At 26.2% G+C, this 144179-nt stretch overlaps 13 protein-coding genes and 1 long non-coding RNA gene across 27 annotated transcripts; 7 read left to right on the forward strand and 7 right to left on the reverse strand.

Annotated features, from left to right (window-relative positions):
- Positions 1-3880: 3880 nt before the first annotated feature.
- On the reverse strand, positions 3881-6459 carry LOC132926719 (uncharacterized). 2 transcript variants are annotated; one of them, XR_009661504.1, is made up of 5 exons: positions 5410-6459; positions 5114-5239; positions 4473-5044; positions 4308-4415; positions 3881-4239 (listed from the first exon to the last, which is right to left on the reverse strand). It is a non-coding gene; the product is annotated as an uncharacterized LOC132926719 (long non-coding RNA). The 2 variants fall into 2 exon arrangements; XR_009661505.1 differs by having other exon boundaries at positions 5406-6459.
- A 34-nt stretch (positions 6460-6493) lies between these two features.
- LOC132926718 (transforming growth factor beta regulator 1) lies at positions 6494-14582 on the forward strand. Its single transcript, XM_060991119.1, has 7 exons — positions 6494-6769; positions 7759-7870; positions 10827-10895; positions 11201-11307; positions 11466-11611; positions 11686-11917; positions 13192-14582. The coding sequence occupies exons 1-7, from the start codon at positions 6656-6658 to the stop codon at positions 13288-13290; spliced, it is 879 nt and encodes a 292-aa protein (XP_060847102.1). The 5' UTR covers positions 6494-6655; the 3' UTR covers positions 13291-14582.
- Positions 14583-18086: 3504 nt separating this feature from the next.
- On the forward strand, positions 18087-21731 carry LOC132926716 (uncharacterized). 2 transcript variants are annotated; one of them, XM_060991117.1, is made up of 10 exons: positions 18087-18360; positions 19313-19463; positions 19537-19675; positions 19769-19940; positions 20256-20358; positions 20452-20539; positions 20614-20796; positions 20863-21087; positions 21160-21308; positions 21490-21731. In XM_060991117.1, the coding sequence occupies exons 1-10, from the start codon at positions 18297-18299 to the stop codon at positions 21605-21607; spliced, it is 1392 nt and encodes a 463-aa protein (XP_060847100.1). In that variant the 5' UTR covers positions 18087-18296; the 3' UTR covers positions 21608-21731. The 2 variants fall into 2 exon arrangements, with proteins under 2 accessions (XP_060847100.1, XP_060847099.1); XM_060991116.1 differs by having other exon boundaries at positions 18088-18360; positions 20253-20358.
- A 1312-nt stretch (positions 21732-23043) lies between these two features.
- On the reverse strand, positions 23044-26508 carry LOC132924574 (RNA exonuclease 4). Of its 6 annotated transcripts, none has more exons than XM_060988961.1 (3): positions 26361-26508; positions 24645-24749; positions 23044-23793 (listed from the first exon to the last, which is right to left on the reverse strand). In XM_060988961.1, exons 2-3 carry the CDS (start codon positions 24732-24734, stop codon positions 23251-23253), a joined length of 633 nt encoding a protein of 210 aa, XP_060844944.1. In that variant the 5' UTR covers positions 24735-24749; positions 26361-26508; the 3' UTR covers positions 23044-23250. The 6 variants fall into 6 exon arrangements, with proteins under 6 accessions (XP_060844944.1, XP_060844942.1, XP_060844946.1 ...); XM_060988959.1 differs by having other exon boundaries at positions 23044-23796; XM_060988963.1 differs by having other exon boundaries at positions 26262-26376.
- A 3457-nt stretch (positions 26509-29965) lies between these two features.
- LOC132927332 (3'-5' ssDNA/RNA exonuclease TatD) lies at positions 29966-32431 on the forward strand. The gene is made up of 6 exons (XM_060991850.1): positions 29966-30456; positions 30627-30725; positions 31125-31285; positions 31463-31646; positions 31815-31977; positions 32043-32431. The coding sequence occupies exons 1-6, from the start codon at positions 30306-30308 to the stop codon at positions 32200-32202; spliced, it is 918 nt and encodes a 305-aa protein (XP_060847833.1). The 5' UTR covers positions 29966-30305; the 3' UTR covers positions 32203-32431.
- Positions 32432-32838: 407 nt separating this feature from the next.
- Positions 32839-38752, reverse strand: LOC132927060 (histone acetyltransferase type B catalytic subunit). Its single transcript, XM_060991506.1, has 10 exons — positions 38516-38752; positions 37116-37193; positions 36967-37042; positions 36785-36905; positions 35896-36031; positions 35671-35830; positions 34974-35188; positions 34742-34893; positions 33835-33951; positions 32839-33755 (listed from the first exon to the last, which is right to left on the reverse strand). Exons 2-10 carry the CDS (start codon positions 37162-37164, stop codon positions 33591-33593), a joined length of 1191 nt encoding a protein of 396 aa, XP_060847489.1. The 5' UTR covers positions 37165-37193; positions 38516-38752; the 3' UTR covers positions 32839-33590.
- A 56-nt stretch (positions 38753-38808) lies between these two features.
- LOC132927062 (interferon-inducible double-stranded RNA-dependent protein kinase activator A homolog) lies at positions 38809-43533 on the forward strand. 3 transcript variants are annotated; one of them, XM_060991508.1, is made up of 2 exons: positions 38809-38883; positions 42375-43533. In XM_060991508.1, exon 2 carries the CDS (start codon positions 42378-42380, stop codon positions 43389-43391), a length of 1014 nt encoding a protein of 337 aa, XP_060847491.1. In that variant the 5' UTR covers positions 38809-38883; positions 42375-42377; the 3' UTR covers positions 43392-43533. The 3 variants fall into 3 exon arrangements, with proteins under 3 accessions (XP_060847491.1, XP_060847492.1, XP_060847490.1); XM_060991509.1 differs by lacking the exon at positions 38809-38883 and adding an exon at positions 39621-39753; XM_060991507.1 differs by lacking the exon at positions 38809-38883 and adding an exon at positions 40016-40607.
- A 2498-nt stretch (positions 43534-46031) lies between these two features.
- LOC132927380 (uncharacterized) lies at positions 46032-54480 on the forward strand. 4 transcript variants are annotated; one of them, XR_009661713.1, is made up of 13 exons: positions 46032-46280; positions 46365-46490; positions 47091-47147; positions 47496-47771; positions 48466-48613; positions 49248-49372; positions 50000-50233; positions 50955-51023; positions 51181-51314; positions 52626-52755; positions 52815-52922; positions 53003-53094; positions 53338-54479. XR_009661713.1 is itself a non-coding variant. In XM_060991897.1 (9 exons), exons 1-9 carry the CDS (start codon positions 46194-46196, stop codon positions 51223-51225), a joined length of 1167 nt encoding a protein of 388 aa, XP_060847880.1. In that variant the 5' UTR covers positions 46032-46193; the 3' UTR covers positions 51226-51757. The 4 variants fall into 4 exon arrangements, 1 of the variants encoding a protein (XP_060847880.1); XR_009661715.1 differs by lacking the exon at positions 47091-47147 and having other exon boundaries at positions 53338-54480; XR_009661714.1 differs by lacking the exon at positions 53338-54479 and having other exon boundaries at positions 53003-53209.
- Positions 54481-59459: 4979 nt separating this feature from the next.
- LOC132927143 (uncharacterized) lies at positions 59460-62358 on the forward strand. The gene is made up of 3 exons (XM_060991604.1): positions 59460-61288; positions 61348-61632; positions 61690-62358. The coding sequence occupies exons 1-3, from the start codon at positions 60578-60580 to the stop codon at positions 61939-61941; spliced, it is 1248 nt and encodes a 415-aa protein (XP_060847587.1). The 5' UTR covers positions 59460-60577; the 3' UTR covers positions 61942-62358.
- On the reverse strand, positions 62126-63373 carry LOC132924814 (uncharacterized). The gene has a single exon (XM_060989256.1). It carries the CDS (start codon positions 63371-63373, stop codon positions 62126-62128), a length of 1248 nt encoding a protein of 415 aa, XP_060845239.1.
- Positions 63374-68756: 5383 nt separating this feature from the next.
- Positions 68757-70873, reverse strand: LOC132927141 (uncharacterized). Of its 2 annotated transcripts, XM_060991603.1 has the most exons (8): positions 70680-70872; positions 70513-70623; positions 70147-70457; positions 69954-70086; positions 69715-69891; positions 69550-69654; positions 68970-69462; positions 68757-68896 (listed from the first exon to the last, which is right to left on the reverse strand). In XM_060991603.1, the coding sequence occupies exons 1-8, from the start codon at positions 70810-70812 to the stop codon at positions 68821-68823; spliced, it is 1539 nt and encodes a 512-aa protein (XP_060847586.1). In that variant the 5' UTR covers positions 70813-70872; the 3' UTR covers positions 68757-68820. The 2 variants fall into 2 exon arrangements, with proteins under 2 accessions (XP_060847586.1, XP_060847585.1); XM_060991602.1 differs by having other exon boundaries at positions 69550-69891; positions 70680-70873.
- Positions 70874-72422: 1549 nt separating this feature from the next.
- Positions 72423-75349, forward strand: LOC132924815 (uncharacterized). The gene is made up of 4 exons (XM_060989258.1): positions 72423-72536; positions 72794-73052; positions 73920-74483; positions 74631-75349. Exons 1-4 carry the CDS (start codon positions 72423-72425, stop codon positions 75347-75349), a joined length of 1656 nt encoding a protein of 551 aa, XP_060845241.1.
- A 1424-nt stretch (positions 75350-76773) lies between these two features.
- Positions 76774-79158, reverse strand: LOC132927749 (uncharacterized). The gene is given in 4 exon segments (XM_060992337.1): positions 76774-76975; positions 76978-77645; positions 77841-78068; positions 78124-79158. Coding segments are annotated over 4 exon segments (1110 nt in total). The 5' UTR covers positions 78281-79158; the 3' UTR covers positions 76774-76918.
- A 7926-nt stretch (positions 79159-87084) lies between these two features.
- LOC132924816 (uncharacterized) lies at positions 87085-90011 on the reverse strand. Its single transcript, XM_060989259.1, has 4 exons — positions 89898-90011; positions 89382-89640; positions 87951-88514; positions 87085-87803 (listed from the first exon to the last, which is right to left on the reverse strand). The coding sequence occupies exons 1-4, from the start codon at positions 90009-90011 to the stop codon at positions 87085-87087; spliced, it is 1656 nt and encodes a 551-aa protein (XP_060845242.1).
- Positions 90012-144179: the final 54168 nt, after the last annotated feature.

The following is a 144179-nucleotide window of genomic DNA, read 5'->3' on the forward strand; positions in this document are numbered from 1 at the left end:
ATGAGTGACGTCCATAGTATATTATCAGGTAAATACAAATGTATTTAATACTATTAAGGAATATCTATCCGCATAATAATTTAATCATAAAGTTTGACCTGACGAAATTTTATTTGTATTTTTAGCTTTGTTAATGCTTATCTGATGACAGCGTTTCTCGAGCGGGGGTACGTGAGACAGTATGAGGGAGTATGCGAAAAAAAGTGCAATGGCCGAAAAAATTTAATTTGGTGTATTTGAAATGGTTTTTTATTAGTAAAATATTTAATAATATATGATAATCGTTGACACAATATTTCGTTAATTTTTTTCATAATAAACAAGTGTATGAATAATAAATAATAATTATAATATAACATTATAAGTACTTACCGTTAACCTCACAGGATTACTGAAAACAGTGATAAGTAGTCAAGGGATACCTACGTGAATGAAAAAAGGTTATGAAACGCAGAGAATTAGATAATACATCTAATATACAATATGAGTACTTACGACTTACCTAGATCTCATATTTAAATATATAAAATAAAATATATTATATTATTAACTTGATGGTCTTACTCATACTAGTAGACTACTATACTGTTACTTCGTTATATAATTATATACCTACTACCTATAATATAGCTTCATATGGAATTTAGATTATTCCCTATATCTGATATGTACCAACGCCCACTTCTGTTTTCTTGTTCGCAAACCCTTCAAAATTATAAAACACATAACCTATACGTGGATTGGGAGCGTATAATAATAATATGTGAGCCCAGTTACCTAATATTTTTTTGAGTGTGACTAGACACCTGATAAGTTGTTGACGTTTTTATGGGTATAGTGTATAGTAACTCAAAATAGTTTGTGTGTAGACATGTTTATATGTTGTCGTGTTGATGTGTAATTATAAACTATGAAACAATGATATAATAACTAATAAGAGTAGTTTCTGGTAATAAAATGTTGTTGTATTATTAAAAAACACATTAACACACACATACAAAGTATAATAGTTTAGAGAATTATATATTATTTTACATACATTTTTCTATTTTTGAAAAAATATGTATATACTTTTGGTATTCAGATACCTAGGTACTTCACTACTTCAGTACTTGTTACATCGTTGTTGGGTTTTCGAGTATTCATCTAAAGCTTTAATATTTGGTTGTATTTCACATTCCATAGTTCCTAGTATAGTAAATTACTACCTAGTTTACTAATTAGTATAATTACTTATAACTTATAAGTCAGCTAGTATTGCCATATAGTTTGCCGGTTTAACAGTTTTCTTCAGTTATATGTATAAAGGTAGGTATACCATATAAAAGACAATACATAATTTATACATTTAAAATTTAAATGAGCTAAATAGGTATTTAAAAATTTGATCTAAATATTTTTTTTTGAATTTTAGGGGGGGGTCCTGTATCCCCCTTTAAATCGCCGACCGACTATGAGAATATTAATATTTTCTGATCACATCACTAGGTGTGCGTAGTCTGAAATCTGTCTAGGTACTAGGTACCTAGTGTATAATATATACGTAGTAATCTTCAGTAGTCTACTACATAATATTACCAAATATTGTTCGGTAAAGAATGAGTAAAATATTACCATAGTTAAGCGATAATTGCATATTTTAACTTTAACATCATACGTATAACCTGTGTTCATTTATCAATTGTTTACGAAGTATACAAAACGAAATATGTATAAACTATAATTATTTATTAGTTTGTTACGTGTAACCTAACCAGTAACCAGTAATTCTTTAGTGATCATACTAAATTATTAAATATCATGACTTGTAATAATTATTGTTACAAACACGCCAGCTTAGTACAATATTAGTACTTCCCTATTATATGAAATATGTAATTATAGTTAAATGTACGCAAAAGATTATCTACCTACTAGTTTAATTATAACAGTATGTATAATGCAATAGCTAACCGATATTCATATTAAGTACCTATTCTTATATGTACCTACCCATCATGTAAGGAAAAATAAAATAATAATAGACAGTAGTGGCAGTGCTTACCTGCAGTTACCAAAACTGGGCGTTAAAAAATTACAATCAATGATTGTAAAATATTATATAGATATGTTATATTCATATAATCATATACTTACGTTTTTATTTATAAGCTAAAAAGAGGGAAAATAGTTCTACTATACATGCAGTATACTACACACTACTACTAGACATACAGTAAGTATGTCGAGCATTCGAGATCTTTTTATTTCCTAGTAACAATAGAATCGGTTGAATTAATTTTTGATAAAATTTTTAATAAAATATGTTTGAATTACAAAAAAAAAAATACAAAAATAGTTATTCTTCGTTTAATTATCTAGTTTTCATCTAAATTTAAACTTGAAATATCTATAAAAAAAAGACTTTTTTATTTTTAAACATTTTTGTTTTAGTATAAACTATACACATACGGAACTTAGGACTAAATTGTCAACCTTTGGGTATAAAAATTGAACATTTTATAAATTTTTAATTACAAAATAATTTGTACATCCTCGTGGTTTTAACAAATTTGTACAGGTTTAAAAAGAAACACACCGTATATTTTAATATTAATTTGTTATATCATTAATATCTTATTGTTAAAATATTCGAAAATATACAATATTGTATAGATATTTTTATTTCATAAAAATTCAATTCATTATAGGTAACATGCTATTTTCTGTTTATTTAAAACTATATCATAATTTCTTATAAATACTTAAAGATTAAATGAATACAATTATTAAAATGTTAAGTATGTTAATAAAGTAAACCTGTTTTAAATAAAAAATTAAATATATTTTTTTTACTTTGCCGCTTGTAATTCATTAATATTTATTAATATGGTTATTTCGTACATTTTGGAAAACCTAACACCCATGATAACTAGCATAAAATAACATTATGTTCTATGCTAGTATAGTGCTGATGTTAAAAAAACCCATTGACACAGCCATAATAGAAAATGTATAGATACGGCGTTTAAAATATCTATTGCCTGTATACATAATTTTATATTTATATCAGTCCTAAACACGGTTTCTTCATTTAATCAAAAATAAAACAATCCATCAAACTTTTGAGTGACACTATTGTTACACGAAATTAATATTTGTTATAATCAAGCATGAAAAGTTGTGTAACATAATTGTTAGGAAAATACGAAGTTCTAAACACAAAAACTAAAGATAGGCTTGTCTTAATAATGTAAAACAGTTGGAATATAAATCACTAGCGCTATCTATTAGCAAAACCATGTCTATAAAATTGATAGTCAGCAATTTTCTACATTAAACTACTGATAATTATTTTTAAGATTCACAATGTTAGAGAAAAGACAGAACAATATAAGATAAACAATACCAAATTTCAAAACAAAAGAAAGATATTATAGTTTACAAAAAAGATGCTCTTCAAACATGTTTTTGAAAATGTCTTGAATGAATATTGACTAAAAAATAATATACACAATACACTATGAAGTTTTCAGCATTTCGACCGTCTCCGCTTAGAATTGATTTCCATATGCAATATTTTATCAATTAATTAAAATTGAACACATACATTATAGACTATAATGAATTATTCAATGACGAGTACACTTGAAACCAACAATATAACAGTAACTTATTTTTTTTAACATATTTTTTATGTATATTTTTACTAAAACTAAATTTTTAAAAATAAATATTAACAATTGAAAAATAATCTCACTTTTTTATTTATATGTAATTATATTGTACCTAACTATAAAAATGAATATAAGCCTATTTACTATTTAGTAGTCAAAAATAAAAAAATTAATTAGTACAATTGACAAATAAGTTAGTATATTTTAGCTTGTCTTATAATTTATTATTATACACCAAATACTATAGTATAGTATGTATAGTAACTATACATATAAAATATTTAAAAATATTTAAAATATTATAGAATATACTTATACATCAGAAATTTCCTTTTTCAATTAACTCTTACTTAAAAAAAATATATTTCAAACTAATAGTATAAAAGACAGGAAAGATAATAAAAATAGTATGAAAATTTTTTTCAAGTAGGTACTTTATTAAGTAGTACTTTTCATCTTAACTATTATATTTACCATAAAGTTGTCTATGGCCAACTTGCACACAGAATTGACTGGTTGATCCTATTTTTATGAATCAGTCTTTGGTTTATTCGTTTTTAATTAAGAATGACAAATATTTCATCTATAAACAGAATTTAAGTTTTCATTTTAATTCTATACATTAGTTTGTAATTTTTTTTAGTAAATTACCTGTTGCTTTTCAACACCACATTGAGCATAATATATTTTGATTTTTATGCATGTATCATGAAATAATTACATTCCTCTCTCTTCTAGCGTGGACAGATATCAATCAATCTATAAATGATTCTGTAATTAATTAAATGTTTTTATAAAAATATGTAATTACATTACTTTGCTTTTTTTAATCTGAAGTTTTGCAACAAGCCCACAATTTTTAATTGTTTTAATATTCAACTAATGCTGGCAGGTACATATCTATTGGTGCTACAGGATGGTTTTGGAAAAAATATTATTATTATAATATACCATAAAATATTTTTTTAAATATTTTCATAAATTCTTTAAAATACAATATATAATATGCAAGAAACCTGAAAATATTGTTTTTTATGCAATTGTACAGTATACTTTTTTTTTAAAGCAGAATAAATAGTATAGCAAATAACTTAGGACTATATCTTAGTCTGCACTTAGAACCTATGTTAAGCTTTATCAGAGAGAAACATAGATATGAATATCAAATTAAAGATTTAGTGGTTGAAAATATTTGAAGATTTCAAGAAAATATAAATTAATTAATATTGACAAATTGATTATGATTAACTAATATGCATTTATTGACTGTAACCCGCTCATCCACAATGTTTGGATTAATTCAACTATTTCAACTTAGTAAAATTGACCAGTTACTGGTTGGATGCCATATAATTCCTCTTATTGCATACAAAATATGTTTGTGTAAGCTAGAATATAAGAAACAATCAGTCAGAGACTATAATAATATTGTATATGATTTAAGTGTAAAACTCAACAGTTGTGGCTTCTATGTTCAAGACATGGAACATACATAAAAACATAAAAATCACATCACAAATCTGACAACTGTTCTTTAGATCTACATCAGAACTGTTTAATCCTTTAGATTCAAGCTATGCAATCTGTAAACACAAGAATTTCAGAATACATATTTTAATGATTATCTTGTCATATGAAAAATTATGTTTATACTCAGGACTATTGTTACCCAAGTACTTAGGATGTATAACAGTGTGTATCAGCCTGATAAATAGATTAAATTAACAATTTAAATTTTACAGTAAGTACCTACATCAACTTTTAGATCGTTGTCGTTCTCATTCTTCAACCTCTTCCGATTAGATATAGTGCCGCACTACACTGTTTCCCATACATATACTATACTATTATATAACATCGTCCAATATATATTCAAAATCATAATTGTACATAATTTTGAACGTAAACGAAAACATTCATTGGAACTCTTGATACAATTTAAACCATAGCTAGTTGTAAACTTGAAAATAGTTAGTAAGTTTAATAATTATTGTGTAGTAAAAAATGCAATAACCGTACACCACATAGAAACGTAGAACAGATGCAAGTCATTAAGTAATAAGTATCATAATACTGAATAGTGAATACAACATAATATGATGACAAATCATTGTTTAAAGTATCATTTTTTTAAATTTATAACGATGATTAATAAACCGTTTTCAATTTTTAAACCAATTATTTGGAGTATCGACTATGCGTAGACGAAAATTAATAATATTGTCGATTAGAGTTGCGGACAGATATAATAACGATGTAGACAAAATACAGAACAGACGGAAATATACAAGGTTTTCAAGAAGAAAAATGCGTTACGTATCGACAGGACGACAGAGAATAGTTACGTACCGCCTCGTATCGAAGTCTGAGTCCGATACGAGTCGGTACGTATCGCTAGTATATTTCACGTGTAACTTCTTGAACGCTCAAAATTGACCCGATACGTATCGATACGTATTATTTTCTTCCTTGAAAATCTTGATAATCTGTTATAGAATCATGCACGGAGACTAGATTCACGACAATATTATATTATACTAGAGTAAAAGTACTCAATAGTCAATATTTTAATGAACAATAATAAATAATAATATAAGAAAGTACCTTATTATACATTTATACCTATTTTAGAATTTTAGAATGATGTTGTTTTTGAAATTTGAATAATAATCAATTGTCTACAGTATTACCACTACAACAAAATGCTGTGTTATTAAGTTTATTACCCATTATTACGTTATCAATCACTGGTATCAATGAAAATGCACGTATTCTTATCTATTGGATCGCTATAATCATTAGATCACGAAAATAACAAATTTCTGTTTTAAACTTTTATAAGTTTCAATATTTTGCTATTAATGTCTTGAGATTTGTTCTTTTTTATTATTCAATCTGAATATCGATTATCGATTCTGATAACGTTTTTCGTAGGACTACTCGATTACAATTGTTGCGAAATATATTTGCAATTTACAAGTGAATTTTATGTGTTAACAATGTATCCAGTGGATAACCGAAATATCTGGATTAATAATCATGTTAATAATCGTAATTATGGATACGATTACAAACGTAAAAAGTTAAAGAAGGTCATTAAAGATTTGGTTTATGTAAGTACACTCAATCTTATTATTAACTTGTTAGCCATCATATGACAATCACAATCAATTTATTTCTTACATTAAACATATATTTTCATAGATAGATATTTTAGACTTATCACACCTTTTAATAAGGTCATTTTAATAAATTAAATCCAATAATATACAAAATCTAATATATTAATCACATTTACAAAACTTGACAATTGAATAATCATTAATTATTTTTTTATATTGAGTGTTGTAAATATTAATTACTATTAATAAAATTTGTTGTCTTAAATAAAATAAAATAATTTTGGTTTTATTTTCATGTTATAATTGAAAATTCCAAGATGCAACTAATATTGTATATATTTCAGGACAATTAACGATGGATTAAAGACCTTCTAAATTAGTTATATCTGGCTTGAATTAAATTGAATTTATGTGTTATAAATTAACTGAAATTTTTTCAAATCTTTTATTTCTTACTTTACATGAGCATAGTGTGGAAATGTTTGGCAAAATATACTCTGCTCTAAATTCTATTAGAAATTTTTATTGGATCAAATAAACACATGTATTCAACGGTTGGATTATAACATATTGGCAATAATATATTTTATTAAAATAAATGTTATTTCCTTAAAACTTAATAATGTAGGCAATTTAACATAAAACAACAAACATAAAAAACAATTAATTAAATAATCATAAAAGATTTTTAATTAGATAATTTTGATAATTAAAAATAAATATTTTCTAGTATTAACCATTAAAATTGTTAGTTATACACAATAATTAAGTACTATAATACCTACAAAAAGTCTGATTTCATACTTTGCCTGTTACAAACTGCCATACCAGTGTAGATAAATAAGATAAATTCTCATAAGTGTTTATTGAATTAATAAACTTTTTTTATTACATTTTATTTTTAACTGGTGTACCAAATAGTTGAATTATAGCATAAATACTTTTTGTTTAATGATAATTATTTTATAAATTAATTTCAGGAAAATGCTTCTATTTGTGACGAAATATCGCTAAATCAAGAAAAATTATTAATTGTGCGAGAACAATGCAAGTTTTTAACTAAAAAGTTAAAGACTTTTGAACCTCAAATAGGTAATTAAATCTAAATTTTATCATAATTTTATGAAATTAAAATTATAGAATTCAGTCCTAGATTTACACTTTATTGATACAATATTTAATTAAATTTATTGGGATTCTTTTCTTTTAAATTTTGATAAAGTTGTTTTTGTATTGCGACTAGGGGTAAAAAACTATTGGTTCGAAGTCCAGATCTGATAAAATTTATGATTATGACTTAAATTACTTATATTAACTCTGATTGGTATTTGTTAAATAAAGTTAAAATATTTAAAAAAAAATTAAGTTTAAAACCTTTAAATATTTGTTCTATTGTATTGAACAATAATGTAATTAGCCAAATAACAAGGTATGATGGCAATGTAATAATATACATGCTTATTGCATTTGCATAGTCGACTATCAATATCCAGTTTGCCACTTTATATTAGTTGTATCATAGTTAATATTTACAGTGTTTTATGAGGTGAACTGGATCTAATGACGACAATACTTCAATTTTTTGTCTTCATACCTTATTTAATTGTAAATTTGTAATAATAACTAGAAATTTAAAAAATCATAAATCATTACAGATTCTATACAAGAAGTCAGTGTTGTCATATAATCTAATGGTATTCATTTAAATTATGTTAGAATTTATGTTCACATCAGTAGAACCAAACTTTAAGAGGACACTTCATCCGCATGCATTGTCAAACATACAATATAGTTAAAACATTTCATGCTGGCAAGGACCACTCAGCCTGTAGTCTGAGTAACTAAATTTTGACATTAAAACGAGGAGATTTAAGACTATGTAATACTGTTTTTATTTTTTGATATCAGAACTACAAAAAAAGTTATTGAAGTTTGATAAACACAAAAACAATATGGCACAGCATATTGTTTATCTTTTTATAATGTGAAAATTGAATTGCTCACCTTGGACTAAAGCTCTAGTGGTTCTTGCCCACGTTTAACGGTTTGTACTATAAGTATTGCACATTTGTTAGACGGAAGCAACACATGCAGATGAAGTATCCTCTTAAAGCTGAACATTAAAGGACTATCCTACTCAAAAAATTGTCTTTGTCTTAAATTATAGAACATATTACGACGAAAAAATGATACCACTAAAATTTGTTTATGACAATCCGTTAGCTAGTTACGGTGAATTTTGACATTGTGCGTGACGTCACGGATTCGTTCGCCACAGCGGCGGCCATATAAAATACACGGCAATATTTTTCCATTTTTGGTTTAACGCAAAATAACTGCTAATGAACTTGTTTTTTTTTCGAATAAACTAATCAAATGTATTTAATATTAATGAAATAATAACAATTATATTATTAATTATAATATACCACTGTCATAACTCATAAGAATTAATACTGCTAGATAATAATATTATGCGAGCCCTCACTCACTTCTAGTATTAGCTACAAGTTAAAACTAAAATAGCCAGTTTAGACGTAAAAATTCTATTGGTACACAATGTCACGATCGTCAAAACAATATTACACACAGCACACGTTTACTGTAGTGAATATAATATGGTAAATCCGTTATATCATTTATTTAAGTGTTATTTTTTTCTAAAAGATTAAACCAAAATGTGATATTATTATACGAATAGAAAAGGTACTTTTAAATACATTTGATTAGTTTATTCGAAAAAAAATAAGTAGTTATTTTAAGTTAAACCAAAAATTGATAAATATTTCCGTGTATTAGCCTTGCCGCGGCAAACGAATTCGTGTTGTCACGCACAATGTCAAAATTCAACGTAATTAGCGAAATAAACAAATTTTAGTTGTATCATTATCTTAGTTAGATTTTAAATTATAGTTGATTATTTTAGTAAATTTATTTTCATTTTTAGCTTTAATTCACCTTTATACATTTAATAATATATTAGATTCTGAACAGAGTGATGAATGTATTGATTTTATAATGATGTATGTTTTTTTTTTTTTTTGTGTCTGTCATCACTTTTTGGAGTAGTAATAATGTTTCAGCCCCTCTTTGAAAAGGAAAATTCGTCTAGATGGTACTTTGGGGGGTCAAAAATTTCCAATAGTTTACAAAAGCGTCGCGAAAAACCCTGAAAAAATTACGGAAAAACGGGAATTTTTACGCATAATCATTTTTCGACAAAATCGATTTTTTTATTTTGCTGTAACTCAAAAACGAATCATTGTAAATACTTGAAATTTTCTCCAAATGTTTATATTAGCGTTATCTATTTACGATTAAATTTTCAAAATATTTTGACCTTTTTTAACTTATAGACAATTGAAATTTTCAACTTTTCTAAGTTTTTTTTCTTAAAATGCCGATAAAAAAAATTTGACTATCCTAAAAATCTTTAAAATTTAATACAAGGTTTATTGTAAGTTGTACTTATCGTAGTAAAAAAAATCAAAAATCGTTAGTCACAATTTTTTTTTATTAGCATTTAAAGTTCAAATGTTTACGAAATATATCAAAACCGCGAAAATTTGCAAGGAATTTTGAAGTTGAAAATTCATAAAATTTTTGTGATTTATACTTAAGGTTCAAAAATCCAATACTAGATTATCCGTAAGTTTTCCTTCAAGTAACTGTAAAAAAAAATTCCATTGTCAATATAGAAAACATTTTATGAGCGTATGAAATTTAATTTTTTACGAAATCGTGTAAAATAACGATATATTACAATTTAAATATAATATAATATATCCAACTAATTATCATTGACTGACAAATCATCTCCGTTCAGAATCGTTTTTCATATATAATGATACCCATCATTGCATTCAAATTTAACACATCCATTATAGTGACCAGTGACCTACTCTCCATCTCTACTATACAGCAGAGCGATACCCACTTGCCCACTTTTTTTAATCTTAAGTCTAATAGATAACAGAGGTAGTCATATAAATTATAAATTAACGATCTTATTATTTTAATAGCCTCACAACAATATTAATATTTTCAGATGTTTCTGCTGCCAGTGTAAATACAACAGTAAAGAAGGCAACTCCAAGAAAAAAAGCAACTACTAATGGTGTGTACTTTTTTATTATATTTTAATATTTAAAACAAAATCTTTATTCTTACTAAATATAAATAAAATTTAGTTTAATAATTTAATCTGTATGAAGACTCTTCACTGTCATACAAATGTCTAGACAATTAGAAATAAATGTTATAATTATTATGTACCATTGGACATTAACTTTATAGAACTTGATAGGACTCAGGACAAATGGTAGTCAATTAAAATTTTCATAGTATTTGATTATAATTTATTAATCTTACATCAATCCAAAAATTACATTTTTTTACAAAGTTACAAATTTTTATTTACAGGTGTTAAACCTAAGCCAAGACGTCCTGCTGCTAAACATAAGAAGAAAATTATAGAAGTCCAAGAACCAATAACTAGTGGAAATGTAACTATTTACAACTTTGGAGAAGTGAGTTTAATAATAATTTCTATGCAATAAACTTATCATAACTCTCCAGTTTTAGCTATGTTTACTTATACTAAAATATATTTTTATTTTCATATCAAATGTTTTTCGTAATAATTATGTTTGTTTTTATTAAATAAAAAATATATTATTTATTTCAGATTGTATATGATACACCATTTTATTATTCAGACTGTGCAATCTATCCAGCTGGATATTATGCATCAAGAACGTATGCTCATTTTAGAAATATATTCTCTAAATGTACTTATCATTGCAAAGTTATAAAAGCTGGTTCATCTCCAAGGTTGATAAACATTATTTTTCATGTCCTAATATAATATATTATTGAATCGTGAATGTTTTGTTTTCTTAACTTAGATTTGAGATCATGGATCATGATAAACATTTCAAAGTCACTGGCTTGAGCACTGATGAATGCCATAGTCATCTTATATCATTAATTAATAAATTGCTTGGTGCTGAAGATTTAATACCTGCAAATAGAAATGGTGATAGATTTTTTGGATTGACCTTACCTTCAGTTCGTTTGAAACTACAAGAAGCACCGGAATCTAAATTTTGCACAGGATACATTCCATTAGAATTGCAGGTATTTTACTTATATTATATGCTGCAGAAAAATGTATATTTAAGAGAATTTTTTAAGAAAAAAATCATAAACTATGTACACATATTTGTTGTTATCTATTAGTAAATCACTATGTGGTGATAATCATTTAATTTAGTTTATCCATTTATTTATTTCTAAATAACTACAGTATAACATACACAATTAAAAAATAAAACTATCCATAAACTCTACAGTGCTTGATAAACTTGTTATTAAGAGGATGTCACACACTGTTTGTTTTCTCTCTCTAGCTCACGCGCAACATAAATAAAACGCATTTACGCAGTCTGAGTAGAACTCGCTCAATTTTGGTTCTAGAGTAAATATACCTATTATAAAATTAAATTTTGATTATATTTTTGAGACTCTGAGTACAAGATGATGAGTTTTTTTCCATTATTCTCAATACAACGTTAATTATATCATTTAGAAATACGAGTAGCTATAAATTACAACATTTTAAATAACCTTTAAATTTTCAAAATTGAATTTTATAATAGGTATATTAAATCTAGAACAAAAATTGAGCGAGTTCTAATCAGACTGCGTAAATGTGTTTTGTCTATGTTGCACATGGGCTAGAGAGAGAAAACAAGCTGTGTGACATCCTCTTAAGAAGATGTAGTACCCGCATGTGTTGTCTCCGTTTTACACTCGTATGACTTAACCTAACCTAACCTATGCAAGTTTCAATGGTGTACGGGTAGTTTTGACATTAAAGTGAATTGAACTATTATAAAATTTAAAGGTATGATTATTATCTAGGGCTCCACATATCTTTTTATTGATATTATTATTTTTAAGTAGGTTCTGATAGTTTTGAAACAGTACATTTTAAAATGATCATAACTTACTTAAGAATAATAATATTAATAAAAGGCTACGAGGGGCCCTAAATAATAATCATACCTTTAAATTTTATAATAGTTCAATTCACTTTAATGTCAAAACTAACAGTACACCATTGAAACTAGTGAATGAAAATTTGCTATGTCATACGTATGTAAGACAGAAACAACACATGCAGGTATTACATCCTATTAAATCGATAACATATGTAACAGTCACAAAAATATTCAACCAAAGTTATAATATATTAAAAAAAATGCTTTGTTTCAAAAGAAAACAACTAATACACCATTATTCTATAAATTTATAGTAATTGGTGTCTATTAAAATATATTGACTAATTGATCATACAGTTTAAATTATTCAAATTGTATGTATACATAAACAATGTTAATATTTTTCAGCCAGACAATCATGAATCCGAATTAAAAGCTGAAAGTGATCCTGCAGTGAGTTTTGAGGGTCTACATAATACATTGAATAGATTTCGATCTAGACATTAAGAAGTGTTATTATAGCACCAATTTTATACTCAAGTTTATACTAATGAGTGATGAGTAAATGTAATTTTATGAAACAAATGTATACTATTATAATAATTATATTATTAAGCTTAAAAAAATATACTTAACTACTAATTATTTAATATTAATAAATAGGAAACGGATTTTATTGTAAATACATATTTTTATTGGAATGCGATATTTTAAATCTGATAAAAAATGTGTACCATTTAAATCAGCATAGTAGCCCATTTGACACCTACTGTACCACAGCAGAACAGTATACTGATTCTCATTTAGTCATTTGCCAACCTTATTTTCATTGATATTTTATATATTATACTGATAACTAAAAATTTGATACTTTGATAGAACTAAATTATAGATAAATTAAAATATTATTGAAACATCATGAAAATGTACAGTCCACACAAAATTGGTTCACGGCCAACTCCTAGTTTAGACAATTTATATTGTGCCTGGGCAATGTTAACTATAATGAAACTTACCAATCTTATGCCAATTGTATCAACACTACCAAAATTACCTTACAATTGGATATAACTACATAAAACATATTTTTGTTGGTGGTAGGGTGTACCAATATTAACACCAAATTTGTTTTGTGTGTGTATTTAATTTAAAAATGTGTACAATTTAAAATATATTATTTATGTAAACAATAATGCATATAGGTTAGATTAGTATAGTGGTTGGCAATTTTTTTGGATTCTCAGACCACATTCTCAAATAAAAAAAGTTCAGCGAGCTAGTACACTATAGCCGTATGGGGTGCTGGTTACCAATCACTGAATTAGTGTATACTATATAACAGGAGTGGCCAAACCGCGACTCGCATTTTATCGTAACATTTTACAAAAAAAAATTTTTATATGAATTTATGTGTATTTATATTTATGTATGACCTTTTTTTCTTTTTTTTTTACATTTTGGCTCTTCTATATTTATTAATATATTTGGTGGCTCGCGAGTCTCTTCTCGCTAGCCACCCCTGCTATATAATATATATAATTAAAGCTATAAAAAGCTTGAATATGAAATGTAAATTTAACAATTTATTCCGTTTGATTAAAGACATTTTGTAATTTATAATCTGTTATTAATTAAATTTGATGCCGTAGAGTACCTATATTGTATTTGTATCATTGATCATTGTATGTACCTATAATGCCTGTGTGAACTTTCTATATATTTATTTATACATAGTTTTACCTAGTAAAAAAATGTTTTAATATTTTAAAATATTAAATATGCAGTAATTCATTACTATACTTGTCCTTTTACTTTGATAAAAATAACTAATAAGTCTCCCAATAATGTATAGTTTGTAAAAATTATTAAAGTAATATATATATACCTGTAATAATTAAAACTTATACTAATTAACACCTAATTAAAACATAATACTTTATTACTGTTTTATTCTACAGTGATTGCATTAAGCAATCATTATATGAGGACATTATATCTGCATATGTTGTCTCTATCTTACTAACATAAATCATAGCAAATTTGTGTTTAGCACAACATTTTGTGATGTTAGCTTTAATATTAGAATAAATGTACCGATTATTAAATTTAAAGGTAAGAATATTATTTAGAAAATATTGTATGATTTTATTGATATCATCATTTTAAAGTAAATTATGGCTATGTAAAATATTACAACTTTAAAATGTCCATAACTCAATTTAAAATTATAATATCAAAAAAAGCATATGACATTTCCTAGATAATATTCTTACCTTTAAATTTGATAATAGGTAAATTTACTTTAATATTAAAGCTAATATCACAAAAAGTTATCTGCTGAACACAAATTTGTTATGATTTACGTTAGTAAGCCAGGGACAACACATACAGGTATAACAATATTTACCCTTTCTTTATCTACTATTACCCCTCATATATTTCAACTTAACTTTTCTATTTTACTACATAATTATTTTTAGTCCACTAAGACTTAATAATTAATGTCACATATTATACAAATGTTTTCTTAACATAATTTAATTCTTATGTATTACAACAGGTAGTAACATACCCGTATATCCCATGTATCCTGACTGGATTATGATATTATGCTTAATAAAACACTTATGCACAGTGGTCGAAATGACTAAAAATTAATGGAAGGATATCTAACAATTAAGATTAGATTCTTCATACTTTGTTAATTGTTTAATACATTTTTTTTTTTATAAATTTATTGATTGATCGACTCAACCAATTATCAGTTGCCAACAAAACATCGCTATAAATTAGATAGTAAGTATAGTAGTCCTTACTTATTATCATTAATTTTGTTATTATACTGTTTTTTTTTTTTGTAAAAACATATAACATTTTAAACACCAATCAGCTTTATTTATAACATATTTATTAATTATATTATTAGCTCTAAATAAGGCAATAGATAATAATGATTTGCGAACTGGCCTATACTAAACAACACAACAATCTGAGCCAAAATGTTATATAACAACTATTTTCACTATAAAAGTTAAAATTTGTCTCTTAGATAAAAATATAATCCCAGTACAATACTATTATTTAAATTATAAATTAAATAATTTTAAAAATAAATATTTTAATATGTACTTCATTTTAAAAAATAAATCTTAGGAGGGATGCGTTATTCTAGACAAAATAAGTAAAGGGATTAAAAAATGTGAGTTTAAAAAAGTATAGGGATCATTTCTCTGTATCCTTTTGAGCTTTGCAGAACAAATTTAATGAGCTATATTTTTTTATATTTACGTGTGTTTATTGCAATGATGTGTGAAGATACTATTAAAAATGAAAAATAATTAGCTTGCTTAAATTTTAGCACTCCTATGAAAAAACTCAAATGTCACCAATGGATTATTCAACACTTGTTTCACATTTCTAAATATGCTATTGTTATTTTAGTTTATAATTTGTATTAATATACAATGTGATTACTAATTACCTATATAAATTTTGACTGGCAGACATTAAGCAATTCATTTCATATTGAAACTATCATAATCCAAGGCTGTACATTAACAAATTAAAAAGTTAAATTTAAGTTACTTTTAACTAAGTTAATTAACAAGTTACTTTTATTTTCATAAGTTACTTCTAACTTAACGAGAAAACCCGGAATGATTTTAACATATTAACTATTGAGCAATAAATTTGTGGTGTCATTAACAATTATTACCTGTTCATAACATTTTGTTTGTATTACTTCCTTATGACCTTTCATGTAATTAATTTTACATGAAAAAAAAAGTAACTTATTTTTAACTAAGTTAAGTTCCTTTTTTTTCTGCATTAACTTAACTTAACGAGTTAAAATAATTAGTTAACTTGCCATAATCCACCTTGAGGAGGAATTATATTATTTAATTTAGAAACTATGTGTACCAAACTACTAATATAGCAGTTGTTTCAGATATTTCAGTAATTTAAAATTCTTAAATTTCTAATTTAAAATAGTTTCTGAAATAGATGAGGTCACTGATGATACTCCAGGGGGATATTCACTTGGATGTGTGTGATTAGGTTACTGAGTTTACACGCATCGGTTTTGTTTAAGGCGCAAACTTACCGTGATGGCCCAATAAAGATTTTTTTTAAATTTCTTTTGTCTTCAAAATCTGGGTTTATTCAAATTATTTTTATACAAATCCTATGCCAAAAAATTAATTTGTTTTTTGATGAAGAAGACCAGATAGATATTCAAAAAGATTTCCCTATTATGTGTATTCAAAAAAAAAAATTTTAGACAGAGATAATTTTAATTGAGCTGAAACAGTTTGCTTGCCAACATAGTAATTTTATATTAAATGTATCTGAAAATGATTTTCATAATAATAAATCTAAATCTTTTAAAAGCATACATACCTATTAATAATATTCAGATGAAAATATTGAAACTAAAACACCCTGAACACCCACCGAGCTAATTCAAAGTAACGAATGCACTAAATGACTATAATGTGCATTAATCTTACTACAAGAGCTGTCATACTAATTTAATTAGTATTTTAATTAATGTATTTAAAGTGTTTTTTAGTGTTTTAATTTTTTAATTTATTCATATTTTTTAAATTTGTTTTGCTAATATCATCAACACAGACTACATGTGAAAGAATATTTTCAAAGCTAAAAATAATTAAAACTTAACTTCGGTCTCCTTTACACCAAAAACATCTTAATCCGTTAATTCCAATGTCCATTGAAAAGGATATTTTGATTGACTCAAATAAATGAATTGATAAAATTGCAAACTTATCTAGTCAACTAAAAAAAAATTACTGACATAATGAAAATCAATTACACGATTTGTATTGTGTTAAAAATTATGAAGTTGTTTTTTGTTATATAAGGTATTATTTAAATTGAAGTATTATAAAATTACTCTTAAGTCATAAACCTAATTATTTATGTATCTTCAACAAAGTACCTTTAAAAAATATATTTTGCACTATTTATAGGCGACGAATGCAAACGATTAGCTGACTGCTTGCCGACACAGCGTATAAAGTTGGAATTTGCACAAACGATTTTTAACAAACTGTCTGTTTAGTACAGAACTACTGAATAAATTCTTTATATTGATAATATTTTGTTATTATGTCTACGATATGGGGAAAATCAAATCGGTGCGTTATCCACTACTCTTGCACCGACTCGTAATGGTTGGCCAATCAGTCAAACTGTAGTGGTGCAACTCTTATGCACCGGTGCAAAGCGCCAATGATAAATATAAGTAGATAACAGCTGTGATAGTAAATAATCGTCAGGATAACTGCTGATAAGTGTGAAGTATTCAATTATCACGATTTTATAACTGACGTCTTCAGTAATAAAAACCGTTTTATTTTTCAGCCGTTTTTAATTTACAGAAAACGTTTAAAATAATTTGTCTGTTTAATACAATGAATCGTAAATAACAACTATTGAATACATTTAAAAATATTAAAAACAAAAACATTGCGAAACAACGTTTTAGTATGGCAAACCAACTTCAAGGATTGGAATCCATGAATAAAAAGATTATTTTACAAATAAACTCAGGTTAGCACATTACATTTTGGAAATGAAACGTTTGATCTCCTAACAGTTTTGTGTACCATAGAATGATTAGTCCCTACTTAGGATTGCTAATATTTTTCACATAATCTGGTGTACGGTAATTGCATTTTTTATATTGTACCAGCCACCAAATATAAATGAAAAAACATGTATTTATCTTAGAAACTATTAAAATTAATTAATTTGTATTATATATAATTAATTATCTATATAATTAAATTATATTTATAAAAAGGCTAGAGAAACTGATATTGGCATGAATAAAATTCATAAAGAAAATTGATAGCTGAACAATAATTTTATAGATTTTGCTTAAGTTAAAGTACTTAAGTCTAAATACAATAAAATGCAATTAAAAACTATGAATCTCTGTCAAGGATTTTTGTGTAAAAAAGTTTTGTAACTGTCTGGTGATGGTAAAAAATACTTGTATCAAAAAAATTAAACAAAACAAATTTATTGAGCAAAAACTATGACATATTTTCCTTTAAAACCTTTGTCAAAACTAACATTACATTGCTATTCAACAATTGGTGGTTGTTCAAAATCTTTAACAAATCTTTAATATATTCTGTTCATACTTCTCACGCAAAATTTCAAATGTAATTGCTTTTATCATTTCAAAATAAGTTCAAATTACCAAAATATTTGTTTCATAAGTAAATTTTGTGACCAGCAGAGCTACAAACAATAATTAGCTTGGGATATCACAAAATAAATAAATAAAATATGTTTTCATTAATTAATAGAACAATGGTTAAAAGAAAGTTTCATTTTTAATAAAAAAATTGCTTTATCCGTAATTATTAGGTATTACATTTAATATTCTCTACATACCTTTGTTAAAATTAGTAATTTAAATGAAAATTATTTATGTTTATTATCAAATATGTGATAATAATTAATAGTATACATTATTAATATATTTTTTTAGCCTATGGATTTGGTTTAGTCAAAGGATCTATTGTAATTTACGCAACATTGATGAACCAAAAATTACAAACGGCTATAATTCCAGTCAATCAAAATGAACTGAAATTTGCTTCAGATATTGTATGGTACATGGATAATGCTACACTAAAAAAGTAAAAACTAAAAATTATAAAAACTTCTTATTTTCTTGTAATGATTTATTTATGTTGTTTTATATTGATAAAGGTTGAAAATGTCTAATGCATCGATAAGAATCGAGTGTTTTCGTATTCCAATAGATAAATTAAGTTTAAATGAAAAGCTTGGTTACCTTTTATTAAAAGTAAAGGGTGCACAAACTATTAATCCAACATCCAATGATCGCGTAAGTAATACTGATTTCAAGTTTCAATGCATAAGCATATGACATTTAATAATTTATTATTGATTAAATTATTATTAAATTTCAAAACTTTAGATAGAAAATATTTCATACAAATTAATAGGATCAAAAAACTGTAGTTATGATCTTAATTTATCATTACGAATTGAAGATTTAAACGATAAAACTATTGAGAGATCACCAGAAAAAATCAAAAACTCAAATTTAATAAATAAGAATACAATTGTTGAAAATTGTTTGAAAAAAAGTAATGTATTATATAATTATATAACAACTACTTTCTAGATATTTTGTGAATATAATATGTTTACGTTAAGTATAATAATTTTATTACTTTTTATATAAAATGACTTGGTCATTAGTTGATGTAATATATATTTTTAATGGCATAATAAAATAATTATAAAATTAAAAGCAAAATTTTATCAATATTACTGCTTGTATAGCCATTTAGTCTTGAAACAATTTTACCAGTTTTTAGACTATCTACAGTTACAATACATACAATGAATGAATACTTAACCTTATGATTATCATATACATAATATTTTTATTTTAGTAGAAGATAACAAACATTTTGAAGAAGACATTGAAATAGATTTACCAAGACCTGATATTAATATGTTAGAAAAAATTGATATTACACCAGAAAAATATGAACAGCAGTAAGTTTTACTAAAATTAATAATCAAGATTTTATAGATAATATACATTTAATTTATTATAATTGATTAAATACAATTTATATTTTTCTTTAGTTATGAATGCAATATTAATGTTCAGCAAAACTTAATTGAAGAATTAGAAGATTGGAAAGATAAACAAATGATATTATTTAATGAAAAGGTTATTATTTTATTTTTGATATCAGGTGACCACAGCCATATAAATTACAATTTATTTTTATTTTATTTACACAGATGAAAATAAAAGAAGAACAGCTGTTAAAAGAATTTAACAATAAATGGTCTAATGATAGAAAACGCATTGAAGACGAACTTACCTATGCTATGTCCAAATGTAAAGCATTAGCTACTGATTTAGACAATATGTCTGATATGTTAAAAGAAAGGGATGCTATAGTAACGGCTAAAGAACTAGAAGTATGATAATTAATGTTATATTATTATACTTTTTCTGTTGAAATAAAATATACTGAGGTTTTGTAGTTAGCTTGTCAAAAAGATAGTATGGACAAAACATATTTTGGATTAATACAAAATGCGCAGTCTTCCAATGCACAGTCAATTAATGAGCTCAGTAATAAAGTTTTTGAAATGGAAACAAAATTACATGAATCAGAAAAAATGAATATTTTACTAAGAAAAGAAAACGAAGAACTGAAGTACAAAAACAGTTCTGGTTTGCATGTACAAGAATTAGAGAAAAAAATTGTATGTAATTTAAATTTAAGCATATTATATAATATATTGTGCATATTATTAATAAATAAATATTATGTTTAGTCAAATTTAGAAAATAAACTTGAAGAAGCTAATAATTCTTGTATGTACTTCAAAGAGCGGTGGATAGCATCTGTAAGAAAAATTAATCAAATGTATACCAAATATCATGGAACGAAAACTGATGATCATTTACTAAACAATAGACAAAAGTAAATAATCATATTATTATTATTATTTATTACTTGAAAAGTTGAAAATAAAATAGTTTTGATATTTTCGAAGTTAAAAAATACAGTCAGCGTTAGATTAACTAATGATTTTTAAATTATTTTATTTTAGTTACCACATTGATTGTTAAAAAAAATAAACTTTATCTTATAAATTTTTTAGTATTCAAAACATATTGACTAATCAAGTAGTTGAACGACAACACGATGAAGAAAAACTAAGAACACTCTTAAATGATATAGGTAAATTACGGCAAGATATGGCCAATACCAATTATTAATTTAACTAATGTAGAATTTGTAATATATAACAAATAATTATATTATATTTATATATTTGTAAGACATTTTAAAAATTATTGTTTATGGATAATATAAATTTTAATAAAACTTGTTATATTCTTATATTTCTAATTTATACCATGTCTACTGACCACTGTATCTGCCTTTGGTAATATTTAAGATTATCACCTATTACCAATACATTTTTAATAATTTCTTTTAGCATAATGTTTATCAATAAGTTAGATAATATAAAATATGAATATAAAATCTTCAAATATTGTTCAAAATATTTTTTGTTAATATTCCAATAATTTATTTTACTTATAACAAAAATCAAATTATTAAAAATAAATTCCTAATGTTTTCCTATAAATGATTACAAATTATAACTTAGTTTTAAATGTATATAGTAAATTGTTATTGGCCTAACAAAATGTTAGACAATGATGAAATATTTTATCATCATATATGTATATATATTATAAACATTACTATTGTAATCCAACTTATTTATGTAACTATGTTCACCTATATATACTATTAAATAATAATATAAAAAGTATGTAATTTTAAACTAGTTAAAAAGTATTTATTTTCTAATGTTCATTTAATTTTTAGTTGTTATTGAATTGTGAAGAATTTAGAATAAAGTGGGTCAATAAAAAATATAATTAACAATTAATTACAGCAATAATAAATATTATTTCACTAAACCTAGAATACACATTAAGTATAGAAGTTCAATTATCTTCTAACAATGTAAGTACTATTCTCAAGAGATTTACATGATACACTTATAGACATTACTAAAATGCAGTAGCCACAATGTAGTGGATTGATTCTGCAGATGGGTCAAGACCGACCTAATCAGGATAGCAACAACTAAAGTAATAGTCGACACCATAAAATAAAATTTTGTTTAAGCTTTAGATATCCATGCATCCAACACCATTCATATCAAAGTTAATAAAAGAAACACTAGCTACATAATGTATATAATTTACCATGAATCATGTATATTTAATATGCCTAATGTATGGGTGTTCCAAACAAGTTCTATTACTTTGTTTAAATAGGCCTTGGGTTTATTACTTTTAAAACTACCAAATATTTCATTAATGGAATACTAGACCCACATGTGTTGTCTCTGTCTTACAAACGTAACATAACAAATTTGCTTTCAGTAAAAACAATTGTCTGTTTTGTAGTTTTAATACTAAAATGAATTAACCTAGTTAAAGTTAAGAACATCTGTGTTTATTGAGTTACTTAAGTATTAGATATTTTAAATATTTTAATGTTTAATAAAGCATAAGCATTTTTGAGTTGTTATTTATCTTGCTTAGAAATTAAAATATTAAAAAAAGCTAATACTTAAGTAAGTACTCGTATTCTTAGATACATCTATATTAAAATAATACTTATAGTAGGATTAAATTTTAATGATATATTTTATTTTAAGAAAAATAATTTCACAATATTACAAACTTAATCAACAAAATGTATTAAATAGACCCCTTTTTAAATTTTTTGCAAGTTAAATTATTTTAAAAACTATTATTTTAATAATTATTCAAAATTAAACTTTAATTAGCGTTCAAAAAATGCTAGAGGCATCAAAAAGATTTATCCCAAAAGTCTAAATCCCGGCTTCCTCCCAGGAGTATGATGTTCGGGACGACTTTTTTTTAAATCTACTTTCCCAATCTTTGCGTACTTTCATGTACAACTGAAGTGCTACATTAGCATCTTCAACTGAACTATGTTCTCCATCCTGTATACTGACTCCAAGTAATTTTGATGCCAGTAGTTTCAGACTAGGCTTTCTAACTTTTGTATTTTCCTTCACTTCCCAGTATGTTGAGGTATCTCTAAGCAAATGTTTGGGATGGTTTAACTCCAATACCTCCAGGTCATGTTCTAGTCCATGACCAACCAATAATTTCTGTTTGACTATTTGATGGACTTCTGTTTTTACTATGGAAAATAACTCCCCATTTGCAATGTCTTGCGGTCGAATGCCGCTCACCCGCGTACGATAATCTGTAACTTTTCCTCTGGGCTTGACAAACTTGTCGTAGATGGTTTCGCCCTTAGAATCAACAATTGAAACACGAGCCAATACACTTCTTTGTCCAATGCCAACCATTTCGCAATCGATCGCTACAACATCTTTATCTTTCTGCTTTTAAAACACAAATAAGAGTAGATCAGTACAGTGAGTCAACTACACTCAGCGGGCTGCAACCATAAATATTCAAATTAAGTTATCTATATAACAGCATTGTTGTTCAAATAAAAGGCAAGCAACGGAGAACGTTAAGTCAATTTCTGGTGTTCTTACTCAACGTCAAAGTTTTTATTCATTTTCGATTACAATATTGGGTAATAAATAGTTATGAGAAGACAGTAGAATAACACACTATCACCAAAGAATTGGGCAATAGTGACTGGAGAATGGACTGAACTAAAATGACTACCGGAATTACATAGTAAGTGACCACAAGGTCTGGCCAGATACAACGTATTAGATAAAGTACACATGAATCACACAACAAAATAACACATAAATGAATTTTAAATAATTGAGCAGTGGTAGTTTTGGTTTTAGTTCAGTTTTATGTAATGTTATCGATATGTAGCTGTGAATGTGAAAATACAACAAAAAATAAAAAATGTACTATAAATAATAATACGCACTATAAAACTACAAATATGCATTTAAAATGTAAAAATGTTGAAATATTATGCAAAATATGAAAAATACAATTAATGTTATTTTAATAGGAATGATCTAAATCAAGTACAATTCTCGACAAATTTCAAAAATCTTATTATAATAGATATACACATTTGCATATAAATCCGGTCCCTAATTATTATACATTTATCTGTGATATTTTTATATAAAAATTAATGTTTTTTTTTCTAATAAAAACGCACTTGGTTTTCTTATTAAAATTTATAAGTGCCCGCTTTGAGTAAAAAAATTATGGTCACGTTATAGATGTCATATTTTAATATATCAATTACCTTTGATCGTTGTTTATTGTTTACGCATTTTGCATCACCATTTTCTGGTTCAATGAGCAACACTTCTTTAGCTGAATTTATTGACGCCATTTTATTTAAAAATACCTAAATAAAATAATAATAGGCCTATAAGAAATAACAATTATCTATACATTCTACACACTAGTAAGCACTAAGTACACTTGATGTATTGATTTTATAATATTAATATATAATACAATATAAAATTATAAACCATTCTATTGTAAATAGTGGCAGCGTCTAATAATTGCATTCAGCCGTTAGAAGTCGTTGTGTTCGATTTTTACATTCAAGAGAATGGATGTTTTTCCATTTTGCCGGAGATTCGACATGATGTTGGCAGCGAAGGTTCGGCATGATCTTAGAACCACGAATTAAAATATATTTATGTATATTTTAATTCTTGCTTAGAACATGTTTTTATATGGATTTTAAAAGACGAATGTGGTTATAACATCATGCAGAACCTCCCGCAAAATTTCACGATCAAGATCAACTCAAATATTTATTTTATTAGTGAAAGATGGGATTTTGATAGCTGGCAGCCGTCGCTTCTATTTTGATTATAATTTAAGAATTTATGATCTATGACACCATAAAGAGTGTAATTTATTAAAGATTATTGAAACATCGAACTCGAATAGGTCATTTGAAATAATTACGCTAAGGGCAGTTGACATATACACCGGTTTTCCGGCGATAAACAATGTACTTATCTTTGCTGTTGTTACGTTTATTTTTAGTGTACTTCATTGTAAGTAATCGTTTGCACCATCGCTTTCAGCGTTAAAAAATCCGTGATTTAAAAAAAATTTCAAATGATTTTAAAATAAAACGCATTAATAAATATTAGATAGTTACATAATAATATTATATTATAACCACTGGATAACTATCTAAATATAATAACCTAGTAAAGTAGTAATAATTTATAATATTATTACAATAATTACATATTAACTAAAATTGACTGCACGTTGGTGTGCTGTGTAATATCTTATATTATCGGTATTTAAGTTTAGTATAAATATTTAAAATTATAAAAATTAATGAAACTATGAAAGTATTTATTTAAATTATCAATATTTAAAAATAATAATTTAGTTCCCTTTTCATAACTTTTTATTACTGCTAAAAACTGATGAAAATGATATGGTATTTAGAAAATGTTATTAAGTAATAATGGCATAGGTACTAATTTTATAATAAAAATTTCAGTGAAATGTTTAATTACCTATGAGTATTCTTTCTGTATTACCAATATAAAACTTGAATAAATTGCGCGTTTTTCTGTTTTTTAAGTTTTAAAAAAAAAAAAAATTTGTTTCAGTTCATAATAAAATAGAATTTGTTTATTTTTGTCGTTACACAGAACAGAAGGAATAACCGTAGGAACTTCAAAATTGAATCAGTTTAGTTTTGTATAGTTTTACCGTTGTATGTTGTACCATTGATATTTAATAATAAATAAAAAAGTAAAAAAAAATATTAAATCAATGGTTGTACCTGTACCTACCAGCTAACCGTTCTAACCTAACGAATAAGTGATTCAAACATTATTACATTAATATATTATGAAAAAAATACATCACCTACCTTCGAAAGAATATATAAAAGTGATCCAAATAAATGAAAAAATATGTTTTATATTAGACTAGACACAGACACACAGTTAACAATTGGGTAACTACTTACTACTTTACTAGAATCCTTGCTCCGCTAATATTATCAGCACCTAAGCCTGTGTCGAGTGTGTTGTCGGCACTTGCCACGCTAAAAATAAGTCCAGTCGACTATACATCGACAGCGACTCGCACGAGTCGCACGCGGCAACAACGCAACACAGTACTTTATCTGAAATACTTTATCTTTTTATGAAATATGAATGTAAATAATAAAATAGCTTATCTTATTTTATTATATAAATAGATAAAGAATAAGAATTACCATCTACCAGAAGAAATAACATAAAAGAAGAAAATAAAAATAAAATCCAGACATTAAAATAAAACGATCAGTTTGATATTTTATTTCATAAAATATTAGAATCAGACATCAGTATATATAAAATAAGTACTTAGTTAAAAGTAATAAATAAATATATCAGTACTTAAGTACAACACGTCAACACCATGAAAATACTATAGACTATCTCAGAGGCGGATCAAGGATTTAATTATTTTTAATAAAGAGGGATAGTCCAAAATGCAAATCTTAAATTTTTTCAGTAATTAACATATACATACAAGTAGACAATAATTTTAAATGTGTATTTAACTTATGCCACTGCTACTACTGATACAAGAGTGAAGAGTGACGAACATATGGCAATTACGCCAGACGAATAGCCGTATAGAGGAATGAGGCTTAATTATTATTATAATTACCTATACGTTATAGTCGTTAAACTACTATAAAGATAAAGAACAAGTATATTTTATCATGTATAATAAAAATAAATAATATTTAAATCAAAAAATCATAACATAGTATATTAGTATTAACTATTTGAAACCCCTTAGAAAGCTTAAACCTTTATATTACACTGCCTGTTGGTCAACCTAACCCGGGAAAAGTAGTATAGTTAGAAGAGTTATAAATAGGTAAAATTATGGATATGTTTTCCAATGTATTACTTTACTTATTGGTTTTTTACCAGAAGTTTACAACTAGTATCAAACATCATACAGAAAAAAGATAGATTATAATCTGTTACTTGTGACTCGTAAAGTCCTATTGACCTATTACTCTATGCTGAAACTACACTATTTCATAGAATAAAATAATAATAATTTAATATTTTGTACTTCGGTAGTAGAAGTCTAACACAAGATGTAGAAAAATTAAGGCGATTGGTAACATTTTAAAAATGAAAATTCACATTTATTATGAAGCCTGAAGGTACATATTTATTTTTAATTTAAAGGATTTTCAGAATTTCCACCTAGAGGAAGGACCTTTCTTGAAGAATTTTATGTTTACACACCAATAGGTGCATACTGTGTTCTATAACAAATTAAATGTATTTAAGATTCTGAACGTACTATGTAGTGATGAATGTATTGATTTTACAATGATGTGTGTTTTTTTATTTTATTTTTGTGCTTGACATCACATTTTGGAGTAGTAATAGTGCTTTAATTTTTGACTTCAGACCCTCTTTGAAAAGGAAATTGAATCTAGTTGGTTCATTGGTAAAAAATTTCTAATAATTTTCAAAAGCGTCAGGAAAACCCTTGTAAATATAATGGAAAAACGGAAATTTTTACGCATAACCACTTTTCAACAAAATCGATTTTTTTATTTTGCTGTAACTCAAAAACGAATCATTGTAAATACTTGAAATTTTCTCCAAATGTTTATATTAGCGTTATCTATTTACGATTAAATTTTCAAAATATTTTGACCTTTTTTAAGCTACTTATAGACAATTGAAATTTTCAACTTTTCTAAGTTTTTTTTCTTAAAATGCCGATAAAAAAAATTTGACTATCCAAAAAATCTTTAAAATTTAATACAAGGTTTATTGTAAATTGTACTTATCGTAGTAAAAAAAAATCAAAAATCGTTAATCACAATTTTTGTTTATAAGCATTTGAGGTTCAATGTTTACACAATATGTCAAAATTACGAAAATTTGCAAGAAATTTTGAATTTAAAAATTCATAAAATAATAATAATAATAATTTAATATTAATCTAAGGTTAAATAAAACCCAACACAAGGTTCTCCATAACTTTTTCTTCAAATAACTGTAAAAAAAAACTCCAGCGTCAATATAGAAAAAATTTTATGAGCATATGAAATTTATTTTTTTACGAAATCTAGTAAAATAACGATATATTATTACAATTTGAATATAAGTAATAATTTAATATATCCAACTAATTATCCTAGACTGACAAATCATCTCCATTCAGAAACGTTTTTTATATACAACGATACCTGTCATTGCATATAATGCATTCAAATTTAACACATCAATTATAATTTATAGTGATCTATTCTCAATCTCTACTATATACAGCAGACTCAGCAGAGCGATATCCACTTGCCCACCTTTTTTGTCATGATGTGTAATATATTCAATATAAGTATTATAAGTATGTAGACCTAGATATAATTATATAAATATACTAAAATATAATAATATAGGTATTGCAACTACATTTATATTTTAATTATAACTTATGTATCTCGTGGATTTAATAATATAAATAAATATCTAGACTATTAGAGAATCAGATAAATGTAGATACAATAAAAAGTAAGTATCTTTAAATAGGTACCTATTTAAATAACAAATGTGATGTGTAGTAGAGGTTAACGACATTTTTAACTTTATTACTTACCCACATGATTACACTGTCATGATGAATTATTTTGTGGATTAAATAAATTCCATACTGTATAATGTATACTCTATAATATTATATGTACATAAAATAGTAGGTAGAATGTTTTCATAGGAGTCAGGAGATATCCATATCAAGCATATGCCCTTCAAACAGGTAGGTATGTCATTAATTTTATACATTATAATCAGGCTAAATTGGAATTTTATGTGCGTTAAAAATAATAAATTACCTATGTTCATAAATATATATTTTATATGCATCAAACAATTTTAAATGCCTAAGATAGTATGATGTATACAAATATAATTTTTTCTTATACATTATACAATATGGCATATGCATAGTTATTTAAACATTTTATTAATATCCAAAAATGTGTATTTTCTTATCTATTATTAAAAAAATTGTTTTCATATTTTATTATACTTTAAATAGTATAATATTATAGCATTAAATAATTAAATACATACACAATAAAAATATAAAATGTTTTTTATGATTATAAAATGATCATGGAGGTCTGTGAAGACTCATTATTTTTAAAATTGTACGTGTCTGGTAATACGCTGGTTTTATTTCTAATAAAAATTGGAAATTTGAAAATTAAATTGGTAAAACTGAGAAAAATCAAATATTCAGGAATCACAGTTTTTATATTTTCCAAAATCCAATTTAATATTTAAACAATTTTTACTTAATTATCATATTATATTTAATCAAAGTCCAATGTCCATTACTTACATTTGAAAGAAAATAAATAAATGTTGGATAAAATAGTATTTGGTGAAAAAAAAAATTAAAATATATTAGATAAACTGTTTATTAGGAGATATAACTGTTGGATAAAGTAATGCAGTCCCATCAAAAACATCACTACCCGTCCCATAATAATGTCGTATGGTCGTGATAACACTGACAAGTGACGACTGACGATCCGCGGCTGGTCCGGTCGTTATCGTATGGAATTTTAATGCTGTTGTTGTTTAGTTGTTTTCGATTACAAATGTCATAGGTATTTACTGTTTGTCCGTTCTTTATCACCAACTTTAGACAATTAGACATTAGATAAGTGCTAAGTAGACCACCACGATCGATGTACAGACATACAGTGTCCATAATAGTTTATCTTTGGCACAGTTAAAAGTTAAAATTTAGAGCGTTTTATTTATATATATATATATAAAAATACACACAGACAACCTATTTAACAATAAAAATAAGATAAATAATTATCCTTTAGGCTTGTTTACGCGTAATTCCGTACACTTTTTGTAAAATTATCATGGCTTTTCAACCTAACAGTACAGTCAAAGTTCAGGATCCAATCCGAGAGAACTATGACAATTATTTGCTCATCGATGTTGGATCGAACATGGTGAACAAAAAGTTCAGCAGGGACTTGGAATCTGTGTTACAACGAGCAAAAGATTCGGGTATGGTTATGTACCTCTGTTGATACGTTTTATCTATTGATTGTATAATTGTGTCTCCAGACTTTTACATTACCTAACTTTTAAGATATTGTTTAATAATGACTTCCTATGATACTATTTACTATCAACAATTGTGCATATATCATTACGCAGTCTTTATTATTTTACAGGTGTTCAAAAAATAATTGTTCCTTGTACCTCTCTAAGAACGAGTAAAGAAGCGTTACGGTTAGCAAGAATATATCCAGGAGCATTATATTCAACTGCAGGTAATAACATGACATATGTACTATTAAGAGTTATTAATAGTTTAGTCTATATAATTCGTATCGGTTTGGATAAATATGGCAACTATTAAACATAAATTATAGAAACTTAAGGGTTGCATTTTAATAAATTTAAACCTAACCATTTTCAAAGAAAACCGTTTATTTACATACCATTGTAAAATATTTGACCTTAACCTTATAAATTAAAAATGAGACATTTGGTACTGTTGTATAAAATATGTAGCTGAAATAATGGTATACTTATTTATCTATTTATTTACTGCTTTTATTAACTACTGACTACTAGTACTTTTTTTTATTATTATTAAACAAATTGTTATTTACTTATAATGATATGTGTTACATATTAAGAAATGCTTATTTTTTTATGTTTAATAGGTATCCATCCACATGAAGCAAAATCTTGGGAAGATAATTATTATGATGAACTGAAAGATATTGCTAAAAATCCAGAATGTGTAGCTATTGGTATATGTGGGTTGGATTATAATAAAGATTTTTCATCACCTGATATACAAAGAAAAGTTTTTGAATTACAGGTATTACTAAAATATAAAAATATGAAAATTTAGTTACATTTCTTTTAAATTAATATTTATTGTATGATTATCATTTGCAAACACCAGGCAACAGGTTAGAATAAAATACTGTATATTTTGCATGTTGGATTAAATATAACATGTATATTATTATATTAATTTTTGTTTTTTATGTAGATTTCTTTGGCTAAAGAAATGAAAAAGCCCATTATGTTGCATCAAAAAGGAGCCCACGAAGATTTTTTAAAGATTATAAAAACACATTTGCCTTTAATGCTTCCAGCAATTTTACATTCGTTTACTGGTTCTTTCGAAGAAGCTACTGATTACATAAACTTGGGAATGTACATTGGGATAACAGGTAACATTTGTTATTATGGTGATGTTGATTTTTGTATAATGAATATCAGTATTATGTTAATTACAATGGTTAATGTCAAAATATAAATATACAATGCATGTAGAAGTTTTCATTTTTTATTTATTAAAATACATATCCAATAAAAACCTTTTTTTTTTTTGTTTGTAGGAGGTTTGTGTAAAGACAGTTCTGGTAGTGGGATAAAAAAACTTTTGAACGCAGGAACATTAACATTAGATAGAATATTAGTGCAATCAGATTCTCCATTTATGTATCCAAATGCTAGAGCAGCAAATCTTACCGATGCATTAAAATCTAACCTTACCCAAAGGTATATTTTATACTATATATATATTTTGAAATAATTATTAATTACCATGTACTATGTTTTTACAGATCACTGGGATTTTTACAACGTTACTGTACATTTCATCGAAACGAACCATGTTCATTACCTATTTTGGTGGAATTGTTAGCTGGTTTTATTTCTAAAAAACCAGATGAAGTGGCATTAGCAACATCAATTAATGCGCTTAAAATATTTGGAATGTCATAATTTTAACACTTCAAAAAGTTGTATGAATTTGTGTTGGTTTTATTATTTTTTTTTATTGAATTTATAATTTATAATTTATTATTGTTATTGTTCATCAAATTAAGGTTTTTAACTTATAATAACTATTAGTCAAAGTATAACAATGAAAATATATTGTGCCATTTAACAACTTTTGTTATAACTGCTACATTGATGTAACTAAATAAATAATTTTACTTTATTTTTGTAACAGTTGTTTTGTTTCCATTATTATTGGTTTAAACTTTGTATCATAATAATATAATATAGATAAGTTTTCAATTTCCACGAGTTATGTTTTTAAATCATAAAAAAATAGTTAGCATTTTTATAAATCATTTAAATAAATAAATGAAAATAAATAAATTATGTTGTTCAAATTTAAACTTAAAATATCAATATATTTTTTTTGGTTTTTTAGTTTCAGCATAAACTACTTATAAGGAATCTTGTGTTACATTTTAAAAACTAAAATGTAAAAAGAAAAGTTTTTATGAATTTCTAACTACAAATGCATGTAAATAAAAATTATGCCTATGTATTTTTAATATTTTTTTTACAGATATAAGAACTGATTGGGATATTGTATTAAATTTTAAAGAATTTTAACACAACAAATTAATTTTAAACATTTATTTTGAAAAAGAACTAAGAAAAATAAATTCTTATATCTAAAAATTGTTTGAAATATTACAATATATAGAAAATTACAATATTATAAATATTTGGAAAAAATTTTAATTTTCTGCGGTTATTCTTTTAGTATTCTTAAAATTTTTGTTTGTTTTTCTGATAATAAAAAAAAAGAGATTTTATTTTTAATTTTTTATATTGATTTCGATAAAGTACAAATTAGATCCAATTTTCTATCCAAAACCACCCTCAAAGTTGAAAATCAAAGCATTTTATCGACTAATAAATAGTCAATAGATAACTATTATCGTATACACATAAAAAAAAAAAATCGTACTAAATCAGTCTAAAATTGGCAAATAATATAAAGCTTCAATAATACCAAATACTTTTCTTTTTGAATGATGAGCTAGGTTTTATTATTAACTATTATAAAATCAATTAATTCAACATACAATTTTATAATACAAATTAAAAACTTAGAAATTAAACATACAATAATTCACATATTAATTAGTACTTAATAGTTAATTATGTAATATTAAAGTTGTATAATTATATTTAAAGTACTTAATTAATTTTATTAAAACATTCACTTATTAAAAAACTTAATTAAATCAAATAATGAAGAAAAGGAACATTCTTAGAATTTATTTTTAAGTTGAATATAATTAAAATTAATACAGAAAAATATTTAACATACAAAAAATTAAAAACTGGTTTTTTATGACAATTATCTATACATTAGGGCTAACTTCTAATCGCTTGATTACTTTATCATATGATGGTTCTAATTCATTATACTCAATATCTAAATCTTCCAATTTTACAAGTGAATCAGCTTTTTGAATTTTTTCAGCTTCTTCGGCTGGCATTGCCAACATAAGTTTGGTAGGTTTTTTCTATAAGTAAAAAACACATAAGATATAAAAATTAACTGTTGGAAATACAATTTTTTATGATTATACTAATATTATATACTTGAAATGGCCAATTCAATCTTGCTTTTACAAATTTCTTATATTTTTCATATTCATCCTTATTCTGCCGATTGGTAATTTTTAGTAATATAATTTCTATAACACGACGAACTTGTTTCTAAAAACAATTTTAATCATGAATTATTAATTAATTTAATAAATAAATATGTATATTAGATTTTTATTACAATGATGAGCACAATTAATTTAATATTCATATGAACCACAATAACATGAAAATAAAACCACATTCATAGTTAAAATAAATAAAGAAAGAATTAGATATATTTGCATACTCCATAAAATATACCAGATTTCAATCTCTAATTTAATCAAATCTTAGGTTTTCGTAGGATTTGAATATTGTTGTTTAATTTTTTTAAAAATGAACCATTTATTATTTCAAAAACAATTAACGTTTTTTAAAATATTGTTTTTATATAATTGTAAAAGTTTTATATTTATTCCATACTTAGTTTATTCGAGGAAATTAATTCATTTTAAATACAATTACATATTAAAAGCTATTTCCATGAGTAAAATTGTAAAAAAAATTAAAAACACTGAACTTATATTTATAAATGACTGACAGTTAATTGTTGATGATAGTGTGAGTTGAAAAGAAAAAGAAAAAAAGAAGTATTATCAGATGAAATATTTTTTTTACAAAATCTTAAATGTTTAATACCAAAATGTGTTTTTTATTTTATCTTTTTTTTTTATAAAAAAATGTTTCAAAAATTATAAAATTTTATAATTGCTTCAGTTTACAAATACTCCACTTTATCTTATATATAATATATAAATAATTGTAATTATAAGTTTTTTGGCACTTATAAGTACTATATAAATAAATAGTACATACACAATGTATTATATAGTAAATTAAATAATAAATAATGCTATACCTGGTTGATTTTGTAAAGATTTTTAAACTCTTCAACCATTTCTTGATAATGTAGTTTTTTTAGTTTTACTTCATCAAATGTTTTCAGATTATGAAAATTAGTAACATCTACAAAATCTCGAACAAGTTGAAATTCATCGTTTGGACTTTCAACTGACAAGAGTAAGCAAATTAATAGATATTTAAACACATAATATATTAATAAATTCACTTAAATCAATATAATTTAATACCTGTAATATCAATAACATCTGATTTAGTGGCATAATGTTTGTAAACGGAATTCAGTAGCTTAGCACACAATCCTTTCCTTTGGAATGGTGGTAGAATTAACATTTGACTAATTCTTGGACGGATTTTATCTGGGTAAGCATAATATTCATAGATAGTTGAATATCCCACTGGAGTATAACACAAATCACCATTTTCATTCTTAAAAATTTCATACCTGAATAATAATTTAACTTTGATTATTATAATCTGAATACAATATTTTATTCACATTGAAAACTGGTCTAATATATTTAGCTGACAAGGACATTTAAAAACAATAATTCTGAATTTGAATTATTGTTTTATTTTATAACTAAGTATAGAACATCATCAATACTCTAATCCAAATTAGAAACACCCATGGCGGTGACCAGTTTTCGTTGAGCAGCGGTCAACCACTTGTTAACTATCTGTATCATAGGCGTATGCACGTGGGGTATAAGGATGCAACTGCACCCCTAGTGAGTTCAGCTTAATTTAGTGTTTAAGTACAGAGTTAAATAGCATATTATAAATTTTAAAAATATTCTGTGTACACCTATGATTTGTATGTCTGCTGTATAATGAAGCCACAACTATGCCCATAAGTCAGCCGCCGTGGTATTTCTTATTTGGAATAGAGTACCTACATATTCAAATAAAAAAATTATATCTTACAAGATAAATATCTTCCATTTAGTATCATCAAAATCAATGGTATTTGATGAATCTATATACCATAGAACAAATGTCTGTAGTTGATCAAAATATTCTTTAAATTCATTGTTTTCATCTTCAATAACATATACTTCAAATTTCTTGTCTCCGTCATTATGATCTACAACAAAAGATAGAAATATTAATATGAATGTTAATATAAATTCGAATATAAATTAATCTTACTTAAAATAAATTGATCGAGTTGAGTTCCATAAGGCTTAAACAATGGTTCATCTTCCAAACACTTTTCAAATACATCAATGTTTGTATGGAAATTTGGAGTAATGTAATCTTTAAGTTTCTCCATTATATTGTCAGGCTATAAAATTAACATATAAAATAAATTTATTTAAAAATACTTTATTATTGAATTAAAATTAATAAAATGTGTTAATGGTGTATTAAACATATTAAGACTAGCATTGAATTGTTTACATTTTAGAACAACTTTAGTTTCACCCAACTAAACATTTTTAACGATCCAAAATATATTTTTACTTAATTAAAAGATAATTTTAATCAAAAAGTCTTAAATAGAAGTATTAATCAGCATTATCTATACTAATTAGTTAATATGTGTGTACAATTCGCATCAATATCTCTATTTTTAGTCCATAATATTTTAAACCCATATTGGGATGTATACTAACAGTATACTATCTTATACTTCCACACATTTGAATGTGTATTGTACTATGATCCAGTGAATTTGTTATTTGGAACATGCTTTGTTCACCAATATGTTAGGTCAAATATAAATTTTATAGAATATTAGATAAGTTTAATTTCTATTTTAAAAAATACCAAATTGTGCAATGAATTTCTATAATAATAAGTGTATCTTGCTTAAAAATAAATTAATTAGAAAACATGACAAATCAATCCTATATTTTCAAATGCTTACTATGTGTTTGTCATGAGATACTTCCAACAATTCCAACATTTATATAATAAATCATTGAAACAATTTTTTTTAAAATTTTTATGCCCTTATAATATAGGTAGTACACAAAGATTCAAATAAACAACAAAAACTAGTTGAATAATTCTGAAAACAGAATATAATACTTACATTCATACCAAATTTCTCTGAATCCACTTTCGAGGAATAGTTTATGTTAATATACAGCTTAAGACTACAAGCAGTGTAATACATTTTGACAACAAGGTCTTTGTAACCAAATATTTTTTCCCTAAAATAAAATAAATTTAGTTAAAACAATTTTATTTGTATATAATTATTTAAATACTCACATATTTCCAAATACTTGATAAGTCATGTCTGGATAAAATGCTGCTTTTGGATCATTAATGTCACTAGGCTTACGAACTAAAAGATACAAATAAATATTAGGTATACAACAAAATCTGAAAATAGTTTTATTTATTTATTTTATAAATACCGAGTTTAAGTTCTAATGCACTATTACTGCTTACAATATACTGTTCCATAGTGACTATAAGATTAGAAATTAATAAATCTGAAATAAATATAATATAACATTAAATCCCACTTATTATATTAAAATTAACAATGCATACATATTGTGGTTATAATTTGTCTGTCTAAAAGAGGGACACTTTCTAATAGTTTTTAAGAATTACTTATATCTATTTAATTGAATAAAATTATAAACCATTTACTGCTTAATTAATTATTTTCTGTAAAAAAATATAAGATGTAAATAGTATTTGATTTCAATAACTATTACTTTTTTATAATACTTAGTATATATAAGTTATTATAGTATAATTAAAATAATTTATAACTTAATAGTGATACATAGTAAAAAATGTATTTATATAAAATTTAAAATATTGAATTTTTTAGTTTTGTGAATGCAGTACAAAAGTGAGATTATTTGAAAAGGGGGATGTAGATTTCAAAAGTGACTCTCCTAATGTAAAACATTATGTCACTGCATACATTATAACTGGAATCTGATTATCAAACAATTATATTAAAAATTCACTTTTCTTAAAATATACTCTAATAGTTAATGCCAGCAAAACCATTAAACACGAATAAATAATAGTTAAATAAAAATAAAATATATCTAATTATAATGTTGTTTAAAAAACACATAAAGGTATTTTTAATGACATCAGATGTAACTATCATATAGGCACAAGTACAATTTATCAATTATTATTTGTTGGTTAATAGTAGATTTAAGATTGAAATTATACTCAATAAAAACATAAAAGAGACTAAATTTAAAACTTATCCCTGAGACTATTTACCTCAGTTTACAAATATTAGTATTTGCTAACAAAACAATCATTAAATCTGCCATTGTTGATCATGATTCATGACACCTGTTGCTGAATAAATTATGTTTAAAATATTAAATACTATTATAACTGCAATAAAAAGAATAAAATGACTATACAAATAGTAATGGAGAAGATGACCGAAAAGCACCTTAATTGTTGAAAGGTTAGTTAACTTGTAGTAATTTAGTGATGATTGTAATAGTGTGGTATTCAATTTTATAATGAAAATGTATAAATATAAAAAGACCAACAAACTACTGCAGTAGCAGTGAATTGTGTCTGTCTACATTTTATCCACACTGCTATCAAGACAATGTATGCAAACCTTACAGTAATTACTTTTTGTATCCTTCTATTCACCTATTGTAAAGGTAGTTAAATTTAAATTAAACTTTAAAATCTTTTAAAAATATTCTGAATTGAAAACTCAAGCCGGCAATGGATCGTTGCGCATATATTTTATATTCCAAAAGTAAGATAAATGTAGCCAAAAAACCAATGTAGGTTATTGGTTATAAGTACATACCTATGTGAACGATGTGAAAAATCAGTTGAAACGCGGAATAGATGGCGGACCAAAAACTATAATCGGTAGTGTGGACGTGACAAGTGCTGTGAGTTCGACCAATAATTTTAAGTCGGGTTAGAATAACACTTTGAGACGCTAACGATGACAGCGTAAAGAAAATGATAAATACAATTTTGGCGGTCTGCAGACAATAGTCGATAATCGTTCCCACACGCCGCAGTCACACACGGTCTTATCTCCCAACGGGGCTACGTCTTTCTCGTCTCACACACGGTTGTTCCACAATATGGTGAGATTTTATCACGGAGTACTATAGATTGGTGGCGAACGAAACAACTTTTTGTTGTTCTATAGCTGCGGTGAAGGTAAAGGTTTTACCACAAATTAAATAAAATTTAAAATTAGATATAAATAATTTTAATTAATCCGTGGTTTTACACTATTAATATACATAAAGGTCTACTCTTAAAACATATTCATGTTTATTTCGTTTTATTATGATCTATCTAAAAGTCTACTGATTTGCCCTATTGTCAATCATAACAAAGTCACAAAGGCACTGGTTTAGTTGACGTCTGCCACTTATATTTCTCGTATTTTCGATGTGCTAATCATCTTTTACACAATTTTTCTTTTATACTGCAGGTCTGCAGATAAAAAAAGGTACTAAAAATCGCAGTATTAATAATAATAATAATAATAATAATAACACAATAATTAATACAAGAGTATGATATATCGCCATATAAGACATCAGATTATGTGGCGAATTAAATTAAACGGACGCAATCCGTTTAAGGAAATAATGAAAGATATATCTAAATTTTGGCCTCCTGCATATTGCATAAGCTTATCTATTTTTAATTTTACGATTTTTTTAAATTTAAATTTTATAATATTATTCATAAATATAATTTTTCATACTTTTGTATTTATTGTGTTATTATAATTATTATTTTTAAATACTGCAATATAAATTGTATTATTTTTAATACCACAGTTTTTCGTACTCGTTTTATCTGCAGTATAAAAGATGATTTAGCTCATCGAAAACACGAGAAATATAAGTAGCGGGCGTCAACTAAACCAGTACCCAAAATAGATAATATGCCATAAAAATTTGTATATTTTAGTCTTTTTTGCGCATCGTTATATCCGTAGTTTTCACTGTTTTCAGTTTTTCATTGGTGGCCGTCGATCGTTTGGTTTTGGTACGACAGCTGCAACAGTTAACAGTATCTAATATTAATAATATTATATCCACGATCTACATCGTGATCATATCAGTGTGTATGTTCATGGACAACTAATTACTCGTCTAAACGTAAAAAACGTCTAAAATACTTAGGGCCAGTTGTACCGTCTCCGATTAAACTCCGATTAGGCTTAATTACTGATAACAGATATTTTAACCGGGATAATTCGGCCACATATATATATACTAATACTATAATATAATATAATATTATTAGTAAATATTATATCAGCTGTGAATTCGGCCGACTGTGGTTAACTTTAAATCCATCCCATATAAACGATTTTTTTATTAGAATAATAATAAGCAAATCATCGTTTCATCCATGACATAATATATCAGTATTAGGTATGTTACGTTCATAGACTTATAGAAAGTCTATGGTTACGTTAGGCCCAGTCTATCTTGGCGCGCGGTTCCGTAAGTTATATAGCATGACAAAATAGATAAAATAGATATATTTTGTCATGTTATATATTAGTTTATAATATAGTGGTGTGTACCTATGTATTAAATATTTTGTTATGATATTTATTATTTAACGAGTATGATGAGCACACAGTACACATCACTTGGCACTTGATAGGTATCTGATAATTACTTGGAAGCATCAGTCTTGATGATATTGTGATTTACCGTTGCGATTGAACTCGAAGAATCTAAATACTCTAAATTCCGAGCTGATGGCTATCGTGAACTGACATAATCAATCGTCTTCATCTCCGAACGGTCGAACAATTTATCAATCCTATCGTAAAGACGTATTAATCGTATAGGCGGCAGGTCAACTAACAGAAAACGCCCAATTTGAGTTTGTTTTTGTATACACTTCAGGTAAATATTCTCGAGTAGGTACATAATATGTATATTATATACAACTACTTACTTACGGCGTGATATTCGATTTTAAATTATTACTAAATTTAAGTAATATTAGGATCGATCAATGTTTTTGTTTGAATTCTTACATAAGTAAAAATACCTATAATGTTTACTTAGCTAGCAAAATTTACTCGAATCTATAACATTTCCCCCGATATTAATAAAATGTAAAAACAACCAATATTATGTGAATTTTATTTTATTGTATAATAAATTAAAAATTCTCTAGTTTGTTGGTTATAGATACTTACGAGGGTACTTATAACCTATACCCAATATAAACAAAAAAATATATAAATTAATTCAAAATTATTATACAATCAGTTCTGAATTAAGGTTTAAGTAGAAGAATCCAGGAGAAAAAAACCAAAATAATTCCCAATTTTTTTGATTACCTATTTAAGATTTAATAATAAGATAGTGAGATACATCCTATTTTATAGGATGAAATTGTATAAATATAAAATAATATAGTTTATTTTGCAATAGATTTGTAATTTAATAATATAATTTTTATCTTATAAATATTATGCAGGCATGTGGTCAGCGGCATTCTAAATGTATGTGTTTATGACTTAATTTCAGCACATACTGTATAATAATTTTGTATCAAACATATTTTTTTATTTATGTTTGTTTATATCCAATGTAACTTAATTTTATAATTATTGTTTTATTATTTATTCAAGTTGAAAAATAATAATAATTTTTTTTATAATTATTAGTTTTTATTGATTGAAAAATGTAAAAAATATGTATAATGTACTTGGGTTTAAACACAAATTAAATATTTAAAAAAAATATATTATAAAGTGCTAAAGTAAAATATGGAGACTTCAAATTGTTCACAGTCTATCGACATCGTAAATCTTAATTTGGGTTTTAAGTTTGTATTATAAATGTGTAGTGAAAAAATATCTAGGTTAAAATAGTCTATTTATACCTAAAATTTCAAGTCTATGGTTATATATTTTTAAATCAAGAAAAATAGCAATGTTATTTTTGTAGAAAACTGGTTTTGCATTATTATTTTTTATATATATTTTAAATTCTGAGGATTTTATATTTTCAATTGTAAAGTATTAGGAATTTTTAATTTTTACTTCCTCTCCCTCCAAAATATAACATTGCTTCAATTTGTTGCTTCTCAACAAAAATTAAACAATATATCATCAGTGGTACACCAAATGTATTTTTCTGTTCAAAATCTTAAATAACTACATTTATTAATAATTTAAAAATATGTCCTAAAATCAACTATAAAAATAATTTTGTTATAAAAAAAAAATCAGGACATACCTAATTAAATTTTATTAATATCTATAGAAATATGATGTTTGATTTCCTTTCAATTGTATACATTAAAAAAAATAAAAGGTAAATAATTAGTTATTTGTCCGTGAGTAAATGCATAATATTGAAGTATTGGAGAAGATCGAAAATGCACAATGTACAACAATAACATTTAGATATTATTAATTGTTATCTTTAACTAAAAAAAGTATTGTATAAAAATATATCAATATTTTTAGTTTGTATAATTATTTGTATGGTTATCAGAAAATATATTTAATTTATTTTACAAACAAGAATACATTTTATAATCTTCTCTTTATATAAAATCATCATAAAGAAAATATTATATATATTTTTAATATTAACATGTAATAAAATATTATTTATGACCTAGTTAATTTATTGTTATTAATTTTTTTTCAGAAAATGTATGAAGCTAAGGAATTAGATGTACAAGATAAGTTAGCACACATGAATTCATTGATGAAAACTCCAGTCTCCATTGTAGGAGAATACGCCAATAAATATCACCTTGTTCCTCGATATGATCTCATACATAATGGTTGTTTATCTTCTAAGGTCAGATTTGAGTATAGCCTGACTATGGGTAAATATGCTGCTGTTGGTGTAGGGACTTCCAAAAAAGAAGCCAAACAAGAGGCAGCTCTAAATCTACTTGGAATAATGATTGATGATAAACCTGAGTTATTGGATACTGATTTTCAAACATTTAATTCAGATAAGTACATGGTCTCTCAATTTGATAAAAATATTAAAGTTAATGCAATTGGAAAATTAAATGAAATTTGTGTAAAATATCAACTGGAATTGCCTGAATTCAATTTAATTAGAGAAGAAGGAAAATCTCACGCTAAACTATTTACTGTCAGTTGTCGTGTAGCTAAAATTATTGAAATATCATCAAACAAAACAAAAAAACAGGCCAAACAATTGGCTGCTATTCAAATGATAAACAAATTAATGTCTATTGACAAGTCATTGGTTATGGAAGAGAAACAGAATGTATCAGACGCAATGAAAGTTCTAGAACGAGTTGAAATGATTAAATCAGAGCAAATAAAAAAATCTGCATCCATAAATAAAAACATAATTAAATATCATTTAGTTTTAAAAATAACTGAATGGACAAACTCAGATTTATTAAATAAGGTTGTTAATCATTATAACAAATATAATGAATTAGATTTACTTAAACCTTTTAAACTATTATGTAGAATTGTCAACGGATGTGGAATGTACTTGATTGCAAAAACCATAAATACAGAATTATTTGATAAAAATTATAATTGTATATATATTCTTTCCGTAGATAATATATACCCTCCTATTTATGGTTTGGGTATGGCTGACAACATTGAAAATGCTCAGCAAATTGCTGCGAAAGAGTTACTCATTGCTTTTTGTATACTTTTAAAATAACTACATTTCGTTTATTTTTACTCTGATTATTCAATAGATAAAGCGCAAACTAAGCTCTGAATTTTGCCAACTTTTGTGATCATGCCTGAATTAATTGATTTAAAAAGTAAATATTAAGACCATGTAGTATCCACATGTGTTATCTCCGTTTTACACACGTACAACATAGCAAATTTTCGTTCACCAGTTTCAATATTGTGATGTTAGTTTTGGTATTTGAGTGAACTGACCTATTTTAAAATTTAAAGGTAAGATTATTATCCAGGGCCTCACGGAAGAAATTTTAATCATATGTGATTTAAGTTTTGTTATTCTCATGTATATTTCTTAAATTATATTTTAAATTTTTTAACGCATGTAATTAATTGTATTATTTCATATGAGTTATGAGTATATTTTTGTATAATTGTGCTATATTTTTTATGTTTAATAAAAATATAAATACTCAAGTTTACAACATTATATTTTATAACAAATTAAATAGTTATGTGATTATTTTTAAACTATGTAAGAGAAAAATCAAAGCATATTTGAGACTATAATTTATTTTATTTTTTTAATTATATTGAGTCATTAAATAAGGGATTTCTAATACCATTGACAAGTATATATTAAATACATATTAGATTAGGTATGCTATACAATATATGCTCTATATTATATACTATTTACTATAACTATACTAACTCAGTGGCGGATCTACACACGGGCAACCTTTAAATGTAGACTAGTCTGTGGCTGATGTAAAAAAAATGTAGTTAAACGTTGGCTGTGGTAGGCGGTATCAAAATAATTGATAAAACAATCAAAATAATATATGTGTACACTGTACTGTGTAGATAGCATGAATCACACAGCATTGGATATACTTATGTGTCATGTACTCATGTGTGTACAAATTTGTAAAACGTAATACTACTAATACTGAACAAGAACAAACTTGTCCAATTACATACTCGTATTGTACCAATTGATTATCAAAAAGAAAAACATTGAAGCAGAGCTCGTTAAAACCATCGAGTTTGATGAAGTGATTGACAAGTTTGCTTCAACAAAATCCAGAAAAATATGCATCCAGTATGAGGTTACAACTTATAATAAAATATTTGTGTATATATAAATTTATAAACGTAAAATATTTCTATCGTTGATTATAAGTTACCGATCATTTAAAAAAAAAAAGTTTTACAAAAAGTATCCATATAAGTCACAACTGCAGTCAAAAGTTTGGTGATCTATTCAGTTAAAGTTGAAATATTTTATACAAACTAATTAAGAAGTGGTTGTAGGGGAGTGGTGTGGTAATCATACTCGTACAGTTGTTACTATTAAAAATGAAAATAATCCAGACAATCAGTAGCATAGCTGGAGCTTAATATAGGAGGGGAGCTATTAAAGATCGTTGTATACCACAAAATATCGAGGGAAATTAGGCTATAAACGTGATTAAAACCACCAATAAAATATTCCAAGGGAGGGGCCATACACTCATAACCCCTTCAGCTACGTCACAGGAAATAATACCTACTCCTAGTTTTTTGGAAAGCATGAAAGAAGTAAGATATTTATTTGTATAGCTGCAGCCCTTGAACCCTCCTAATATTTTTAACTTAAGTTGTGCCAATGGATATACTTGATAGTTGATGTGCATAAAGTGAATTATTGATGTTTCAACGAAAAGATACATGTAAGATATACCTAAATAACGTAGTACCTATGTAACTTGTTTATTATTATTTTAGATTGTTAGTGGTTGGTAGAACTACTATGTTTTATAAATTGGCGATGCGTATATTCATTTTAATAGTGTTAATCGTGATGGTAAATAAATAGGTACCTACCTAATTTTTTAGATTGTGACTTGTGAGTGCCGAGTGGATTGATTGGAGTGATGAATATATTGATTTATCATTATGTGGTTTTTTTGTATATAAGGACACGATAAGTTGTCGATAAAATGCCTTGATTTTATAAAATGGAGATGGTTTTAAATATCAAACTGATCAAATTTTTGATATTTTATTCTATTAAAAAATAATAATAATAACAATAGATTCTTGAACTTTTCACCAAATGTTTATAGGTATCATATTCATTTTTTTTTATTTATTGAGATTTCAACAATTACATTATACCTATGATAAAATTTAAAAAAAAAATTGCATGATAAATTTTCAATTATTTTTAGTTTATTTTTGTATTAATGTCGATTCAAATTTACCGAGTAGAAATTAAATTAATACAAGATCCCACAAATGGCACAACATATATTATTATATAGTTATATCTATATAAAATTATTAAAAATACATAATATAGTAGGCATAAATGGATAAATGTAATACAACGTCTCTACACTCTATCCGTGACCCATGCCATGACGAGTGAAGTCAAGAAACTAGAAAGGGATCGGTTTACAACTTTACGACTTTACGAGTACAACAAGGAACATATCATGATATAATAAAATATATTATTATTATATCATAGAACATACCATGTTTTATCTTTTAGATAAAATTCACTGTTGTTCGTAATAATAATTATCACGTTATTATCTCGTTCGATACCATATGATAATATGCTCCGTATCACCAGTCACCACATAAATATTAACCATAGTCCATAATATATATTAACATTACTTGGTACTTACTATGTTACTACTTACTGTGTACTGCTTCAGTATATTACTTATAACTACTATGAAAAACACCACAAATCTAGTTGAATAATTCAATTTTAGTTATTTATTTTTATTACTGTAATACAGTTGTATGCTAGCAGTAAGTACAATTCATTATGGTTGATCTAAATATGTTAGAGAACTTTTCATTATTGATTCCAAGCAAAGATTTTAAAACTTGGAAAGGCCATATATTGTTAAGTGTAAGTTACTTTGTTATATTTTATGATTATAATTTCTACAAATGTGGACAATTTTAATTTACAAACTGTAATCATTTCTTGCAGGTACATAGTATTTACGTAGAGATATCTTGCCCTAATATGCCATTACTTGACAATTTAAAAATTAAAATTCCAGAATTTGAAGCCTTCAGTTTTTGTCAATTTGATTTGAATGAAAATGTAGAAATCGTGAGTTACTCTAATATTGTAATATATCTATATAATATTTCTAACTTACATAATACAGTAAAAATTACTACATCGAGAAGTGGTTAAAATGAGATTCTGCTTAGCAAGCTAAACTCCAGGGCCCATGCACGATTATATATGATTACACATTAAATATATGTTTAATACAATCAAAAAACTGAACTATTACCAAGTACTTATGAGCAGATTGTTATCTTTTATTATGTTAATAATGATAATTATGTTTTATGTATATTTATAATTTATACATACATATTTATAAACGCCTTTATACGAGTTGATGTTATCAAGTCTATGATTACAAGTATTGATCAGTGGTTTGATATCTTTCAATCATATTGTATGATCAGTTAGATTTGAGCTTTCAGTACTGGAAAAAATCGGGATTGTTTTGTTATTTTATCGCTTTCTATTTACAACAAGTACTTATTCTAATTGTATACAACTAGTTATTAGTTACATCTTGGAAAAATCCGCCTATCTTTTGAACTTTTTGTAACCGATTTCTACTGTTTATGTTTTGAACTCAAAATTATATATAGTTGTTTACTTATAATATAACATGGTTTTTGTTTTTAGATTAAACAGAAAACTCATTCATTGCCAGAATTTTTAAAGGAATTAATTCCAGTTTTGGTAATACAATCTTATTTATTTTGTTTATTAATTTACGATTTATTTTGTTTACTTCATTCACATAAATAAAAAAGGTGATAAGTTTCTGTCTGGAGCTTCAGGACGTGTTTGTCACCTTTATGTAGTTAATCAATCAACCTAACCAAAAACTACTACTATAAAACCATAAGTTAGTTAGTCCTAAAAGCTTAACTACAATTATTGATCTCTTTACAATCAGTATAAAATCCTAAAAGTTAGCTGACTGTTTAATAAAAATAAATTCTAATGGGCTATCTATTTGGAAAGAATAAAGAATTTTTTGTGAAATGACCGAAATGACTTGATATTTATTATTTTTCTGTTAAGGTAAAAGTTTGGAAAGAAGATCCTTCCACAAACTCGAGAAACTTGAGCTATGTTGATGAAAAGTTCTATTCTTTGATTCAAGAAGTCAATTTATATGGTCAATTTGTGCATGAAATTGACGAAAATCTAAAACACATTACATTTAATGTTTTAGATATGTGTAAGCACAATCATTTTATAAAAATTCTTATACCTGAGGAATATCCCATGGTTAAAAAACAACCATTATGTTTTGAAACTATAATTCCATCAGTTGGTCTGAACTTACTTTTAAAGGTAAATATTTAATTTATTATAGATAAATCTGTGGACTCACGGATTTTTGTTTGATCTAATCATAAATAAAACCCTTTAACAAAAATATCCTCGTTTATAATTTCCTATTAATAGTAATTCATAATGATGAATCTAAAAATTGCACACTTTAAACAGTAATCAATAAGTTAGATGACTTTGTTAGGAAAACTTTATTAAACAAAAAGAAAAAAAAAGATAAAATACTGAACTAACTATACATTTTTTGGTTAAAACCTTACACTTTTAAGATTATAGATAAATCTAAAACTGTACATTTAAACATTTTATAATTATTTAAAAATTTAAATTATTTTTAATGTATCATTTATCATTTATATAAGAAATTATCATATCGCAATAATTACATAAGAATTCAATATTTTTTTACATGTATTGTCATAATAAAAATTTAATTTTCTTTGTAAAAAAATGCCATTTATTTTAAATGGTAAGATGTAAGAATATCACAATTTAAAACAGAATCTAGTGCTTCTATAAAACTTTAAGTTAAACTTGATAATAGTTTTTGACATTCGTCAAATTTATTGTTGACCTGTAGATTGAAAATAGTGTGTGATTTTTTGATGCTACCATATTAAATTATCTCCCAATTTCTGTTTCTAAATTGTTGTTTATAATATGTTAAATATATAATAATTATATTTTTATTTAGATGAACACTATAACAAACTTATTTGAAATGTTTAAGAAGGTCGTTAATGAATTCAATAATTTTTGGAATGTGTACAACGAAATAATTACAACCTGTAATACTATAGGATCTTATACTTTTAAAGATGTTAATTATAGAATACCTATTGGTAAGTGAAAATAATTATTTCAATTCTAAATATTATTAAACTATATTATAATTGATTTCTTCTAATAGTTGTACCATCTCATATTTTGGTGATCTCAAAGATAACAGCTTATTTAAATATTTCACAATTGTTTAGATCTGAAAGTTATTAGAGGGCCAATTGTTAGAAAATTAAAATTTAGTGGGCCAGAGTATAGAGAGCAAAAAAAAAGGTCATTCAAAATATGCATTTTAATTTAGCATTTAGTTTGTTTATAATGTAAATATTAACAATGATAAGGTTTTTGAAAATAATTAAATATAAATAATACAATTACTAATACAAAAAAGACGACAATACGACACAAATGTTATGGAGAAACTGATATAATTGAATAGGTCAGTACAAATAGCTACAGTCAAAAGCTATAAGTATTATACATATACATATATATATATATATATACTATGTATGACATTTAGACATTTAATGATGTTCAATACCAGATAACAATTATTATATCGATAAGATAGAGTATAAAGTATATACTGATATTTTTTTTTTTTTTGAGCATATCCTAAACCCAACATTAGTCTAATATCGAACAACTATAAAATTATGTAATCTTATATTTATAATCTAAATTTTGTTTTAGATAGTCATGTATGTGTTGAGGTTGAAGTTGATCCATTAAATCCTTTGAACTGCCCTAAATTTAATCTTCATGGTCTTCCAGCTTCTATTGAGAAGTTTCAAGAAAGATTAAATGAAATTAATCCAGTTAGTAATTATTATTTAAACTTAATTAGATTATTTTGATTATTTATTTAAATTGATTTATTTTATTTTTTACTCTTAATAAAGAGTAACTTATCTGTTAATAAACAGATAAGTTTTTGAGAAGGATATAATTTTTTTTCTGATTGTAATCGATTTTTCGCAACACTATTGAAATTCGTTACTATAGCGAATAAATTCCCATCATTCTTAGCGGTGATTTAAAAATTATTTTAAAATCGATTTATGGCCAAAAAGATATACGTTTTATTATTAATACTCAAAAACATATCTATGATTCTTCAATTTTCCTAGTAGTGGAAAAATGTCTTACATGCTACTACTACTACTTTTTTTATATGATTAAAACTTGGTAATAATTCTAATATTATTATTATTAATATAATTAATTAGAATATTATATTATTTTCCACTTTGTTCTAAGATATCCATATCTAAATTAATATATATATATTATAATATGAATTTTAATTTATAACTATCATTCTGAAATATTATATGTCAAAAATCAAAGAAATATTTAATTTTTATAATATAGATAACCTAGAATACATAACCTTATGTATTTCAATAAATCTAATTAATGTTCATTTACTTTTTTATGTATAGAGTTTGATTTGGAGTACTGAAAACAGTTTTAAAGAAAATATTCTGAATGTATTTCAAGTTGCTACACTTCAGTTACAATACAAAGAAGATAACTCAGAACATTGTATTGCAAGTCAAAATGATTTGATTTGTTGTATATGCTACGATCAATTAGATACAACTATAAAAAAACAAACAAAATCATGTGTTAATGATAAATGTGACGCATTGTATCATATGTCATGTATCTGTGAGGTATTGTTTATTATTATTTATTTAATTTTGTTAAGTAAAAACAATGTTCATAATACAATGATGTAGCCAGACATTTTATATGGGGAGGGGGCTAAGTCTTACAAAAAATACAAATACAATATTTCTTTTATTTACACTTTTTTTAAAATTATATTTTTAATTAATTATGCAACAAATTTTATAGGTATATACATTTTTATTTATTTATTATGGCTCCAATGTTCTAACTACATCCTTCTTGAGCGTTTTGAGAAAAAGTTTGTATGAAATCTGCTTCTTTAAGTCTAACACATTTTTTTTTTTTTTATATTTGCCTTTGCCAATGATAGTTATTAGTATAACTGTAAAAGGTAGGCTCCGAGGCTCATATTATTGAAGTATCGTTCTATAAATTTATTAACCCTGACTGTGATTAACTAATCATATTATCATGATAATATCACAGAATAAATGAAATTATAAAGAATATAAGAAGCACAGATACGTTGTATTTTATCAAAGTGACACTTCTGAGTTATGGTTATTCTATAATTTAAATTTTGATAAGGATTACTGATAATATGTGTTAATAGACAATATTTTAATATTTTTTATTATAAATTATAATGTACATCAAGTAACAACGGCTATAATGGCTAAAATAAACACAGTCAATGGGAGGGGGGCTATAACCCCCTTAGCCCCCTTGGTTACGCCTCTGACATAATATATTTTTTTTTAGTGGTTACTGAATTCTGGTAGTACACCAATGTTTGAACATTTGCAAGGAAAATGTCCTCAATGTGAAGAAGTAAGTATAAATAACTTAAAATTGAATTTCTAAAGTTAATAATTTCATTTGATTAAAACTATACTTACGATTCTATTATAATGTAAGAGTATGTTAATCAATTTATTAAATAATAAAAATGAATGATAGATAAAATTTAAATTTGCTTATTTTTTAGGACATGCTGGTAGCTTTGGAAAATTTTGATTTGATTAAAACTTGAATTTATGCAGTATAATATTTGGAAATATTCTGAGAAAAATATTAAAAACAGTGAATTCTCAAATCATCAGTCAAAACACATGTCACTTGGTAACAACAAACTAAGTTCATTTATTTAAGAATATATGAAATGCATGTAATATTTTAATGTTAATATATATTTTTATATTTTGTATGTTAATTATGTAAGTTTGAAACTATAAAAAAAAAAAATTTAAAAAATTAAATTATGTTATTTTGTATAGTTTAAGAATTGTATACTTTTACACAGAGATAATTGCAAAATGGCCAAGGCTTATAAATAAAAATGTTATTATTTTATTTTATATTTTTTAATATTTAAAATGTTTAAAATTAATTTAAAAAAATTGTATGTTACAATTATTCAAGAACTGTCTATAAATTAAATACAGAATCAAATGAAAATTTACACTGTGCACTGTACAGCTATGTTATATGTGCTATGGTCAAAATATGACACTTAAATAATAACTTCTATTAAACAACAAATATATATTTTTTGGCTGGACAAATTAACTATTTTTTTAACTTCTTGAAGTTACAAGTTAAGTATAATAAAAAAGTAATCTTGCTTATCCAAAGTCAGTTGTATTTTTTTTTTTACCAAATATTTACAATGCATACTAATTCCTACACAAAATTTGTCAATTAAAAATATTGTATATATATATACACTAAAAGTTCCTAGTTGATACCCAACACTAGATTGATAAGGTTTTGGCCTACTGAGATTTAGTATTTCTGACGTTTGAACACAGCTACAGCTACTGTATGCTTTAATAATTCGATTCAATTATATTTTTTACTAATTTTTGTACCATTATAAAAAAAAAAATTATAAACAAACACTCATTACCAGCCCATATTTTAGACTTTGAGTGACCCACCGAGTTTTATTTGGTAACTCTCGCCAGATCAATCTGACCCTGGTTAATGTATATATTTTTGAGGATTATTTGCCTTATGATACCTGCTGAATTGTTATTACTAGGGCTGTAAATTACATTTGATTTACTACTTTTAAATTTTACAGTTATAGTCTATTTTATTAAACTTACATTTTAAAAATAATTCGTTTTAATTAATTTCATTCAATTATTATTTTAGATAGAAAGTATAAATTTTGTACAAAATAATACAATTTTAAACTTATTATATTATAGACACATTTATAATGATAATCTGAGCAATAAAAATACTAAACAACAAGTAGTTTATACAACTATTGACATTTTTATACGAATCTCAATAACTTATAAGCACAGTGTACATACACTATTATTATGCGTTTATAATAATTTATACTTAAAAAGAAATAATGTATGCATTGTTATTGCTTTCAATAATTAATAGGTAAAAATAAAGATTATTTTATTACAGACATTGATTACGAAAATTCAAACAAAAAAATATATGAATATCACATGAAGACTACATGATAATGATAATACATAGTACTTTTATTCCTGCTAATTTTGAACCATCTCTAAAGTTGATCTCATTTTTAAAAGTAATATATTTTTATTTTGGAATACAGTAATTAGTATATTAAACTTTATATAATTTTAGGTATTGAAAGTAAAATAAAGAACAAATTATGAACTTCAAACAACAATAATAATGTTACTCCACTAATATTGAACATAAATGCTAATGAATACTATGGAGATTCTATCAGTGAGTACTTGAAAATAAGCAGTACTTAATAATATAATGTTTAATTATTAATTATTATAATACATTTAATTTGATTTCAGATTAATTATGCTACGCAAATATGTACAAATTTCAAATATGGGGTTAAACATCTTTAAGGTGGTCTAGTTGTTAAGACTATTTGAAAAATATGGTAAATAAAAAATGTAATAAACTTAATAATCAAAAAATTCAAGTATTATCACTTCCACGAATCATCATGATATACTATACATAACAAATTAAAATTATTTAAGTGATTGAGATGATATTATAAAAGAGTCATCAATATCTCATCATATCTTGTCAAACATTATAAGAAATTAGTAAAATATTTCATAAATTATTTGTATAGTAATTATTATTTAATAAATTGACATTATGTTTTTTTTTTTAGTTTTAAAGGAAAAGAAACATTTTTTAATCTAAGAAGCTGTGATTTTATAAATTATCAAGAAAAACAAAATTTGATATAGTTTATTATAGTCTTCTTATAGTTTAATAATTTGATGTTGTTATTTATTAATACATGTATACATAAAGCAATTATGTATAGAAATTACCAGTTTTTAACATTATATTCAAATATTAATTTATTATATCTATATGTTATAATTTATATTTAGTTAATATAATTTTTTTTATAAAAATGATTCTAATTGTAAAAAAACAAGTTGAAAATTGAATTATTCAGTATTCCTTACATTTTTTTCCTGCAGCAGTTGATATGATTTTTGCTATGCCTATATATATATATATATTGTATTATTGTAATAATGAATGATGTTAATATATATGTTGTCTCTATGTTACAAGAATGTAACATATCAAATTTATGCTCAGCAGAACACGTTTAGCTCCACCAGTTTAAAAATTAGAGTGAATTGGCCTATTATGAAACTTGATGGTAAGAAAATTATCTGTGTTTGTATGTTGGTTTTTACAATAGTTCAATTTTTTAGCAAGTTTTGCATATATAACATAGCGTAAATTAAAAATGCTCATAGCTCGCTTAAAAACTTAATAATCGTAAAAAACCAACATACAAACACAGATAATGTTATTACCATAAAGTTTCATTATATGTTGATTCACTCTAATTTTTAAACTAACGGAGCTTAACGTGATCTGCTGAGCATAAATTTGCTATGTTACGTACTTGTAAGACGGCGATAACACATGCTGGTGTTGCAGCCTCTTAAATTATATTAAAATACCGCTTTACATTTTTCAATCATTTTTTTAATGTAAATATCTTCATTAGCTTATTATTACTTAATATGATTATATTTTCAATTTTCTTTCATCGATATTCAATACTTATATAATTGTTTATATTGTATGGCATAGTATAATAACCATATTTAATACATGCTGATTTTTTACTTATGATTTATAAATTGAATTATATAACCTTTGGTTGCAATATTGTACTACTTATCCAATATTTTTTTTATATGAATAACTATTACTAAATTTGTATATTATACATTTGTATGTAATAATTAGTAAACGTTGTATAGAATTATTAATAATTTACCTTAAAGTTAATATTATATCTGTATAATATTATATTATATAGTACTCTGTACTACTTATATTGAGTTCAGTATGTTTTATATTGAAAAACTTTTGAAATCATTAAATATGGCACAACCATCAACTAAATTAAAATTAATAAAAAAAAAACAGTTCTAACTATCTTCCTAGATACTGCAGCAGAGAATGAATTTGTTGTTTAATTTAAATTTAACTTTTAAATACTGACATTATAATAATAATTTTTTTTATGTTCTTGTTTAGATCTATCATTTAATTTGAATTGAGAATTATTACAGTCAAATGGTTCATTTAATTAAATTATGTGTTACCTATAAAATTATAACAATAATTTTTAATATATTTATATAAAATAATTACATATTATTTGTATATTAATTATAAAAGTTTCATAAAACGTTTACTTTATATAGGTAATTTTAATTGAAAATTCTTCAAACAGTTTATGTTGTAAATTATAAATTGTAATATTTACATTATGTAATTATTACAATAAAACATGAATTTTTTGTTGAATATATTTTCTTTTAACAATATTAAATTTATGTTTGGGAAAACACGGAAATCAAATTTAATTAATATACTGGGTGATTCTTTTATCATTAAACACTCATTATTTATTCAAGTATTGTTTTTTTTTCATTTTTTTATTTTTCAAAATATTTTATTTCATGCCTTTCTCAAACTGTATGAAATTTTAATTTTTTTCATCCTTTTATTTAATAGTGAAATCACTATAAACTTTAAAAACAAACCTATATTTAAAATGTACTAAATTATAGAGCTATTTTTTTTTATTAATTTTAACATTCAAATTATTACTTTTAATAATATTATTTTATTACATTTTAAATAAAGGTTGCCATTTGAAAATCAAAAGTTGATAATGATTTCACTATTAAATATGAGGGTGAAAAAAATAAAAATTTTATATAGTTTTAGAAAAGCATGAAACTTAAAATTTCAAAGAAAAAAAACAATACATGACGAAATAATGAGTGTTTAATGGTAAAAAAATCATCCAGTATATATATATAAGTTATAGTTAAAGTGTTAAATTTATATTCCCATTACTCACACCGCTAATATGTTAAATTGTACACTTGTACAATATATTGTTATTTTACTGTCCAACATAATAATAAATCAGATAGGACTGACGTCTTTGTTGGTGGTTATGGTAGGTAATGACTAATGTTCATGTACGTTAATCATATAATACAATTATTGTTGTATAGTGTACACCGTACATGTATTCTGTACATTTATCATCTTATTATTAAGATTGTCAATAAAATTACTAAAGTTTAGAGTTTAATAATAGTTTTACAGTCACACATGTGTTTACTGTTTGTTTGTCTGTCTCCACTCTGTTATTATAATTATAGCAGTTCTAAAACAACTATACTTTTGATTCCAGTTTACAGTTTACTGTATGTTCAGAAATTTTGTTAGCAGTAGAACTAGTAGAAGCTGTTCTAAATGAAAGTATTACATTAAGATTTGCAACTTCTGTTCAACCACTGGAATCTGGTCAGAGTTTTTTAACTTTTAAGTTCACAAAACTTCTAAATTATACTTTACAAAAATTGATCAGCTCTCTCAAAAAAAAAAACTCTGGCTACGCCACTGATTAGGTATGCAGTATGTTAATTTTTAAAAATCACAGGACTAATGTTTCTTCTGGATCATCGAGTTTATAATATTTTCAAATTCAAATCTAGGTATTTAAGAATTATCACAATTTTTAAATTTCAATCAGTTCTCTGGAAAAAATAAAATAAAATTTGATAACAATAGTATTAATTTTTAAATTGTTTTAATGATTCAAATCAATTTTACTAGTTTTTGTTTTTAGTCACTTCTATGTATAATACTATTAATACTTATTATACTTATGGGTAAAATGGTATTTATAATACATTAACAAATAAAAACATCAGGTACATAGGACATAGCTATAATTATAATTTTCAAATACTTTATTATATATGACATGGTAGTATGGTTACATGGTACCTATCACCTATGTCTTACATTGGTACGATATGTCATGGTAAACCTATACATAATGTAACACTTAAACAGTGGTATGTTAATAATTGCATTCGTAAATCATAAGTATCAGCGTCGGGTTACCCTACAGGCAAAGTAATCAGGTGATTGGAGCGGCAAATTTGGTACACATAAAATATATTTACCTATAATATAATATTAAAACTTGAGACGGTGGCAAATGTCTTGATTGTAGGCGGCAAATAGCTTAATCCGCCACTGATAAGTATACTTACTATGATATTTAAATAAACACAAAATAATACTTAAACATTTGAAAATATTACGTAGTAATATTAATATAATAATATACAGCATAATGCATAAAGAACTATACAACTATAATAGTAATCAAAAAATAATTAAATAATTAGGTAGGTATTTTTAAATTTAAAAACATCAGATTTTGAATAAATTCATGAATAATTAATAATTTGCATGCTTGATGAATCATTGTGTGTACCTAGTTTATCAATACACATTGCAATAAATATTATTAGCAAGTGCCAAATACCTATATGCATCAATTGTCAATTATTAGGTAAATACCATAAAGTAATATTACTCTATGACAAATACACAGTAATAAAACACATAATTTTATATTTGTGAGTAAACACCGATCTTTAATGTAAGTATAATAAAAATAATAATATACCTTCCTTTACTTACCTACTAAAAAAAAACTGTGAATGTAACAATAAGTACGCGCGGATGAAGTGAAACTTCTTTCAGTCATGCAACTGATATTAGGTGTGTATTGGAATGAAATAAAAATAACACACTTTACAATTTAATTTTCAATAGAACTGTATTTTTTTTAATTTTTTAATTTTATAATTTATTATAATAAGTAATTTTTTTATTATTTATTTATAACTAATGAATTAATAATAATAATAATAATAATAACTGTGATGCCGAACGTGCACGACCATCGTATTTTTTTTTTGTACCCTCTGTAAAGAAGTTTCACTTCAATATCAAGTTTAAAGTTGATAGAATGTTCTAAAAAATGTTAAATGATTACGTACCTATATACGGGGTAGGTGCATGGAGTGTTATGTTTAATCTATGTTACTAGTTATCGGTCATAAAGTTCGGGGAGAAAAAGTCTGATATGAAAAAAGCATCATATTTTTTTACTATTATGTAAAAAATTTAAACACACTTTTAGTCAGACAAAAATTTCAAAAACATTAATAATTCAATTCACAAATTAAAATGTATACCTACTACTACTAAATGTAAACGGTACTTAGTTTTGTTTTACAATATTATATACCAAAATGTAATAATATAGTAATATTATTGATCCATATAAAAATAAAAAATAAAAAAAATAAAGTCAAATACAGTTTGAAAATAAAAATAGGTATAATGGAAATCCACTAGATAAGGTTACAAAAATTATTATTTATTAATCAGGTATTAATCTTTTTTTTTTAATATTAGATATTAGCTAATATTTATATTTTATAATTATACATTTATACATAACTACACATACTTATGAATTTCGTTTTTTACATAAGCAGAAAACGAAAAAATCCACAAAGATTGAAAGATATTGTACCGGCGCACTGGCGATGGTGCAACAACCGAAAGTGTTTTAAACATTGAACTAAATGAAGGATGCTAATATGCTATAAATTGAGATTAAAATAATAGTGTACTTAAATAGCACACCACTGACAAAAGATTGACGGGATCACTAAATATTGTTAGATGCGAAAGGGTCGAATAAATTCCTTTTGACTATTCGCGCCTTTACACAGACCATAATAATAATATTAAATATTAACGATTAGTGATATTGATATAATACGGGTTTGTAGCATTCTAAAACCCAATGACTATAATATACTAGTTTGGGTAATGGGTAGGTATAATAGGAATGTACAACGTGTCAACGTATTAGACGTGTAACGGAACCAACTTAAATAAGGAGCGTCATATTGTCATCTGTGTTAACGTGTAATTGTAAATACGCGGTGGACATGACTGAAGATTTGATGATTTTTTAGGGATGCAATTAATTTTATTGTCGGAAATAGGAGAAATATAAGTCGTAAATATCGATGAATTTTATATATAATTATAAAAACATAATTGTATAATTTAATGTCATCGGTACCTAAATTTGAATGATTATTGAATTCATTATTTTGTTATACCTAATTTAGAAACATCATTCTTGGAAGCTTGAAACTTTTCCGTACATTTTTAATTTTAATTTTCACCCGTTTCGCGATGACATTTAAAAAATATGTAGTGCAGATTTATTATAATATTTTGCCTATTATACGTAGGTACCATGAACCTATATTTACACTGTTTTACGGCAATAGCCAATAAGATGCGGGTATTGACTCAAATGTTAATAATATATAATATATATTTTATAAACTATATTTCATATAAGGTATTGTAATTAAATAAATACCTATCTATTAATGACTATTATATAATAAATTCAACGTTTTCGGTAAAAATTAAATCAATCGACTAAATACTAATAGTGAAATAAATTACTATATCGTGAAATGTACTTAGCAATATGCCAATGTGCCAATGTATAGGCTGACAGATCGTGTCTCCGCTCGGAATCGTTTTTCGTATGTACAACAATATATCATTGAAATTTAATTTAACACATCAATTACAGTGACACCTACTCTATACAGTTGAGTGATTTCCACTTGCCCATCATCTTTTTATCATTTACTACGAAAATAGGGACGAACGGGAAAACACGAGGAATAATGTCTATGTAAACTATCATATCAAATTGACTTTTTTAATATTACACAGGTAATTTTTTTATACATACAATATATTATACGACATATGTATAACTATAGTGTAGTAGTTACTACACAATATAATATATTGTAGTAAGTAGTATGAAAAGGGGGATTCAAACACCGCAGCCGCAGCCGCAGCCGCAGCCGCCGCCGCCGCAGCCGCTACGTACGTGACGTAACGTACCCCCCTCACTCTCACCCTCACCCACAGCCGCCGCCGCCGCAGCCGCTACGTACGTGACGTAACGTACCCCCCTCACTCACACCCTCACCCACAGCCGCCGCCGTCAAACGATCGCGTACGTGTGCGACATACGTTTTCAGTTATCACATGTTATCAATAATTTATTTTTATCAGTTATCACACATTATTTTTTTTATCAGTTATCACACATTATTTTTATCAGTTATCACACATTATTTTTATCAGTTAATAACTTATTTTTATCAGTTATCATATATTTAAAAATATAATATTATGGGTTAGAATCGAATCGTGAGGGTAACATTGTATATATATATATTTAAGTACATGCTAAATAATATACATAATCATATGAATATTCTCACAACGTAAAGTTCCCTCTTATATACTTGGGGAAATAATATACAAAAATGTACATTAAGCCTTGATACATAGATACGATCTGCTTATTGTCCCCGACCGGCCACCCACTAATAATATTAAAATGCCTATTAGTGAATAACACACACACACACACACACACATTAATAACTGATATACTTTTGTGTCTAAAATTCCATATTCTCTCATGTCGTCAGGATGACGCCGACTCATAATGTATATCCTTAAACCATCACAGATCCATATTCAATTCATCGATAATCACACAATACCTTGCAAAAACTCTACCGTCGCCACCCCCTACGTTTGGCGTCGGGTTGACAATAAGATACACCTTATTTAATAAACTAAATGACTCTATAGAAATTCACACTAACTGCTCGTCTTTACGAGGTGGCGCCGACTCATAATGTATATCCTTAAACCACCTCTCACATTCCAGCAAAATCCATTAATACGTGAAAAATGCCCCCCCCCCTATTATAGAGACTCCTGACTTAAAGAGTCGGTGTCTGTTTAGTCCGTCTGCTACCCTAAACTGGTGTACACGTAGTTTTCGTTCGCTCCGTCTTTATAAATTTTAGTGTTTTTTAAAGTGTGTGTTTTTATTTTCAAAAATAATTTTAATCATGGCTGGTTCAATTGGAAACATGGCTAAAGTGTACAAGAAAAATTTCACATATGTACCACCAACACCGCCTGCAGAGCTCATCGACTGTAATAATTTCATATTAGACTTCACCGGCCGTAAGTTTTTGAATGTAGGACTTGATCCTACGGACGAATTCAACACCGTAGTACAAATAATCACACCATCGCGGTATATTAATATGCCAGCCGACTTTCTAAGACGTATATTTTCCCTGATGGGGAATATATTGTCGTTTATTTTGGACCAACCGCAAAAATATAAGCGAAATTTATTTCTGGAAACCGAAATTATTTCGCTGTCTAGTATGGTGTATCAAGGGGAAAATATGCTTGTCATCGAATCAAAAACACAAGTCGGGTGTCGAGTATTGTTAAATCGTGCGGATTTAATGAAATTGCAATATGTGGAGGAGAGTATTTTCGAAACGATCGCACGAAAGTCAGCCATCATACGTCCAGTTGTATTAAGGCAATTTGAAATTATTGGAAATTATATAGACCGGGAATTTACCAATGTGCAATCGCCACCGAAAACAGTTGAAGAAATGATCATTTTTATTAAAAACCTTAAGACCGATAAAATCATCTCGAATATCGACTTAAACTTTGTTAGTCAACTGAAAATGTGTGCAGCACGAAAATTAGCTGAACAATGGTCTCAACGATGGAGCGGAGGAATGTCACCAGAGGTAATTAAATTTTAATACTAGCTCTACTAAATAGTTATTTAATTTTTTATTATTTTTAGTTAATCGTTGACCCCATTTCACCATTGTCGCCGACGACATCGTCATCGTATTCACCGTCCATATCCAATCACATAATTATGGCTCCGAAAAAATATTCATCACCGTCCCCTCAATATACCGATGACACCGATGCGCAGCCGCCACCGACCGAACCATGGGATATAACGCCGCAATATTTATTCTCATCGTCCTTTTTCGAAGATGAATGTTCGCAGATAAATCGTACGCAGACAACATATCCAGCAAGCTCCGCATTTGACGAGAACGATGGACCAATTAATGTGGTAATATACATACATTTAATTTTATTATATTTATATTGACAGATTATAATTATTTAGTTTATCAATGAGAATGATGCTCCTACCAGTCTACCATCATCATCATCATTACCGGTGTTCATAGACAATCATTCTACAGGACACGTTTCGAACGAGTACCCCCTATGGTATAATAACCGTATAAAATCTACGGGCCCTGCTGTTGACGAAAACGACGGTCCGTCGTCTCTCAACCACTCGCCATCTATTCTCGACTTCACAGGTGGCAAGCCCACGAAAAAGCGGAACGCAAAACGCAAACTCTTTGAATGATATTGTTTAAATAATTTTGTGTGAAATAAAAAAACAAGCGTGATACTTAAAACAAGTTTTTTTTTATTTATTAGATTAAGTTTTTACAATAAGGTTTACAATTTATATTTTTAAAACAAGGTATAAAATATTTACAAGGTATAAAAAATAATTATAAGATATTTATAAAATATATATACAAGGTTTACAATTTTCTGACATCGCCACTAAACGGATTATAAGTTATAATCTGATCATGTAGTATTAAACAATAAGCTGCAGTCTTTTCTGGAATAACTGTATCGGTTTCAAAGTCTATTCGTAGGTCTACGGTCGATGATTTCACGTTATCATTCTGGTACGACAAATCGACGACGACGATTGGAGTATAGGTTTGAAAAACATGTTTTGATAATAATGGTTCACAATAATCTCGTTCGTAGTATGATTTTTGAAAGTCTGTATAAGCTTTATACAATAAACTGGTAGTATTATTTTTAAAATCGGCTCGAAAGTCTTCGTATGGATACACTTCAGAGTTTAAGTGTACCTTAAGATTTTTTAGTTGACAGTGATCAAATCGACCAGCGTCATTTTCTATATTTTTTTTTCGATCGGTTTGTAATCCAAACAAAATAAATCTAGGTTTTTCAAGCAAGCTGCTAGACTTTATCGTCCATGAATGTGAAGTATTTCGAGGGAGTACCGGATATTCACACAGATCCCAGGTTCTGAACGCACATGATAACGTTTTGCGCGAATCCAATACTTTCAACAGTTTTAATTTTTCTTTATCAGTGACTTTGATAATCGGCATCTTCCACGCCACCTTAGTCAGTACAATCGTAATTTTTTTATTTTTCTCAACGTGTTCGGTGGCTCCGGCACCCACAACACGTATTGCATCCAAATCAGTAGACGAACGATTTAAAATTAGTTGTTGATTGCAATTGAGTAAAATTTTTTTATAATCTTCACAAAAGCCGAATAAATGTTTTAGAGGAATGCATCCGGTAAACACATTATCGGTCATAAAATTTTTATTATCTTCACCGTCCATTGCCGAGTCCCAAGCACAGTTGTCTAATGTATTCATTTCATTTGGAGTATAGGAGCAGAACGCTTTCAAGCAAGACGACACTCCGGGTGATTTTAATTTTTGTATCTCTATTCCATTTATTTCATATCGCATCTCAGAGAATAAAAATGCCAATCCATTATTTGAAAAACGTACGTCTCCAGCAGCATCGGTAGGTTTTTCTACCTTTCCTTCAATGTAAATGAAACTCTCACACGGCAAAGTGTAAGAATCCATATTTTGGATATTTATTCTAATTTCATCGTTATATGAAAAAACCGTGTTTGAATACGGTGTAAACGAATGATATTGCTTTTGTGTTATTTTACAATCATCGACATAGCCAGCAGTCACATCTAAATATGAGTCATCCATCATTGTAACGAACGAAGAAAATTTAAATTATTTTTCGTGAGCTTGGTTTTGTTTTTTTTCAATTTGGACGTAGACTTTTTCAGTGGCGGTTTAGATGTAGACTTCTTCACTGCCGGTACTACACTAACGGGTTTTTTGATGGTAGCAGTATTTATATTAAATTTGAGCGCCATATCACCGCGTTATTTGTAAACGAATTGTAATCGGTTCTCCACGTAGATTTATTAGAAAATCGTTTTGATCTTTTAGTACGATATTTACTTTACTTATTGAAGTCGTGTTGAGTCTGTAAAACACTGGGTGTCTAGGTACCTCAACGATCTTATATCCTGCAGGCACAGTCGGGTAAAGCTCATGTATGGTCTGACTCGGCGCTCCGTCACAAAATGAACCAACAATCAAGTTGCACTCTACTTTTATACAGTTTACTTTCATTATATTGACTGTATTTTCAGATTCGTGAGTAACACCAGTAGTGTATACGACGTTTCTAAAGCCCAACAATTTAGCAACGCTGTTTTCGACTGAAAAGTCAATCTCATGGCTACAGGATATCATACACTTTAATGTATTACTGTTTGCTTTTAATTTAAAATGGGTAACATAGTTGGGCATGAATTTGTTTATAACAGATTCTAAATCCTCCAACTCGTACGAACCAGTAGGTATAATTACGTTTTCATTTTGACCGATAAAATTACGAAAACCTATTGCATTACAACCAGGTTCTATGTTTGGAATTGAATTATTCGTCTGTAAACTCAAAAGACAAATCCGCGCTGTATTATCTACTTCTATAGGTGGAAAAATATCGCATGACAATTCACTAGAGTTTCCGTTTAACGTTATCGTGTACATGATAAAAATTTTAAACACAAGTGTCCACAGTTTGTAGTATTATATTTTTGTTCTCTGTTATAATTATAATTAATAGCGCATCCGTGAAAATATTTTTGCACCTCGAGCGGTGGTGGTAAATTTCCAAAACTGTCGTAATATTCTACTTTTTTTCCGATTTTTTTATACGCTACCCAATGCGTTCCAGTACCTTTCTTCGTATCCAAGTTAATAATCGCTGATTCTAGGCGTTTAGGACGTGTATATAACCTATCTCTGGTAAACACGCCGATGAAATGAGGTATTTTCATCAAACGAGCGATTTTTATAAGTTCGAAATCGTACAACGCTCTACTGGGTAACGTAGATATTAGTTTTTTTTCGCTTTTACACCCCCACCACTTTTATGTGGTGTTTCTATTTTATACGAGTTGCCTTTATACGGTGTGAGATAAAGCCCTTTGCCCAAATGCGATGGTTTGTTTCTATTAAATTCATTAGCAACCTTCACAACGTTGGCCACACCACCAGTCAGGGCTCCCAGAGCTGACAACCCAGCGAAAATCGGTATGAGTGGTAGCACACCGCCTTTTTTCGGAATATTTATTGTTCGTGGAACTTTTGTCTTCTTAGTTTTGAATGTTTTTCGCGCGACGGCTACACATTTTTTAGTCAATTTCAACAAGTTTTTTTCGCTAACATTTTTCTTTACAACATTTTTAGTGGCTTTAAGTGCTGCTTTAAAACCACAACCGCCGCCTACTTTACGTTTTGCTTTCATGGCAGTAGTCACACCCCAAGCCACAGCTTTTTCTTTTAAACTCGAATCTTTTGACTTGAACCTATCCCAGGCTCGCTGCTCTAATATATAATCGGCTTTGTTACGATCTGCGATAGAGTTACTCTGATCGTACGCAATGTCGTGCTCTCTACAAGCAGAGTCCAGTGGGTTTATACCTTTATCACCGCGAGCTAATCGTTTTCCTAATTTTGTACCAGGTCCACAGTATTGATAACCTGCAAAGAAATATTATTATTATTATGATAATATCGAATTTAATAAACTTACCAGGCACGTGAAGCTCGATCGGCAGTTTGTTTATAAGCGTGTTGATAAGCCCACCGCCTTTATTCTTGTTGCTTCTTCGAGCGAGAGACATTGTGTACTGATCGCATTCTTGTAGGTACAGAGATATTTATAATGAAATTCGTCAAACAAGATATAAAACTAACAGTTGAAAACGTGGACCCACCTACATCTGGTCAACAGCTTAGGCACGGAGCACTTCTGCCTAATACGATACGTGCACTCATCGTCGGTCCTTCAGGCTGTGGAAAAACGAATTTAATATTTGCGTTATTAACCAATATAAACGGGATTAGATTTCATAATGTTTACATATATTCGAAGACATTGGATCAACCCAAATATAAAATGCTAAGTGATATATTATCGGGCACTGATGTCGGATTATTTACGTTCTATGAAAATGAGCAAGTCATTGAACCAGAGAAAGCTTTACCAAACTCTGTATTTATTTTCGACGATATTATTACTGAAAACCAAAAGATTGCAAGAACTTACTTCTCCAGAGGTCGTCATAATTTAGTTGATGTATTCTATCTAGCTCAGAGTTATTCAAAAGTCCCAAAACAACTTTTGCGCGATAACGCTAATTTTATTGTATTATTCAAACAAGATGAGACTAATTTAAAGCATGTATACAATGAACATTGCTCTGGTGATATGTCATACTCAGAGTTTAAAGACTTTTGTACTTCGTGTTGGCGTCTGGGGGGATTTGAGTTTATCGTGATAAACAAAGACTGTGAACGTGACAACGGTCGATATCGTCATGGATTTGATACATTCGTCATTATATAAAGTGTTGTTTTTATGAAAATGACCTCATTCACAGTCATGGCTGCTAGTGGTGAAGTACTCGGAGAACTGATTAAAGCCAAAGAAAATATCAAACGCAAATATACCGCATTAAAACAAGGAAAAGCCGATATCCATTCATTAGTATCAGAAACGTTAAGTCCGATTATCGAACCATTGAAACAAAATATTAATAAAACAACATTTCAAGCTCCGCCCACACAGCAAGACAATGAAGATTCTCAATATTTTAATGACACAGGTGATTCGCTAGCTTATAAATTAAGCGACTTGTATAAATTTTACGATATAGACAAAACGTATGGACCTAAAGAACGAAAAAATGGAAGAGTAGTTTTAGGTAAAAAAGAAATTAATCTTGTCGATAATACGTTGACTATTGAAGACATATCTTACCCGCTAACACAAGGGCTTGGTAATTTAATATTTTCAAAAAATCCTAAATTATACACCAAAAACGATTTAGATGCATATAAATCTATATTGATTCAAACATCAGCGCATCTCACAGCAGACGGGAGAAAAATTAAAAAAGGTGGAAATAAATATTATGATATAATCCAAAATTTGTTTCCTTCTGGAAGTGGGCTATCCATGAAATTACAACAACATAATTTAGTATACTGGGACGACCCTAACGAACTAGTCGATAGATTGCAGTTACTATTAGCTTCAAAGGCAGCTGGTAATACAGGCGTTTCAAACGAAATAATATCGATTTTCGAAGAATTGCGTGAAGCAGGATTAATAAAACATATTCCAAATGTCTAAACGAGATATCGCTTTCGAACTCCACAAACCAGTTAGAAAAAATTATACAAGGCGTAGAGTTAATGTTTACGGTAAAAACGATCTTTGGCAGGCCGACTTGGTCGAAATGATACCGTATTCGAAAAAAAATAAAGGCTACAAATATATTCTATGTGTTATAGACTGTTTTACGAAATTTGCGTGGGCCATACCATTAAAATCAAAAACCGCTAAAGAGGTTTCCACTGCAATGTCTAAAATACTGCTTAAACGCTCGCCAAAACTATTACAGCTCGATAATGGTAAAGAATTTTACAATCCTACATTTGACGCGTTAATGTCTAAGTACAATATACATAAATATTCGACTTACAGTACTATGAAAGCGTGTATTGTAGAACGATTCAACCGCACATTGAAAGAAAAAATGTTTAGAGAGTTTACGGCACGTGGCTCTCACGAATGGGTTTCTATTTTACCTTCATTGATTAACGAATATAATAATTCAAAACATAGAACTATAGGAATGACACCAGTGCAAGCTGATACTAATCCTACGTCAGTGGAAATAATGCAACGTAAAATAATTAAACGAAAAAATAAATTTAACATAGGCGATAACGTCCGTATAAGCACATACAAAGGTGTGTTTACAAAAGGTTATTTGCCGAGCTGGTCTACGGAAATATTTAAAATTGTTAAAATCAACGAAACTTTACCTACTACTTATCAGCTACAAGATTATACTGGAAAACCGATTGCTGGTTGCTTTTATTCAGAAGAAATATTGAAAACAAACTATCCAAATGACTATTTAGTTGAAAAAATTATACGTAAGAAGGGGAAGCAAATTTTTGTGAAATGGCTAGGGTTCGATAATACACACAATAGTTGGATAAATACAAGTGACATTAGAAAATAGTGTCAGTTGAGCTATAGACATGAACGTGTTTGGTAGTTCTCAGTCTGGTGAAACAAATAAAATTATTTCAAATCTCGAACAGTCGAACAAATCGTTTTCGTCTAAATTAGATAAAATCGAACATTTACTTGAAGAAAATCATAAATCTGTACAAATTCAAGAAGAACAAGTAGAAGCGATACAATTGACATGTATACAAATAACTGAGCATATGACAAGAGGTGAAGTATCATTACAATCAATCAAAGAAAGTATAGAAGGATTGAAAAACATAATACCAGCTATTCTGAGTCGTCTAAATACTATTGAAACTTATTATAAAGACAAACCATAATGTCTTCAGCCATCTTGGACATGCAATGTGTACTTGGCGTCAACAATAAATACATGATTAAAGAAATGTCTATAGTAGACACAGAAACATGGGCGACCCAGCACTGGATTTTTAAACATTCAAACTCAATGCAGGACAATAAGAGTCAAAAAACCAACAAGTGGCTGGAGCGTAATTACCATCAACTAGCTATAGAATACGGTGATATCGAGTATGAAGAACTCGGAAAAATATTGAATTCATTAAAATTCAGATGTATTTACGTCAAAGGTGAACAGAAAAAACAAGTTCTTATGGAGTATATACCACACGTTGCACTCATCAACATTGAAGACTTGGGCTGCCCTCGTTTGGATCAAATATGTGATGACGAAACTTTACCTTGTTGTATTTTTCATATGGAATTTAATCCTAAACAATGTACATTTTATAAAGTATTTGCTATAAGAAAATGGTTTGTAAATAATTCTTAAACAAAAATGTAATTGTATTCTATACAAAATATTTTATTTTATCATTTAATAAACATAATTATATTATAACATTGTTTTATTTTTATAACAACATAATATATGTGATAACATTTATCAGCTCAAGGTTATAGATAACAAATTATTCAAGTGGTATTTACAATAACAAAAAATATATACATGGTATTTACAATAAAAATATACATAGTATTTAATTATTTAGAAGTAATCTCATTCATTAGATTCAAGATCACCAGCATCTATCTCATGATCTAGCCAATCATTAATCTGTTCGTCGTCATCATCCCTATAAAATTATAAATATAAGTAAAATAATTTGAAAAAAAAAAAAAAAAAAAAAAAAAAAATTATAAACTTACCCTAAACTATAGTGTCCGTGAGCCAAGGTATGGATTTTATCGTCCAATACCACTCTCTTATCGTCATAACTGTTGTAAGTTAGCTTTCTCGTTTTTATCGTCATCAACTTGTGTTTGAATGAGCGAATAGATACATTCTCCTTATACGCCTCCACGCCAGCTTCTCCAAACAAACACTTAACATGATCCTCCAACGTCATATGATTTTTAACCACATGCTGTCTTACACCTTTCGCCTTGATCTGCTCTCTCACCACATCCTCTAGTCCAGCATATACATTGAAAGCGTATGACTTGGCCCTCAACGCACAAAACTCTGACACTACATTGCCATCGACTTCATCGGAAAAGAATCCCGGACTCTTCTTCCTATCTGCCACATAACACGGATGGACACTGGGCAGGTTAGCAGTGTCCATCCGGTCCAACAAGCTAGGATTATCCGCCAAGTCTTTGTAGAAATCATCGGTATTGATATGATACACTAGTGAATCTAGAAAAAAAAAAAAAAAAAAAAAAAAAAAAAAAAAAAAAAAAAAATGATATTTTATATACATGAGATTAGTTTAAGTATATTTACCTGTGTCAGTGTACATTAGCTTTATTTTATCTTTATAATGTTTCTTCATAACGTTGTAATGATAGTCGTACATCAACGTCTTACTTATGTCCAGCACCGCAAATCCTATAAATATATATATTAATAAATGTATGATAAAAATAGAAAAAATAAAAATATATTTACCTATATAGATAGGTTTGTCAAATTTAATAATTTTGTTCTCCAGGGCGACGGCGTTTAGGTTCTCGTTATAATTTGTACAGTGCTTAAATGTTGTTTTGTTAATCAATTTTTGTAATCTTCTCTCACACGACACCAACTCCATTTTCATTTCCTTCCTTTTCGATTGCATAGTCTTCCCTGGAAAAACATATAATATCAGTAAAAATGCTTGTATATATATAATAAATAAAGCGACATACCAAATACAGCGTTATTCATTAATTTAAAAAAATTTTTCTCAAATTCGTTCTTCGCCTTCTTCCGCATCTCTGTGTTTAGCTCGATATATTTAGCCAGCCAATCTGATTGGTTAAATTGAATCACTCTATGTACCTATAAAAATAAGAAAAAATGTTAAAAATCTGATTAAAATCATATAAAATATATATTTACTTTTTCAACTATTAAACCATTCTTAATTGCCTGCTGAAGGTTTCTATAGTGTATAACATAATTCTCCTTTTTCTCAAATGTCGCCATCAACTTCCTAACCTTTGATCCTCGCGGGATACTGTTCTGAGGTAGGAAAGGCAGGTCGTTGTGTTTATCATGCAGCTCTTTAGGGTACCACACATCCACCTCATATATACGTCCTATGGGCGATGTATCGTCCAAATCATTCAACCCGTTTAATGTAGGTTCAACCCAGTTGAACCCACCGTATGGCATGTACTGGGACATTGCCCATCCATACAAGTTGTTACCTATAAAATTAAATAAGTATGAAAAATTAATAAGTTTTGAAAAAAATATACTTACAGTCCTGATATACAATCCATGATTTCTCCTTAGTATCATCATAGCCCGGGGTCTTAGCATTGTTAGCCTTGGCATACCGCATGCTGGCCTGCACCAATCCACCACGGATACCTAAAAAAAAAAAAAATTATATTATTATATTCATATTTTATAAATAATATACTGACCATTCTCATACATCAAGAGCATATCGTAATCGTGTAATAACTGGAGCTTTTGACCGGTAAACTTCAGCATCGCGTCGAAACTAAGTCCAGGGGCGGTGAAGTAATGGGCTGCGTCCAAGTTGTATGCCCTCATACATACATCGCGAAAGTTTTCAAAGACGTCCGCCAACAGTAAGACGTCGATTTTTAGGTATAAATCACTGTAATCTCCGAGCGTCGTACAACCAAAGTGGTCCCAGACCAACTTCGCGTGCTCGAAATCTTCCTCCTTTATGTCAGTCTCCGTCAACGTACTATAAAAATCTCGCTTCCTCGGTAACCTCGTCTCCTCCAACCTACTCCAACTATCTGTGTACTCGTACGGGTACACCCCTTTACGAGTCACGAGCGGCATATCTCCGGCGACAAAATGTTTAGCGGTTTCTCTAAAGTTCTCCAGTCCCGGTGTTACAAGATTTTTGGACAGTGAAGATAAACTTGATGCCATGAATCTAAACGTGTCCAGTGTTGGGAAATATCTAGATAAATTTATCTAGATAAGTTATCTAGATAAAAGTTATTTATCTTTTATCTTATCTAGATAAATTTCAGCTCTGTTATATTTATCTTCATCTAGATAAAATTCTAGTTATCTATCAGTACATATCTAGATAATTTATATTAATGGACTTAAAAATTTGAATAAATCTGAAAATTAAAAATATTTATATTTACGTCATTTTCTGTATACCGTAAACCTATTACAAAGAAAACAAACGTTTCGTAAAATATATTATTATACCATGTATTTCAATATTGAATGTTAATTTATAAGTCTGGCATCGTAAATAACGAAAAGACCTAAAAATAGAAAATAAATAATAATATGTAATGTTATCTATGTTGTAACTACATTATACTAAGAGCAACTAATAATAGCAAAAGCGATAACATCTATCCTTGCTACCCGCCAGTCATCATCGTAGACGATGGTGGATGGTCTTCATTAGCCGATAGTTAATATCCGTTTCGTAGAACTGTGTATAAAGTATAAACAAATAATTATTATTATTTCTTATTGTGTTGAACCGACAAAAATAAATCAACATCCATGAATTGTGTAGCATAATAATATACTATTATTTATACATATATATATTTATTATTTAATGATAACAATTGTATACCTTTATATAAATGTATAAATAAAATATTATTAATAATTTATATTAATCCCACTATTCATAAGTCGCTGCTGGACGTTCTCAATTATCAGATGTCCTCAGTTCCTCAGTCCTCACTGTTCACAATACTCAGTAATTCTTGGTCGGTGAAATTTTAGTGCAACTGTAATACAGTTCATACCTTTACGATTTACGTTTGTTTTAATAATTATGAAACGGTTTGTGCAAGTTTTAAATGTGCCATCTAAAATTCAAAAAATAGATGATTCAAGACGTATTCAAACAATTGGAACAACTGAATCTACTGATAATCTGATAAATACTTCAAAATTGAAGTATTTATTTAATGAATTTTATAAAATAATATCCTTAGAAGGAAATAAATTATCTGCATCATGTCAAAATTGCTCAAAAATTGTAAATGGGAGTATTAATTCAAGTGGCAATTTCCTTAGCCATTACAAGGTATGTATATGATCTATTTAATTTTAAAAACCTAATAATAACTAATAATTATAAATAAAATTTACTTACGATATTAATATTTTATTAACTATTTTAGTATAAGCATGCTTCAATAATGTCAAAAGTTGAAGAATCTAGAAAAAATAATCTTATGGATAAAGATAAATACATCAATACCAAGCAAACTAAATTATTCGATATACATCCAAAGGAAATTTCAAAGCAAAAGGTAATTAAAACATAATATTAATAAATTTAAATAAATTAATAATAAAAATAACTCTATTAGATAAGTAGGCAACTAAATTAACCATTTCAGTCCATATTTTTGGAAAATAGTTATAAGGTATATTATTATTCATATGTACCTATTACAGATTATAAAAAACTATATTAATGTTGTTTAACTTTAGCTTTAACTAAATAATATAGTCTTTACATTTTTTTGAATTAATTTGATTTGAATTGTACAATTTGTGTTAACAGATAAATGAATTGGTTTTTGAGTATATTGTTAGTGAGATGCGTCCACTTGTAACCTGTGAAAAACCAAGTTTTCGCAAATTAATCCTAGGACTCACTCAATCAAATGATGAAACAATTTTGCCAAATAGAAAACAAATATCAAAACAGCTAACAACAAATTACAATGCATATGTATTAATGCTAACTGATGTGATTGAAAAACAAAATTATATCTGCACAACAGCTGATATTTGGAGTGGCAATAACAAAAGTTACATGGGTATGTATGATATTTGTATTAGTTTTGCAATATGCAGTCAAACCTTTATTTAACAAACTTGAAGTTTCCTTCTAAAAATATGTTACATATAAATTTTCTCATATAAATAAATAGAGTATATCTAACTAGAAAATACATTTTTTTAAATTAATGTTAATAAATATATATTTATATGTTACATTAAATATTTACCATAGGAATAATATTGTATAATAATTAATAACATTTATTAAAATTATTAAAATTATCAAAATTATATTAGTTTGTTAAATAGATTTATAGAAACATTTCATGGATCCATAAAATTGGTTATTGAAATATAAAAAAATCAATTAGTTAGTTTTGTTAAATAAAGTTTCTACAGTCATTTGATTAGTGTATACTTAATGTCTACCTAATGTATTATTAATTTATTAAGTCTGCTATATTTTTTAAAATAATTATGATTTATGATAAGTAATTTTTCATGATATTTTCTGATATTTATCAGATTTTAACAATAATATTTTAGACTACAATTTAAACCAGGTTCGGATTCAAATTTATTTGATGGATGGGGCAAATATCAATCATATATTTAAAAAAAATAAAATATAGGTGTTTGTGTGTGCGTGTTAAAAAATAACTTTTACAGTTATTTTAAATACAACATTGTAATCAATTAATAAATACCAAACAGTAAAGTTATAACAAATACTGATATCAAATATTAAAATAAATAAAAAACATACTTAATCTTAAGTTGATTATAACCTATGGAGTGGGTGCTTGTTTCCTTCGCCCAACACACTGTTCCACCACGACTTAAACCTATTAATTTAGTGAGAAATGAAAAGCTGTAATTAATGTTTTTATTTTTATTTTTAGGAATGACTTGTCATTTTATTGATTCTGAGTCATATCTGCGTAAATCATATGTCTTAGGCTGCAAAAGAATTAAAGGAAGTCACAATTACTTAAATATCGCTGAAGTTATGACAGAAATAACACAAAATTACAGAATCCATTATTCTAAAATTACACATATAGTGACAGATAACGCTAGTAACTTTGACAAGTCTTTTAGAACATTTTCAATAGGCTCATCATTTCAGTCAACTTCAGAAATTGGTGACTTAAATGAAAATAATTCAGGTTCTGATAATTCAGATTTAGAAATAGATAATTTAGAAATAATGGATGTAGATAAACTTTTTATTAATTTAGAGAAAGAGCAACATCATTTGCAGAATACAGATGATTCTTTTTGTTTACCAAATCATTTAAAATGTTGTGCACATACATTAAATTTAATTGCAACCGTAGACATTGCTAAAATCACAGATACTAACTATTTATGTGTTTCTAAATCAACTTTTAAAAAATTGTATAGTTTTTGGAATTTAATCAGCAGAAGCACCGTTGCTTCAGACAAAGTACTCGAAATGTGTGGTTGTAAATTTCCAGTACCTGTAATAACGCGCTGGAATTCATTGTATGATGCATCACTAAAAATCTTAAAATACAAATCAAAAATTATTAATTTATTTGATGATTTACATTTAACCAAACTAAAATTAAATGAATGGGTATTTTTAGAAGAATATAGCAAAACCATGGAACCCTTAGCTATATCATTGGACAAATTACAAGGTGAAAATAGAAGTTTTTTAGGCTATGTAGCACCAACTATTCTTGTACTAAGGAGATTATTAATAGCATCTACCAATCTGAAATATTGTAAGCCATTAAGTCTTATAATTATAAAATCCATAGAAACTAGATTTAGTTATTTATTCAATTTGAGTAGTCCAGAAAGTAAAATATTCATTATTTCTTCCATAAGCCACCCCAAATTTAAACTCAGTTGGGTACCAGTAAGATTTATGAATGTTTGTAAAACCTTATTTTTAAACGAGTGCAGTGTGGTGGCTGCAACTTCCGAACATTTTATGAACTCAGTTATTGAAAATGAAGAAATAGATTCTGATACTAGTGATCATGAATTTTATAGCAATATCTGTTCAACTTCAACAAATAACATTAGTATTAATAACACAGATTCAGAAACAAAAACATTAAATTATGCCAATTTACAAGGAATATCTTTCTTAAGCTCAAATAAAAAAGACTTAGATATTTTAAACCAATACCCTATTATTAAAGAGGTATTCCTCAAATATAACACTACAATTCCCTCCTCAGCACCAGTTGAGAGATTATTTAGTAAGGCAATTCAGGTTTTAACACCTAGGCGTAATAGATTAAATGATAAAACGTTTGACATGATTTTATGCTGTAGATCAAATATGGTTTGAACTAGGTATATAATTTTAAAAGCATTTATTGTTTTTTTTTTCAAATATTAGTTTTTTTTGTACTATTATTATTTATTTATCAAGTCAGAGAATGACTTTTATAATATATTCTTGTGAAGTTTATTTAAAAAATAAACTATTTTATTTTGTTTATTTTAAAAATGTTTTAAATAAGTTAAAACAAAAATATAGACATTTATTATTATTTTTTGTACTATTATTATTTATTTGTCAAGTCAGAGAATTACTTTTATAACATGTTCTTATAAAATTTATATAAAAAATAAACTATTTTATTTTATGTTTATTTTTAATGTGTTTTTTTAATTAGATATGTATATTTTTTAATTAATACCTGTCACTAAATATTTGTAAAATTAAACATGAAATTATCTGATATTTATCTAGATAAAAATATATTAATTTGTATCTTTATCTAGATAAATTTTAGTATAACTATCTTTATCTTTATCTAGATAAAATTCAGCATGGTTATCTTTATCTTTATCTAGATAAATTATTAGTTATCTAATCCCAACACTGAACGTGTCTATGAAACGCATGCTGAATGTATTTGATACGTATTTCGAGAAAGATATATATTTCTCCTCGCTATTAGGAATAACGTTAATAGCTTGCGTGTCGTGACCCAGTTCTGTTACTATTAGGTGCGCATCATAATTGGATAAATTGTGGAAAAATATAGGGACAAATTTTGGTGCTTGAAGCTTGAGGTTGCAGGTATTACATAGAGCTTGTCGGTATTTTCCAGAGAGATGACAATGATCTGCAACCTTATGGTTATCGTATGTAAAGGTTGTTTTGCATAAATTACAAGCTGTACATGCATTATGTGACTGCCGTTGTTCATCCGTGAAAACTATAGGTTTATTGGTCTTCAATAATTTTTCAATTTTTATCGCCAACTCGGTCACTGTTTCAATAAAATGTTTCGCCACGTCCGTCTTACTCTCGCTTCCTCTGTATATCACTGGTTCTGTCGTTATCTCATGCTCCTCCATCAACTCTAACGGTACGTCGTCGCTCGCCTTCACAATGAGTCCATAACTCATCGCCTCGTGCTTCTGTATTATTTTGGTGTTGTCTCCTTTGTCTTCGTCAGTCTTCGTCAACATTGTCTCGAAATCCGCATATATAACTATGGGATGTCTCTGTGTTTTCTTCCATGCTTCAAACTCAAGACACTCGCCTTCTTTCGGTATCACCGGTAATATTGACTTATGTGTACCGCATATAAGCTTATGTTGAGTTAACGCCTCACGCCCATTCAATTTATATTTATATCTTCGATTGTCAAAGCTGGTAAAACATCTTTTGCAAAATACGACACTCTCTTTATGTCCAGTCTTTTGAGATCGTATGAGTCGCGACAAATTCGAAATATATACGTAATGCGACCCGCTTTCATTTGCTACCAACAACAGATCAAAGTGGTCGGCTTTCTCCTCATCAACGACACGTAGCGGGTATACCTCGTACGTCGGATATTTACGCGGTGGCTGGAACTTTTTGTCTAACCCATACACATTCACAGAGACAGTCGGGTTATTATATTCGAATTTCTGAACGTCGGATAATGGCGTTGGGAACGATATACCATTGAAATTGTATTTGTCATCGTGTTGTTTATAATTCTCACCGATACGAAATTTATTTTCCCCCGTCACATGCTTGGCTAATATAGCCCACTTGAAACACTGTTGGTCTACATTCTGAGGATTTATTGTGCCCCGTTTTCCTTCGATATACGCAGGCAGTGGTATGTATGACGACCCGCCCATCGGCGTGTATTTGTACACGGCCAACAATAGCCCATCTATGGACTCCAGGGTAAACCCGCTTCCTCTGCTAGTATAAGCTTCTTCTTCGCTCAATAACTTTATAAAAGCCCTTTCAATAATCTCAGCAATATTACTACCCGAAAAAACTTCAACTGCTGATGTTTGAAACGCTCTATTTTCAGATGAATTAGGTACGTTTGGTCGGTTATACGTAGCCTCCAGCTTCAAACTAAATTTTATTGAGTGTCTCAAAACATGATTTTTCAGCATGTCTGACAAAACCGGTGCAAGAGGACGTAGAAAGTCGGTATAATTTTTAACATTATTCAAATTTTTGGCGAAATACCAAACGATTTTTCGACCCGCTGACGATAAAATTTCAACTAACCCGGGTGATTTCACCATATCCATGCGCGCTTTTTTTGCTCTAGCAACCGACGTGGTGTTGGCGGTGGAAACTCGTTTGCCGTTTACACCCGTAGTTGTATACGAGTCTAAAAAATAAAATTAAAAAAACCTAATAAATCTAATTTTCCTATAATAGTATAAAACATTTATGTATCGTTTAAAATTAAATCTATCAAACGGTCTGACAACCGGTGCAACCCGCCAGCATATAAATAAAATTTATGATTTATACGAATCTTTCAAAATTATACCCCATCTATAATATTAAAAATAAAACTAACCTGTATTATCGTCTTGAACTTTTTCATTTTCAAATGCGTCCATAGCTGCCATGCAAATCTCGTCCTCGGATAACATGTTCGAACCACCGGCCGGGATATCGGGGACGAAAATTTGAGGGGCAATCTGTAAGTCTCCCTGTGGAGCAACGCTAGGCGCAAACTGTATAACGCTCTGTCGAGTAGGTTGAGCAACAATCGGTGCAGGCTGACGATGAGCCGGAACGATGCCTTGGAAAAAATATTAGATATAAATTAATAATAAAAAATAAATAAGTATACATACCATGAGAATTTTTCTCATGCCTCTTAAGACTTGACATGAGACTGAATGTCCTGATGCATACAGAGCACGGAAAACGAATTCCTCGGTGTATGATTTTGTGTCTGAGCAAACTGTCTTTACGCGTGAACATCAACGAGCACTGATCACAATTAAACATGTTGTTAATTTTTAAGGTAAAACAAAAAAAAAAAAAAAAGTATAAACGTTTAAAAACACTCAAAAATACTCGAAGACGATGTGTGTACAACGGCTTAAAACGTACTGAAGAACTGTTGCCTCTTTCAGAATATATATATATATATAAAGACGAGCAGTTAGTGTGAATTTCTATAGAGTCATTTAGTTTATTAAATAAGGTGTATCTTATTGTCAACCCGACGCCAAACGTAGGGGGTGGCGACGGTAGAGTTTTTGCAAGGTATTGTGTGATTATCGATGAATTGAATATGGATCTGTGATGGTTTAAGGATATACATTATGAGTCGGCGTCATCCTGACGACATGAGAGAATATGGAATTTTAGACACAAAAGTATATCAGTTATTAATGTGTGTGTGTGTGTGTGTGTGTTATTCACTAATAGGCATTTTAATATTATTAGTGGGTGGCCGGTCGGGGACAATAAGCAGATCGTATCTATGTATCAAGGCTTAATGTACATTTTTGTATATTATTTCCCCAAGTATATAAGAGGGAACTTTACGTTGTGAGAATATTCATATGATTATGTATATTATTTAGCATGTACTTAAATATATATATACAATGTTACCCTCACGATTCGATTCTAACCCATAATATTATATTTTTAAATATATGATAACTGATAAAAATAAGTTATTAACTGATAAAAATAATGTGTGATAACTGATAAAAATAATGTGTGATAACTGATAAAAAAAATAATGTGTGATAACTGATAAAAATAAATTATTGATAACATGTGATAACTGAAAACGTATGTCGCACACGTACGCGATCGTTTGACGGCGGCGGCTGTGGGTGAGGGTGTGAGTGAGGGGGGTACGTTACGTCACGTACGTAGCGGCTGCGTGGCGGCGGCTGTGGGTGAGGGTGAGAGTGAGGGGGGTACGTTACGTCACGTACGTAGCGGCTGCGGCGGCGGCGGCTGCGGCTGCGGCTGCGGCTGCGGTGTTTGAATCCCCCTTTTCATACTACTGTAGTATTATACGTATATTATTATTATTATTGACTATTGTCTTTAATTTTAAAGTCTGCAATCCTAAAGTTCAATCTCAAAAAAAAATAAATTATTTTTAAAAAAAGATGAGCTGTCAAAACAGTTTACGGTTTTGATTTTTGCAATTTATTCTACACACGATTTCAATTTTCTTGATTTTTTTCGAGATTTTCACATACTCAATATTATCGTTACCCGTTTAATAATAACGACAGCAGTGGCGTGCTCAGATATTTTGAAAGAGGTCTATATATTTTTGATTATTCTCAGACTACGCTGTAACGAAAAAAAAATATATATATTGTTGCATTTACCCACAAGTACTATTTTAGTGCCTATGTGTAAGAAAAATTTGTATATTACGTATATAAATTGCTTATTAGTAGGACTAAGGACTTCTAGGACTTAGGAATTTGCATGTTTTTCAATAATCATTAAAAAAAATATAGCTAAGTAAAATATAAATTTGTTTTATAGCAATACGAGTGTATATTTAAGATGTAGGTATACGTGCATATTTTGCATGTTTGACCATTTTTAATTTAAATGTGCATATTTGACAATTATTTTTATAGAAGTATAAATTTATAAAAAAAATAATTAATTTTTAAAAGATTTTCTGGACTTGAGATATTAGTATGATGGTTTTATTTATATTAAAATTAGTTTTTGTGTTTTTCTCGCTAATCACTTGCACTTTTACTTATCGGTGCATTGGAAGCGTAATTTAAAGAAAATAAATCGAAAAAGAAAAATAATAATAAATAATTTATAACTTTTGCAATTTTATAAATATTATTTAGAAATTAATATAAACAATTTTTATCCAATACTATGATTTTTATTTTTTTTTTAACGCATATTTAGTGGTTCTTTAGGGCATAAATGCATGCATATTTTAAAATTTTTTAGGGCTTGAAGTCCCTAGCCCTACTTATTAGTAATATTTTGTAAATCTTGATGGATGGTGGTACATATATAATATGCTTTAATTACTTCATCGTGCAGGTCTATTAATTGAATATGAACAATTATAATCAATAGAGACATTAATATTGAAAACACGAATCTTATTAACAATAAATTATAAGAAATCAATAGATGAAAAAAGTCAAAAGGGGAATAGAAACTTTTATCCTATCTCTTCTGCGAGCACTCCCCTGAGGCCCCGAACGACAGTCAATTATAATAATAAATTAAGGCTTATAACGTTTATCAATTGTTATTATATATTAATGTTTACCATTTTAAGATATCTATGTTTATAATATTATTTATTACATGTTTGTTGACTGAAAATTAATAATGACAATTACAAAATACAAAATATTAACAAGTTCGAATTTATTATAAAATAAATATTAAATAATAGTTTTTACCAGTGCCTGTTATTTATTATTTTTGGATGAAAAAAATTGTATCAATTTTAGAAAAAACAAAACTTGTTTCATCGTATATTACACCTGCGTGTAATTAAAGTGCTGATACAATTTGAAAGTATAAAATATATTGATTTATACATAATTATTTGTTAAATAAATATATATTATAATTATAGGTACGAGTTACGACCAACAAAACTAATACGCGACTTACAATTTTTCTTTCAAACATTGCACTTATAAATTAATGAAATACGAATTATATTGTAATCATGAAAATATAGTTTTCATAGAAATTATACAAAAAAATACATTTTCAAAACATACATATATTATTTATATATCTCTTACATAATATTGTTTTAAGTATATATTACATTGAATTATATAGATACCTATATATAGCCTCATAGCGCAGAAAGTTAATGGACATTTTTGTATGATTATTATTTTTTTTATTCCATTTCTTTTAACTTTTAAATATGGCTAAGCAACGAGCCACAGCAACGCCAATCTAAAATGCTATCTTATATACAAAACGCCATTATGTGTGTCGGTATTGTAATCTTAAATTTACTAAAACTGTATGTATATATTATCACTATATATGCATCTATATAAATGGAGTACACGAGAGTGCGCAGTATATATATAGTTATAGTGTCTAGACCAGAGAGACAAGAAAATAAGAAGCCACCGTACAACATAATATTATATGTTCCTGTAATATGGCTATAACGCTTTATATAAATGGTCTATATATATTATTATATAATTTTATACACAGGCACAGTGCATAACATTAATATCGTTCCCAATACCCAAGTGCACCGTAAATGTACTTAGCAATACTGTTATAGCGGTTGGCGTAACGGCACGTATTCAACAAGTTGAGGTATATGATGAGTGATGAGTGATGATGATAGTATTGCACTACAGCTGTTACCTGTTATTACTACTGCGGTTATATTATTATTATTTGAAAGCGTTGAACAATATTTTTTCTATATATTACATATAATATGATTTTATTAATTTTTGTCGTATATTAAATTTCACGGGTAATAAATTATTTCTCAAGCACGTTGTTATCGTTATATACCAATCAGTCAATGACGTTATATTCTGTACATATTTACTAAAATAAATACCGTCATTTTTAACCGTGACATATATATATAATAATATACATATAATATATTTAATATTATACAAACGATTATACTATAATAGCACCTATTTACATGAAGTTTATAGAATAAAAATATATTCTTCAATGAAATTTTACTACAATTTTTAATTTTCTATCGGGGGGGGGGTAGGGGCTTAATAAATGTATGTTAAACAGAACAGTGGGGAAACCACTAACACCTACAGGCCCATAGTTTATCTCAAGCAATTTTCATGCATATTATATACAAGACTTCTATGCCATATTTTATTGATATACATTATTATTATTACTCTGCAAGATCGTCATTGGCCACGGCGGCACGTCCATCATCTACAACATCAAATAGAATCGAGAAGGAAATAGTGCTTGTTAAAATTGAAAACTAATACCATTAATCCAAGGCACCACACAAATGCACAGACTAAGGATATGATATGTCAGAGAAACTATATATAATGCGCAACACAATTTTTTATTCGATTAATTAAATTTATCTAAATCATATTATATAATCTGTGTCCGTACGTTAGATTTTTACGATACTTAAATTTTTCTGCGATATAATAATCATTTTTGTATTTTAATATCTCATATAAGTACGCCTTGTTATAGATCGTAAACACCATAACTATTGGCGAGTCTATTGCCTAAATATTGTTTATTTTAAATGAAAACTGTAAGTAAACTGACGGTCTAATCATATATATAGATACTCGGCCCTCGTGTATGTGTTTTCGGTAGATGCTCGCTAAAGTCGACTAGTTCAGGTACGCATGTATATATAAGCTGTTATAATATATTCTAAAGCAGTGGGCTGTAAGATTAATTCGTAATAAAAATAACCACGAACGGACGGTACATTGACGATGTACGCAAAATGATGATCGCCCACGATTTCAACGATCGACCGCGAGTTAAGCGAACGCAATGACGATGTGGAATATAATAATACATCGATCAATACCGATGAAACGCGCCGGGCCAGAAGAAAACAACTGCGTATTTATTTTCCAAATCACTATATTATATAGATGATAGATACACTTGTATAAAATATATAAATCTGCGTACCACGATTTGTCTACGCGTGGCAAACATTTTATCACGATCAAAAATATCTTGGGAAATACTGCGAGGAATTTTTAAATTATTATTATTTTTTTTCTGAAAAAACGTTTGGGAACATGATATTTTACGTTTTTATACGGTTATCGATTTTTGTACTAAAAATACGAATAAAAAATAAATATTATTTTCCATGATAATTTATTGCAGGATTCACGATAAATAATAACTCCGAATAAATTATATATTTATTGGTCAACGCGACAACGCATTATTGATATGTATTTATTATTTAATTATGTAACGATTCGAATTTCGAATAAAATGGCACATAGATATTCAGGTAGTAGTTATGATAGTGTGTATATCATATAAAAACTAATAAATACTGATTGAAATTATATTTTTCGTCGCTTTCAATGATGTAAATACCGTTTAAACCGGTTGGTATAGATACAGGTACCGATACCGATGACTGACTATATCTATAGCTAATACTTAAAATTTAAATATTAAGGTTTTTTTGATGAAGAATTCAGCCGTTGTTTTAATCAAATGTTTATTAAATAAATATCAATAATCGTGGTAGAACTCGAAATTTAGTAAAACAAGAAACAAAAATATTGAAGTTGTAAGGAATTTAAAAAACAAAAATTAAAAAAAAGTTGATGCGCACGTCCTTGAATCGTGTGAATATGTACAATGCGTACACCAGGACCCGGGTATCTATAATTTATAATTTATTAACATATAATTATACCTATATTTACACACACACACACATATATATAATATATATATATTATATTATATTTATATATTTTTATGTATACCTATAGTCTTTAGGATGTATCAGAATAAATTGTTAGATTTAATTAACCATCTACTTATGTGATATCTTTTGTTGTTGTTAACAGCATTATTATTATTTTTTTTTAATTTGTAATATTCCACAGTGAATATTTTTTTTGTATTACGCAATTGAATGAAGCGTTTACAGTGTTTACACGGTTTTGCTTATTTATTTACAATTAACAAACACAAATCTTTTAATAAATTGGAACCCGAATATATTCTAAATATTCTAATTTATTTTTTTATGATTAATAAAAATAAAAGTAAATAATATTCCATAGAATATTATTTTCTCAGATCATTTAAATTATGTAAATATTTTTGGAGGGCTGGGGAAATGGTAAATGTTTAAAACGTATTTTTTTTTAAGAATACCTACCTAAGTGATTCTGCAAAAATGTACGTACTAAATAGTAAATATTTACATAAAAAAATTGATTTTCCTATTTCATTTACTACATAACCTCTACACATTTTTAAAAATTAAAATTTCTATAACTTTTTTTTGTTAGCTGTAATGGATTTAATTATCATGCTTTTTTACGACCATTTCCGAAGTGTCAATATTCAATAACATGTCCAAATGTTAAGTGGAAAATGCGTATCTCTGTTTAAACTGTTGCTCCAGCTTCCAGTATTGAATATATTACGATTTAAAATTGTTTTTAATCAAAAATTAAACATAAATTAGTTTTATAATATATAGTAAATACATTTCTAATTTTACATAATCTAGAGTATAACTATAGAGAACTTAAGTTCTCAGATTTATGTTTTTATCCTTAAAAAATATCAATAATAACTAATACCTAAATATCATACGTGAATCATTTTTATATTTAATAAAAATATACTTAACAGTGATTTTATTAACAGTTCATTAATGATTTTTAGGTACTTCATATTTTATATTTAAAGCTAAGTAAGAGATAGAAAATGTGAAAACTTAATACATTTAAAAAAAATATTTTAACGACGAAATATAAAACATAATCGGTATTGACGGTATTTAATTAATAAAAAACAAAATTAAACCATATATGTATATGTGTTTAAATACAGTGAAAGTTTAGTGACTTAGTGTAATTAATTAATTCATATGCCTCGGATTGTTACACCACAGGTAAATTATATTGATCATTAATAAGTTTATAAAATCGTTCACTCATAGTATTCACTATTCATATACAAACGAATTTATAGAGATTCGATTACTAGTTTTGGACGTGGAACTATTCAAAATATATCAATTACATGTGAAAATGGATGGTATTTAAAATGTATCTTATTTATTTTAGTCACAAACTTCTCACATTTTTAAACTTTATTGTTGAACGTCTGAGACATTTTTCGAATTACTGAATTTGTGCAGCAGAATAAAACTCACTAACTATAAAAGTTAAATAGTAAATGTATTCTTATTCATTTATTCTTATTCAAACTATTTGTATTGAATACCTGCATTGTGTACTTAAGTTTGACGAACTATCAAAGTCGTATTCCGTATAAAATATATATTAGTTTTTAGTAAAGTGAAACTAGTGAAAGTAATCAATATAGATGAGCCGAGGCGATAATACCTATTATATATTAATTTGTAACATTGTATAGGTATAGTATCATTGATTTTATAATACTTAATTATAAAATCAATGGCAATGTTATACTCGTAGGTATATTGTATATTTGTGTTTAATATAGAAATACGAATATTGAATATCAATTATTGCTATATTTGAATTTGTCCCAAGAGAGACGTCCAGACGTATTTAGATAAGGGAGTCGGCGAAACTTAATTATGTGGGAACAAACGTGCACACGTATAGTGCCGACCAAAATGGGCGGTGGGTGGCTGGATTATTAGTAAACTTGTTAGTGGATTATTAAATTTCATTATATTATAAACTATTAACTAATAACTATTATGGGTGTAATTAATGGAACAAAATTGTATTAACATTTTTTTTTTTGTATATCTGATATAAGTTAGGTGGTAGGTATGTCGTAAAAATTGTCGACACCCTTATAACAAAACGAGTGTTTGAAATTGGGAATATATAAGTTTCTGCTACAGTTTACAGTTATTATAATTATAATTTTAAATAATGTTAAAATAATATTAAATAATTAATATAATATAGTTACAATACAAATATTATGTAACCCTTATTATCCGAGCTTATTTTCTAATAATCTTAAATTAACACACGGTACAGTGAACACTGAACATTGATAAATTTAAATACATTTAAGCACTTACTTGTATTTTCTATATGTCATGTATCGATTGCTATATTGTTCATTGAACTTTAGTTAATAATTTAACTTATTAGTTTTTGTTAAAAATTTTCATTTTTACTATCTATTCGTTTAATTTTTGTGTACAATTAATTTTTATTTCTTTTTATATTTATCTGAATTTGTAAGGAGGGAAAATAAATTTATACTGGGAAGTAAAAATTGAATACGTTAATAAAATGTAGAAGTAGAATTTATGTAATTAAAATTTAAAATGTTTTTTTAACAAAGTATCTGATTCCAACAGTATTTGCTTACAAGTATATTATCCTCTTGCATCCAGTTTAAGTGCCCGGAGTGGAGCACGTACTACACGACTACACACTATTAATGCATGTTATTCTATTATAGCGTCGCAGATGAGTACAATAATATATTTCGTTAAGTTGTCGTCAGAAACTCAGAACTCGCCGGTATACAACGTATTTCGTATAGTTGTCTGCAGTGTTGGGATTAGATAACTAATAATTTATCTAGATAAAGATAAAGATAACCATGCTGAATTTTATCTAGATAAAGATAAAGATAGTTATACTAAAATTTATCTAGATAAAGATACAAATTAATATATTTTTATCTAGATAAATATCAGATAATTTCATGTTTAATTTTACAAATATTTAGTGACAGGTATTAATTAAAAAATATACATATCTAATTAAAAAAACACATTAAAAATAAACATAAAATAAAATAGTTTATTTTTTATATAAATTTTATAAGAACATGTTATAAAAGTAATTCTCTGACTTGACAAATAAATAATAATAGTACAAAAAATAATAATAAATGTCTATATTTTTGTTTTAACTTATTTAAAACATTTTTAAAATAAACAAAATAAAATAGTTTATTTTTTAAATAAACTTCACAAGAATATATTATAAAAGTCATTCTCTGACTTGATAAATAAATAATAATAGTACAAAAAAAAACTAATATTTGAAAAAAAAAACAATAAATGCTTTTAAAATTATATACCTAGTTCAAACCATATTTGATCTACAGCATAAAATCATGTCAAACGTTTTATCATTTAATCTATTACGCCTAGGTGTTAAAACCTGAATTGCCTTACTAAATAATCTCTCAACTGGTGCTGAGGAGGGAATTGTAGTGTTATATTTGAGGAATACCTCTTTAATAATAGGGTATTGGTTTAAAATATCTAAGTCTTTTTTATTTGAGCTTAAGAAAGATATTCCTTGTAAATTGGCATAATTTAATGTTTTTGTTTCTGAATCTGTGTTATTAATACTAATGTTATTTGTTGAAGTTGAACAGATATTGCTATAAAATTCATGATCACTAGTATCAGAATCTATTTCTTCATTTTCAATAACTGAGTTCATAAAATGTTCGGAAGTTGCAGCCACCACACTGCACTCGTTTAAAAATAAGGTTTTACAAACATTCATAAATCTTACTGGTACCCAACTGAGTTTAAATTTGGGGTGGCTTATGGAAGAAATAATGAATATTTTACTTTCTGGACTACTCAAATTGAATAAATAACTAAATCTAGTTTCTATGGATTTTATAATTATAAGACTTAATGGCTTACAATATTTCAGATTGGTAGATGCTATTAATAATCTCCTTAGTACAAGAATAGTTGGTGCTACATAGCCTAAAAAACTTCTATTTTCACCTTGTAATTTGTCCAATGATATAGCTAAGGGTTCCATGGTTTTGCTATATTCTTCTAAAAATACCCATTCATTTAATTTTAGTTTGGTTAAATGTAAATCATCAAATAAATTAATAATTTTTGATTTGTATTTTAAGATTTTTAGTGATGCATCATACAATGAATTCCAGCGCGTTATTACAGGTACTGGAAATTTACAACCACACATTTCGAGTACTTTGTCTGAAGCAACGGTGCTTCTGCTGATTAAATTCCAAAAACTATACAATTTTTTAAAAGTTGATTTAGAAACACATAAATAGTTAGTATCTGTGATTTTAGCAATGTCTACGGTTGCAATTAAATTTAATGTATGTGCACAACATTTTAAATGATTTGGTAAACAAAAAGAATCATCTGTATTCTGCAAATGATGTTGCTCTTTCTCTAAATTAATAAAAAGTTTATCTACATCCATTATTTCTAAATTATCTATTTCTAAATCTGAATTATCAGAACCTGAATTATTTTCATTTAAGTCACCAATTTCTGAAGTTGACTGAAATGATGAGCCTATTGAAAATGTTCTAAAAGACTTGTCAAAGTTACTAGCGTTATCTGTCACTATATGTGTAATTTTAGAATAATGGATTCTGTAATTTTGTGTTATTTCTGTCATAACTTCAGCGATATTTAAGTAATTGTGACTTCCTTTAATTCTTTTGCAGCCTAAGACATATGATTTACGCAGATATGACTCAGAATCAATAAAATGACAAGTCATTCCTAAAAATAAAAATAAAAACATTAATTACAGCTTTTCATTTCTCACTAAATTAATAGGTTTAAGTCGTGGTGGAACAGTGTGTTGGGCGAAGGAAACAAGCACCCACTCCATAGGTTATAATCAACTTAAGATTAAGTATGTTTTTTATTTATTTTAATATTTGATATCAGTATTTGTTATAACTTTACTGTTTGGTATTTATTAATTGATTACAATGTTGTATTTAAAATAACTGTAAAAGTTATTTTTTAACACGCACACACAAACACCTATATTTTATTTTTTTTAAATATATGATTGATATTTGCCCCATCCATCAAATAAATTTGAATCCGAACCTGGTTTAAATTGTAGTCTAAAATATTATTGTTAAAATCTGATAAATATCAGAAAATATCATGAAAAATTACTTATCATAAATCATAATTATTTTAAAAAATATAGCAGACTTAATAAATTAATAATACATTAGGTAGACATTAAGTATACACTAATCAAATGACTGTAGAAACTTTATTTAACAAAACTAACTAATTGATTTTTTTATATTTCAATAACCAATTTTATGGATCCATGAAATGTTTCTATAAATCTATTTAACAAACTAATATAATTTTGATAATTTTAATAATTTTAATAAATGTTATTAATTATTATACAATATTATTCCTATGGTAAATATTTAATGTAACATATAAATATATATTTATTAACATTAATTTAAAAAAATGTATTTTCTAGTTAGATATACTCTATTTATTTATATGAGAAAATTTATATGTAACATATTTTTAGAAGGAAACTTCAAGTTTGTTAAATAAAGGTTTGACTGCATATTGCAAAACTAATACAAATATCATACATACCCATGTAACTTTTGTTATTGCCACTCCAAATATCAGCTGTTGTGCAGATATAATTTTGTTTTTCAATCACATCAGTTAGCATTAATACATATGCATTGTAATTTGTTGTTAGCTGTTTTGATATTTGTTTTCTATTTGGCAAAATTGTTTCATCATTTGATTGAGTGAGTCCTAGGATTAATTTGCGAAAACTTGGTTTTTCACAGGTTACAAGTGGACGCATCTCACTAACAATATACTCAAAAACCAATTCATTTATCTGTTAACACAAATTGTACAATTCAAATCAAATTAATTCAAAAAAATGTAAAGACTATATTATTTAGTTAAAGCTAAAGTTAAACAACATTAATATAGTTTTTTATAATCTGTAATAGGTACATATGAATAATAATATACCTTATAACTATTTTCCAAAAATATGGACTGAAATGGTTAATTTAGTTGCCTACTTATCTAATAGAGTTATTTTTATTATTAATTTATTTAAATTTATTAATATTATGTTTTAATTACCTTTTGCTTTGAAATTTCCTTTGGATGTATATCGAATAATTTAGTTTGCTTGGTATTGATGTATTTATCTTTATCCATAAGATTATTTTTTCTAGATTCTTCAACTTTTGACATTATTGAAGCATGCTTATACTAAAATAGTTAATAAAATATTAATATCGTAAGTAAATTTTATTTATAATTATTAGTTATTATTAGGTTTTTAAAATTAAATAGATCATATACATACCTTGTAATGGCTAAGGAAATTGCCACTTGAATTAATACTCCCATTTACAATTTTTGAGCAATTTTGACATGATGCAGATAATTTATTTCCTTCTAAGGATATTATTTTATAAAATTCATTAAATAAATACTTCAATTTTGAAGTATTTATCAGATTATCAGTAGATTCAGTTGTTCCAATTGTTTGAATACGTCTTGAATCATCTATTTTTTGAATTTTAGATGGCACATTTAAAACTTGCACAAACCGTTTCATAATTATTAAAACAAACGTAAATCGTAAAGGTATGAACTGTATTACAGTTGCACTAAAATTTCACCGACCAAGAATTACTGAGTATTGTGAACAGTGAGGACTGAGGAACTGAGGACATCTGATAATTGAGAACGTCCAGCAGCGACTTATGAATAGTGGGATTAATATAAATTATTAATAATATTTTATTTATACATTTATATAAAGGTATACAATTGTTATCATTAAATAATAAATATATATATGTATAAATAATAGTATATTATTATGCTACACAATTCATGGATGTTGATTTATTTTTGTCGGTTCAACACAATAAGAAATAATAATAATTATTTGTTTATACTTTATACACAGTTCTACGAAACGGATATTAACTATCGGCTAATGAAGACCATCCACCATCGTCTACGATGATGACTGGCGGGTAGCAAGGATAGATGTTATCGCTTTTGCTATTATTAGTTGCTCTTAGTATAATGTAGTTACAACATAGATAACATTACATATTATTATTTATTTTCTATTTTTAGGTCTTTTCGTTATTTACGATGCCAGACTTATAAATTAACATTCAATATTGAAATACATGGTATAATAATATATTTTACGAAACGTTTGTTTTCTTTGTAATAGGTTTACGGTATACAGAAAATGACGTAAATATAAATATTTTTAATTTTCAGATTTATTCAAATTTTTAAGTCCATTAATATAAATTATCTAGATATGTACTGATAGATAACTAGAATTTTATCTAGATGAAGATAAATATAACAGAGCTGAAATTTATCTAGATAAGATAAAAGATAAATAACTTTTATCTAGATAACTTATCTAGATAAATTTATCTAGATATTTCCCAACACTGGTTGTCTGACGAGTTCATTATCACTATTCTTTAAATGTATATTTACTTAGAACTCTGATCTATAAAATGTGGTTCAAAACTGAAACGATTAATATTTATAATTATAAATCCTACATTAGTCCACCTCATTTAAAAAAAGAGATAAAATAATTAGTATTATAATTATTTTTTCTTATGAATTTTATTTTGTAAAAATGTATCAATAATTATAGAAAAGCATAAAGTACTATAAAATACACAAATTGAAAATGTTGCCATCCTTAAAAATTTTGAGTTAGGTGAATTGCGTCGCAGTTATAATTCGCTGACAAGTGAATTGCGTCCAGGTTGTATTTCATTGGTAGAAGAAATGCGTATTCAGTTAAATATTATACTAAATTTTTAGAAGATTATCAAAAACCTTCTTTTGGTGTCTTTTAAGTAACGTTAATACGCCAAAGCAACGCCATAGGGAAATTGTAGTAAAACACAAAATGGGACGCATTTCATCGAACACCAACAATTTACAGCAATCGACATTTATTCATCACGACACTGCGTTCTTATAACGTGTTTATAAAATTGTGTTTATTATTACTTGAAATATTAGTCGCCACTAAGACTTTAGATAATATGAGTTTTTGACAGATTTCGTAATCAAAGTTAAGTTATTATTTGATGATGCATTTAAAAATGCAATATTCAATTTACTTCATGACAAATTAATACTTTTATGGTGTTGACTGTATTTTAAGCTTCCTAAAACCACAACAACGTTTTTAGGACGTTAATCGCTCGCCCTGGATTATCGAATCAACCGTTTGACACTTTTACAAATCTTTAACGATTATACGAATCGACCTTTAGCCTGCGGGGTTTTTAATCACTTCTATTTGCCATCTGTACAGTGATTAAACTTGACGTGGAATGTTTTTCGTACAAAACACTGTGATTGTAGTAGAAATTTATAAAATGTAGAACATTGTACTGTGTATATAATGTACATATAAATTATATAGTTAGTATTACACAATGATAGCTTTGGAACAATAAATGAATAAAAACAATGTTTTCCCATAAATATCTGGACAAAGGTACTCTCTTGTAATTCGTCTTATATATTTAAATATTATCAAGTATTTATGATGTATTGATGTAACTTAATCAGTATCCAACACGATATATTTAAATTCTTATATGAATTGTTGTTATTACGCGTTAATGAAAAAACTTTACATAAAGTTTTGTTGATACAGTAGATTTATAACTATTTACTATACCAATATAAGACCGTATTATTACCGTAAATTGTTTTTCGGTTATAGGTGTGTATTTTTCTAATTTTATTCACTACGAGATATGGGAGTTTGTAACAAGTTTGTATAATTGTATATTATATTATATATTATGTTTAAAATAATTAAGTTACTATATTACTTTTAACTGGTTAGTTTGACCATTAACTGAACTACTGAAGATTTACTACTGGAGACATGGTCTTGTTCATATTTCATACATAAAAACATTTATATCGAACAAGTTAACATCAAATAAGTACCTATTTATTGATAGTAAGTTAAATTAAGCATATTATATTGATATGGGCAATAGGCATGTCATATTGAAAAGCCGGACATTAATGAGTTAAAAATTAAGTCAAGTTATTTTTAATTTAAGCTAGATAACTTCAAAAAAAATTATTATTAACTAAAATAGTTAATATATGTGTTCCATAATATGCAGTTACTAATTAATTAATTGATTGTATAACTAGGTATGTAGTTAAGTTAGTTATTTTTCTAATATGAACAAATTTAAAATACTTTTTGTTTTAAATAAATTATTGTTTACATAAAAAAAAAATCATATTTATTATTTCATATTTACGCACTAAGTTTAAGACTTTTAAATTGTTGAACTTTTAGGGATTAAAATAACGTATATACCGTTAATAAAACGTTAGGTACATAAATTACAGTCTCACACAACACATTAATTTCAAATATCTTAACAAGAAACTACCCAGAAATTCAGTTCGATATTTAAGATACGGTAGTTTCTGTTATCCCTTTAAAAATTACCTTTAATTAATATCTTTAGTGTATTATTGGATGGGTTTACTTTCTGTTAAAATTACTCTTTGATATACCTACGATATATGCGTATGTATTAATTTTAAAATATACATTTATTTTATGTATATATTTTGATAAAATTTATTTATTGTATAGGTACTTACTTTAAAATGGATTGTAATTATTCAGTTTAAAAAAATGCAACTGATGATAATAAATATATGTTAAGTATAATCGGCTTGACGGCTTATAATTTATAAAGAAATAACACATTTCTAATACATTTGACTTTAAACTAAACTTACATATTACTGTAATAAATAACTGTGCGAGTTAAAAAAATCAGTTAACTTTCCCAGGTTTGGTATTAAGAGAAAATTAATCAATAAACAATTTTTTAAACTTTTTAACTGTATAATATTTTAGTACACAGAATATGTTTATGACTTTTTGTATTTTGTACCTATAACATAATATAAATATTGTATAAAGTTATGTTGACATTAAAACCATGTAGACATATGATATTACATACTAAAATCAATAATTCATTACATTTTCGTAATGAATTATGATATATAAAAATAATAACTCTAGAGACATTTATTTTCTCAATTAAATACTATAGGTATCAAATTAGTAAAAAGGACACTTGATAACATAGTCATTAGAGATCGCTATCTGTTACATATTTACATTAATAAATTTTTATATTTTTAGATGACACCAAAATGATCACCTAAAAAAAGAAAAATATTTAGTATTGAAAGATATTACATGAAATATAAAATTAAGGGTTGAAATTTAAAAGAAAAGTTATGGGTAAAACTAAATAATATTATGACAATGAGTAATAATAAGAGTATACGATTTTTTTTTATTACTTAGTAAAATGTAAATAATAGTATTTATGATCAATGCTAGTACTCTGTACTTATATTTATCAATAACTATTTTTATATTACCATTGATAATAATTAATAAACATAAGTTACTTAGATATTATATAGGTATTTATAAAATAAATATGTGTACAATAAATAAATCACTGTTTAATATTAATTTGATAACGTTATACTCTTATACCTAAATGCAAATATAAATTAAATTGTATGACGATGTCCACGTTCTCAAGAAATACGCTAGGGCTTAGAAATAAATCAATTTCAAATCACTGTAAATATAAGAGTACAAATAATAAACGAATAAACGATTGAGTAGTATGTAGTCGCTAGACAAAACAAATGTATTATTATAAATTTATAAAATAAATTTAAATTGTCAATTGCATTATATTATACAATGTAATTTGCAATTGGTACGAAAAAAATTATTTTTGATTATTTGGTGTGTACAGTCATTGATTGTCACTGACGTAAATAGATTGGGCCGAGGACAAATTGAGATCATATTTATTAAAAGGGATCCAAGTACATTATTTATAAGCTTTGATGCGAGAAAAAAATCAAATAAAATACAGCAGTTCTATTCAATTCCGTATATTAAAGTACTAGGTGAAGTTTAATTATACAATTTATTTATTTTTTTATTCAATTTGACGAATACAATATATTATTATGTACTTAAAATAAATAAAACAGCTTAATAGTGTTTGTACATTATTATTTGTTATTATTTATTCACTGTATACTAAGGAAGTCCATGAAGTTAGCGAGGACTTGAAAAGCAAAATTTCCACTAATGCGCGGTCATCCATTAGTTTTCAATAAGGGCTTTCAAAAGATAAATAAATAAAAAGATGTGCTTCATAATTTTATCATACCCATAACTTGTCCACGATACTTAAAACCTCCCTCTAACTCACACTAAGAGGGCTTTACAATTTTAAAAACGAAAAATTACCAATTGCTTATTTGATCAAAATAATTGTTGTATTAAAGTAATTGAAGACTTGGAAATATTAAAAGCTGCGAAAACTTAGGGCAATCTTAGTTATAAATGAGTCATCTTTTGTTACTCTATACATTTTTTAAGATTCCATAGAATACATTTTAAACGTACCGTTCAAAAAACGAGATAAAGAAATTGTTTAACTCTGTCTAATCCAAAAGTAATTGATAATTTTAAATTCATACAAGTTATTAAAAAAAAAATATATACATTTATATATAAATTAGAAAAAAATGGTTAAGCAGTTAGTATAGTATAATTGATATGATAGTATTAATGACTTGTTATATCAACTAATTATCGAATTATAAATGTTTGTACATAATATGATAGTTTGGAGTTTGGATACTATGATGTCTGAATCTATATTCTGAGACCATATTTGTTTGCCAATAATACTTCAAAATCAGCTTTCTCAACTTTCAATCAAATCTGTACAGTACAGACGTACACTATTACAGTCAATACATATTGAAATATAACACTTACGTAAATGTCTAAATATTTTTAAGATCATATTAAATTTTAAAAATTACAAATTTTCAGTCACGAATAAATGTTGCGGTGGAGTTAATAAAAAAAGAAATATAGGTATATAATAATTATCCGTAGACTTAAATCGATTGGAATATTCATACGATTTTAAGTGTGTATTGAGAAGATTGCAAAACAATTTTTAAGGAGTTCAAAATAGGTATATTTAATACACAAATAGTGCATATGCTAGTGGATCTTATAAATGTGTATGTAGTAAGCGATTATTAGTGTATCAGACTGCAGCAGTGTATTGTGTATACTGTATAGCGTGAAAGATATAGTGGAGCGCTCACACACTCGCAGGCCATCAGTCACCACCGTGGCATTTCGAACGTGAACAATATAATATATTATAATATGCTCATTTGTATGTATAATAGAAAACATCTTACAGATGGACCTAATGATGTGATAAGACTTCTAAAAACGGATTCGAATTTTTTAATACTACTACTGCTCTAATATAATTCGATTAAGTTTTAAGTTACATTTTAAAATCTTTGATTTAAATTTCGAGTAATCGGCACTTAAAATGTATGAAATTTTATATATTTGAACCAAATTTATCGGTATTTGGGAACGAAATTTAATGAAGTGTCCTTAATCGATCTTTATTAGACACGATAAACAATTCATATCAGTTTTTAAAAGTATAATTACATCGCTGTGAATCTTTTGTCTTGATACATTTTGGTCGAAATAACTGACCATTTTGCAATTGAAAAACAGTCCGCTTTTAAGGAGTTAAATATAGGCGAACTATCCGCATGGTTGTATATTATTGTGCATTTTTATGCGTAGTAAATGGTCATTACTCATTGATTATAATGTAATACGTATACTATAATATGATCAACGTATTACTCATTAGACATTACCAACAGTGGCATGCGAACGATGTTCGCCTAATGCAATTGTTTAGCCCTAAAATATATCTCGAATATAAAAATTAAGATTTTTGTAGATATTATAAATTATCAAAGTATTTCTATTTTTATTAAATTGTTGATAACTTATGCCCTATAATAAAAATTCCAAATTTACTTACAGTTTTAAATTATATAGTGGGTATGAGTGGGGGAGTAGCGTGTGAGTCATTGTTTGAATACTTTGCTTAAGATTTGAAATATGCTTGTCTGATTATCAATTGTATGCCATTGCACACTTCCTCACGCACACATTTACATGTCCGCATAGAAGCCACAGTAGGGAGTAAGGAGAGAATAGGTACACAAAATACACAAAAAACTTTAATAAGAAGATTAATTTTAGTTTATCATAAATTAGTTTTTCTCACATAAAAAACTTATTTTTTTAAAAATAATTATAGTTGCTTCGATTTTTGTCCAAGTTTCTTAATTTTATTCTCAATATATTTACTATCTCCTTTCTAGTCTCTTTCTATGAACACTTATCAGTCATCACGACGAGAGATCATACACGATCATATAAATTTATTTAATAAACGAAAACGACTGTCACGTAGTCTTGTGTTATAGCCTTATAGGTACTATTTCATATGACATTTTTGAAACTACAGTAGAGTATCGTTTATCAGGACATCGGCATAGTCTGGACATTCAGTTAATCTGGCCGCGGCGCAAAGAACCAACAAACATTTTCAAATCTATTGCAATTTCGAATTGTATGTGTATTTATTTTTCGTTTTTAAAAATTCTTAAAAATCAACATGTAATTTATTTTTATAAACAATTCATCGATTAATTTTAATATTAATTTTATTAAAACTTTTTAAATAAACGTTTGAAAGTTGATTTTGTTTAATCCAGATTTTTGGTGATCTGTACGGTGTTCGGTCGCATCAAGTCTGGATTAACGAGACTACTGTATTTGAAATTTTGACTTGTACACGCGGAAAAATAAGTAAGTAAAAAGAATTTAAAAAAATAATATTTACTATATGACTGACCAAAAATGGTTAAAACGTAATTATTAATACAGATTATTAGATACCTAAATATGTTTATTTTATATTATTATTTATTGTACGTATATTATATTAATAAGTAATTAATTTTTTCATGTTTCCTTTCATCAATTAGATATATGCTTGATAAATGTTGTCTTTATCAGATGAGTATAAATTGATATTTGATAAAATTAACAAACATTTTCTAGTTTAATTTTTCAATTTTAATTTCAGCTTAATATAATAATCATAATATTATATTGAAGATACAAAAAACCTAGTTTATGTTTATGGTGTGTTTTTGCGAAACAATTATTAAAACTGATTTAACACTGCTATTATTAAATATAGATGAAACGAAGCGTTCAGCTATAGGCCTATAGCATATAAAATATAACTTAAGTGAAGTTCTGGTTTTTATCTCAGAAATACAAGTTTTCAAGTTTTCAAAATCAAAAAAAGTTTTAACCGTACGAGAAAAAGTATACTTTACAGAGATTTAAACTTTCTGATTTATATACATATAGTATTTATATGCGAGTAATATTTAATGAACTATAAATAATTAAAATAAATGTTAATATTAAAATAATATTACTTAATACAATTTAATGCGATCAGATCTAAATAGATTATTAAAATTAAGAATTTGTGTTACTTAATTATTCATACATATTTTCTAAATACAACTAAATAATACGGACAAAAAAATGTTCAGATTATGTATAATAAAATACTGAATTTATGAAAAGCTAAGAGAAGAACTAAACACAAGCCATGACATCGGAACAAGCCTTGACAACGAAGTAAGCACCATACATTTTTTCAAAGCAACACAAATTCTCCAATTACTATAATATTTTAAAATTAACAACTATAATTATTCGTTTTAATGTATTCTTTGATTTTTTTCTTCTTTGTTTAGTATATATACAATTATCCTATTTTTTCCTAATATGATATTAAATGTAATGCTAATGGCCACAGTTGTCGAAGCAGAAATTATTAACAATTTCAAGATCAATAAAATAAAAAAAAAATACATTGAATTTATAATCATATAACCAATACAGATATTAAAAAAATATATACTTCTGGGTAAAAAGGGGAAAATACAGTATAGTGTGCTATGTCGAAAGATGATAGTCTCATGCGATATTGACAAATGGCCAACAGTGAACAGAATATAAAAAATAGGCACTCATATATACATGCGGTTATTACTTTATTTTCACGAAAATTATTAACAATTTAGAAATGTTTTAGATTCTGAGAGGAGCAATGTATGTATTGATTTTACAATTTACAATGATGTGTGTTTTTTTATTTTATGTCTGTATCCACGATATGTAGTAATGAAAAACATGCTTTGATATTTAACATTGAGGATGGTTTCTGATAGGAAATTGGTTCTAGTTTGAACTTTAAAAAGGGGGGGGATATAAACTTCAAAATTTTTTTAAAAAATATAATCAAGAAAAACATACAACAAATTAAGGAAAAGCGAAAATGTTTATAAAAATAAGTTACTTGACCAAATAAATTTTTATTTTTTTTTACTTTTTAATTCATAAACGAAAACCATAGATTTATGTAATTCTTATCAGTGTTTTTTTTTTAAATGTTCATAAAAAAAATATTTGTCGGATCAAAATGAAGAACAATTTAAAACAAAGCTCCAACGTTAATTTTTCAACTAAAAAATATTGAAGATTTATAACCACAATATTTTTTATAAGCATCAAAATCGTTTAAAGTTAGAATTTCAACAAAATACGGTAAAATCTTAAACATTTTTTTTTTAGTTAGAAAATTAAAAAAAAAAATTTGTACTTAAGATTTAAAAGCTTTATATTACTTTATTCTTCATTAGTTTTTCTAGCTAAAATAAAAAAAAGTTAACAAACAATCATTTTCATTTTTAAAAAGCGTTTGAAGTTTAAATTTTCAAAAATCATTCGTAAAATAACCATTATTCCTCAAACGATTATTGTTTTTTGTTGTAATTTAAAAATAAAGAACCGTAGATACTTGAAATTTTCACTAAATGTTTATATGATAATTATCTATGTTTATTATATTTTCTGAAAATAATAATGTATAAAAATTTAAAATCAATTTTAAAATTAAAAGTTATTCCTTTCAATTTCTTCTAGGCAATGATTTATAGATGAAGATTAATAGGTTTAGGCGTTTCATGTATAATTATGCATAGTATTTAAACATATTACGAGTATATTGAAAATGTACAGTGTGTTATTGCTTTTAACCAATTAGTGTTGATAGTGCTTTATGTATATTTTTATGATTTGACATTTAACTCAATATATTATTGTACTAGTATAGTTGCTATATATTTTGTAGATAACGATTAATTACCGTAATTGTTTATTAAGTGATTGTTATTAGTAATCATGTTATGTTATTCCATTTCTAGGTAATATTTTTAGATATTATTAATTAATATATTGTAATTTAATATATTCTCAGTGATACTTCTGAATAGCGGACACTTTCAATCACCGAAATTTTGTCCGCTATTTGGAGGTGTCCGTTATTCAAAGGGGGTTAATTTTTGAAATTCATAAAGAGTAAATGTTTTAAATAACAAAATATGCGCTATGTTAAATTTAATTATAGTGTATTAACAATTGATAAATTAGTCAAATAAAATATAAATGAGTTTACTATTAATATTTAAAATAAATAAATTATAAAATTAGTGTATACATTTATGTGTATATATCTAGCTATAATATATACTATATAGTATATATATAAATGTTCAAATCGGTTATCCCGTATATTTCATCAAAATAAAATAAAAATATTATATCAATACAACATCCAATTTCCTTTTAAAGAAATCAAATATAAAAAAGGCGGACAAGTGTCGAGTGTATCATTGTAATGGATGTGTTCAATTTAAATTCATTGTTAAGTATATCATTTCATATTAAATTTTTGGAAATGAACAACTTATAAGGAATCTTATATTTAATTTTTAAGTATCTTTTGAACCAAAAAAATGTTAAGAAAAATGATTGAAAATCTCAAATGTCTATAAATAACTTAAAAATATTTAGAACATTATTTCATATATTGGAAATGCTAAAACATGAATATTTTGTGAAAATTTCAAGTATCTACGGTTATTCATTTTTTGAATAAGTTATACTAAAAAAAGAAAATCGATTTTGTCAAATAAGTACTGGTTATTCCTAATTTTTTTTTTTTTAATATTGGCATCCACTGTTCGGAGGTTTTAATAATGGAAAGTAATGAAAATGTCTCCGTTCCCAAGAAATCGTCCGCCATTGGGAGGTGTCTGTTAGGGGAGGCTTCACTGTGTATATATTGAAATTTATGTGTAAGTAGTAAAATATCTCAACATGATAAAATAATTTATTCAAAACGTAATTCTGTTGGCAAAGGAAAATAAAACTTCGTTCGAAAACTATAATACCCATATAATTTTTATACATTATGGAGGTATTATATTATTATATATGAATAAATATAAAACTTGTTTCAAAATACTTTCTAATCTAAACGAATACGAGTTAAAAATTAAATATAATATATTATAGGTAATTTATATATTATAAACATTCAAATGATTAAACATAATAATATAAATATTATAGTAGGTATATATTAGGTATGACCATTGAATTTGTATTTATTATATGCATTTGATTATTTCTGTACTTTTTATTAAAGTTTATTTTGTCGGTCACCATAATATGTACTTCACTTGATAATAAATTATAACTAAATCAAATCTTCAATATAGGTATACTGTATACATCATATAAACATTTTTAGCCAGTGACCCGCAATGTAAATGCTGGTTGTAGTTAATAGACTTAAAAACTACTTGACCGATTTTGACAGAAATTATAGAGATTGTTCTCAGCAAGGTTTATAGAGTAATTTATTTGAACCATGTTTGATAAACTTTAAAAAAAAAAAATGATATTTTTGTTGATTGCATGCAATATGTCATCATATACTCATATATATAAGCCAGTAAACTATACTAATGACGATTACAAGCGTCTTGTTTTATAATCGATCATTTTGCGAGTGGGAGTTCACATTAAATGTTTATCTTATGAAGTTACCTATTATACTTAAACCTAAATATACCGATCGTTGTATCGAATCCTCCGCAGAACTCTATTATGCAAATGCAATGTCCACCGTGGTCGGATTCGACCACAAAATCAGGGCACACTGAAGCCAAAATATATCAAGTGCCGTATTTTATAATTGTTCTTTAGTTTTTCGGTCAAATTTGGTAATTTAGTGAATTTATAATTTTTTTTTAACTGTGCTTATATAATTATACTATACTAATAACTAAAATAGTGTATCGAAATAAGACAAATCCTCAGTAACGCGTAGGTATACGAAGTATGAAAGAAAAATAAAATTAAGTAATAACATATATGATAGCTAATTACAGGTTAGGAGTGTAGGGAACGCTGCGCAAGATTAGATCAATCATTAATTAATACTGTTAAAACTGTCGAAGCATGTTATGCTAGTCAATGACTGGATGAATATTATTTTGAATTTTTATTGAATTGAAGATTTGCGGATAACGGTCATTGTATAACATATTTTGCATATTTCATACGTGAACTATATTATATATATTGAATTTACGGTTAAAGTTTGTAATAATAATATATAATATTATTATAATAATACTACATACCCAATTACCTAACTGTAAGTTGTAACGCTTGTAACATGGTTTAGGTATAGGTATATACATAAGTATTTTATATTTTGGTTGACCTGCTTAATTTTAAATTCGTTGGGTATTACTGATATAAGGTAAAAGTAACATAAATTAAATTATATGTTTTGAATTTAACGAGCTAATATAGTGCTTTAAGCTCACCGAATATAGGTACTATTACAACGGACAACGTGTTCGTTTGGATTAAAAAAAATATCTCTAAAAGAGCCTAAAGCATAATACAAATAATACAAGTAAAGTATAATATTATACAATATAATATATATATATATATATTAATGGTTATTAGACTAATTAAATATTAATTATTTAATGAATATAGACTAACAGTATTAAAATAATATTATGAATATAGTTAGAAATATGTTCTCAAAGTTCAAATGCCGAGGTCTGAAGAATTGTTTTTTAAACGAATTTCAAGTTTAGTAAATAAATTTTTGTACTAAAGTCTAAAGTAGATATTTACTGGCAACTTATGTTTAAATCATAAACTATTACTTTCTTGTATAAGTACCTATATTATATCGTGCTTAAAATATAATCCTTATAATTCTTAACTATTGCAATTAGTACGTACGTTCAAAGATATTATTTAAATATTTATAAATTAATCTAATTATAAATATCACTTGTCTACTTGATATTAGATTTAAAATACCATAAGTGAGTCATATATTATACGGTTCAGCGTAGGTACTAAAAAAAAAATATCTAAAACTCAATTACGACACGAAACAAATACTATTAAAATGTTTCGTATACAGGAGTACTTAAAAAAAAAAAAAATAGTGTTTTAAAACAATAAACTAAACGGTATAATACAACATTAATCTACTATACAGCTATATAAGTAAGGGCACCGATTGCATGAAATTTAAAAAGTAAAAATTATTAGGGATTACTCAATGAGCATAATACGTTTATTCATATTATTTATTACTGCAGTAATTCATAGGGCTTTAGTACATCATATAAATGTAAATTATTATTGTAATAAATAGGTGCAAACAATTTTTTTCTCTTATATTCATTAATATTTCAAATATTTAATAATATATTAAAATAGTATAATAAACAAAGGTGGGGACATTAACAAGTTAAAAATATAATGTATTTTAAAATGTTTGATTGAACTAGTATTTTTATATTAACTCAATAACATAAATAGGTAGTTAATATATCCATTATAATAACTTAGCTTGTTCCAGTTTAAATCAAAAAATAATAATTTTTACTATAATATTATATTATTTGCCACTGTTTTTTGCAGTCATTTACTGTCTAAACTCTATAGTGTCTAACTGTTATAGATTCCGAGCGGAGCAATGAATATATTAATATTGTAATTATGCTTGTTTATTTATTTATTATTATTATTTTTTTGCTGTATCTGTCATCTGCACCTTTTAAATTTGATTTGGTTTGTAGGTACTTATGAGAGGTCAACATGTACATTTTCTAATATTTTTTTAAAATAATTGGGAAAAACAAACAAATAAGAAAAATTGAAATCTTACATAAAATCGTTTTTTGATAAAGTTAATTTTGTTTTATAATGTAACTCAAAAATGAAAAACCTTAGTTACTTATCGCCAAATGCTTTGTAATAACATTTTATATACTTAATAACATTTTAGAAATAGGTTGACTTTGTTTGAGCTATTTATAAACATGAGACATTTTTGATTTTTTTTTTTTATAATACATTTCAATTATCTACTGTCGATAAAAAATGTTTAGTAAAACGAATTACTCTAATAGCAATACCAACAAACACATGAAATATACTTGGTGATATAGGCTGTCTACAGACAGTTACCCCTACGAATCGTTTTTTCGTTATACAATGATATATCATTGAATTTAAATTTAACACATCCATCACATTGACCTACTCGGTGGGTACCACTCTCCTACCTTTTAGATTCAGAACGGAGCTATGAATGTATTGATTTTACTATGATGGGGTTTTATTTTCAAGTGTCCGTATACCAATACATCATGTTAAAAAAATGACTAGATTCTTAACTTCGATGGTGGTTTTTAATACCAAGTAAAGGTATACTTTCCAGAAGTCAAAGTTAGGGAAAATGGGAATTTTTACGAAAAAAACCAGTATTCGACCAAATCAATTTTATTTTTTTTTGGCTTAACTCAAAAACGAATAACGGTATATTATCTAAACCATAAAACTAAAACATGTATGTATGTATAAATAAATAATTTTAAGACATATTATCTATGCTCAATCCTACATAATATAGAGATATTCTTTTTAAAGATATTTTTTACTTGTTTATTCACATTTAGAGGTCAACATTTCGAATTTCGCAACAGTTAAATTTCCATAAATAGTTTCAAAGAACATCATATGAAATTGTAATAAGTAATAACACAACTACACAAAACCTAACCAACCTACAATCGTATTATTTACACAGAAACATGTTATAATAAACGCATTTCAAATATCCAATTTTACATCATACACTTATTGTAAACACATACAACATAAATTGATTGGGCGGAACGTTCTACAAATAACAACGTATAAACTTAGAATATCACGAACAAACATCAAAGTAATAACTAAAATAATAAAACCAACTACTAGTTATCAGTACTGACTACTGACTACTGAGAATATCGATTAGACGATATTAAACGTGGGCATGTAGAAATGATGTTATTACATTTAAACTTATAAAGATTGTTTAATTGTTTACCTATTTGTTAATTAAATTATACATAAATATATTACATCACACAATACTTCGTAAATTACAATAGAACGTGATTGAAACCTTATCTTATATATGATTTTTACCAATTCATAGGCCCAGTACAATTTACAATTTTGGGCTCCAAATTGTCCATTTCTGTTTTATTCAATGCCGAAATAAAATGTGTGCATAATATATTTTTAAATTAATTTTAAATGTAATTAGCTATTTATAAATGAGTAGTTGAATCATAGAATAATATTTTATTGTCAAAAATATGATTATTTTAATATACAAGAACACTTTAACACTTAAACTGTGTCTAATTAATGTTTAATATGTATTCAAGTAAGTACCTATAGGTATACAGATTAAAAAGCAAATTTTTTTTTTTAAATAAAAATTAGTATTTTGATTATTATTTATTATGCACTTATATTATATCAAACTAAAAGTTTTAATATTTTAAGTCAAATTTGATTTCAGCTTTAAGGCCGTATGTCGTTTTCAGAAAAAAAGTCATTGTACTTAATAATCCTCTAAAATATCCAAGTAAAATCCATATTTATTTTACTTTCCAAAAGTATAATAAATAGGTATACAATTAATTGTTTATGCCTGAAGTTAAATTTCTACTGTAAATTTAAGGTATTTTTGTTTAGAATATTTTGTTTTTATAAGTAGTTAATTTTTAGTTATATATTAGTTTATTTACTTTGTTGTATTGTGTGTAGGTATATATTTATATACTTACACTTTTATGTTATTATTATTATTTTATTTTTTTATTTTTCCTTTATCTCTCTTAGTTATTAATTATACACTATAGTAGTTGTCTAGCTATGATCTCATATTTAAACAGGTTTTAGTTATAGTTTGCTTGTTATGTATTTTTTTTTTTTAAGTATAGAACTCTGTGTTTCATATACAAGCTTTGCTTTTTGGAGACATCTTCATTTCCATATTCTTATTAATATTATATATTTTTTTGTAAAATTTTGAAATGAAATTGAAATAAATTATTATTATTAATTGATTGTATACGTCTGAAGTTGGTGGGCCCTTTTTTTTGAGTGGGCCCAGTGCAATTGTCCCATTTGTCCTTGCTTAAATATGGCACTGTAATGGAATAATGATAATAACACCAGTTTTTGTTTACAAATATACAAATCAATAACAATATTATTGTCAATGAATTACCTACTATTTTAAGTTTTAATATTTTTAATTAGGTGTTATATATTGATTAAGAACAAACAATTTTAAAATAATTGGAGTTTATAACTTTACAGCTATAATATAATATTTATAATATTCAATGGGTCACTATTATGGACTAAATTTGAATTCAATGATATAATATCAATAATATCATATACAAAAAAACGATTCTAGGTGGAGCCTAAATCACTAAGTATATTTCATGATATGTTTTTTTAATATAGCTATTAAAGTTATTTATTTTAATTTTAAGCTTTTGTATTACGGTATATTGATATAATTGTTTCCTGAAAATATCATATTTGTCTTAATATTATAATTTATAAGTACACATTTAAATATTATGATAATCTTTAATTAAAAGTAATATAATATTAACTCGTATAAGGTATAAATCAAAATGTAATAACATCTTTCCGTGAATACTGTTAAACAGTAAAAATAGATTGATAATAAAATGATAATTTAAATTTTAAATTTTATCATTTTATAATGAAAATTATAATGTAAAAATGTATTGAAAATTTTAAGTATCTACTTATATTGTTTTTTGAAATAAAACAAAATATAAAAAATTGTTTAAGGAGAAATAATAATTTTACGAGTATAAATATTCAATGTAATGACAATTTGAACTGCAGATACTCATAAAAAAATAATTTGGCTTTTCAGTAGATTTTTTTTTATATTTGGTTGAAAACTTTTTAATCTTGCATTAAATTTTCAGACCCTAGATATAAAAATAACTTTTTAAATGAATGTTTAACCTCATAATAATTTGTATATTTTTAAGATTTTGACAATTTTCATCAAAATCCTAATTTGAACGCTTATAAAATAATAATACGGTCATTCATTTTTGATATTTTTAATTGATAAATTAATTTATGAGAAGCTTTGAATTCCAAGCATTTCTAACTAATAATTTTTAATTGGCATTCATGAAAAAAAATTTTAAATTTCTCATAACCTACTAAGTACAGGCTAAACATTTTATTGAAATAGAAAATGATAATAGGTATAAACATTTTATGAAAATTTGAAGTATATAAGGTAAGTTGTTCGTTTTTGAGTTACAAAAAAGAACAAAATTCATTTAATCGATAATTGAATTTACGTAAAAATTCCCGTTTTTACTTAATTTGTTTTTATAGATTATAAAAAGTACTGAGAATTTTTACTTTTGACGCTCAAAGTACTAACTAAATCAAATTTTCTACCAGACACCACTTTTTTTTTAAATTAAAATGTTTTTAATATTCCAAAAGCTGATGACAGACATATCTTTGTGAAATTAAGTGCTTCGCTCCGCTTAGAATCTAAAGTAATTTGTTTGTACGTTTTGTCAAATGTGTTTGATATATTTGCTAAGTGTATTATTAAACTTTACAGGTCAAATAAAATTATTTTATATTTTTGATCACGTCGATATGATAGGTATTTAATTTAATTTTAATTAAAGTAATGACGAATGGATTCATTCTTTAAGTATCATTTAATGAACCATTTTTTCTCATTTAAAATGATTTTTCACAACTATTTCTACTTTAGCCTGTATGTCTATATTTTGATAATAGATTACATTTTGGAGCACAAAATGCAATTAAATAATATTTCTCATTTACCGAATGCCATGTTCAAAATCAAATGCTGTTCAATAATTTTCAAAATACGAGTAGTTAAATTCAATACAAGTAAATCAGTAATGTCAAAATACTTAGAGAATCCTATTCTTAATAATGCAATCACTCAATCAGTCAGACCCTTTTTTTCGTTTTAACACTTTAAATTACTGATTCAAACTTAATTGGATACATAAAAATGTGTATGTGGTTAAAATATTAATTTATCATATTTTAGTTATTAAAATACATAAGTACTTATAATAAATAATGATATTAATAATTCATTTTAAATATTAAATAATAAAAATTCTTTAATTGTAAAATCATGAAAAAGAAAATTAAATTTGATTTTAAAAGTTCAAAATGAGTAAACTTTTTTTAGTTGATATTTGTAAATTTTTATATTAAGTTTAATTGTTGCCTTATTTTTATTTTATTAAAAAAATATTTATCATTTTAATATCAAAATTATTTTAAATAAACTTTTTTTTCAAACACTAATACAAGTTTTATAAAAATTATAATTATTATTTTGACACATCTCGTATGCATGTTTATTAAATAAGTATATAAAAAAGATATTTTATAAAATATTTCATTAAACCAATATTGACTGACATAACAAATTACTAATATTAAATAATGTAAAAATCAAATCAAAATGTATTTGATTTTAAATACAGATACTCTAAGAAAAAATATTTTAATAAACTAGATTAAGTTCCCGTTGCTTTTATGGTATATCTATTATTTAGGTTTAACTTTTATTAATAAATTAAAAAAAAAAATCCGTACGAGTTTGCTGAAATTAAATGAAATAACTATATAAGATATTTTATAATAATATAATATATAATTCCACTGTTTTTAATATTTTTATAGTAATAAAAAATACCTATAGTACCTATTATTGTTATAAATAGTTTTTTAAATTTCTAGCATCACTTTATTATAATAATTTATTGAATATTTTAATTTAATTGCTATTTTTAAAAGGATTTTCATTACCTCTGATAGTACTTCGAATTTTGGTTAGATTTTATTTTCCCAGTGTGTCAGTTGTTGTTTTATTATCGTTTCTTTTAGCTTGTGGTATTTTTTAAATAATGATTATTCACCTAATTTATTTAAAACTATTATAGTATACAATTTGTAAAATATATTAAATCATATCAAAAGATCTAGCTCTGTATTATTTTATTTATGATATGTATAATTATGAAGTTGCACGTACCACTAAAAAGCGTGGGTACGCGTTGTATAGATTTTCCATCCCCGCTTTAAGGCCAACTAATTCCATAATACACTACTGTCTAAACTGTTTTGATAAATGTGTGTACTCATACACAATTTGTAGTGTACATATAATGTAGTATATAAATAATATTCATCGTTTACAGTAGTTAATAGTTTAACTTCAAAGTACCAATTAGATCCAATTTTCAATCAGAAACCACCTCCATATTTGAAATTCAAAGCATTTTATCACCGACTACTAGCCGTGTTTGCAGACAATACACACACAAAATATTAAATAACAACACATATCATTGTAAAATCAATACATTGCTTGACTCAGAATCTAAAATTATGGTGAGCTGGCGAAGTACTAATATTAATCAGTTGGCAAGTTTATAATTACTTACGTGTTTTATGGAATAAATCATAATCTAACGGTTGATACCTACTCATCATATTATATATTATATTCATAGCAAAAATACTTTTTTTTTTTTTTAATGGTCCGGTTTTTTATTTAGATAAGAGTTATTATCTATTAATACATTTTTTTAAAAGTAGTTTATATTGCCTTAAATAGATATATATTTTAATTTTACAATTATTATTCTGTATATTATAATTGTTGGATTAAATAAATGATTATTATTAAAGATTTTATTATGTTTGTGCAACACTGAAAATAAATATTTCTTGGCCTAATAATTTTGTTACATAATAAATGTAATAAATAATACTTATAATAAATATACAAACGTGTAATTGCCAAAGTAGTGGGCAGCTAAAGTATCTAGATGTATTTTTATAATAATGTTTAGTATTTATTCAAAACGTATGAAAGTTATACAATCACTTGTGTAACCCAAGACTCAGAAATCAGAAGGCAATAAAAAATAAAAAATGAGTTAACTTCTATTCTTATATTTTTTTAATATTAACTTTAAAGTTTTAGAATACATTCAATACCTATAACATTTATACATCAACTTGTAACTAAACGATTTTAATGTTAACTTATCTTGACTAATTAACCTTTTTCTCAAGTTGTCGATCTTTAACCATTAATGATTATTCGGTAGTTAAAAATTACTTCAATTATTCAAAACTCAGTAATTTTTAATAAAACTGTAGTTATTCAACAAGTCCAATCTTTTTATATGAATATGAACGTTCATTAATCATTATCACATACCATCTACACTTCGTATTATACCTAACAAATTTTTAAAAAATCAGCCTTTAACAATTTAACGTTTATTATTCATTTTCAATATTGTAGTACAATGAAATAATAGTAAATTATAGCTTCTTATTTTACAATATTGTTTTGAATGTTAATTTCATAATAATTTGGAAAATTGTATTTTTTATCTATTTTCTGAATATGGGTTATAATAAGAGATTTTTCTCTCTTTTTTCGAAACCCCAATATGGATGTCTAATAATTTAGTACACTTGAATTCTGCGAGTATGTCATTTGATATTGTGCCATTTGGTAATATAATATTATATTCTACGTTGTCTGTGGCTATAGCATACATTACATTTTGTTTTTGACCGTAGAAAAAATACCTGTGAATATTAGTTTTGCAATTATAAATTGGTTATTTTTTTTACTTGACTATAATTTATTTTTAACGGTAAAGAGACTCATAATAATGATCTGTATGTAATGGGTATTTCAGTAAACCTATATACTATACAAGATTATTTGTATTGGAATTTCTTAATAGGCATTGAGGAAATCACAATAAACCACGTACGATGTAAACGCGTTTAACCAACTCATGAAAAACAAAAGAAGTTACAACTCACAATATTACACTCATAGATACACTTTATTAATTTGTGAAAAAGAGGAATAACGAAATTGTAAAAGGACAACGCATAGGTGGAAACCGTGTTTGTGCTAGTGCTTTACAAATGCATTAACCTATTTTATTACATATTTACTTAGTTCATTAATTTATTTTATTTATTTATTTGTGCTTATTAAATTCCTTGAATATTCTTAGACTCCTAGTGTAAAAGACAAAATAATTTACATGCATATTATATACTAATTAATAGACTAAATTAAGTTACCTATTTTACATTACAATGCATAAGTTCTTAAATTATAGAATTAAGAATTGTGATAAGAGTGTTTTAATAGTTGTTAAGATATTTAATTATATGCATAATTAATAAAAATATAATTTAATTTTTATAATTATATGAACACATTGGCGTAGCCATGGAGAGCAGTGAGTCATGCCCCCTCCCCCCCCTTAGCAGTATCAACTTAATATAAAAATGAACTGTTAGTGTTAATTGTTGATTATAATTTGGGTAATAATATAAATATAAATATAATATTATAAAATAATAATTATATATATATAATAATTTATAATCATATTATAAATATAATATTTTGGGTTTGCCCCCCTTCCTAATTTTAAAATCTTAGCTACGCCACTGTACGAACATACGAATTTTAAATATATAAATAATAGTAAAAAAACACATTTCTTACCTGTAAGTTATAAATTATAATTATAGTTGAGATTGGTACTAATAATAATATTAAAAAAATATTGGTTAAATCGAATACACATTTTGATTTAATTTTTATAATAATATAAATAATAAACATATACACTCGGAAGAGTTTACATATTATCATATCTTTTAGGTAAACATAATGTTGACTTAGGAAAGGTTAACAACATTTGATGCGATGTTTATTTGAAAAATCCATACGATTACTTATATTGATAGAGAAAAATAAAAAAAAAAAAAATAATAAGTATCAATAAATAACTAGATGGTAATAAATTCAAGATAGCAAACACAGCATCACAACCAGCGAGGGAAACTATAGAACTCCGATCAGACGAAGATGCACTGTTCCCACAGTATCAATAGAGAAAGTATTACGAGAAATGGACGTCTCCTAAGAAATTGGTCTAGGTCAATTTAAAATAAGACTCTTAGCATCATATTATATGGATGGTATAGCTCTCTTAGAGAAATGACGTAGATCATTAGTTATGTGTATGTGGTTAAAGAATACCCTGAATTATAGGACATAAAAGGAAAAAAATCCTTTAGGGAGTCCAGGGTAAAAGTGGAAAATAACTGTGTCCACTGTGCAAAGAAAGACAATAAAGCAGTAGAACCGGAAATCCGATGGTAGGAATAGCTGCAGAGCACAGAGAAATATGGCAGAAATTGTTTATAGCAGTATGTTATAAATCTAAAATTTCGAAGAAGAAGGAAAATTATTCGATAATAAAATGTATGTATACAATTTATAAAGTATATACGAATAAATATATAAGGGATGGAAACAAGACTCATCAGATGTTAAATAATGCAAGATTATTGCTGAATATTTTCACACGTGAATTGAATTTTAAAGTATTTTGTTTGTTAATAGAAGAAGGGCTAACAATGTGCTAAATAAATAATCAAAGTCAGCTAACGGCACATGTAAAATTATTTCGAACAATGTAGGCTCAGTCTCGTTTTAAATTATTAATTAATTTTTTTATAAAATTCACTTTTTGGTGATTTAAAAAAAACATTTTTTGTCCATTATTCTCATTTATTTTTAATATTTTTTTTTCTGCGTTCTTTTTCTTTATTTTACAACAGAGAACAACAATTGCATCTACGGTTCTGGCTTGAATAGATTTGGTCTTATAAATACTTATAATAAAACCATAAACCATAAGAATAGTTTAAGTTCAAAAAACTATTTAATAGAGAAAAACTCAAATAATTTGTAATGTGTAAACACTTACCATAAAATAGGACAAGATTTATTGTTACCAAAACTATAATACTATATAGCAACGTTATTACTCGAGGCAAAAGTTACATATATTTCTTTTTATGCAAAGTTCATGATAGAGCTTTAACGGATCTATCGTCAGAAATCTGGCAAACAAACTTTAGCGTGTGCGAAGTCTTTAATCGACAATCTATTTCTAAGGATGTATTATAATTTATTTCTTTTATTATATGTAATTTATTTTTCTATAAATAGGTAGCTTAAACTAATTTTTGTATTTACATTTAATAATATTAAGTATAATATAATATAATTATAATATTACATAATTTAATAATATCGTTGTTATTAACTTTTAAGTTAATACCATCATGTACGTACGGTAGAACGGCGATAACAGCCAATAGGTAAGTGGTATAAACTATTAATAACCTCAATAAGTCTAAATATTTTGAAAATTTGTTATGCATAGAAAATTATGAATATGTTTAGCAAAAAGTCGCATGCTCCAATTAATATTTTGTTTGAATTATAACATAACTAAAATTGTTAAAGAAAAAATAATTGTTATATTTCGTTTAAACATTCAATTTAGTCACAGTAAACATTAATGTTTATAAAAAAAATGGCATGTATGCATTTGTATTTTTGATATGTTTAGAATGCTGTAACAATAATTTATAAAGAATCTTGTATATATTTTAAACATCTAGCTATTAATATTAAATATATAACGCATTTTTATACCTGTAAAATAATGTGAACATTTTCGTGGTCTAAATAAAAAAATTATATACGTCATGTACAAACATCTTTTGATATATAATTTGTTATAAGTAAAACTTATGAGCAACTATGAATCACATTTTTAATGATTTTGCATGTTAAAAAAAAATTTAAACAAATATTTCCGTTTTATTTCTGTTATGTATATAAAATTATAATTTAAGTAAGTAAGTTTGATTTATAAAGAAATAACAAAAATTGTTTAAGGAGTAATCGTTAGTATACTTTGAACTTTATTCTAACTTAACCTTTGAGTATCTTATGTCATCAAAATTTAACTTTGAATATAAAAAAAAATTATGTTAATTTATTATGAACTACATAACATTTTTAAAATCCAGTTAGATAAGCAATACGATTTTCAAAATATTAAGATCAAAATTTAAATTTGATTAAGTAATAATCAATGTTAGTTTATATAGACCTATTATATTATATAATGCATATTTGTTCCTAATAATAGGTATAAATTGTGAGTATAGATTTATAGAAATAAGTATTAAAAATATCTGCATGGAATAAGTTTACATTTTACATAAAAAAAATCTTTTTCACAGACGTATTAAATATTGAACTGTATTATAACTTATTTTTTGTTCGAGATTTTAGTAAAGTAAGTTTGAGTAGTTTTATATTAATGGGTTCTTTACAAAAAAAAAATAAATAAATGCTTCGAAAACACTTTTCAAAACAGTACTCTAAAAGTTTCATATAAATTCTTTCTGTCAATTTAAAATCAGTCGTTAGTTTTTTACAAAACAGCGTTGCTTAAACTTGTCAAATTTGTTGTTAATGTCTAAAAAGTTTTAAAAATAACGACATTTCTGATAAATTGGCTGTAAAACTATATTGACAACTGTATCTATTAACAGTCGTCTTTAATATTTTACAAAACATCAATGTTTTTTTAAACTCAAATATTTTTAAAACCAAAAATTCATTTACAGTTTACTGTAATGTTTGAAAAATATGTTAACACATAATATAATATATATTATGCGAAAAACAATTAACTGAACAATATAAAGAAATTGGATAGGTATTGACTGTAGGGTGTATATATATATAGGTACCTATAAACTTATAATTCGAATTCCTTATTATCCGTTTAGTTTCTAAAGTTTCTTTTACCTTGGTATAAGGTAGTATATATTTTTAATATTTTTTTTAAACTTTCAATCAAGAATTCGTTATATCTTAATCGGAAATATACCGTAGTCAATATTACATATCTTTTATTCTCAGTTATATTTTATTAAATTCTATACTACCACAGCATTGATATGTATTTTTTCTATAGTTGACAGACATTCAATCTGACGCAGACAACCACTTATATGTTAGTTATACATATTATATTATTATATCATCAACACATCGTAATTTTATTGATAACTATACACACACTGTCAGTATAATATAGCAATGCGTAGGTAGCGTGTGTTATTATTTAGAAATGGTCGTTTATAGGTTTATTTCATATTTTAAAATGGCGAACGGGTAAGTATAATAATATGAAAGATACACATTGATGTTTTTTGATTGGATTGTAATAATACTGTGTACACACTAATATAATATAATAATATTACCCGCTAAAATAAACATTTTAAGTATTCCATAAATATGGAATACGATATGGTAAAGGTAGTTCTATCAAATAATTAAAACGGTTTAATGATTATACTTATTTACTTTTGGCTTGCTGGATATTACATAGTATTAGTTCTACGCATTTGACCAAATAAGAAAATGTATTCGAGCTCATTAAAAAAATATATAATATTTTCAACTCTACGGAATTGCTTACAATACGTTATAAACTTATAAACGATGATATAGCCTGTATAAGGGCGTGTGTGTCAGGTACAATATTTTATTAAATTTAAAAACAACCATATAAGCGGTACTTCAGAACTTGTATATGTGAAAGATGATCATGAGATCAGTTTACAGTCCTAAGGACTTGCTGACGCTTTCATGATTTTTTCTTATTTAAGATGCTCGTATTATATAACATACACCTATTATAATACAATTTTCAGAAAACAAACATTTCAAGATTTTGCATAATTAATTTTTGTGAAAAATATAGCAATTATGTCGCTACTCTAATGTCTTTAATATTTGTATTAATAAATAATAATCCATATACTATACGCGTTTTTATTACTAAAAAGACAGAAACATAGATGTTAGATATCGTGAGACCAAAAAATTGAGTCTAAAATGATTTAAAAATGATCGATACCTATACCTATAAATATTAAATGTAATTCTATACGTTAAGTTAATCTAATACTTATATGTGGTTTCAATTTCTATTCGTGCTTTATAATATTATATACGTTCATATGAAGATGAAGGTGTTAGGTACATAATATAATAAATGATAAGTATATATTAGATTATGTGTAATATATATATAGTATATACTGTATACGTATATTACGTTTGTGTTGCTATTGTATACCTTCTTCATTTGTATTTACTTGAAAATTCTTGTTTTAATGTGTCACTTTAAACTTAACTAAGTACCTATATTACTTAATTTGAATTTAAAACATCGTTGGCGTTTGACTAACATTTTAATACTCAACATTTGAGATTACTATATCAACATATAATTGTATTATTAATCTGTAAACTTTTTGGAATGTCAAAGTCTCGTGTTTTTATTCCAAAATTATAGTTTATTACATCTACTATATGATTCTCGAAATAGTCAATACAGAACGGACCTTAAAAATGTAGTTGACGAGGTTTCTGATACTTTACTCAAAAGTTCTATTAAAAGTTAAAACAATTTGAAAATCGACAAACAAATAATTTTATTTTATAACTTTACTATTGTATTAGGTATGTATAAGGGCAACACAACAAGGAAACAATTCTAAGAACGTATATCCAAAGTTTTTGGACTAAAATTGAAACGTTATTATAGATTACATTACAGATCGTTATAAATGAATAATGATTATACATAATAATTATGTGTGTGTATCGCAATGTACGCGATATAAAATATAATATATTAATAAACATATATTTACGGCCGTATACATCAAACGATGCGCCGTTCAGTTGATAATTTGTAGAATTTTTAATCGATAAAATATCTTTAGTGAGTATGAGTAATAGAATATATATTGCCATAAATTGTTTTTATTTGATTAACAAAATATACCCACGTAATCTCTCTAGAATAGTCTTTGTAGAGTTATATCTTCGATTAGATGTATAACTATATTATTAAACGATTAACTGGGTAATTTGTGTTCTGAGATTATTTTTTTATAATTTTCGAGTAGGAAATAATCAGACCTTTTTTTTATGGATATTTTAAATTTTAATTTTGACGTTATTAAATATTTGAACAAAGAATAATTATTTTAATTATTTTGTTGTAATTAAAAAATTCGGTACGCAAGTACTCGAAACTCTTAAAGTAAATAAATATATTATTAAATTTTATACACACAACGCGCGCGCGATATTTTTCAATGTAATGTTTTTGACAAAAATTAATTTAACTTACTGTACATATTAATAGAAAAAAGAAATTACTTTTACCAACATAAATACATCATAAAGTATACTTATTTATATAGGTTGACAAATCTCCTTCGCTCATAATCGTTTTTGTAAGCAATGATTTATTATTAAAATTTAACACATACATTACAGTTACTTACTCCATACCCTAACAAGATATATTCGAGACTCGACATCTATATATACTGTACAACAGAGCGGTTACCTGCTTTTTCCTCTTTTTTTAAGATGAAATTATCAAATTGTAAATGTACGTTGTGACATAAAATCACCGACGTGATGAGCATTCGCATGACCAAGAGCCGATTTTTTTATATTTAATGACGTTTTTAAATTTAAAAATTATCATATGACTGAAATTCGTAGGTGGACCCAAGAGGCGTGTACGGTACGGGACTGTACGTACGAAAAAAAAGTAGATAAAAATATACATGTTATATTCCATGGCATTCAATTATAATGAACCCAAATCGCCGAAACGAAAACCGAGGGAAAAAGAAACCCATTTATCAGTTGAAAACATGCACAGCTAGAGTAGTAAATTAGCTTTTCGGTAGATATAATGTTAAATTGTTTATGTTATCTTATAATATCACGACAATGCAGTTTTTCCGTGGACAATAAATTGCAATATTATTCGCAAAAAAAAATGATTAGGTACCGATACCTAAACAAATATTTGTTTATCATTAAAATTAAACAGAACGCCTGCAGATGGAGCTCTTTTTTATTTTATAAATGTACCTACATGTGAATATTATATGTCCACGTACAATAACTGTACAATTGATGTGAGAATATATTACTCACGTTATAAACTTGATAAGTCACGTGCCATAATTTTGTAAAATTGGTTCATAATATTTTTTAAATAATTACTTATACGTTATTTGGTGTTTATGTTTGTAGCTATTTTATTTGACGTAATGTTTCAGATTTAATATTTTAGTTGCGCAAGAGAATGCATCGTGACTATTGAATTACCCACATAGGTGGGTAATTTAATTAATGGTTTTTTTGAAAAAATAAAATAATAATAAACTAATTAATATATTATACAGGTCGTCAGGTCGATGATAATGTTTCGCACGTCCCCGTCATCCCTATAGCTCTATAGACCGTAAACGAAACTAAACTTCAAGAATATTAATAATATAAAGTAAAAATGGGTGTTCCATACATAGATTTCAGTTTTGAAACAATCGACGTCGTATAGATATTGTAAAATTTCTCTAGGCACATCCCGTAATCAGATGGATCTCAATTCCAGATAAGTTACACTAGGTATAGTTGTACGTACATCATCAAATATAACACTTGTTGACTTTCTGTTGGCATAATAATATAATATGCGGTGAACAGTATGCGTATTGCATTTTATTTTGTTGTCGTCATCAGATAACCGACCGTATTAATAACTTGAAAGAATTTTAATCAATGAAGTTATCTACATATTCACAAATATGAATTTTGCTATGAAAATACCTGCGAATGGCAGCGATAAAGAACAGATAATAACAACAATATTATAATAAATTAGCATAACATTACAAACGTGAATGTCCCGGGCAACTTAAAATAATATAGTGGCACGTGCAGTCGTGTATAGATGTTATTAAAATATATAGACAGTGGAACAGATAATTGTAGTTGTCTGATGAGGTTAAATGAAAAATTGTAAAGCAATTATTAAACACCAACATAGAAAAGCAAATTTAAACAAAATAATACGAAAGTTTATAAAGATGTTCATAAAAGCGCAAAGGGCACAGACGTATTTATTTTTCCATATCAATATTTTAATTACGATATATATTCTTATCATGTTCATCGAATAGGGATATTTATTTAGAAATTTAATGTGGTCCATAAAATTAATATTGCCTTTTATAGTTAAATAAAAAATAAAACATAATATTTACAAACAATAAAAAATTATATAATTTAAAATTAGTTCATTTTATACTTCGTGACTCGTGTATATCTTAGTTTATACTTATTAGTTACTATTTACTATTTAGTGTTTAATACAATCGTGTCCTTATAAACAAAATATGTGTTCTACACTTCTATTATATGATATAGCAATTTATCTCTACTAAAAATGTAATTAATTAAAATTTTAATATATTATATGTAATTGAATTGTATTTAACATAAAAAAAACTCTATCATTTTAAGCAGAATTAAAAACTATTAATTATTAACTGATATGACGATTTAATTTCGATTATGCTTTTAAACCAATAAAATATATAAAATGTCGACTGTATAGTTAGTTTGTAATGTGAACGTTAGTTTAATAATTTCGTTTTGAATTTAAACAATTTTATTAATATAATGATATTTGCATTTAAACTTTCATCTAAAACTAAATTTGTTTGATGTGCATACCTACTATGATTTTGTTTTTAAACGTTATTAAAAATACGCTACATCCAAAATTCTTAAAATATTTTAGTAGGTATGTTAATTTATAAAGATATTGTAATGTTAATTATTTGCTTGATCAAAAAATTGTTCACATTTTTCCTTTTTGTTAATTATTAACTATTGTTTTATACCATAATTGTATTTTGTTTAATAAAATTCTTAAATACTACGTTTATTATAAATATTTATAAATATATTTCAGGTGGTTTGAAATCCAATTAGTTTAACATTTAGATACATTCATTTAACATTGTTGGGTAGGTACTATGTCTAGATGGAAAGAACGACGCCATTAAAGCGACGGTTAATATAGCGGCAGTAAAGCCGCGATAACAAATAAAGCTACGTAAGTAATAGCAGCGATTACAATTTTCGCGATTAGTATTTTATTTCATAAGCATGTAAAATTGGTTTAGTTGGTGATGACTGATGATTGATGAGTGATGATAATATGTTCAACGCTATGTTTCAATGTGCGATATTTTATGTAATATTAAATTAGTACATTTTCTGTGTGAGTGCCATTATATTAACTTAAAATGCAATATATCAAAAGTAGTAAAAATAAGGGTTTATTAGTACACAACAGTAAAATACATAGAGTGGATCGTAAGATAGACGAAATAGTATGCTGGAGGTGTATAGTTAAAAATTGTAAAGACCGGATTACTATTAGAGGTGACTAGGTGAGTCGATTTCAAAAGGTTCCTCAGAGCATATATTATACATGTCCCGCCGTCCCGGACATTAATATGATTGAATCTAGACAAATTGTCGAAACAATGAAAATAAAAGCGTATTCGTCTAATGATAGGTAATCCTCAACAAATTATTGTCAGTTCTTAAATCTAGCTAGCTGTAGCCGGAAATATTCTTAATTTTTAAAACGTACTTTACGAAGAGCACGTCAGAAAAAACAGAATGTCCCTCATCAAACTCCTTCTATATTAATGGAATTTGAAATTCCTGGGATCTACACTAAAACTAAAAATGGACGTCTATTTTTAATATTTGACCGTGATCAAGTTGAAAATCGTATATTAATATGTTGTACAGAAGAAAACACAAAACTGATAGGAAAATCTAAGCAATGGTTCACAGACGGAACTTTTAAAAGTTCCCCAGTCTTATTTTTTTCAAATTTATACGTATCTACCTACATAATATTGTGTTAATAGATAACGATAAAATTATACTGTATATGCATTACTATACTGAATACAATACAAGATATTTACACATTGCTGCTTTCAAAAATTAAATAAATTAATTCCACTGTGAATCCAGAGGCTATTATTATGACAGTTTTCGAACATAACAGTTTAATCGCTGTTAAAAACATATTTCTAAATATCAAACAATATGTAGATGTTTTTTTTTCATTTCACTCAATGTTTGAGGAGAAAAATTCAAACAATACCTGGCCTAGCTTAAAATATTTATTAGCTAAATCAAAAATTTTTCTGTACGTATTAGAATGTTATCAGCTTTTAACTTATGTTCCAAAATCGTATATGTAGTAATATCGTATAATTATTATTAAAAATTATTTAATTTACAATTTTAATAAATATATAAATACATGATAAAAAAATAGAAGGTAATAGAATAAATGTAACACAAAGAACACAAAGAGCTTTTGAAAAGATATTATTGCATATAATTTTAATGAAAATAAAAAAAAAATGTTTAATATTTTTGTATTCACTATTTAACTACATTTTCGATATTTTTGTAATCGCTATCAACTATATTTCCTCATTTTAATTTCGTTATTTTGGTTCCGCTAATATAATCGTTGCAATAATATAATTTTGTGATTTTTCCCGAATACCGTATTTACCTAATACAATTTTTTTTAATTTTAAATTTCTCTATCTCCGCGGTGATATCCTATACGTTTAAATGCATATCATATCGACTTAATTTGTTTGTATACGTGTGATTTATTGTTCACCAACAAAAAAAATTACACGCGTTTTTCGTTATATTACTATTTATATTTGCTATTATTCTTTATTACTTCGTAACGGTTATAACTTAAAACTTATAACAGTTATAACGATCTAAATTCTATAATAGTACACCATAAGTCATATTTGACACATTTTTATGAGCAGAATTCAGAATAATGAATGTATTTGTTTTACAATGATGTGTGTTTTATATATATAATGTAGTAGAAAAATGCTTCAATCTTCAATTATGAGAGGAGAGGTTTCTAGAAGCCAATTTGATTTAAATTTTTAGTTTTTACGTTGGGCGTGAAGGGTCAAAAGTAGAAAGTGCCTTTTAAAACAATCGAAACAAACATAACATTTGAAATATTATAGTAAATTATTATTTTCTACACACTGTGATATTAAAAAAAAATATTTAAACTAATTTTAAACTTTTTTAATGTATTTGATAAAATGGAAAAAATATTTCATACACATTTGAAGTTTAAGTTTTTATAATATTAAATATTTAAACGAAAAATAACGATTTTAGTTAATTTGTTGTAATTGAAATTATTCATAGGGGTTTAAAAATGAAACTTTTCACCATTACGTGCATAATTATTTATTATACTTATACAAAATTAAATAATTTCAAGATATTTTTACTACAAGTTACAAGTTAATAACAGAATATACTTTTAATTATTATGTACCTAATAGATTATTTAAATTATTATATTAATTAAAATAATAAAACATTTATTTATTGTTATCTTTATGTATGTAAAATATTATTTTGACAATACACAATTATTATTATATAATATATAAGCCATGAGGTTTGTTTTTTTTAAAAAAAAAATAGAACAATCTACTATATTATTAACAGAAAATAAAATTATTCATCAGAATAAAAATATAAAAATAATATCCTTACTGCAGAGAATATAGACTGATTTCATTTAGAATTCTTCATTTTTTTTTCGTACGCAACGATTTATCATTTAATTCAAATTTAACACATCCGTTACAGTGACCTACTCAATGTCGAGATACACTCAGTACCTACTTGTCCGGTTTTATTTATATATTCCAATATATTTATAGTCATATAAATATTAAATACATAACATGTATTTTATTTATACCTAAATGGCTAATTCACACCAAAATTTAAAATAAATAACTCAATGTTGAAAATACTAAGAGTATTTGAAAATTAGAGTATAACTTTGGCATATTTAGGCAGTCATATTTATAACTTTTTTACTATTTTAAATTCAATGAGGATATTTTTCCATACTTTAACACTTTTATTAGTTGTAAATTTATTCCATATCATGTTTCATTATAAATTAATATTAATTCAATACTAAATATTGCCTTAGTTTTATCGTCTTTTGAATTATATTTAACATTTATGATTATACTGTGTAAAGAGTAGACATTTAAAATGAATACTCAATGTATACTCGTATAATATTATACCGAAGGAAGTTTATAAGTTCTAATATGAAAAAAAAAAGTAGGGTACCGCTCTTCTGTACATTAGGTGTATAGTAATATAGTTGGTCACTATTATGAGTGTGTTCAATAAATTTAAATTCAACGATATACCATTGTATACGAAAAATGATTCTGCGAGCGGATACTGTTTGTCTGTCTATATCACTACAGAACTGTGATATCACTAACTACTAAGTATATTTCGTGCTTATTTATTTTATATGATATAGCTATTGAAGTAATTTATTTTACTTTTAGTATTACAGCAGATTGATAACACATTTTCCGAAAATATTGCATTTATTAATTATTATATTATTAGTATTTTATTGTTATAATAATATATAATTATACCATATTAAATCAACTTATATAACTCAAAAGTTAATAACATTTTTCTGTAAATAATTTAAAACAGTGAAAATAGATTCATAGTGTAAATAAATAATAATATATTAAAAGAAATCAAAAATTCATTGCATATAGTAAAATCGATAATAATATAATATGCCTAAAAGTTTTAAGTTCCACAAATAATACTTTTAAATTATAACAAAATAATTAACATCTGTTGTTTAAATAAGTAATTTTGTCTAAGTTTAAACTTTAAAGGTATTCAAAAAATAATTTTCTTTATATATTGTATATTAGATTTTATGGTTTCAATATAAAGTATTTATGAGGAATCCTATATTGAATTTTTAAAACTTATAGGTATAAAATTAAAAGTACTAAAATACAAAAAGTTTGTATATTTTTTAGACTTTGATGAATTTTATAAAAATGTTTGACTTTAAACGCTTATAAGTTATAATAACAATATTTCGTAAAAATCAATAAAAATAAAAAAATAAAAAAAATGAAAATTTCATATGCATAATCGTATAAATAATTAAAATTTAATCGAAATATTTTGAACATTTTTATCGCAAATACAAAATGATAATCTAAGCATTTGGTGAAAATTTCAAGTGTCTACAATTAGTTATGTTAAGTTAAATTTAGGTTTTCAATTTACATAAAAAAACAAAATCAATTTTGTCAAAAATTGGGTTCCTGTAAAAATTCCCGTTTTCCTTAATTTTTTGTTTGTTTTTTCAAATTATAAAAATAAGTACCTACTTATAGAATTTTTAAGTTTATCCTCTTCAACGTACAATCTAGATCCAATTTAATATCCAAAACCTCCCTCATTTTTGAAAATCCAAGTATTTTATTGACAATTTATCGCGTACTCTTACGAAAAAAAATATATCAAGATAAAATCAATATATTCATCCGCTCCATTCAAAATCCAAAAAAAAAATTTCAAGTTTAAAAAGTTAAGATAATAATTTTATCTTGTAAAATTTATATGTTAAATTATTAATATTGAATCATGATTATTGCTTATCTTTTTTTAAAAAAAAAAAAGAAAAAATACTGGCACACAAAACTTGATAGGATTAAATTTTAGAATTTAAAAATTGATATAAAAGTCATGTTCATCTCAAACACGACCATCTTATTGAATTAGAGTTAGTGATAAAAATATGATCTGCTGTGTATAAAAACACAGAATGTCATTTTTATTTTTTACACGAAGTATAGTATAAAACTAAGCAGTCGTAACACTCGCAACAGTCATAGACACAATTTACACAGAATAATACGAATTATCTCAATATTATTATTAATTATAAAGGATGGGCCAACATTAAGAAAAAAAATGTTTTTAATTTCATTTAGTTAAATTATTAAAGATTAAAAACAAAATAAATTAGTAATATTTATTTTATTAAAACAGTGTAATTAAAAATATTTCTAAAATAAGTATTGAATTATACTATGTACTTATACAGTTAAAGACACTAATAAAAAATTAATCAATTTGTTTACATGTCTTGTTAGCAATATTAATACGATGATAATGTAATATTTATTTTATTCTCTTATATTATACAAAATTACAGTCGTAAAACAAGAATATCGGAGACGGAGAGCGATTGATAGTAATTAATAATTACTTAAATTACTATAGTTACCTGCTAATTATTAAATATAGCCAATATAGGTATTAACGCAATACATTTTTCTAGTTCTGTTGTTAAACTCAAAAATCTGTGTCATTAATTTTTTACTTAAGATATTCAAACTTATATTAAGCATACAGGTACCATATAAATCAAATACTTACACAGTTAAACAGATATTATAGGAAATAATAAAATGGGTGATACCCTTCACGAATAATTAATAATGATGTATATTTACGATTGCGGTTTCAATCCCTTCTATTCTGAATCGATATTTTGCACTTACGATAAATGTGCTAAATGTAATGCTATTAGGCCTAGTAAAATTCGTAAGGTCATAGTTAGATGATTCGACCAACATTATTATTTTTATTTTAATTCTCGAACGAGGAAAGTAAAGTGCGCTTGCCATCTGGATCAGCTCAGCGTGATTTTCTAAGTGAAAGTTATTCGTTTACTATAAATAATATACAATGCATTGTTATTTGTTTGTGTTAGAAGAGGAACTACGCAATTTGCAACCTTCACGACTTGTTAATATTATACAATACACTAGTATGTATATAGGAGGGAACTTAAAATTGTGTATTAACAACCTAATGAATCGAACTTTTGCAGGGTAGTTGCAACATTATCCAGATAATTCCTGTACGAAACGTTCAAAAAGTATATGCGTGCTACAGAACCCTGCAAATAGTACTTGAAATCAATTACGAGTTTTTGCATCAAAGCTAATTAAGTTAACCAATTTATAAAAATAATATACATTTTGTTGTTGTTAATGGAGTGGCTTTAAAATATATTCGACATCCATTATTAATTTTAGAATCCAGTTATTATTTTAATTTGTATTAAATAGTACTACAAATTGAAGATCGTCACTATTCAAATAAACGCATACACATTAATTGATGTAATTGAATCATATTATAATTGGACAATGAATTAATTAATTGTAATTAAAAATCACATCGACATAAAATTTAGTTCACAAAAGCGGAGTTGGTGTATAAACTATATAATATCAAGAGAGAAAATTACAGCTGATTGTTAGTAAAGTTTAATTCATAGTTTTATCAAGTTTTCAATTTCTTTGCCACCATTATGGAAAAGCATAGATCGGAAATCACTATATTATTTATTTTTAATGAAACCATTATTTTGCCTCGTTGCGCCAGTCGAGATCAAAACACATTTTGAATCAACTGTTCACTGTTGATAGCATATTATATTATATTATGTTTAATATACAACCCCCAGAATATATTAGTATGATGTTGAAACCCATCACCCACGGTTATTCGTCGTCTCTGAAAGGATCAATCAATGAATAGCAAATATCAAACATGAACTCCAGATTGATTGCTGATCGTGCATTTTAATTAAGTAATAAATATATAAACACTCAAAAACTAAATTATTTACCTATTTTTTGTATAAGTTGAAAAATAAATGAATTAATTTCAATTTTTAATTTATAAAAAATAAACTAACAAATATACACTGTAATTGCAAATATTCACGTCTAAAATATTAAGTTGAGAATAGTCTGCAGAAAAAAATAAAATAAAATAATTAATGTTGAGAATTAGGTATTATTTTTCATTTGTATATATAAATATGATAAAAGTCATTTGAAAAGCAAACAAATTAAATTAGTCACTAGAAAATGAATTTAATTGTTAAGTTTTGGTGAAATAGCTTTTTATTAATTTGTCCAGTAAAATATGTTAAAATGTTCGCCAAAGACTGTTAATAAATGTGATATTGTTTTAATAATTGTTTTTAAGCTCTGTTTATGCTACAATTCATCATAAAATGAAATGAATCATAATAATAAAAATTAAATTAAAAATACATAATTTTATATTTTATACCAATACAGGGAAACAAAAAAAAAAAATATCGATAACAATAACAATTTCATAGTTATGATTTCCGTTTAATATTTAATATTTTATAACAAACATTATTTAATTGTTTTCAAACGAGTTCTTTAGTAACTAAAAATTCTTAAAATTGCGTTAAAACCGTATGGTAATCCATTATATTAAAATTAAAATAAATATTTTTTTTTTAATTTACCATATCTGATACATAGTATTAAAAATAAATAATCAATGGAAATGTCAAGGACTGTTTTTAGATTACTATTAAATATACAAAATATTTCTCATGAATTATCAATCGTTTACACTATACAGGTATAATGACTAAACGTGTTCAATACTTGGTGACCGAGTTGATTTCAGATGCATATAGATATTAATCAAATCAACTATACGGAGTTTAAAAAAAAATCATAAGCACATTAAAATAATTCCATTGACGACGACAAACGATTTCAGCGATAAAATTTTAAATTACCAAAGGTATTTTGTCAAAAATTATAAAATGAATATAATTCAAACGATAGATTTCATAACATTTCTATTTTATCGTCGCACTGGTGGGCTGATTTATACAGTTGTTATACATACGTTTAAGTGGAAAAACTATACTGACGACTGCGTTCAACCTAACCTAACCGGGGTGGAACAGATGGTCGAACAAGTGATGGCCGAAAAAAAAATTACTTAATTTTGTTTTACAATAAAAAAATTCTCTACTACTCGATAAAATTAAGATTTAACGATGTTTAGATATTATTAAATTATTGTTGACCAATGAATCACCAGTTGCTTTTGCAGAACAAAAATAAAAAACAAAAGTAAGTTCATGGGCTTCAATGTTTATTCGTTGTATTACTATATTTAGATTTATACCAGTGATTTAATAATTTAAAATAATAAATAAAAACATTTTGTACACTATTATTATGTAAAATGTATATTAATATCGTGCGACATGGATAGTAAAAAAGTTTTGTATTTGATTTCTCCCCCTCTCACCACTATGGACCTGAACATAACCGGTGGTTTTAATAATATAATATTTATATTTTGGAATCACGTCACAGTGAGATTATAAATAATTACTATATTATACACCAGCTATATGAAATACAAAATACAACAAAGTTGTTAGTAACTTGTTGGACATTGTTGGATTACTCCTTTCTGTTGTCAGACTTTATTTTTACCGGAAGAGGTTTTTTTTATGTTTCCGCTGTCAACTTTACTTTAACCTCACAACTTTATGTTAGCTGTTTTTTACCGAATAAAAAAAAGGTCGAGCTTGTTTTGTCAGATATATTGTCAAAGCACTCCCAAATTTGGTTGAATACTTTTTACTTTCGCCGGTAGAGCTGTTTTATAAGTTTGCACTGTTTACTTTACGAGAGTCCACTACACATAGATTATATACGCCATCGCTGTCTAGACGAAATCGCCATTAATATACGTTATCAAATTGTATTTTCTACAGATATAAAGCGAAACGCGTAGCACCTACTTATAGTCGCCGCGCGCCCGAAAACTTTCGCGCCCGACTCGGTTTATTCGGCGTAGGTACATATTTACAATTTCTGACATTGTGGGAAACGCAGTAAAATCGTATATACCTACCTACACCTACCTACCTACCTACCTACCTACCTACCTACCTACGTATCTACTTACGTACGTACGTATATAATCAAAAGTTACGGTATAGGTAACTGCGATTGACGGATAAACCGTGTACATCGGAATCGACAGCGTAAACAACCGAGGAGCGGTGCTTTCGTGTTTATTTTGTATTCATAATTTCCGACGAACTTTATTCTGCAGCCACACCACTGCCAAAGTCCACAGCGTTAAACCAATACCTATACACAGTATAATATATACCTATATACTGTGTAATGTTTTCCGATTATCTAATTAGTTTTACGTCGGAACGCTGCAAAGATTATTCGATCGCATACCTATATCAATTTAATATATTATTATTATTATTGTACGTATATACTATATATAGGTACGCATACCGCGCCGGAGATCGGAGACAGCCAGTCGTCGTCGTTGTCGTGGACTTAATGAACTCGCATTCCGATTTGATGAGATGCAATTATGCGGATTTGTGTGTATTATTATAATAATGTACGTAATACGCGCGGGGTGCGGTTTATAGACCCGCTATTATCGTTATCATTATATACTATTGGAGCAAGACAACTATTAGAAATACCGCAGACCCCGCGCAATTGGCATGTACACAATATTATACAACCGACTATAGTCGATCACGCGTCATATAACAATTGGATGGAAAAATCGGCGAGCAGATGAGTCCTGTGGGGAATACACCGACCTAAGGATACGAATATACGAATTATTCCACATACGAGTAATACCGACGGGGTGGATAAAATAAATTGGTAAAATAAATTTGTGCCATCTTATTAATATAGGTGTATGGGTACCACGCTTCAACGCTTGTCGCTCCGTGGTGAACTATAATCGAGTATTAGTATATGATAACCATTATGCGAGGGCAGTAAACGATTTAAGTCTAAGCCATCGATTAAAATAAGTATATTATATGTTTACATGAATGTGAAGTTCAAAGATTCGATTTATTTTATGAAAAAAAAAAATGCATTAAGTATTGTAAGTGCGAATGTTATGAATTATTAATATAAATTCACCCTTTCGGATCATTCGTACCTGCAATTTATTTTCACGTGACTGAACTCAGGAAGTCTGGACCGATTGGTCGAGACATGGTATGGGGTACTATAGGTCATTGGGATGGGTGTCTACTATCTATCCGTGTTGACAGAAAGTGATTATAAATCATTCATCTAAAAAAAAAAAAATCCATACTGATATAATGCAAGTAGTCCTCAAATCACACACGAATGGTGTAAAAGATTAAAAAATTGTTCAAATACTTATACGTACTTGTCTTTTTTTAAATGTTTGTTTATGAAGAAAACCTGAGAAAACGGTTTTATATAAAAAAAAAAAAATAATAATGTATTAGAATTTAGAATTTAAAAAAATAATTTATGAAATGTTCTACGGTTATAACAATATTAAGTAATATTAAATATATAATTTTTACATTTTGTAGTAAGTATATGTATAGGATTCTTCATTCATTTTTTTTTGAGGGGGAGGTTTTTATTTAATATAAAGTTTCTTGCATTCTGTTTAGTAATAAATACATTGTCCACGAAAGGACATAAACAATTATTTTTTTAAAAGATATTTAAATTTCTGGTGAGGAGATCTAATCATCTTGAATTGTTTATGGGTATATAAATGCAGCTAAGTTTGAATGTTGCGATTAAATTTTTTTTTCTCTTGCAGTTTTATCAAGTTTTTTCAGTCATTAGATCATTTATTTCATTATTTGATTCGTGGTATAAGTTAATTTTGTTTTTCTGTTTTTAGTCTTTTTGGGTTATATTTATATTATTTGAAATGATTGTTCATACTGCTCTATTAATATTAAACATTATTTTTCAGTTTGGCAAACACTCAAAAGTAGTTTTTGAGCTGTAAGCTCTCATTTTCTGTAAACTTTGTAATTTAATTCTGGTTCTTAGAAAGTTTTAATTAAGTTTCGTTTTTAAGTTTCTAACATTATGTTTCAAAGAAACAATTATTTAAAATCTTAACTTTTTGTAATTATTATACTTATTAGCCAAAATTGTGAAACAAAAATTGGAATGAAAATGAAATTACGTTATTAATTATACATTATAATAATACAATAGTGAAATGTAATAAAATAATTTTCGGAAGATTATTAGCTTATTAATGTTCAGTGTTTTTTGGTAGAATTTTCTTCTTCGTATTATTTTATAGTTTGTATTAAATTACAACATTCTTTTAATTATTTTCATTACTTAAACTTATCGACATACAATTGATCATAACTTATGATTCATAAGACATACGGATGGGGCACCGATATATATTATAAGTTATAACATAACAATACGTGACATAATATATTACTATGTATTATTTGTAAACTGCAATAATGGATATTTTAGCATCGTCGTTTGTGTTGGTATTTATGATTTTACTCGAACGAAGATAGGTCGAAGTTAAAATGAAGTACCGATCAGACAGAGGTATTTGGTTGTAGGGGGTGGATGTTCGACCCTCACGGCTTTATGTTATTTGATTGATTTTTGCCCCTCTCACCACTTAAATAAAATCACAGTCGAGCACTGCAAATACGCACGCTGACAGACACTATAACCGGTCTCTCTCTCTCTCTCATACAAAGTATATAATATATATATATATAGCTGTATAATGTCTGCAGTCGTCGGCATTATTATGACATTGGTGTTTTGGAATATAATGTTCGTTATTCCACGGTGTTTACCAACGTAGTTCGGAGGAACAAGGAAAGTCAGCTGTCCTCGCAGGTACCTATACCCTTTTTATTAAAGTAGTATTGTTGCTTCGACGACATGTATGCGGTCGAAAACCTCGTTAATCTCGTGCATTTGGCATATTGCGTTCGCCTGCTTTTCGTGTACCGTTTTATCCCTGTGTCATAGCTATACGTGGTATCGAGATTTCGCTTTTTTCGTTTTTAATTTTTTTATACGATTTGTGCAATTACTGTCTTCTGGCCGTTCCATCTGCTGCGATCCCCATCGTCGAATATATTGTTTATGTCCATTATTGTCATGTTATCAGCACTGCAGGGTTTATTTAACGACAGCCTTTAAATGTTGCAGTCATTTGATCGTGTGTTTTTTTTTATATCCTACATGCTATAGGTAGGTAGGTAGTTGGTATCCGGTTCGATTTGGTAAGTACCTACATTGTTTTTCACGTCACGTAATCCCTACAAACGATGCTATATTAAAACACGCACATTAGACATCCAATTTAAGCCCTTAAAAGAAACTGACATTAATTTTTTTTTTTTTTAGCAAGAGTATCGATATAGTTCTCGGACAAACGTATAATGGTTTTTGACTGTGCGTCGGACCACAAAATATAACAATTAATATATAATACATTTAAATTATTATATATTTAACATTTTTACGGAATACGTTTATATTTTCTAAATTAATTCGACGGTATTCTGCAATATACAAACATTGAAACATGGGTTTACATCAGACTCGTACACACAAATTCACAGAACTCGTTAAATGGTGACACGCGGTCTTCACTCTTGGAAAATGTATGCACGCATCTAATTGAAGTATATCAGCATAACTCATGGTAATTTTAATGATTCGTGAGGTTACGCTGGCATGAATGTTTATTATCGTGCATGGTAAGTACTATAATTAGTGTATCATTTTCTGTTTATAACTGCAAACATTACACATTTTTAGTACCTATCAAAAGACAAATTATTAAAATAAAATAATAAAAAAGAGGAATAAAGTAAGTACTTAATTGCGTTGGTGTACAAGTAGGTGTCAAGTGTACCTCGTAATTGAGAAGTAATAATATATGTGTTTAATTTGAACTCAAAAATATAAATCATATTGCATACGAAAAACAATCTTGAGCGAAGACAGTCCGTCTGTCAACCTATATTGTATAACATATTTATATTGCTACCTATTAAACTATTAAAGTAATAATTTATTTTACTATTAAAGAGATGATAGAATTGACTACCGTGTTTTCAAAACGGGTGAATTAACAATGTTGTATATGAAAATTGTATTGCGTTTATACAACATAATAGTATATGTTAAGAGTTTCAAGTATCCACGAATAATATTTTTAAATTACAAACAAATAACGAAAATTGTTTAAATATATAATTGTATCCAAATTTAAACTTAAAATATCTAAAAAAAAACTGTGCTTATATATTTTTAAGATTTTTTGTCAACGATATGAGCTACTACAGATAAATATTGCATTCAATTTTAAATTCTTATCTATATAAAGTATACATTTTAGACATTTTTTACTATAAAATGATTTTTAAATTATGCTGATTTTGACGAATTTCATCAAAATTTTTACTTCAAATATAGTTATAGGTAAACATCGTGACTATGTATCTTAAATATTTTTAAATAACTATAATAACAACTTATGAAAAAATTTGTATTAATTTTTCAAACATTAAATTGAAAAAAAAAACTATAAATTTCAAATGACTATAAATAACACAAATAGAGTTAGAATGTTTTAGTAAATTATACTATGTCTATGTGTATTGTGTACGTGTACTGAAAAAAATAATATAAATGTTTGGTGATCATTTTCATAGGTATTTGTTTTTAAATCATAACACAATATGAAAAATAAAAAAATAAATAATAGTTATTTTATAGGCGAATATCCCCTTGCAGTGTCATAAAAATTTCAATTTAGTTAAAAATGTAATAGCTCATAAAAAATGATTATGACTTTCGGATAAACAGTATTATTTATTATACATAGAAAACCTTATGAGAATTCTTGTATTTAATTTTCTAATCTTAGATGTAAAAATAAAATTTGTATAAATTTCTAACTACAAAATGATTTGCAAATTTTGTCAAAATTATAATTTTTAATGCTTATAAAAAAATATTGTAACTAATGACTATCTATTTTTGATATTTTTTGATTGGTAAATAAATAACTTATCACTCATATCTTTTTCATTAATAAATATATTTATCTAGCTGTTCAGAATTAAATACGTATACAAATAATAATGTTTTTAAAAATTGTAATTATTCTGATTTATGTTTTATTAACTAGTTTGATTTTAAATATACAATTTGATTAATAACTAATTAATTTCGAGTCAATTAATATTTATGATAGACAAAATGTAAATCAAATTATAATTACAGCTTAGTATATGATATAAAAAACGTAGCAATAACCATTAATTCGATTTATTTATTTTTAATAAATATTGACAATGAAAACGAAACCATTATCTTTATAACAATATTAATCCCGGATACCGGGATACCGTTAGATAAAAAAAAAATAATAAGAATAATATTAATAAAAAAAAAAATAATAATATTATAAAAATAATCGGAATAAGACTTTATAGTTTGGCAACAAAATACTTAAAGAGAAATAATGCAATGCGGTCCCCCCTCATGATGCAGTTCAAAAGGAGGAGAAAAGGCAACAAAATACTTGAAATAAATGCTTTGAGCTAAAATCAATACGTACTTTGAAATTTGTTACATGGAAATAAATGCTTCAACTTAATAAACCAATAAAAGGAATGAAACAAATAAAAGTTGAATATTAAACAATATATTTTTTGATTCAAAATTAAATATTAAAAAATATTGTATATCTACGAGTACATCACGTACTAACTGGTTACCAAGTAAATTATAAGCCTAGAGCTTGATTTTGTATACATTTGCATATTTTTATTGACAATCATACATTTGTACTGTATTCTTACTAAGTATAAAATGTAATTCACGAAAGAACGATTAAAGATACGATTTTTTTTAAACATATTTGAGCATAATATATTTTAATATTTTATACAGTTTTATTTTTTATTTTACATATTTTACGATTTTAAGGTAATATTGGTCTTTTTACGGAATAAGATATTATTTTGTAACTTAAATCAAAACTACTTTACGTGCACAACTTCAAGAAAATAAAAATATTATTAAAGATAGTAGAAACAAAAAAGATAAATTCAAAGTCTATGAGGCTAATCAATTATTATCTTTACTATGTTATTTATTTTTGTATTTTACTACCTATATTATTTTTATTGAAAATTATAATTATACAATAATAAATTAATAAATAAACATTTCTGTAAGATGTTTCATACCTATTAATTTAAAATCCAAAATAATATTAACATAATATTTTACTGTATACTAATTAATTTATTATACCTCATGAACATTTATTTAAAGAACATTATTTTGATTATTTCTTAGTGTATTTCAATACATACACTCAGCTTATAAGTTATGAATTCAATAAGACTCTACCTGAACTTTAAATAGTATTATAATCGACGGTGAACAATTCTCTTTATAATTAATAGTATTTATATTATTTTTACTTTAACACATATTTGTGTTTCTTACTTCAAAATAATTGACGGCGTTTTAATTCGTAATTAATATAATTTGTAATGTCAATTAAATTCTAACTAAAATACCTACTTCTACAAATAATTGTTTTCAAATGTTTTGCACATTAGGAACGTTGGAATGTATTAAATATACGCCGGTATTAGATTTAGTTTAATTTTAATACAATTGATCTAGGTATATATGATTAGGACATTTTTAAACTGCCATTAAGGTTTATCGGTTTAAATTTCGAAATATGCGTTTAACTGCAGCATATAATATACAACTATTAATCTGTCAATGATATAAAATGATGCACAATTTTGATTGGAAACATTTCTTAAAAATTTACTAGGTATTTTTTTTATGTAAATACTAAGATTTAAAAAAAAAACTTTCTCGGTATAGATGTAGACACGTAAGACCAATCTCCAATGGTAAATATTAAATAATGCTTTGCATAATGCGGTTTTCAGAATGGTTAATAATTTATCATTGATTAAAACAAACTAAAAATAACTGTAGCTCATCTCACTTAAGTATACAAAGTTGCCATTAATAATAAATAACTCCAAAAAATACATAATTTTGTTCAATTAGTTATTTTGTTAAATCTTTATACTTCCCATGTATCATACTATATACCGTATAGTGCCATAATATTAAAATTAAACTCACATAATTAATATGATAAGCTTCTGTTTCCAAAACGTGATAAAACGTTGTTTTGATGTATATTGATGATCTACTAACTAACACCACCAGATAAACCTTTACTAAAAGCAAAACAAACAGTTATCACGATAAAGGTCAAACGTACCATGCGTTAATGCAGAACTTTGACAACAATGAAATTATTTGATTATCTGTCATCCTAAACAAAGTAATTATTTATTTATCTATCATCGTATACTAATACATTTTGACCTTTAAAATATTCCGTATTCTAAAAAAAACTTTTTTGAACAATTTTTGTTAAAATGTGTTTAAAAAATATCGTTATAAAAACTTATATTACTTTCAAAATTTAAAACAAATATATTGAAATACTGTTAGTTACAAAAATAAAGTAAGTATTGCTTTTCAAGAACCTAAGTTATAGTTTAACTATTTACTACCGTAAACAATGAATATTATTTTTATAAACGTACACTACAAATAGTGTATAATTTTACGTTTATTAAAACAATTTATTTAGTTTACTTATATGACATTTCATAAAAATAAATATCATAAAATATAAATATATAATAATACAATTTTCCTCTCAATTTTGAGTTTGATTTTTTTATATAATTTAATATTTTATTTATTTAATATATTTTATTTATTATTCAGTCAAAAATTATTTATTTTCAATGTTGCGTAAATCTAAAAAAATCTTAACAGTCATTTATTTAATCCAAAAATTATACAGATCAGTATTTGTAAAATGAGAATATACCCAGGTAAGGTAATAGATAATACTTAAAATATTTATCTAAATAAAAATCAGAATATTTAAAAAGAGAACATTTTTCTTATAAAATATAATAATATATAATATAATGGGTATATTAACCGTTAGATTATAATTTATTCCACAAATAACCTAATAAGTATTAAATAATATTAATAATTTGGACACAAGAAATACTTAATTATAAACTTACCAATTAATTATTTATTTTATTATTAATACCTTAGTATAATTTTAGTTTCGGAATCAAACGATGAATGTATTGATTTTACAGTAATGTACTGATGTGTATTATTAATTTGCGTGTCTGCAAACATGGTAAGTAGTCGATAAAATCCTTTGATTTTCAAATATGGGGGTGGTTTCTGATAGAAAATTGGATCTTGTTAGTACTTTGAAGTTTAACTATTTACTACTGTAAATTACGAATATTATGTATTATTTTTATTTTATTTTTAATTCAGTTAGATCTTTTAATATTTAATTCATTTAATATAATTTATAATAAAGAAATGATTACTAATTAAGTAAAAAATCATTATTAAAAAAAAAAAGGCTAACAAGCAAAAAAGACAATAAAACAGATGATACGCAAGTCAAATAAAATCTAACTAACATTTTTATTTCGCAGGTACCAAAAGGATCCATCAGCGGTGATAAAGAACCTTTTGAAAATAGCAATTACATTAAAATATCAAATAAATTATTATAGAAGTATGTAATGCTAAAAATTTAAAAAAAAAAACAGACTTGTACAGTACTCAAGTCTATTAAAATATTTTTTCTTAATGTATCTATATTTAAAATCAAATACTTTTTATTTTTATATTATTTATTTTTAATAATTTATTACGTTAGCCAATATTGTTTTAGTTAAATATTTTATAAAATATCTAAACTTATTCAATAAACACGCATACGAGATGTGTCAAAATAATAATTATAATTTTTATAAAACTTTTATTAGTGTTTGAAAAAAAGTTTATTTAAAATAATTTTGATAAAAAAATCATAAAAATACGGGAAAAAAAACAATTATACCTTATATAAAAAAGTGTACGAATATCAACTGAAAAAAACTAACTCATTTTTAACTTTCAAAATCAGTTTCAATTTATTTTTTTCATTATTATATAATAAAAGAATGTTAATTATTTTACATTTAAAATGAATTATTAATATATATATATTTTTATGAAAAAATCATTTTAAACAATAAACACGGCCTATTAAATGATCCTCAAATAATGGATACGTTTGTCAATACTTTAATTAAAAGTTTATCATATCAATATGATTAAAAATATAAAATATTCTTATTTGACCTGCAACTTTTAGTAATATACTTAACAAATATGTTAACAAAAATGTGCAATGAAAATATATTGATTTTACAAAAATATGTTTTTTTCTGTCTGTCTTCTTCTTTTGGGAGAGTAAAAATCTTTGATTTTATAAAATAGGGATAGTTCATGAAAGAAAAATTGACTATTTAGTACTTTGGGTGGTCAGAAATAAGAAGTTCTCAATACTATTTTATAATTGGAAAAACATAATAATATTTAGTAAAAACAGGAATTTTTACGCAATTCCAACTCTCGAAAAAAATATTTTTGTTTTTATGGTGTAACTGGAAAAAGAATAACCGTTTATAATCGAAATTTTCATCATATGTTTATATTACCATTTTCTATTTACGATTAAATGTTTAGTCTATTTATAGCCATGAGAAATAATCAAGTTTTTTTTTATGATTGTTGTTTAAAAATTATTCACTTGGTATAAAATGCTTGAAAATAAGTTAATAGTTTCTTAATTATAAAATATCAAAAATCTATGGTTGTAAATTTGTAATATTGTTGTATATGAGTTTAAATTTAAAATGTTGAGAAAAATCATGAAAATCATCAAATTGTAGTTTAAAAAAAAATTTTATTTTATACTTAAGATTTAAAAATTGAATACAAGGATTTTAATAAGTTATTCAACTTATGATAAAAAAATTCAACTGGAAAGCTAAATTTATTTTTTATTCGCATCTGAAATTCAAATTTTTACGACATTCGTATTCTTCCAAAAAATAATTATTTTTCCTTAAGCAATTTTGATATTTTGTTGTAATTTAAAAAACAATAACAGAAGATACTTGAAACTATCACGACATTTTAAAATTTTAATTTTCATAAAATCATAAACATTTTCATCACTTTTTACATCTTTTTGAACTATTTATAGGTATGACAAATTATAAAAATTTTTTTAATTTTTTTTTTTTATAAATACCGATAAAAGATTATTTACTGGATTAAAAGTCTTGAAATTAATACATGATTCCACAAAAGTATTGTTCTTACATCTGTATAAAAATATTAAAAATATATAGGCACATTTTTTTTTAATACGTAGGTATTTGAAGTTAGAATTTTAACGAAATTCATAAAAAAATTTTTATATACTTAAAACTTGAAATTGTAATATAAGATTCCTTATGAGTAGTTTATACTGAAACTATAAAATATATGAAGTCACCTATTTTTTCGTACATATTTAAATTTAAATTTGTACGAAATTACTTATTTAAACAATAAATAATGATATTAATTATTTTGTTTTAATTTAAAAATATTATTCATAGAAACTTAAAACTTTTATGTGTATTTTATCGTAATGAATTTTATTATACATAATGACATTTTTTTTTCATTTTGATATATTAGCTAATTATACTATGAATCAATTTTTACTGTTAAAAGTTTTTATGGTGTTTATACAATGTTGTATAAATATTATATATTATTATAATTAAATATTAATATTATAATAAATGCAACGTTTTTGGAAATAATTATATTAACTTACTGTAATACTGAAACTTAAAGTAAAATAAATAACTTTAATAGCTATATAAAAAACATATTATAAAAATATATACTTTGTAATACAGACTAACAGTCTCCGCTCAGAAATGATATATTTATTATATCATTATATTATATTATATAATCATATATCATTGAATCTAAATTTAACACACCCATAATAGTGACTCGACACCTAATATTATATATCACAGCGTTACCCACTTGCATGCCTTTTTAAATGTTATTCCATTAAAAAACATGTGTGCAAATTTCGTTCATATTTCTCAAACACAGAATTGCTTTTCCATTTTTCATTTTTTTTTTTTTATATATTTCAAGGGGTTTCAATACCAAGATAGAATCCTTTATAAAAAAAAAAAAAATGAATTCGTTCTTTAATAACACTGTAACTATGACAACGAAAGTCATGACGGCGGATACACAACGGTCATAATGGAAGGTATTCTTTTTATTCGTAGTATAAAGTAACCTAAAATACGAAGTATATATCCAATGGCTAAAATATATATTAATAATATAACTGTTTTTCAATTTTACGGACGAAATTCCAAAGCAAATATTTCATACGTACCTAGTCTCTTATATTAAAATGAAATGAAAATTGTTCTCTCTAAAGTTTTAACGTAACTTGTTATTAAAAATAAAAGTTTCGAACTTCTGTATACATCGTCATTATTCGTAATTACGTAGCATATCTGTATGGTACTTATAATGATGAAATTGCATGTCTCCTGCAGACATGAGCATTGCTCAAGTATTCTAATTTATTAACTATTACAATCAATATTTATATAAAATAATGTAAAATGAAGAATTTGAATTAAAAATTACTAAGTGCATTCATTTCTCTTTTCTATGCTGATTTGAATATTGAATAATTATGGTTATTTAACACACCACTGGTTTTCTAATATTGTGGTATTTCATTTTTTGATTATGTTTCAATTATGTTTCAATTATATTTTATATGTTTGTTATACTGTCAAGACGTAATATAACGAAGCTCCGAACAACGAAAATCTCGATATAACGAATGAAACTGTCGGTCACTTGAAAAATATTGTGATATATGTATAATACCAATAATATCGATACAACGAACTTTTTTCTCGGTCCCTTAAAATTTGTTACCCCTACCACGTGTTGACTATAAATGGAGAAAATATAAATGTTGTTTTTAAGAAATAAATAAAAGTAAGGATTTAAAAATCGTAGATCAAACGACCCTAATCAACGTACACTGCAGGGAGCTAAACGGCCTAAACGTTATATGACTTTAATACCTTCCAGAGTTCAAATAATGTCCTATCTTAATATTTGACGAGGACAAAACCCCCGTTTACCGGCTGTACATGATTGAGCCAGTCTTATATTTTTACATAAAAATAACGCAACACTATTGCGCTCCATGAAATATATTTGTTGTCCTTTTAACAATTTTCCAATACACTACTTGAAAATATTAATACACAGCGAAGTAAACATTTGTGTTTTCCGAATACGTATACAATAAAAACATAATAAGGGTATACATAAAAAAATAGAAATAAACATATAATAATAACAGAATATTTAATATAAAGTATAATATGTGTATAGGCGTATGTAGATTATTTATACAGGTATTAATATTTTGAAATCGTGTATTGTGTACTAATATAGTAATATCACAATATTCAAAATATAAAACAATTTGCTTTTGTTGTCAGTCCTAAGCCTGTACAATTGTTAAAAGGTCCAATATTTATATTTCATGGGGCGCGCGTGCTGCGTTTTTTTCGTGTAAAGCGATTATTGCAATCGTGTTGCAGCGCAATTGCCACACAAACGATAATGACCTGCTCCTATAATAGCCGTCTTACTAATTTGTTAGCCATAAAAAACGTTTCTAATAGGTAAAATTATATCGATACAATTCTGTATTATTCCCCGGAATTTATATAATAATAGTATCGGTCCACCCGACGAGCGTTCCTAGCTCTCGGACGGGTAACCACCCGCGGGTTCCTACTTTTCCTTTCTGCGAAGCCATGCCATCCCACATACGAGAACACGTGTTCTAAAAAACTAACGTAACGAAAGAATCCCACAGCTAATGGCCATAGTTGCAGAAGCTTAATAAAAAAATGAATGATTATAAATTATATGTATGCACTTATGCACTAAAAAAACAGCTAAATATGCATGGCAAATTTGAAAAATATACGCATTAAATAATAAAAAAAATTGGACAAAAAAATGCAATAAATACATATAGAAACAAATTTAATTATTAATAGAATATAAACAAATTGGGTTAGTACTACAATTTGTATTATGCGCTCGTTAATTGTTATATCTATTAACTATTGTCTACTACATTTTTGAATTTTCTTATTTACTACCTATCTACATAAAATGAAATAAAATAAAAAAAATATATATTTTAAAAAGAGTTACATTGAATAATTATTGTTTGTTCTAAATGTTCCGTTGTAAATCTTCGTCTATTTGGTGTTAATACGTATAGATTTAAGTAGGTAGGTACCTTTACTAATCGGTTTCTATAAACAGTGGTACTATTTTGATTTCAATAAGTGCATTTCCCTATGAAGGGGGGTAGGGGTGCTGGTGTAACGTTACCGCAGCACCCCCGGGAGAAAAATGCATTTCCTGCTGTGAAAATCAAGTTACGAATTTCGAATTTGTGGTTACAAATGGTTACGAATAGGTTACTAACTAATGATATAATTTAGAGTGATGGAAAATTCTGACATAGGGGTACCAGGGTAACGTACCATATTGAATTCTCAACAATAAATAAGTGATAATATATGTAAAATATAGATAATCAAACTTATTTCAGTTTCGGTTAATAAAATATAAAATTATGGTATTTTTTAACATTTTGCATCGAAAACTGTCAAATATGCGCTTAAAAACAAAAAAAATACAAATGCAAAATAAAATTTTGATATTTTGAATATATGCAGATATCATGAAACACTTTCCTATGTGAGAATGGAAGAATTGAAAGCTATTGGACGACCTAAAAAAATTTGCAAAACCATAAACATCCTAACCCTATAGTAATAATAATAATATAACATATTTTATAAAATATATATTAAAAAAAAAAAAAATTCTGCAAAAGTCAAAAGTTTGCACACTGCGATTATCGAATTTTTTTTTTCTTTTCGAACCTATACATTTTTTGTTTTACTTTGAGTTATACGAGTATAATATGAAGACAAACCTATACACGAGCCGTATTAAAATAAATAAATAAAAACACAATTACTATAATATATCAGCTGCATGTTGAAACACGCGTACCTATACAATAGAAGTAAGTCATATACCACATAGATAGGTATAGCATATACACAATATATATATATATTATTACAATCCTATGAATTAAGCTCTCCGGTATCAAACTATATAACGACTCGTGTACCTATATAGTCGTGTGTACAATTATATTGTACCGTCGCGTTTCACCTGTTGCCAGGCGGCGGCCGTCGCAGATGTCTGAGCCGACTTGAAAAATCAAACAGACATCGTAAGTCTATTACACTTTTATGCGGCGTAGGCGCTAGGCAGATATCGGAATCCGCGGCGGCTGCAGCTGTGTGTATATACTACACAATATACTAATTAAACAAAATATTATTTCATAGATTATCGTCATCCGTCGCCTGTGCCACGATAATAATATCTATATATATATATACTATAAACGATATAATATTATATTGTTATAGGTGCCTATTATACTGTACACACGGCCTAGATAGTCGTGACTCGGTGATTCATATATTATTATTCCACGCAGCAGACATCGGGCGCGTGCACGTCATCACGGCCTATGGTCCATAAACGCACGATAGACCGCGATAGCTGCGTGTGTACCGGGTAATGCGCACACAATATTATTATTTTTAAATAATATAATAATAATATTATCGTCAATATATTATATCTGCAGTCTGCCGCGCCTAAAAATTTGTCGTTCACGAGACACGTCACCGCTCATAGTCCTCTTATCGGACCGGTATCATTATAATATAATATAATGAATGATGATAGTATAATATTATTGTGTACACAATGCACAACAATAGGTCTGCGCGCGGGTCATCTAATATTTAATCTATATATATATATATATATATATATATATATATGATATTATAATAGACGGTATACACAGACGAGTACGGTCAGATGATAGATGTTTGACGGTGTTCTGTGGTTTTCGTGTAAGTGTCGGCAATATCGCTGTACAGGTACGCGCACATCACGAGTTATATAATATTATTATACATATTATTATATACGTATGTTATGCTTGCGATGAAGCGAACGTGTAAAAAAAAAAAAAAAAAATTGACGTGCGTCGCATGCGTTGCGTTTTATCCGTTACGATATATGTATCGTATACACTATACGAGAGTATGTTGATAACGTTTTTGAAAAACCGGATCTAATGGTCCACTTAAGAAATGAAAAAAAAAAAGACGTGATGAAATGCTACTTTAAGGCAGCTATCGACCGACCCCTCACATTCTACTACACTGCAATATAATATAATATACACTAATAAGTGAAAAATCAATTACGGTCTA

The sequence above is a fragment of the Rhopalosiphum padi genome, chromosome 3, assembly GCF_020882245.1.
Source record: "Rhopalosiphum padi isolate XX-2018 chromosome 3, ASM2088224v1, whole genome shotgun sequence".
Lineage (NCBI taxonomy): Eukaryota > Metazoa > Arthropoda > Insecta > Hemiptera > Aphididae > Rhopalosiphum > Rhopalosiphum padi.

Excerpts from the sequence above, each read along its gene's own strand:
- LOC132924815 (XM_060989258.1), top strand. The coding sequence starts at position 72,423 with ATGTCAAAAGTTGAAGAATCTAGAAAAAATAATCTTATGGATAAAGAT. Across the intron at positions 73,053-73,919 it reads CAATAACAAAAGTTACATGG|GAATGACTTGTCATTTTATT; the intron begins GTATGTATGATA and ends TTTTATTTTTAG. Across the intron at positions 74,484-74,630 it reads CAAAGTACTCGAAATGTGTG|AAGAATATAGCAAAACCATG; the intron begins GTTGTAAATTTC and ends GGGTATTTTTAG.
- LOC132926718 (XM_060991119.1), top strand. The coding sequence starts at position 6,656 with ATGTATCCAGTGGATAACCGAAATATCTGGATTAATAATCATGTTAAT. Across the intron at positions 10,896-11,200 it reads AAAAAAAGCAACTACTAATG|GTGTTAAACCTAAGCCAAGA; the intron begins GTGTGTACTTTT and ends TTTTATTTACAG. Across the intron at positions 11,308-11,465 it reads CTATTTACAACTTTGGAGAA|ATTGTATATGATACACCATT; the intron begins GTGAGTTTAATA and ends TATTTATTTCAG.
- LOC132924814 (XM_060989256.1), bottom strand. The coding sequence starts at position 63,373 with ATGGATGACTCATATTTAGATGTGACTGCTGGCTATGTCGATGATTGT.
- LOC132927141 (XM_060991602.1), bottom strand. The coding sequence starts at position 70,812 with ATGAGGGCATACAACTTGGACGCAGCCCATTACTTCACCGCCCCTGGA. Across the intron at positions 70,087-70,146 it reads ATGGTTTAATAGTTGAAAAA|GTACATAGAGTGATTCAATT; the intron begins GTAAATATATAT and ends TTATTTTTATAG. Across the intron at positions 69,463-69,549 it reads GCTAATGTACACTGACACAG|ATTCACTAGTGTATCATATC; the intron begins GTAAATATACTT and ends TTTTTTTTCTAG.
- LOC132927332 (XM_060991850.1), top strand. The coding sequence starts at position 30,306 with ATGGCTTTTCAACCTAACAGTACAGTCAAAGTTCAGGATCCAATCCGA. Across the intron at positions 30,457-30,626 it reads ACAACGAGCAAAAGATTCGG|GTGTTCAAAAAATAATTGTT; the intron begins GTATGGTTATGT and ends ATTATTTTACAG. Across the intron at positions 31,647-31,814 it reads AATGTACATTGGGATAACAG|GAGGTTTGTGTAAAGACAGT; the intron begins GTAACATTTGTT and ends TTTTGTTTGTAG.
- LOC132927143 (XM_060991604.1), top strand. The coding sequence starts at position 60,578 with ATGGCTGGTTCAATTGGAAACATGGCTAAAGTGTACAAGAAAAATTTC. Across the intron at positions 61,289-61,347 it reads GCGGAGGAATGTCACCAGAG|TTAATCGTTGACCCCATTTC; the intron begins GTAATTAAATTT and ends TATTATTTTTAG. Across the intron at positions 61,633-61,689 it reads ACGATGGACCAATTAATGTG|TTTATCAATGAGAATGATGC; the intron begins GTAATATACATA and ends ATAATTATTTAG.
- LOC132927380 (XM_060991897.1), top strand. The coding sequence starts at position 46,194 with ATGGTTGATCTAAATATGTTAGAGAACTTTTCATTATTGATTCCAAGC. Across the intron at positions 47,148-47,495 it reads AGGAATTAATTCCAGTTTTG|GTAAAAGTTTGGAAAGAAGA; the intron begins GTAATACAATCT and ends TTTTCTGTTAAG. Across the intron at positions 47,772-48,465 it reads GTCTGAACTTACTTTTAAAG|ATGAACACTATAACAAACTT; the intron begins GTAAATATTTAA and ends ATTTTTATTTAG.
- LOC132924574 (XM_060988957.1), bottom strand. The coding sequence starts at position 24,918 with ATGCAATTATTAGACGCTGCCACTATTTACAATAGAATG. Across the intron at positions 24,750-24,879 it reads CCACTATTTACAATAGAATG|GTATTTTTAAATAAAATGGC; the intron begins GTTTATAATTTT and ends TATTTTATTTAG. Across the intron at positions 23,797-24,644 it reads ACAATAAACAACGATCAAAG|CAGAAAGATAAAGATGTTGT; the intron begins GTAATTGATATA and ends GTGTTTTAAAAG.
- LOC132927060 (XM_060991506.1), bottom strand. The coding sequence starts at position 37,164 with ATGGAACAGTATATTGTAAGCAGTAATAGTGCATTAGAACTTAAACTC. Across the intron at positions 33,952-34,741 it reads ATCTTTACAAAATCAACCAG|AAACAAGTTCGTCGTGTTAT; the intron begins GTATAGCATTAT and ends AATTGTTTTTAG. Across the intron at positions 33,756-33,834 it reads GATTGAATTGGCCATTTCAA|AAAAAACCTACCAAACTTAT; the intron begins GTATATAATATT and ends TTTTACTTATAG.
- LOC132924816 (XM_060989259.1), bottom strand. The coding sequence starts at position 90,011 with ATGTCAAAAGTTGAAGAATCTAGAAAAAATAATCTTATGGATAAAGAT. Across the intron at positions 89,641-89,897 it reads AGGAAATTTCAAAGCAAAAG|ATAAATGAATTGGTTTTTGA; the intron begins GTAATTAAAACA and ends TTGTGTTAACAG. Across the intron at positions 88,515-89,381 it reads CAATAACAAAAGTTACATGG|GAATGACTTGTCATTTTATT; the intron begins GTATGTATGATA and ends TTTTATTTTTAG.
- LOC132926716 (XM_060991116.1), top strand. The coding sequence starts at position 18,297 with ATGGCAAACCAACTTCAAGGATTGGAATCCATGAATAAAAAGATTATT. Across the intron at positions 20,797-20,862 it reads TAACGGCTAAAGAACTAGAA|TTAGCTTGTCAAAAAGATAG; the intron begins GTATGATAATTA and ends GAGGTTTTGTAG. Across the intron at positions 21,088-21,159 it reads AAGAATTAGAGAAAAAAATT|TCAAATTTAGAAAATAAACT; the intron begins GTATGTAATTTA and ends TATTATGTTTAG.
- LOC132927062 (XM_060991508.1), top strand. The coding sequence starts at position 42,378 with ATGTATGAAGCTAAGGAATTAGATGTACAAGATAAGTTAGCACACATG.